The 144,179-nt window shown below is 37.3% G+C and overlaps 4 protein-coding genes, 1 non-coding gene and 1 pseudogene across 5 annotated transcripts; 3 read left to right on the top strand and 3 right to left on the bottom strand.

Moving 5' to 3' along the window:
• Positions 1 to 23,567: 23,567 nt before the first annotated feature.
• LOC145775775 (uncharacterized) lies at positions 23,568 to 49,028 on the top strand. The gene is made up of 9 exons (XM_082587147.1): positions 23,568 to 23,672; positions 24,527 to 24,652; positions 25,447 to 25,574; positions 33,997 to 34,147; positions 40,622 to 40,672; positions 42,256 to 42,309; positions 44,618 to 44,752; positions 46,408 to 46,678; positions 46,881 to 49,028. The coding sequence occupies exons 2-9, from the start codon at positions 24,622 to 24,624 to the stop codon at positions 47,332 to 47,334; spliced, it is 1,275 nt and encodes a 424-aa protein (XP_082443273.1). The 5' UTR covers positions 23,568 to 23,672; positions 24,527 to 24,621; the 3' UTR covers positions 47,335 to 49,028.
• An 891-nt stretch (positions 49,029 to 49,919) lies between these two features.
• LOC145784845 (U6 spliceosomal RNA) lies at positions 49,920 to 50,021 on the bottom strand. Its single transcript, XR_014291057.1, has one exon. It is a non-coding gene; the product is annotated as a U6 spliceosomal RNA (small nuclear RNA).
• Positions 50,022 to 61,219: 11,198 nt separating this feature from the next.
• LOC145780731 (uncharacterized) lies at positions 61,220 to 81,814 on the top strand. Its single transcript, XM_082592358.1, has 10 exons — positions 61,220 to 61,389; positions 62,092 to 62,229; positions 66,326 to 66,459; positions 67,239 to 67,386; positions 69,441 to 69,497; positions 71,639 to 71,677; positions 73,866 to 73,928; positions 74,452 to 74,529; positions 75,083 to 75,133; positions 77,186 to 81,814. The coding sequence occupies exons 1-10, from the start codon at positions 61,263 to 61,265 to the stop codon at positions 77,737 to 77,739; spliced, it is 1,389 nt and encodes a 462-aa protein (XP_082448484.1). The 5' UTR covers positions 61,220 to 61,262; the 3' UTR covers positions 77,740 to 81,814.
• A 30,751-nt stretch (positions 81,815 to 112,565) lies between these two features.
• On the bottom strand, positions 112,566 to 120,120 carry LOC145784029 (uncharacterized). The gene is made up of 8 exons (XM_082595788.1): positions 119,920 to 120,120; positions 118,644 to 118,769; positions 117,406 to 117,507; positions 115,318 to 115,435; positions 115,086 to 115,208; positions 114,397 to 114,586; positions 113,494 to 113,584; positions 112,566 to 112,790 (listed from the first exon to the last, which is right to left on the bottom strand). The coding sequence occupies exons 1-8, from the start codon at positions 120,074 to 120,076 to the stop codon at positions 112,633 to 112,635; spliced, it is 1,065 nt and encodes a 354-aa protein (XP_082451914.1). The 5' UTR covers positions 120,077 to 120,120; the 3' UTR covers positions 112,566 to 112,632.
• A 5,127-nt stretch (positions 120,121 to 125,247) lies between these two features.
• On the top strand, positions 125,248 to 126,454 carry LOC145786137 (uncharacterized; annotated as a pseudogene).
• Positions 126,455 to 127,856: 1,402 nt separating this feature from the next.
• On the bottom strand, positions 127,857 to 138,163 carry LOC145786028 (cartilage-associated protein-like). The gene is made up of 9 exons (XM_082597719.1): positions 138,087 to 138,163; positions 131,929 to 132,087; positions 131,471 to 131,632; positions 130,800 to 130,889; positions 130,410 to 130,535; positions 129,794 to 129,965; positions 129,238 to 129,366; positions 128,505 to 128,737; positions 127,857 to 127,967 (listed from the first exon to the last, which is right to left on the bottom strand). Exons 1-9 carry the CDS (start codon positions 138,156 to 138,158, stop codon positions 127,857 to 127,859), a joined length of 1,254 nt encoding a protein of 417 aa, XP_082453845.1. The 5' UTR covers positions 138,159 to 138,163.
• Positions 138,164 to 144,179: the final 6,016 nt, after the last annotated feature.

The raw sequence follows: 144,179 nt of genomic DNA, 5'->3' as shown, positions 1-144,179 counted from the left end.
TCCATCAATAACAAATATTCTCCACACAATGCAACAGTGGCGATTATGACGCGCTGATCTAACTTTGCGTCACTCTTTGATACTGCATGTTTTCGACAGTTAATCCACGATCATTGTATTGCGAAATTAAATAATTGGCTAGGAGAGACCGGCGGCCAAACTTGGCCGATTGAGGAGGTAGCACCGGCGGTTCATTCAAGCACTACTTAGCGGCCATGGCCGCAGGCTGCTTTAAGGCTTGACAATAGGTTACATCATTATAAAATAGCATGATGCCCTTCTTTGTATACCGGACACTTGTAGGCTATCATTACTCAATACAATAATAGTGAGCTGATAGATTAGCATTATCGCTATGTCTTATCTTAAAACTTGAAAAAAAATTGGCCTTTTAGTAAACAAAAGTGCCCTTTTTTTGTAATCTTGCCCCCCCAGTCAAAAATTGTTCCGGCGCCCCTGGGGCCAGCAAAAGTCAATAAAGTCAAAAAATTTTAAGGACCTCGTCTATCCACGAATCCAAGAATAAAGTTATTTTTAGCACCTAGGGGACTGTTTCTAAGAAGTTTATAGGTCAAAATAAAGTCAAAATTGACAATAAAGTCAAAATTTTCAATAAAGTCAAAATTTGTCAAATTATGGCTTTTGACAAACTTTTTGTGTTTCTTGAAAGTAATTTTTGTCAAAATCCTCGTGGAAGCATTGTAAATCAGGAACTGCGACACAATTAAACCATATTAACCCATAAAAGCAGGAAATATGTCACAATGCCCACTTGGATCAGCAGTAACTTTTATCGCAAATTGCCCATTGTTTATTCATTGTTACGTATTTAAATATTTTTTATAAAAAGCTCCATCTTCACAAACGTAGTCTTTTCAAAAATCAACAGTTTGGATTTTAGGAATAGCCAAGCTAAATCGTCTTCAGCAAAAGTTAGACAGATTTGTGGAGATTTTCCTATCGCCGAAAAACACGACGCACTTTTTATAATCCATAAAAACCTTGACTTTTCGACAAAATATTACGTTTGGGTCTGAAATCGACAAAATATTATGTTTGGATAACTAGTATCAGTTCAAGGAAGAAATGTGACCTTTACAAATAAGCAATTTCGTTAGGTCAAAATAAAGTCAAAATTTGATAAAAATAAAGTCAAAAAATTTTTTTTTTAGGTCAAAATAAAAATGGTCCTAGAGTGACTAGCCTGATCACCATTTGGCGAACTTCTTCCGCGTGTATTCCAGGAAGCCATTCCAACCAACGCAAAAGCCGGTAATTCGGATGAGTCGCGCTGGCCAGAATACATTGTGAAACCATAGGTGAAACTCTAATTGTGAAACGAGATTTTTCATTTTTTTTCCATAAAAATAAAAAATGACGCATAGCGCTTGACGCTTAAAATCGGCAAAATAGTTGACGGCGCTATCACTTCCGTCAACTGAAAAATAAATTGACGGCGCTAGCCTCAGCGTCAACAAAAAGTTGACGCCGTCAAATGACGCCGTCAAATTGACGGCGTCAACGTACAACACTGGCAAAAACATGAGAGCATCAAGAGTATTATCGTTTTAAGACGATTTTTGATTTTGCTGGCAAAATATCCAAGAGCTGAAAATGCACGTTCAACCTCAACAGATGTTGGCTTATATTGTTCAGGTTTTCTGGCCTTTTTTTGCTTGTCACATATAGCAGCACTTTTTCTTGGATTACTCCAGCGCCGACATCAAAGTTTTGTGCTTCTTCACTTTCATGTTTTACTACGAAAGCATGCAGCTCTTGAGCTAAAGTTATTTCAGTGTCATGGCTACTATCCTCTGTAATGGCATCTTTATGATGTCTCCTGTTCAATAGAGCCTCGGTTCAATTCAACAGTTGGGCTTGGGAACAATCTTTGAAGAACGTTTGTAGCCAGGGCAGCGAGTTTCTGACGTTTTATTTTATGACCAAGCTGATCCTGCGGTTGATCAATGTAGAAAGCAGTGGCGTAGCTAGGGGGGGCGGGGGGGGCGGACCGCCCCGGGCGGCACGTCTGGGGGGCGGCACTTTCAGACAGGACGTTTTTTTTTTGATAATGCAAAAGTACACGAAAAATAAAAGTAAACAGAATGGCAACGTTCAAAACACAGGGCCGGATATAGCCTAAGCGCTGCCCTAGGTAGATACGAAAAGTGCCGCCCCCCAAAAAAATTTTTTCGATGGTGCGCTATGATTTATATTTTCAATTCCTTACAAAAAAGTTATTTGCACTGTTTATTTGAATACATCAATGAATGTCATTGTATAATGAACTAATTGTTTAAAATCGAGGGTGAAGTTCTCCTTTTTAACAACGGTTCAATGTCCGACAACATCGAATCGACATAAAAACGACAATATTGCCAGTCGATGTAAATTAGCACTTCGGATTAAGACTTTGTTAAAATAAACGTCGGGAATTACAAACAAGACTTACAGCGCTGGCGATCGCAGATGGATAATGGATATATTCCATCAATAACAAATATTCCCCGCACAATGCAACAGTGGCGATTATGACGCGCTGACCTAATTTTGCGTCACTCTTTGATACTACATATGTTCGACAGTTAATCTACGATCATTCTATTGCGAAATTAAATAATTGGCTAGAAGAGACCGGCGGCCAAACTTGGCCGATTGAGGAGGTAGCACCGGCGGTTCATTCAAGCACTACTTAGCGGCCATGGCCGCCGGCTGCTTTAAGGCTTGACAGTAGGTTACATCACTATAACATAGCATGGTGCCCTTCTTTGTATACCGGATTATCATTATCGCTATATTTTATCTTAAAACTTGAAAAAAAATTGCCTTTTTAGTAAACAAAAGTGCCCTTTTTTCGTAATCTTGCCCCCCCAGTCAAAAATCGTTCCGGCACCCCTGACTCTGCCTACTGCTAAATCCGGCCCTGTCAAAACATCTTAAATATCTAAAAACGTTTCAAATTTTCATGAATTTTTCTGCCGTTATGTTTTTAATACGTTACAAAATTTCTACTAGCCTTTATTAAGCAGAGGCGGAAATATGCTCTTCAAATTTGGGTAGCCTTGTAAAAGGTTACAAATTGATTATTTTAATTCTGCAGCAGTTTTTGTGCTTTTGCATTCAGTATATTACTAAATTATAGTGGTCAGTGGCGTAGCCAAAGGGGGGGAAGGTTGGGGGTTTCAACCCCCTTTTTGAGAAAAACTAAATGGAGAAAACTGAATCACTCTTTGAATTTTACGAAGCAGATCTGCCGTGTATAAACGCCCTTGCTATTATATCTGAACTGCGTATATGTGGTATCGATGTCTTTTCAATTCTTCCCGAACCAGCCTGCCAAAAAGTGCTGTAAGTGCATTGCCATTTTGCCCGCAGTCAACGCTTCCAAACATTAATATTTTACTCCGCATTCTGGCTACTCTTCCAGTTAGCCTACCACTTGCACCAATGAAAGATCTTTTTCTGCTCTTCGAAGACTTAAACTTATTTAAGAAATTCAACCTCTGAAAACCGATTAAATGGTTTGGCTTTGCTTAATCTGTATAGAAAATTGGTCCCAACTGTTGAGGATGTCATTAACAAGATGTGTGAAAAGGTTCGTCGACTTCCTTTTTCCCTTTAGTTTCATCAATATCAATGATTTTTTGCATTCTTATTGCTTGTGTTGATGAATTTTTCATAGCTGTTAGCTGTAAGCATGATTCTACTAATTCGACGTGTTAAAGCAATTCTGGTGCTTTATCTTTTAAAATGAGTAAGAACTTGTGTGTCATATTATGCTTTATAATTCGAATGACCTTTCATAATTCATATAGCAGGGTGTGACCGCTCTACAACTGTTCAGTATCCATGGTATCCAGCTAACTCGTGCAGTCGATGGAAACACCGCAATATCTACAGCTGTGAAAAATTGCACTAACCTTTTACAGCCTATACCCGATTCCAGTGATTCGTTATACAAAACTTGAATATATCAGAAATAAAGTAACTTCTTTGTCTCAAAGCTTTTTGTCTGACATTCATTAAGATGTATGACGTCTATGACGTTACGTTTTTTAAACTTCGGGTTAACTTTAAAACATAAAAGTAATAAGATCGTTTTTTGGATCAACTAAGGAGAAAATTGATAATAAAACTGTAATAACTTCGCAAAAAAAAGCAATCAACCTATGTCTCTAAAAAAAAGTTTGCCTAATTTTAAACGAAACTGCATTAAAAGAGCTAGTTTTGCCAATACCAAACATTCAAATATCTCAGTCAGGAATTAGCAACAAGAAAACATAAAGACTTCAGCTTTATTTTCGAAAAATGCCGAAGAAAACATGATCTTATTCTTTTGCTATGCCACCGGACAGCACCATTTTACAGGAATATTTATACCCACATTTTTGTTGAAAATGCTCTCAGAATGCACCAAATTCAAAGTAATTTTTCAAAATTTTCTGGGGGAGGCCCCCCAGACCCCCCGCCGATAAGTGTCCTTCGGCGAGTACGCCGTCGAGCTTCGTCCGCCGGCCGTCAAAACCTCTCCCTTTCACAATTCCTGGCTACGCTACTGATAATGGTACGTTCGTCTGACTTTACACCGCAAATTGAAAATAGCACGTTGCGTATTGCAGTGCTGATAAATAAACGCATTTCATTTTCATATGCTTTTTCTTGAAGGGGCGGCAAAATCTGAATCCGCCCCGGGCGGCACATTCCCTAGCTACGCCACTGGTAGAAAGGTTTCTTGAGGTAGGCCTACCTGTTACCCAAAAAGGTGAACCAGTTCGGCATTCCGACGCTAGTCGATTCGAAACCTATAAAGCTTTTCTTCGTCCTTGCTAATTTCTGAATTTAGTTATTAGTCTCTTTGTACTAAACGCTGAAGCTTTCAAAACGGCTTGACAGAAGTTATATTTTGCTTTTTCTGTAGATTTAAGATTTACAATACAAAAAGTTTTGCTACACCTCGGATTTTCTCTTTGAACTTATATTTTCAAAATTCGCCATTTTTGAGCTAAATTTTAATTTTTCCTTTGCAAAAAGATAGGGCAGAATTAGAAGAAACTGTACTAACAGCATAATGGCACAACCGTCTTTCTAACTCTAAGATACTCAGCTGCACTAATTCTACGACTGAAGCGATTGCGTAGTTCATTGTTATGCCATGGTTGGTATTATTATCACACTAATGTGGAGTGTTCAAAACAACCAGCTGATATTGTAAAGCTGCTTTAAAACCAAAATAATATGAGCGTCAAGCAATATGGAGCTACATCAAATTATGTAGATGATTTCTGGAAACCCCGAGATTTTAATAAAATTAATCCCGGAATCGGAATCAGAAAATCGGGTTAAAATCCCGGGATTCCGGGATCGGGATTTCCCGGGGTCCCAACCCTAGTTCGCTTCAATCAATTTTGATATCAATCAGTTTGATATCAAACCTATTCGCATGACGCGAACTGTACATAGCCTACATTGGTATGTCCACGCGGAATTTGGCCATGAGAGTGAGGGAGCACTTAGATTTAACTAATTTGAACAGAAGAAGTTCCATTAAAGACCATATATTCGATTGCCAATCATGTTTAAACAACAAACCATCCTTGGAATCTTTTAGAGTTGTGCGTAAATGTTTCACCGAATTTGACATTAAAATCCACGAGGCTTTGCAAATAAAATCCTGCAATCCTCACTTCAATACGCGGTTGTTTGCCGCAGGCGCTTCCTATCTGCTTAAAGTCTTTTCTTAATTCATTATATGATGCGTTTTTGCCTCGCGGAACTAACGGTCATGTGATGTGCCTTTCTCCCCTGCTTTGCCGTTTCATTCTCATGCATTTCGTTTTTTCAATTCATTGTGTAGATCAGTTATTTATTTTCAATGTAGATGATGTGAAATCAGTTATTTTTCGTTACTTGAAAAGGGCTAATATGTGTATGGCCGAAAACGTTCGTAGGCTTAGTTTATAGTTTATGTTCAGTTTAAATGTAGCCTATTATGTTAAATGCCGTGTGGTTGTTTGGTTTTATCTGTCTATGGTTGAAGAAAGTCACCTCTTTATTAAAATTGCATAAAATAGTAATTTATCTTGGCTTCAAGTACTAGCCTACTGTAATATGTTCACATATTTGCATTGTTTTTTTTGTAAATATCTCGGTGAATAGATAATTTAGTTTTCCTCCATTCATATTCAAGCTTTTTTGAATTTGTTTATATATCTTGAGTTCCATAGTAAACCAGAGAGAATTTGTTCTGAGTGTGAGCAATTGGAAGCACGATCATTAGAAATAGATTTAAGAGATAATTTTAGAATTTTACAAGTTCTTCACAAGAACAGTTCAATTTTAAAGATTGGAAAGCAAGACAGACATCAGAAACAAAATCTTTATCAATAATTTTCTTCCATTTGCGAAATTTTTCTTGCTTCTTGGGGCAGTGCCGGTCTTTGGGTATTTCGGGCCCTGTGCGGAATATGCTTTGCGGGCCCCAATGACAATGATTCAATTCAGTAGCGTAGCTAAGTATTTTGAAAGGGGAAGGAGTGGTTTGACGGTCGACGGCGAAGCCTGACGGCGTGACCGCCGAAGGCGACACCCAGCGGCGGGGGGGTCTGGGTGGCCTCCTCCAGAAAATTTTAAAAAATTACTTTGAATTTGGGGCATTCTGAGAGCATGTTCAAAATTTGGGTATGAATATTACTGTAAAATGGTGCTGTCCGGTGGCATAGCAATAGAATAAGATCAGCATGCATTCTTGGGCATTTTTCGGAAATAAAGCTATGTTGAGTCTACTCTAGATGCAACCTATTTCGTGCCCTGAGAAATTCGTCTCCCGATTTCGTACCCTGAAATCGGAGTAACAAAATCAAATTTCGATCTATTTCGTCCCCTGAAAAGATCGAGAGAAATTTGAAATGTTTGCGGCAATTCCGATGAGCAACTTCGGCTATGTTGTTTTTTTCTCGATCTTTTCAGGGTACAAAATGTTCAGGGGACGAAATTGGTTGCACCTGTTGAGTCTCTATGTTTTCTTGTTGTTAATTCCTTTGTTGAATTTTTCCATTGGAAATGACAAAGTTGCTGCATTTTCTGAGTAAATTGCGGGCCCCCTAATTTGCGGGCCCTGTGCGATCGCACGGTTTGCACACCCCAAAGACCGGCACTGCTTGGGGCGAGGTAGTTTGTATAGATTTTGTTTTTAATATTAAAGCAAAATGGTCAGAAGAGGAAATACCAATGACTAGTGGTTTATCAACAACCATGTTTGTGTGAGATCGCACCAACATGAAGTTTAGTGTGTGACCTTTTACATGAGTTGGATCATTGATCAATTGTTTCAATTTAAATATAGATGAAATATTGTTAAATTGCACAACATCCACAGAACCAATATTATCAAGATGCAAATTTATATCTCCAGTAACAATAACCAGTAACAAATGTTCAAACTTAGAAAACCGGTACCGGTAGCTAGCTATAAAATCTCAGGGCACACCCATCAATTTTGGAGTCAATCATAAAGTCAGTTAAGGAAAGTGCTTTATGTTTGATTGATCTTACATTTAAACATCCAATAATTAAGGAGAAATGAAATTTACCAGAAGTGGGAAAATGTTAGACTGGAATAAGATTAGTTAATTTCAAGTCATTTGTTTTCGATGAAAAGTTATAAACCTATTATATGATTTCATTTTAGTGCATACAACTGAAATTGGTCTTCTGAAACACTTTCCTGCTTTCTTTCCTCTCCTGGTTGGCTTAATCCTGTTGATTTTCGGTTTTATTTACTCGTTCCAAGCTGTTTTCTCTAAGTAAACTGTACTTCCCAATTGATAGATTTTTTACTTCCATCTGAATAAACTGCATCCTGAATAAAAGTATTGTTGCTTTTTTGATTTTAATTTTGCAGGCTCAAGGTCTGTTGCAGCCATAAGATAGCGCAACAAGGAAGCCAAAAGTTAAAAAAAAAGATTAAGTTCAAGCATGATAATCCATAGAATTTTTCAGAGCAGCTTCAGAAACTTTAAAATTTTAAACCACACTACATTATCTTATTTAATTTCTTAAACCTTATTCAAATAGAATGAAATAGATTAGAAACAGAAATACTCCTATTCACTTAATATAAGATAAAATTCATTCTAAAATTGCTCAAAAAATCTGAAAATGCCCCTTACACTTTACACGACTTCTGCGCGCTAACCCATTGTTACGTCAGTTTATTACGTGCGAGCGTGCGAGAAACACGTATTGTTACATTACAATCACATTGGCATTCATTTGTGCCGCCATCACAATAGTAATCTTGGTAACCTATTTGCGCCAGTCAGTTCTTCAGGGATTTCGTTTTTTCCGCAGTTTTTGCGAGTCGGTTGCAAGATTTTTGCTCTCCAGGTCCTAGTTCCGGTGCATTTTTTGTTTTTACGGTGTTTTGTCATTTCTTTGTTCTTACTACTTTTTTTGCGATGTTACGTTTTTGGTGCATTCTTTCGACCTGTTTAGTGCGTCCTTACTGCGTTATTTTATTGATTAAGCTCGGATGAACTGTTTTTTCAGCATCGACAACGCACGGGTACGAAATAATTGACATTGCGAAAACATCTCAACATACGTAGCAAAGTCAGGGACTTCAAAGAACTAGCCTGCTACACCAGCGGCGTCGGGGAGCAGCTTGGTTATGAGGTGGCGACGCATCCGGGGGAAGGTTTCCCAGCTTAGGTCGCGGGGCCAGACTGTGGAGTCGTGGTGCCTGTGGAAGGAGAGTGTAGGCTAGATTGAAAATTCGTGGACTATGGCTGTAGGACCCGTCCACAAAATGTAGAATTGCAGAACTGGCCATGAGGACATGATTAACTTTCCGCAATGCAAAAGATATTGCGGCTCTCCGGGTAATTCGCAGGTGTTCATTTGGCCTCAAAGCGATTTGACTTTGAGAACCTTGCTTTATAATTTAGATAGATCGATTTTCCATCACTTTTTTATAGGTAGACGGTTCATTGACGCTGTAGCGCGTGTAAAAAAATGTGAGCATTAATTCATTTAAAGATGTGCGCTTGTGAAAACCACTTTAGTTCACAGCAGGCCTACCAGTTAATCACACGGCATAGTAAGTAGACGACATTGTTGTGATGCACTGAGCTAGAAACTTTTAAACCTTGTTTCTAAGTTTTTAATCTTTGTATAACCAGACCTTGCTCTAAAAACCTCCCGGGCATATTGCTGTTTGTTTAACAACGTGAATGATCTTGTAAAGAAATCAATATTTTACAAGAAATAAATGTCAGAGAATGTTGTATTAACATCAACATTAGAGACATGTGATATGTGCTTTCGGACTGCGTTAATGACTTTTTAAACGTTCCCAGTTTGACTCAATAGTAACATTTGGAAGCAGATAGTTATTTTTTTCTTTGAATCAACATTACAAGGCATGTTTTTAACGTTAGTTGAGGCAGACAGTGGACTACCTCAGTCAGCTACAATGTGATGAACTTTTTACCATGGCAAAGCCACAGCAAGCAGACAGTAGACAAAAAAAATTAAACAGCGCGATATTCTTTGTGACATTTTTTTTCTGCTTTGTATTAGGAATTTAGCATATTCAAATATAGTTGGAGTGAAAACATGTTTTTATTACGAGCAGCTGGCTCGATAAGGTTGACTCCATGCCTAGCTCTGCTTCTTTCTGTCTGGATGTAGGCTAGCACATGTGATTTGCAGTTTATTGTTTGTATGTTGTCACAATGACGTAAGATGAAACATGACTGTTATTATTTTGACTTATTAGAACTAGATTATGCTAAAACTGATTTTTTCTCATTAAAAAAATTACAAAAAGCAATACGAAGAAATTTTTTAATAATGAGAAAACGTCTGAGCGTTAACAATTCCTGAATAATTCTACACATAAAAAGGGCTTGGTTAGAGTCTAACAAAATGCTTCCAACTTCCATTGTTTCATAAAAATGCATGCACTGCCTGTTTTTCTTCCCTGATTTTGAATTTACGACACGTTTTGTAGATAAAAAGTAGCTTTGATGTAGTCAAGACGTATTTACTGTTGTTGCATTGCTTATTGTGATGTAGCTCCATTCAGGTCAAGTTGATGTATATGTTTGTGCTTGTAACCAGATCATTTCTCAAAGGGAATTCTTACATGCGGCGATGCTTAATAGTCTTAGCCATTTACGATACGGATCTGATAAATTTATTGAAAAAATATATAATCACCACTGGACCTGTCACGTCAAGTTTATGCCCAGAGGGATAGAATTGATTCGCAGTTCGTTAGTGAGCATACATAAGCTACCGTACCTTTCCAACGTGCGATTGTTTTTGGTCAAGCGCACAAGGTAATGAAGTGAAAGTTTGACACGTAGGTTATAAGCGGAAGCTTGAGCTTACAACCAAGGCTGCAAATTCAACCGATGTCAAGTTTAAACTTTGCTAACAGGAGTCAAACCACAGAGTAATTAGGTTAAATAGTCTTATGCACACAAATGACAATACAGACAGTAGGCTAAAAAAAATTCAAAACGTTTTCGGCGCAAATCAGCGTCTTCGTCAGAAAAAAATAATAAACTAGACTAGCTCAAATCTGAGAAAAACAAAAGGTAAGTAAAATATTTAAACCACTATAGTATATATAATTGCAGTAGCCTACCTGTTGCAATGACAATTTTACATTGAATGTATTTGAAACTGGATTTAAAACCATTAGGCTAATTAAGTATTATTAGCCTATTATCAATCAGACTTTGAAAAAGTCAATCAGGTACCGTGTTGCAGATATAAGTTTGCAACCTCAGGCTCAATAAGCAGCTTAACCCCAGAAAGGCATATTCACTGCTCAGCTGTTTTAGCATAAGGTTTTCCGCCAAATACTGGTTGAAAATCTTTGGCCTCCTCCATCTTTTTGTTGATCACAGAAGAGACTGGCATGAAATGTTTATTTCATCTTCAGCAAACTTGATTTTCTTTTTTCATAATAAATAGTTGCATTTTGTTAGGTCATTACAATAGGACCACTAACTACATAAAAGCGAATAGTTTGAACGCACTTCACTTAACTATATCGATCAGTAGCAGAGGCTACATGGGTAGAGAGCGAGTGAAAAACACAAACCGCTTTGTTCATTATCTGAACAAGATCCTACAAATGCAGCATTGCTTAATTTTATACCTTCTGTGATATTTATGTTTCAGCAGTGATGAGTAAAAAGCTAGAAAAAATAGCAACAGTTGGTGAGAGAAAAGCTATCATTCCAATGCATGCGTTCATGAAACAATTTTCCTATCATAAAATCGATACAGTCTGCACCACAGATCAATTTGACGCTGATGTTCAAGCTACCTTGCTTGACGGGCGAAAGTGGAAGCTGATAGCTGCAGCTGACTTGCGCAACGAAGTATTGCAATCACGCCTCATCGCGTCATAAAATTTGGCGTTAAGGGCATGTTCGGTCAATGCAAAGACAATGAGAGATCATTGTTCTGGCTTTGCATAACCCTACAACAACTCTGCCCCATGGTAAGAAGAGTTTTTGCATTCAGTTTTGAAAACAATGCAAAATGTTAGCTTATTTTCGAATCAACGTCTATTCAGTTATTTTTAGAAGCTTTTATCTGAGACTATCAATGTGGCATGAATTAGAGATGAGATACTGATGAGCCTAGCCTCATGGACGAAACAAATCTCTATCGCGGTCAATTCTTGCTTCAATCGGCTGCCGACAAAGAACTGTGGCCTGTAGCCTATTTATATTTTCTGTACATAAATATAGAAGTTGATACGTAATTGATACCTAGAAACTGCAATTTTATTTAATATGACGTATGAAAGCAGTGCATAAGAATAGATTAGGAAGGGCAAGTTTTAATTAGCCTATCAGACGCAATTTTCCATAACAGTTATGGAAACCCGTCTTTTGTACATTCTTATCCATAGCCGTAGGAGATGGAGGGGCAGGGGTGGTCGCTTCCACGTTGAAAAAAAAAACGTTGCCAATTTAAGCAAAAATGTCTAGTTATTTAAGCAAGTCCATCTTACCATGATGTATTGACAACTCACCAGTTCACAAACGTTACATAATTGTTATAGTTTATGAATTACATTGACATTTTTCAATGAATGTAAAATGTATTATCGTCAATTTTGGAAACTACTGCGTCTGCATGTGGTATTGCAATGTGGGCAGAATAATAAGTTTCGATGTAACATTTGCAAAAAGTAAGTGTAAAAGAGCACAGTTGTCGAGTAGAGGTAAGCTTATTCACTATCATGTAGGACTGTAGGCTACATTTCTTCACGGGTAGGATTCAAGAGCCTGCTGGGCAGGCTACTAGTAACCTCTGAGTGTTTTTTTATGCTTTTTTCTGTATATCCTACTAATACAGTTATTAATAAAATCATTTGAGCAAAAACGTCTAGTTATTTGGACAAATCAATATTTTACCAGCTTAGGAACTTTGTATAGTGTTGTACTTTGAAGTACATTAACGTATTTCTTAGAATGTAAAATGTAGCATCATCAATTTTGGAAGCTTTTATATTTGATATCGTAATTTGAGGTGAATGGTTTCGATTCAGTATCTGCAGAAATTAAATGTAAATGTGAGCTTATTTCAGATATACATTAAGATACTAGCCTGCATTTCTTCATCGGTACAATTTTGAAAGCCTGCTGCTGGGTATTGGTAACTTCACGAGGTTTCTGTTTTAGCGTCGGAAACCTGTTTAGGTTTTTTAATTTTTTGTCATATCCTACTAATGCAGTTATTTGTAAAAACATTTGGGGAAAAATGTCCAGTTATTAACGTAACGTTGGTGCTGAAAGGACATTGACTATGATTTCAATTCATTGCAATATTACATCAAATACTAAGAGTAGTTTTGTTCAAAAGTGCAAGTTTGATGCAAGAAAGATTGAACTTGATGATTTATTTACAGTAATTGAGACACAAACAGGTCTGTGAGTGTAGCTTAAAGTTAAGTCAGCGTGGTTTACCTTACAGTAGTTGAACGTTTTGTTGTTTGTGTTTTCGTACACTGACTGGGGAGTTATTAAAGTGACTATACACCACCTCAGAGATTGTGAGTAATTTTGCGTTTTTGAAAGTACATTTGCAAAGACAAAATTTGGGCAAATTTTTTTCCCCCTCCCCCAAAATTGTTTTACTCTTCCTATGTTCTTATCTGTTTGCAGAAGTCAAATTAACGCAAAAAAGTTGGTTTGTTAGCTTGATTGTGTGTTGAAGCTGTCGCAATGTAAAATCTTGTTTACAATCACGTTCAAAATTTAAATCAAACTGACATCAATGATTCTCCAGATTTTATGAAGCCTTAGTTATCACTTTCAAGTCTTTTTTAATTCTTTGGTAAATCGCAGTAACAGTGGCATAGTTATCGTTTCTAGCACTAGTTGCAACGTTCATCTGATAAAATTGAAAGTAAAAGTAACAACAAACAAGATGGTTTATTGCTTCACTGACGTTTCGCGAAAATTTTATTTTGTATGTTATTCGCTCTGAGGATACGCATTGTCATGGTGCGCGAAACGTCAGTGAAGCAATAAACCATTTTGTTTGTTGTTACTTTTACTTTCAATTTCATCAGATGAACGTTGAAACTAGTGCTAGAAACGATAATTGTTCTGATGAACACCCAAACTTTTCAGTATTCAGTGGCATAGTTAGATGTTTATATCAAAAAAGCAGATTTCATCAGCCAGCAAAAGTTGCCTTTTGTAGTGTTAGACCGAGAGCCTACGACAGAAGATTTCACCCCATAAGGTACAAAAGGTTTGAGCCCTTGAAGTTACTGGGGTCAACCATGTCACTCACAAAAAGTATGGAAGATTGACCGCACCGGGTGGATCTGGACCCTAGAGCCCCCTAAAAAGCCCAAAAAGAGGGTTAATTTCACCCCATAAGGTACATGGACCAAACTTGGTGAAAACGAAGTTCTATGTCAGGACATCACAAAAATATCAAATCTAACAATATTTTCGAGTGGAAAGGTGATGTAAGACTCCCCCCAAAGTGACCCCCCAGGGGGTTAATTTCACCCCATAAGGTACATGGACCAAAGTTGGTCAAAACGAAGTCTTATGTCAGGACATCACAAAAATATCAAATCTAACAATATTTTCGGGTGGAAAGGTGATGTAAGATGCCTTCAAAGTGACTTCCCTTAATGTGACCCCCTCGGAAGGTTTATTCCACCCCATAAGGTACATGGACCAAACTTGGTCAAAATGAAGTCTTATGTCAGGACATCACAAAAATATCAAATCTAACAATATTTTCGGGTGGAAAGGTGATGTAAGATGCCTTCAAAGTGACTTTCCTTAATGTGACCCCCTCGGAAGGTTTATTCCACCCCATAAGGTTCATGGACCAAACTTGGTCAAAATGAAGTCTTATGTCAGGACATCACAAAAATATCAAATCTAACAATATTTTCGGGTGGAAAGGTGGTGTAAGATGACTTCAAAGTGACTTTCCTTAATGTGACCCCCTCGGAAGGTGTATTTCACCCCGTAAAGTACATGGACCAAACTTGGTCAAAACGAAGTCTTATGTCAGGACATCATAAAAATATCAAATCTAACAATATTTTCGGGTGGAAAGGTGATGTAAGATGTCATCAAAGTGACCCCCAGAGGGTTTATTTCACCATAGAGTACATGGACCAAACGTGGTCAAAACGAAGTCTTCTAGGGCACCACAAAATATCAAATCTAACAACACTCTCAGTTGGAAAGGTGATAAAAGACCTACCCAAAAGTGAATCTCCTCCTATAGTTTAATTTACTTCATCCCTTTCTCGAACCAACCTTGGTGTAACGAAAGTGCTATGCCAGGACAGTACGAATGGATTAAATTTAAAAATATTTTTATATAGGTTTTGATGAAATACATTCACAAGCTGTCCCATGATGCATGAAATGGAACTATAGCCTACTTTACAAAAAGTTTTTGTATAAATCATATTAAGTCAATCGAAAAAAGGCAACAGGACATGACAATACATGGCTTTGTAACACCAAAAACAGAAAGTACGTAAGAAGCATATAGGCTACAGTAGCCAGAAAATTGATCCAAGATCTTGATACCACCACTAAATGTGGACTTAATCGAACAACTGACTATCCAAATCAAAACGTTTCGAAATGAATCATTTGGAACGTTAATTTAGGCAGTAATGAACATTTTCCAGCTGCTACAATAAATAACCCAATAAACCCAATGTAGTAAATTTTTGTTTAATGCCATTTGCTTCATGTCTCCAATCAGTTATTGTAACTGTTCATTCATAAACAGAGATTGTTTGTGTAAATGTAAACGGTAACTCAATTGGTTAGCGCGTCACTTCTGGAACGAAGCAGCTTCAAGATCAATAGCGGCGCTGGTTCGACTCTCGGGGTGTGCGCTTGAGCAACGCACGTTAAGGGCTGCTCTCCATTCAGCGGCATCTAATGGATGGAATAATTCCCCGACAACAAGCCTTCAACAATCGGAAACTTCACTCTGTCAATCTCGGTGACCGGGCCTGCGCCAGTGATTCAAAGCCTCTACAAGTATGCGAAACTGCCAGGATTAAGCTCTGCAAGAAGCTTTCCCAGTCCGAGGATAAAGATTCAATCAATCAATCAATCACTGGTGTCGCTTTTACTTTCTTCGTCTTATTCTTCAGATTCATACAATTCTCCTGTTATATACAGAGAAATAAAGACTGTACGAAACAATTGCTATTATGCACTACAGATATGCGTAACATACAATAGTAATTTTATTATCTTTTACAGACGTCTATTTTTCTTCGAATAATGCAACATTGCAACTTACTATTAACTGGAAAAAGTTCAACATTTATTTGTTATTTAGTGCACCCAGGCATTTTTCTCAAGATTGCAGAAACTATTGGTTATAGGTTCCTAAAACGAAACTTTACAGCCAGTTATTGGCTAATGTTTACAGTAAGAAAGTAAACGACTGATAGACCAGGAGAAAGTTTTATATTTATAAAGGGTAACCCAAGCGACATCCAATGCTGTTTACCTTCTTCTTGACTTTCCTGGATGAGATCATATTCCACGCAGAGACATCTAAAGATGCTTTATACCTTTACCTTCAAACCACACCACTTTATAAGAACCTCCTTCTTCTTTCCAGCCATACTCTAGCAGCAACGTTGCTGCTTGTTCACTTCTAGTTGAAGATAACCACCATCTTGTGATGAGATGTGTGCGCCTTGTCTTCTGGAGAAGTACTCGTAAACAAAGTGGTAGAGTACTACTATCTACAGTAGCTTCTGGTATGCATGATATCCTTTCATTTTCTTTTTTGGGTTTGTAGCCGTCTAAAAACATTTGTAAACGGACTTCGTTGACATAATTAATTTTCTTGTTTTTGTACATGTTACACACAAAGTTCTCTATGGCGATGATAGTGTCTTCACTAATTTCTTTGTCGTGTCCGAGTTGGCTAAAAGCTGCCTGCGCTTCGTGGTTTCCTTGGAGTAATTTCAGCGGCCGCACTTTCCCTTTCCTGCTAAATGACGAGGTGTAATCAGAATCTGTAAAGGCATGATATGCAGGTAAACACTTGCAAATCGTCACTCCAAGTGCGGTAGGCCTATGCAGCTGGTTGATGTTGATGTACCGCTGCGTGTTATTGCTTTGCAAGCCAGCTTCTATCCATATCTTTAATGAAGGATCAAAAGTTCCATAGCAACCTAAGCCAATTACAAGACAGTCAGTGTCAGACGTGCGGATAACCACATTGCTTGGGGCTGGTACATCGCAGACAGCTTGCTTTATCTCTGTATATAACAGGAGAATTGTATGAATCTGAAGAATAAGATGAAGAAAGTGAAAGCGACAGCAGTGACAATGAAGAATAAAGAAACGACCGTTTACATTTACACGAACAATCTCTGTTTATGAATGAACAGTTACGATAACTGATTGGAGACATGAAGCAAATGGCATTAAATAAAAACTTACTGCATTGGGTTTATTAGGTTATTTATTGTAGCAGCTGGAAAATGTTCATTACTGCCTAAATTAACGTTCCAAATGATTCATTTCGAAACGTTTTGATTTGGATAGTCAGTTGTTCGATTAAGTCCACATTTAGTGGTGGTATCAAGATCTTGGATCAATTTTCTGGCTACTGTAGCCTATATGCTTCTTGTGTACTTTCTGTTTTCGGTGTTACAAAGCCATGTATTGTCATGTCCTGTTGCCTTTTTTCGATTGACTTAATATGATTTATACAAAAACTTTTTGTAAAGTAGGCTATAGTTCCATTTCATGCATCATGGGACAGCTTGTGAATGTATTTCATCAAAACCTATATAAAAATATTTTTAAATTTAATCCATTCGTACTGTCCTGGCATAGCACTTTCGTTACACCAAGGTTGGTTCGAGAAAGGGATGAAGTAAATTAAACTATAGGAGGAGATTCACTTTTGGGTAGGTCTTTTATCACCTTTCCAACTGAGAGTATTGTTAGATTTGATATTTTGTGGTGCCCTAGAAGACTTCGTTTTGACCACGTTTGGTCCATGTACTCTATGGTGAAATAAACCCTCTGGGGGTCACTTTGATGACATCTTACACCACCTTTCCACCCGAAAATATTGTTAGATTTGATATTTTTGTGATGTCCTGACATAAGACTTCGTTTTGACCAAGTTTGGTCCATGTACTTTATGGGGTGAAATACACCTTCCGAGGGGGTCACATTAAGGAAAGTCACTTTGAAGTCATCTTACACCACCTTTCCACCCGAAAATATTGTTAGATTTGATATTTTTGTGATGTCCTGACATAAGACTTCATTTTGACCAAGTTTGGTCCATGTACCTTATGGGGTGGAATAAACCTTCCGAGGGGGTCACATTAAGGGAAGTCACTTTGAAGGCATCTTACATCACCTTTCCACCCGAAAATATTGTTAGATTTGATATTTTTGTGATGTCCTGACATAAGACTTCGTTTTGACCAACTTTGGTCCATGTACCTTATGGGGTGAAATTAACCCTCTGGGGGGTCACTTTGGGGGGAGTCTTACATCACCTTTCCACTCGAAAATATTGTTAGATTTGATATTTTTGTGATGTCCTGACATAGAACTTCGTTTTCACCAAGTTTGGTCCATGTACCTTATGGGGTGAAATTAACCCCCTTTTTGGGCTTTTTAGGGGGCTCTAGGGTCCAGATCCACCCGGTGCGGTCAATCTTCCATACTTTTTGTGAGTGACATGGTTGACCCCAGTAACTTCAAGGGGTCAAACCTTTTGTACCTTATGGGGTGAAATCTTCTGTCGTAGGCTCCCAGACTATGTATATCTTACGACTATAGACGTTGAAACTGTAAAAAAAGGTAAGTTTTGCTAGCTACGTAGTTGAAGTAGTTTACTGCCAAAAATTATTTTTAGCAGAAGGCAACAATTGCAACTGTGCACAAACTATGGAAGCCCATCATTGTAAATTTACGGACTATTAGTATAACAGGCAAAGTAAATGTAGTAAAAGTAGACAGTTGGTAAAAAGATTAAAACTAGAAAAAGTTCAAATGATTGTTAAGCCTTTGGGCATACTGTTACTTTGATTGTAATAGTGAAAAACAAATAAGCTTCAAATATCTAAACCTTGAGAGCTTATTTTGAAATCTATGGACTGTAAGTCACGATTCGCTTGATCTTGGTCACGCGTTTCGTTACGTATGATGTTTGGTATGCCGTTTTTAAGGCCCTTGATTATTCGGTCTATTTAGAGGTTTTTAACGACTGCAAGAAAATTTCTTCCACATTTAAAAAGATGTGACAACGCTAAGGTTTTACCAATTCTGGAGTAAACACTGTTTTATGAGTGACAAACTTTATGTCAAAGTGCAAAATTCGTCTAACAGCGCAATCTAGAAACCTCAGAGTGAAAAAAACGCTTTCAAGCAGGAGGAAATACGAGATTGCAACACTGACCGTCTAATTTAATAACTTCGGTTTAAACTAAGGTGATCACACATCAAAATCTTCCAGTTCCAGATGTTTTTTTTCATATTGAACTAATAGTTCTAAAGCTGTCAACCCAAAACACTGTAAGTTTTCTATCGAAAAAAAAACTTGAATAGTTTTCGTATTGATGTATCAAATTTCTTTTTTGTAGGAGTATTTACTGGAAAAATTGAAAAAAACAACGTTTTCCCATCCAGTACTGAATAAAAAAAAATCCACAAGCAATTCATCAGATTATTGTTTACGATAAACAGAAGCCCTTCTATTGTCAGGCGTAATAAAAGCCTTCGTATCCCCTTTTTTAGATATCCCTGTTATCAATCTTCCATAAACCGAATTTTATCACCCAAGGCTTACCAAACACTGCAAAAGAATTTCTTGTTGGACACCGCAAGGATTATAACGATTAACGACGGCTTAGACACTATTCGAAGGCGAAGTTTGCCTTTGGCCACTTTTTGGATAAGCTTGCTAATGATCAGTACGCTCTTCCGTATAACACGAATTGTTAAGTTTTGTTCTTCGAAAGTTAAGAACAAAAATATTTTAGCAAAAATAAAAATTGCTGAAACTACTCGTACTTGTAGACCGCCCAATAATTCAAAATGTGAATTACTTAAAGTAATTTTTTTTAATACCCAAAAAAAGACCAGTTTTCAAACAACTTGATTCATTTCATTACTCTTAGAAGAACACAGCTGAAGAATTGTGCAGTAGTGTGTAGTAAACTAAATCTGAAACAATGAAGTGCTGCACTGTATTTCGTGTCTTCTGCGAGTCGTCGGCCAAACAGGAAAGCATTGCAGTGGTATTACGAAGAAAGACATCCTGCAACAATATCTCTGGTAAAACACAGATTGTGGAAGTATCACTCAGGCGATCACGTTTCATTTCATGCGAGATGTCGACAACATCTACGCAGAGAGAAGGGATAGGATTTTACTCAAGCAATTGATATGACATAGTAGAGACAAGTTTCCTGTGTTTGCTGGGCACCAGCAGGCAGACGCAACAGTTGTCATGTTATTGGCATGTACCACAATAGCAGAAAATATCACGCTAAATTAATTAAATTCGTTTCGAGAAAAAGCTTTCGCCTTTCATCAGTGCTTTTTCTTGTTCAAATAGACTCCGTTGTACAGAAGTTGCTAGAAAATTAGGCAGTTGCGTATCGTGAGATTTTAGACTGGTTTGATGCGTTTGATTTCAGGTTATACAATCACAAAGCTTGTTTATTCCACTGCTGCATTCTGCAGACCTGTCAAATGCCGCAATTCCCGTATCACCTTGTTGACCGCCCGATAAATGTAACGTATTGCAACTGGATGCTTGCTACCTTCAAATAGAATGCTCTGTTTCTCGCAGCAATTGCAAGCGGCTATTGTTGTCTGAACGCAATCTCACTTGTTTCTGAAATTGACAGTGCTTGAATGTGTTTGCATTCAATATCGTAAGTGGGGGTTAGGATCATTGAGCTGTTTTTTTTTGTGTGAAATAGAGTGAACCTTTATTTCTATGAAAGCCGGTTAGAATTAAAACAAATTGCTTTACTGAGGAACAAATTACTGTTTCTGGGAACCATAGTGTGTCGTAGTAAGGGACGGAAAATTTTCACATCATAAGGAATTTTTTGTTCCCTTTGATAGCATATCTTGATGAATGCGTTGTGCATATGCAGTGCAACCTAGCATGAGCAATACAGAAATCTGGAATAATATTTGAACGACTGCAAAATACTGCAATCGCACAACTTTTGATAGGTGAACACAGGTTTTGACTTGTTTTGGGGAAAATACTCAACTTGAGCAAAGCAGAATTTTGATGGTGAAAGCAAACGATTGAAAATATCCCTCCTTCTAAGAACAACGCTAGAAAGTAAACCAAATGGACTTATCGTGATGCATGACGTCTTTTTGTTGTTGAAGATATTTTGTCGACTTCCAGTCTTGACACTCGATGTCAAATATATTTCATGGATGCGTTGATGGAACGTTAGTAAACGTTGTACTCTAAAGGCTTGGATAGTCATGAGACATGCGCATGCTCCTGCCTTGTCGTCATAAGTTTCTGGTCTGCGCAGCTGGGAACAGGCTGGAACCGAGGAACGCAATTGTTCTTTTTACATCGCTTCAACGTCGCCAAAAAAAGCACAATGGTATTTACCAAAAAGAAGTCTTGTTTTGAACTCATTGCATTGGCATACGTTCGAAGAACGACTTAAGTTTCGTGCATCGCTTTTACTTATCACAAATCAATAGGTTGCTACCAGAATATCACTGACAGACTTGAAACTTTCGGTTATGCTTTTAGATTTGTATACCTGGTTAAGTTTCCAGAGCTTGAAAATGGTATGAGCAATGAGCATCAGGTTCAGTGAAAGCCTAACAGCCTATGGTTACTTTGTAAGCAAGATGAAATGCAATAGTGCAGTCGCTAAATACTGTTAAAAGCAAGTCATGGCATACTTGTTGTACAATAGCAAGAGGCAAGAGCTAAAGAAATGTGACAATTTTAGCAATTTAGCATTTGTCATTGAACAAAAAAGATGATATGAGGCGTTCTCGCAGGTGCAGACAACACTTTGTTTTTTCTTTCGGTTATTTTGAACAGACTTTATTTTAGCAACGTCAGGAATGTACAGTAGCACGAAAGGAATGTGAAGAAAAGCAAAATATTTTAAAAAGGCTTATATTCGAGTCGACAAGCTTATGACCAGATTAGCTTTTTTATTGTTGGCAATTCAGACAGGACCCAGCCAACAAATCAGTCCCTTTTGCATTGATTCAACGCCTGCAGACATTGAATCAATGTAAATGGGCACAGATTTGCTGTCTGAGGAAGACATACCCATGGAGAGTAGCGGAGCGTCTAACTCTAAGGGGCACGGTAAGGCAACCTCCCCAACCATTTTGATGTTGCAATAATTTTTTTAAGTTTTGTTGAAAAATTTTTTTTTGTAAAGTCTGTTTGAAGCTTTTCTGGTTTATGAAGTAGCAAAGAGACTTTTTTCGAATCGAAAGTATAGTCAAATTGTGTAAGATTAGCTTACTATAGGCTACCACACTCAGCTTGCATTGACGATAATTTTTTTAGTTTGCAGCAACTAGTTTACTCATTTAGACCTATTTTGTATTGAAAACAAGAAAATGTGATATATCACTTTTGACGTCGCATATAATGTTTTATGTAGACGACGTAGTGAGCTTACTCAACCCAATGAACCACGCGTATTGACGTTGTACGTTCAGTGGCGTACCGGTACGCAGGATTTTGTTACTGGGGGAGGGGAGCGTTCGATATAATTTGACTTTTTTTTATCAAGAGTAGTCTAATGCAACTTTATAGTTTGATAAACAAGGTTTAAGGTAGTCAAGGCTATTTGTTGGTGCAGTCATAGTTGGTGCAATATAAACTTCGGTCTTTACGTATGTCACTGTACTTTTGGATTGAATTGTTAAATACATGAATATGAAAAGCAGTATAGGTAGTAGTAGTAGGCCTAAACCGATAAGTAAAAACTATAATAGTTTGATTAACAGGCAGTGTCTTCAGATTACCAAACCTCTCTGTGAAAGTTTAAATATCGAATGCGATTTATTACTGTACTTGAAGCAAAAATTATCGAACTCTGAACATAAATAACGAAAAAGAAGCCTACCCTACAGGGGGTAAGCATCATCTCGCCCTCTCCCCGTCGAAATTTACTGGTGGGTCCCTACTTTTTAGTAAAAGTGCCTAAAATGTTTTTTAAACTATAGGTTGTGAATTCAGATCAAAAACATTAGACTGACTCCACAATTTGCTGGTAGGCCATCTTTGACTACATAACAATGCAAAGGGCGGCTATGGAGTTTAACTAAAGTAACTAAAAGATTTTGATCATCATCATTCATCAATAACCTGTTTGCACTACACAATCACAACAACGCTAAAAATGAACATGTTTTGAAGACAGGGCCAGTGCCACCCTGCGTACGCCACTCGACTGTATATGTTCTTCTGGTACAAAATAAGGTGAATTATCAAAAGAACGTATATCATGTTATTTAACTAAAAGACCAGTGAACAGCTTCATTCAATTTATATATTTTCGTTTAGTTATGTTGACTTTGTTATTTGCAGTTATTCGCAGTAGTTTGTAGTTCTGTAGCGAAACTGTAGTCCAGGCTGAAGCATTGGTGATTTTATCTTTCAAAACGACCACCCAGTATTTTAGGGAATGAATTCTGTACTGAAATTACGCAGTTGCAGGCTGTTGTATTTGATTTCATCTGTTAAGTTGTTCGTAAATTGTCACTCTAATTTCTGCAGATATTAAATTGTGGACTTTTAACGACAGACAACAGTCAACACACACTCTTAACGTTGTTGCTACGAAAATTAATTTATTTTTCAAAATTTTAATGTGATTATATTTGCTTCAGGTAGCTTACTTGTTTACAGGAAGTTGTACTTCATTTAAGTTTGTACTATTTTCCATAGTTGGTTGGTAAAAAGTGATATGAGTGCTGAAACCAACGTGATCAAGATTCTTTTTGTTGTCCACCTGGCTATTGCTTGTTCCAGTACTATCAACTTATCATGCAACACAGCTTGTGGGAAAACCAAGGGAGGGGAAACCAGCTTCCAAGGAAACGAAAGTTGTTGTTTTGAAAGTAATTTATAGACGTTATTGTTTGGTTATTAGGATAACCCTTGTAGACAGTTGCGGATCTAGAAAACAATTTGGAGGGGCACCAAAGTTCCGACAAATTATTGAAACTTTTGCATAAAACAATACAAATACAACATTTGACTTTCAAACTCAGCTGGGGACCTGGGGGCTTACCTCCAAGAAAATTTTGACAAGTTTTATTTCGTTGTTGTCACTTTTGCGTACTGTATTTTGTGGCTTAAGAATAATTTACGTTGCACATTACACTTGACCATAATCACCGAAGCTGGATTTCTGTAGAATTTGATTTAAAAGTTTCATTAAGTAATTTTTGAAGCAGTTTTGAATTATCTCAATGATGAGCAAGGTACATGTAGTTCAAACGGAATGAGATGTCGAACACATGACATGCCATCCGTATCGATCTATTTCGCATGTAATATTTGTTACTAAAGCTACAATTATTCTGCTTTGCCGTGGCTTTTGTTTTTGTCTTTTTACCTACCCATAAGTGCCTAAGTAACCCTGCCCACGGAAATGCTGTACAATTGCTCCCTTCAGAAATATTTTAAATTAGGCTAAAAGTGCTTGAGTGCTTCGCTTTCGGTGATTCGTTACAGGCTCACTCACATATGAAATAATGCTTATTGCCCCCCCTCCCCGAAATGTTGTGCTGGCTACGCTCCTGTCCTGGTGTAGTGGTATTCTAGAGTCTAGAGACCAAACCATTTTCCAAACTCTATTGATTTTATACGCGTGGAGTGAAGTAACTCCTCTTAAATAACAATTTTTTGTCGTATTATAAATACAGGTCAGCTTTTTTTTGTCAGCGATTTTACCACATTTTATTTTCAGAATTTGCTTATAGCAAAGTAACAAGAGGTATACCGGCCCCCGTACCAAAACTAAAATTAAATTGGTACATTCACAAAGATTCTGAAGGAGATAGGATGGCTCTCAATATAACTTGGATTGATAGCAGTAAGATGTTTGTGTTTTTGCATATAGCCTAAAAATATTTTTAGTGCTATTGCTTTTGCTTTTGGTTGCACTGTAGAAGCAACGTATTAAATTCCTACCAACACAGATAGGCAATATGTCAGGCTGTGCTTTTGAATGGGGGCCTGGTTCGGAATTCCGTCGACTTTGTAGATTTTATGAAAGCAAGCTTGTCTATGGAAAGTTAATTTAACCAGAAGTTCAGAATATTTTACTTTTGAGCCTATAAAAAGTCTCAAGAAGTGAAAGTGGAAGAAGATTAACAACTTTATCAACCAAACTTGGGTGTTGAACTACTTGCCTCTGATATAAAGCGTTCGCTTGTGCATCAAGGAAAACATTTTCATTATTTAGCGATGATAAGATAGTTATTGCAACACTAGCGCTTTGTAGGCCTGCCCTACGTGGTACGAATATGCATCGACCAAGTGAACACTATTCAAAATATTTTTCTAATTATGTTTTCGAGAAGTTATAAATAACGATGAGAAATAAAAAATCAAGAAATAGAAACTCGGGACTCTAATATTCTTCTTTGTAGATCTGTTTAATCCAGTATAACTCAAAATGCATTGAACAAAATATGCTATAGTTTGTTTTGCTTACTTTGATTCTATGTTTACTTAAAAGGATTGTGAAGCGTCTTTGGGAAATGACCGACTAGGCCTTAATTGTTTAAGCTGCCACTGGAAGTAGCATCCAACAAACAGCTGGGTTTAATTTTAGTGTATTTCAGTTAGTTTTTTGTGATTTTATTGTTCTTTTATTCATTTCAGGCTCCAATGTATTTTCGAATGACAGTGATGGATATACTTTGGAAATAATTGGCTCTTTATCTGCTCTGAATTATTATTACATCTTCAGAATAAATAAAAAAGCTTATGTGAAGACTCAAGACGAAGCGGTATGATGTCCTTACTTCGTTTAGATTTTGACTTTTATTCTTTTCAATCTTCTGTGCCTGTTATGTTTGGCGTACGTAGAGGAGGGGGAATTAGGCTATGCCCCCGTTTTAAGGAAACGTTTCAGTAATTTAACAAAGTAGAACACGGCATTTGATACATTTTGGATCGGGACGTCGGTAGTTTGGAAGAGTACTGTCAAAAGAATTAACAGTGTTGCTATGGACTAAGCAAATAATAAATCCATGGCTCAATAATTCCACCTCTCCTCCCTCCTTCATAGGCTACACCAGAACTGTTATGGATATTTCCAGTCAACACCACTGTGGCTATAGACCTTGAAACAATGCAAGGTAATAACTTTTGCTGGCTCGGTTTTACCTTTGTGCCAGACGTAGTATCAGCATGCAGTGGCGTAACTACCCATTGAATCTTGTGGATAAATCCAGGGGCGGCACGTTGCTAGAGGGCGGCAAAATGTGATAACGTTTTAAAGTTTGAACGAACAAAGACAGTCACGTTAATTTATTCTCGGAGAGACTCAGACTTAAACGACCTAAGTTAACACTGATCTAAGTGAAGCCAAAAAATTAAACAAGTTAGGCTATGCCTATAAACTAATCTGCAACTTTTTTAGATTGTGCCTCACCATGTGGTATTTGTGACAGTTCAATGATATTCATGTTGTTGAAGTAATGATAGAATGTCGGTTGTAACTTGTAAGCTATAGCATTGCTGAGTCAGTTTAGCTTTGTTACGGTAGTTAAGTTCAGATTAGTTTTAAGTTTATTTCACTTGATTGAATCTTAATCTTCGGACTGGGAAAGCTTCTTGCAGAACTTAATCCTGGCAGTTTCGCATACTTGCAAAGGCTTTGAATCACTGACGCAGGCCCGGTCACCGAGATTGACAGAGTGAAGTTTCCGATTGTTGAAGTCATGTTGCCGGGGAACTATTCCATCCATTAGATGCCGCTGTTACGGCCAATCTCTGTACAAATCAAACGTCATATAAAACCGTTCAAGTCTACTGAATATTACGTCATGGAAATTCCTAAAGCATGTGCCAAAATTGCACCATCGTTCATAAGACCTGTTTGGACTTGTTTGGGCCTGTTTAAACAGGAAATATTACATCAGCTTGAACACCTGTTGGAATGACTTCATAATTGTCTTTCATTTATTGCGTCACAGTTACTTTCTACGTGAATTTGAGATATGGATATCTATTCTGGTCATTCGTAAAATGATTGTTTGAAAGTTGGCCGCACATTTAACTGTTGGCTTAGTGCTTGCTAGCTGGACAAAGGTTCCGTCTTTTATCCAAGTAATTTGTATTGTAGTGACAGTTTTTAGGTGTACGGCGTTGCACCAGTCATTTCGATAGCCTCGGGCTAATTTTACTGGAATACACTTTTGAATAGACGTTTCGAAAGTGTGTTTATTTTTGGGTCATTGCATGCAGACGAACGGATTTGGGAATCTTACGTTACAATTTTCCCACGAAGAGATTATGGTTTACCGCTGTGACCATAAAAAATAAAAGACGATTCTCTGGCTAGTGTTTGTACGGAAGCACAGGCAGCATAAAAAAATAAAAGACGAGTTCTTGTTAGCTGGTGGGCCAAGAAATTAAAGCAAAAAAATAAAAGACGATTCTCTGGCTAGTGTTTGTACGGAAGCACAGGCAGCATAAAAAAATAAAAGACGAAGTTGTTGGTTGGTAGGCTACAAAAGCAAAGAAATAATAAAAGAAGATCTTGTTGGTTGGTAGTCTAAAGAAGCAAAGAAAATTAAAGACATTTCTTCTCGGTAGGCAACTGAAGAACTTTAAGCTAAAAAGTAAAGACATTTCTTCTCAGTTTGGTACAGAAGAAAAAATAACTTTGACATTCATTGGCAAGAAAGAAGATTAAAGGCAATCCATCTGTGCTTGAAGATTCAAGTGGAAGAATCCAAGCAAGTTTTGTGGACGTTTGGACTTCACATACTCGTACAGCTACGGTATCGTGCATTTAAATTCTTTTTTGTATTTTTACGGTCTTGGCAGTTAAGTTTTTTATAACTACTGTAATTTGTGTGTTTGTGTAACTTAATTTTTTAATTGTTAAATTTAGCCCTAACATTTAATATGTCTACACTCGGTGGTGACAAGGACTCGACCGCCGTAGACTCGACTGAGTTTAAGCCTGATGATGTTCTTTGCGGTCGGGCAAGCCATTCTGGGGAGGGACCCATTAACGATGAGGCTAAGTCAGTTCGAGAGGCCCGGCATCTTAGACGGGATATTTTGACTCAAATTGGGGAACTTTCTGTAGCCCTAGGTTCTTTGAGTGATAAGCAGGAACTGTTAATTTTTCGATCTAACTTATCTACTTTAGAAGAGGAATTAAGGCATTTCCATGCTCTTTTGAGTAAAATTGTTAACTCTGCAATCTTGGCAGAACTTCGTGATAGGGTAGATCCCGAATTTAACTCGTTAAAAAATAACTTCGAACAAAAAGAAAGTGAGTTCTCAGATAGGTTGGATGCTGACATACATCCTGAGGATAGCGCCTCAAATGTAAGCACTAGGATGTCTGAGAGCTCGTCACGGATAGTTGCACAAATTAACCTACAGTTAAGACGAGAGGAGCTCCAGATCCAAGCTGAGGCCGAAGCAAGAGCTGCTGAGGCCATCGCAAGAGCAGAGGCCATACGAGCTGAGGCCGCACGAGCAGAGGCTGCCGCGAGAGCTGAGGCCGACGCGAGAGCTGCTGAGGCCGCACGAGCAGAGGCTGCCGCAAGAGTTGAGGCCGAAGCCGAAGCTAGAGCTGCTGAGTTCGCACTCAAAGACGCTCAGTTGAGGGCCGAACAACGTAAAGAGGCAGTTTTAGCTGAATATCGTTCTGAGTTGGGCTCCCGGCGTAGCTCTAGGAAGGGCTCTTCTAGGCATTCCAGAAGTGAACATCAATCGCAGTTTAATTTACCTAACCTTTTCCAGACGCCTGTTCAATCTGTAAGTGGACCAGTGCGATCCACACGTTTTCCAGCTGTTTCAGGAGGTCTCGGGGCCGCGGCTAAGGGTCTTCCGAAGGACCTAGTGCCAAGGCCTGCGAATTTTAGCCGAACTCTTCCCCCAGAGCGTACAGGTCACGGGGCCGCCATTAGCAGTAATGCTTTGCCCCCTTCAAAGTTTTCTGCGCCGCTAGTTGTTGATCGCCCAGCTACACGTAATTTGGGTGGTTGTGAGAGGCGTATCGTGTCTCCTGATTTTAACGTGTTTGAGGATCGTGATCGGGCTGTGCATGGGACTGAGCCCACTCAGCCCCTTAAGGGATATAGCTTGTCTTCTCCCGCTAAATCGAGTTCTCAACAGCAGGATTGCTTTTTTGAATACCAAAATAGTAGGACGTTCTTCGATAAGGCGGCCTTGATTGGTTACGATGGTAATAATATGCCATTTATTTTCTTTAAAAATCGTGTTATGGCCTTGATGGCAGCTTCGCCCTTTAAGGGAACTCGTTTGACTTTGTTACAAGCAGCTTGTGTTAGAACAGCTGCGCAAACGATTGCTAATTTGGTTTCCGACACTCCTGGCTTGTCAGAGGAAGACAGAATAGAAATGTCGTTAGCTCGCTTGTCCCAGCGTTTTGGAGTTCGTGGAGGTCTTTTTGCCGAACCAGAAATTAGAAAGTATCGCTATGGTAGCAAATTGAATTCGACCTCTTCCAGTGATCTGAAAGAGTTTAAAGATGAATTGTCGCAGTGTCTGCTTTACGCGCAAGCTTATGGTCAGCGTGACAAATTGGAAGGACGTTTTGTTTTGGATTTGGCTAAGCGACTCCCGTTTGACGCTAAGCAGCGTTATCTTGACTTTTTAGGTGATCAGTATGGTGGCACTGATGAGCCTACTTTTCAGAGTTTGTTTGAATTTGTAGTACGGGAGGAAACGCGTAAGTCGACTGATTTTAGCATTATGCTAATGGGCGATTCTGGTGAGTCGCAGCAATTTAAAAAGTTTGGCAAAGGAAAATTGCCTTCATGTCCGGTTAGGCAGACGTCGGTAAAACCCCATGATAATGTGATTTCAGGGAGTTCGCAGTACTCGACTGCTGTTGGCGCACCGCGCGGCGGTGTGGCCAGACGTAGTGACATACCGGCATGTTTTTGTTGTTCATCACGTGGTCAAGTGGAATATCATTTTTTGTCTAATTGTAAAGAATTTTTGCGCTTGACACCTAAAGATCGGAGAGATGTCATTGTGAAAGCTGGCAAATGCTTGAATTGTTTGCGCCAGCATATGGTTAGAGACTGTAATCATGCAAATAACTGTCGTAAGTGTGGACCTACCAACGATAGGAAACACTATTTTCTTCTGCATGATTTTTATGTGACGTCACGTGATTCTCTGGATTTGGTCGGTAAAGATGAGGCTGGTGCTAGAGTTCCTGTGCGTAATGTTAAGATTGGAAATGTTAAAGCAGCCTTTAACCGCGTTACTGCTGCTCGTGTTTTGAATCCAATGACGGGCAAATCGAAGTTGGTGTATTGTCAGCATGATCCTGGTTCGCAGTTGACCTTTGTTTCGAGTGACTTGGTGTGCGAACTTGGTCTTAAACCGTATGATAAAGCGTCGTTTAAAATAGATACTCTGGCTGGTCAGAAACCTACTTGTGCTGACCTTGTTAAACTCAACATCCAGTCGTTAGAGACTGATGAACTGTTTTGTGATATATCCTCGGTGGTTAACCCAGCTTGGGCTGACGATGTTAAAACTTTACCTCATAAACAAGATTTAAGTGGTTTCCGTCATTTTCATGACGTGAATATGTTTCATTTGAATGATTGTAGTACTGTAGATGTACTGATTGGCAACGACAACGCTTATTTGATGTGTGCAAAAGAAGAGCGTGTTGGTGACAATCGTAGTGAACCGCATGCTTTGCTCACTCCTCTCGGTTGGTTGGCTTGTGGTGGTAAGTCACCCTTAGTTGAAAGCGTTGCTAATGTGTGCAGAGTGCAGACGTCTTCAGAGTCGGATGTCATCTCTGGCTTTCAGCGTAAAACTGAGTCTCGTGATATGGAAATAGCAGACCTGAATAAAGTCATTCAGGATTTGACTTTGCAAAATGAAACCTGTGAATTGTCTCGCAATGATATTTTGGCTAGAGAACTTGTCGAACCGAATATTGAGTTGAAAGATGGGCGATTTGAGATACCTGTTCCGTTGAAGGAAGATATTGATCTACCTAACAATTTTGTGTTGGCGTCAGATAGAGCTGCTGCTTTAAGGAACAAGGCTTTAAAACAATCTGAATTTCGAGGAACTTGTGTTAATGATGTAATGTTTTCGGGTCCTGATTTGTTAAACTCTCTGGCAGATCTCTTGGCTAGATTGCGGCTTGGCAGATTTGGTTTCGTGGCCGATATGACCAAGTACTTTTTTCACATTTTGGACTCTTCAATACGTAAGCCCAGTTTTATTGAACTGCTTACGTACACAGGCAGTGCCGTTCGGATCGTGAACGAACGCCCTTTGGTACCTTTGAGTGACGACCCTAGGGATTTTACTGTCATCACCCCTGCCTCACTTTTGACCCCATACTTAGACCCATACTGTGCTGTTGGGCAACCACATGATCGTGACCAATTAAGAAGGGATTATCGGTTCAATTTGTCACTTTCTCAGCAGTTTTGGAATAAATGGATCGATTTTTACTTGCCAGGTCTTCAGGGCCGGAAAAAATGGCTAAAAATGGCCGAGAATTTGGAGCCTGGTCAACTTGTAGTGGTAGGTTCTCTCCAAGACATTGGTAAACGTGGGAAGTATCAACTTGGGAGGGTGCATGAGGTAGTTCCACAAATTAGGAAAGGGAAGCCTGTGGTTCGTAGAGCCAAAGTTGCCGTCTGCAACTATGATGAGAGTACGGGGAAAGTGAAAGTAGACTACGTGTTGAGGGATATTTCGTGCCTCGCCCCCGTAAAGAACACCTAAGTGTTAGGGTTTGAGCCTGGTTTTGTCTGCGGTGGCCGATACTTGTCTGAGCCCAGAACAGTCGGTTATTATCGCAATAATTTATTGTATATAGCGTCATTTTAGCGTGTACCTATGGTACCAATTTCATGTATCGTCGCGTATTCTTTTTGCTGTTCATTCTTTGCATGCCCTTTGTATTTGCGTATTAACTTAACGTGAGTGACTCAAACAATTTGTGTATCATGTGTTTTATTCATTGGCTCACGATTGTCCTTCAATTCTTTTTTAGTTATGCCATGTTAGACTGTCATAACTAGGGGCCGCTATGTTACGGCCAATCTCTGTACAAATCAAACGTCATATAAAACCGTTCAAGTCTACTGAATATTACGTCATGGAAATTCCTAAAGCATGTGCCAAAATTGCACCATCGTTCATAAGACCTGTTTGGACTTGTTTGGGCCTGTTTAAACAGGAAATATTACATCAGCTTGAACACCTGTTGGAATGACTTCATAATTGTCTTTCATTTATTGCGTCACAGTTACTTTCTACGTGAATTTGAGATATGGATATCTATTCTGGTCATTCGTAAAATGATTGTTTGAAAGTTGGCCGCACATTTAACTGTTGGCTTAGTGCTTGCTAGCTGGACAAAGGTTCCGTCTTTTATCCAAGTAATTTGTATTGTAGTGACAGTTTTTAGGTGTACGGCGTTGCACCAGTCATTTCGATAGCCTCGGGCTAATTTTACTGGAATACACTTTTGAATAGACGTTTCGAAAGTGTGTTTATTTTTGGGTCATTGCATGCAGACGAACGGATTTGGGAATCTTACGTTACAATTTTCCCACGAAGAGATTATGGTTTACCGCTGTGACCAGCCGCTGAATGGAGGGCAGTCCTTAACGTGCGCTGCTCAAGCGCACACCCCGAAAGTCGAACCAGCGCCGCTTGATCTTGAAGCTTCTTCGTTCCAAAAGTGACGCGCTAACCAATTGAGCTTTCTTCTTTGGTATGAGAGGTTGTTTTTTAGGACTACATTTCATTGGGGTCAAATGAAATGTTTATTTCACTTTCGTGAGGAGACAGGAATAGACCGTGAGGTCATCGAGTCAACTGTCACCTTTACTATCTGTCTGTGGTAGATAGAGGGGATTCCTCCATCTTCATCTGTGAAGATAGGTTAAGTTAGTGAAAGGTTTAAAGTTTCAAGTCTGAAATAGATCACTTAGCTTAACTCAGCAAATTTGCAATTATGGTTATTGTTTTTAACTAATGTGCTGCAGTTTGCCTGCAGATTCCAGAACAAGATTTAAGTTGCAATTTTTTTAAGTTAATTTTTGCCTATGACGAGAGTAAAAGAAAGTGAAGATTTTTTTAGAAAGAAAAAGAAAGCTATAAGAGAAGGGGAACTAAAAAGAATGAAGGAGTCATTTTGAAGTTTGTAAAAATTGCCTTAAAAAACAGAAGAGATTAGCACAGTAAATCTCTACGGCACCTCAAATTGAGACGGAAGAAGAAGTGTGGGCTACCTCGAGCAAAACAATAACAAAGTGGTCATTGAAAGCCTGTGAACGACACACTGTCAGATAAAGATAAAACAGATGCTATCTATTATTCTCATAACGATGTGACTACTTGGCCAGAAACATTAACTCATAACATGAGAGTTGAGATAATCAAACTAGGGCCCGAAAGGTTTCAGAATAAAGAAGGGCCATTCAAGCGAGGGGTTAGAGTAAATACAGGAGACAAAGAATCATTCAGCTGTCTGAGTAAGAAGTGGTTTTATTTTGAACTTTCAATTAAATTAAACAAAACTGCTTTAATTCTTCTGTTGTGTGGAATTTTAATTAGCTTTTACGACGGTGTCAGGGGGGTGTAGGGGCGGCGTTTCGTGCAAAAATCCAAGGGCGGCATACTGCGTTGCTACGCCACTGTCAGCATGTGCTGTTCATCACATGAAAACAATGGTGTTTTAAGCTCGTTCTCTCGATGCACTGACCCAGCCAGAAAATCAACTCTTTTTACATTAATACAACATTTGTACACAGTGAATAAATGGCGTTTTTGTTTTTTCGTATCCAATCTAACTCCCGGTGGTTGAAGATTTAAGTTAAGTGGACTAAAGAGCAAGAAATCCATCTTTGTGTCCACCTTCAGGCACGCCTAAGTGTCCTGCCAAAGACACAGCTGCATGCCTTTGAGTGGTGTCGATCTAGCGCCCTTTCGAGTGCTGTACCCAGGCTCTCACCACTCGGCTATGCAGCAGCAAATGTTGTGACACCTCTGTCGGTAGAACTAACAATTCTATTCTGTCTCACGGTTTCCTTAAAGTAATAATGTAACTTTAATTTGATTAAAATTTTCATAAATTTAAAAAAAATACAAAAATTAAAAAGATGTAAATTAAAAACAAAATCAAATTAAAATTTTAATTGGTGCTTCCTCTGTTTTGTAAAGGTTTGCATGAGCCACTATTTGTTCGGACGGAATCGTTCCTACGAAGTTGACCCAAGTAAAACATATGACGTGTTCATGCAGAGCATACCTTTACCTCACTTTGGAATGAATATTGATGAGCAAAACGTCGAAATATCAACAGAACCGCCAGGTACGCTTTACTGCAAATGTTTGCTGTAGTCCATTTTGACACAAAACTTCTTATTTTTGTTTCAATTCTATTTATGTGCGGTTGTCAGTGCAGATTCTTCAAATTTCTAAATTTTGGATCTTGGCCACCCACCAGTAATAGTTCCAACTCTTCAATATTCGTTCAATTTCCTATATCCTTTTAGATTTTTTTCTGTTTTTTGTCTTTGCCCAGTTTTTTACGTACATATATAATTTTCTTACTTTGAAGCACTTTTTTTTATCTCAAAGGTTTTCTTTAGTATTTCTCGCATTGTTTCTACCACCATCTTTCTCCCAGTCTCTTCATATCATTCCTCATTGTTTCGAAACAAGACACAGCGTCTTTATAGCGGTTAATTCCAATAGTTCCTCCTGTTTTTCAACCAACCCCACAGTTTTACTTTCATAGACTGTATAGCATTGCTGGTAGGGCCAAGTACCTAAATCTCAAAAACAGAGTGAAACTATTCACAAGGCATTTGATAAATAAAGTGACTTGCGTTCTTCTAGGTGACTATACCTTCTAGGTGACTATACCTGAAAGAATCTTGTTACTTCGAATACCTGCACATCTCCATTTTTGCTTTAACGCTTGTTACACCTCTCGTCAGTGCCGAAGCCTCAATACAATCAATATGGAGCAATCAGCATAGAGCAAGTTTCTGTGACGCGGTCCGAATGTCAAGCACCCGAATACCTAAGACCCAAATGTCGTAAAACTTGGCTATTGCTAGGACAGCAGAATGAATATCTCTCAGTTTTATTTTAAAAATTTTTGGCACTTTTAAAAGTTTTGGACGTAAAATTTTAATTTTTTTTAACAGAGGCCTTAGAATGTATTGTTATATGCTAAAACCAGGGCTAAAGTTGGACTTCAAAAAAAAATGTGAAAAAAATTGCTGTCTTTGAGTGTAGTGAGATGCAGATAGCACTCTGGTAATCAATTAGGATTGTCCGCTGTACAGACCACCCCATGGTGTGGAGGACTAGTTTCCATTGCAAAGACACCCGGCAATGGATAACAGACGAATGCCTACTGCCTACATACACTAGCGACAATTCCGAAAAAACAAGAAAAATTGTTTTTTTTACATTGATTTGACTTTTGTAGCCTAAACTTTGGACTGTCAATTTACTTAGCTTCGTCATTTGAGTTACTTTCCTTGGTAAAACAAATTATTTATGAATGCAACAACGTGACACGTCCCTTCAAATTGTTGAAAATCATTGCAAATCAAGATTTAGCTCTTTGTACGTATTAACGAAAAACGTTTTACATGGGACAATCCTGCAACAAGGTCTCATAAAATCTAGCGTGGTGCTTTCCAATAACTGCACATTTGCTGAAAATTGAATGAGGCCGTTCTCCAGGCATTTAGTTAAATAACATGATGTGTTCTACTGGTGCAAATTAAGCTAAACTATCACACGATGTATAAAGTGACAATCTTCTTTTTTTTCCGACGTTTGGTTAATCAGACACGACTGACTTCTTCAGGGAGCTAGACCAGCTAGTCACTGTCTGGTCTAGCTCTCTGAAGAAGTCAGTCGTGTCTGATTGACGAAACGTCGGAATAAAAGCAGATTGTCACTTTAGGCTATACATCGTGTGATAGTTTAGCTTAATTTGCACCAGTAGAACACATCATGTTTTTTAATCGCACATTTCTTTGAAACAGCAAAAAACGATGACCGCGTGGTCAAGTTTAATATTAATCAGCCTACTTAAACTTAAATATGATTTTAACGCAATTTGATGGTTGTTGAAAAATAAGTTTAAGCAATTTTATACTTGTCGTATCCAGGCTTTCACCCGGTGGTTGAAGATTTAGATTAAGATATATTTCTAGATATATTTTATACTTAGTGCTGTGGTCTCGCGTAGGCTACTTCATTGCTAATTTCTGTCTCGAATAATTTGTTATGTCAATTGGGCCCCCGGCAGCACGTGATATAAATTTATAAACAGATTTAAACTTTAACCGTGATAGCAATAGATGGTAGATAAGTTAGTTGTTTTTGCATGCATCAACTGAACTCTGCTTTTGTGGTCAGTTTGAAGCTTTATACTTTGTTCTCCCTTTTCGGATCTTTTATGTCAAGTTTGTGCTGTTTTGAGAAAGTGTTTTTAATTTGGGAAAACACCTCGTTTTGCAAAGGAGAAAAAGCCTTAGCAAAATATATTTTTGGGTTGGGCTGTTTGAGAAAATGTTGTGTAAGTAAACATAGTAGCCTACTGCGTAAATGTCCTTAATTTTTCACACATAGGCTACTTGCCTACTTGATGTGTTGTGATTATACAGTACAGGTACTTGTTCTCAACAAAGCTACATTTATTTCTGTCAAACAAGTTGGGTGTCCTTGATACAGTGACAGACCTTCAAATGTTTGAATGGTTTAAAGTTTAAACGATAAAATTCATGATATTCAAAGACAAATAAGTAGGGGTGTTCAATTTCGATTTTCGATTCGATTCGATTTCGATTATGGTGATATTCGAAATTCGTTATTCGTGTCGGACATATTCGAAATTATAGCCGCCCTTTCGGCTGAACGCGGTTGAAAGTAACGCGAGTGGCGCGAAATCTGTCTTGTCTCATTTTGCAAGCGAAAAAAGACTTCGACGCATGCGCATCGTCGATCACGTGACTATCACACGCTCTCGCGGGTCCAACGGCCAGTCCTGCACCAGGGATGCCAGGTTGGCATTTTTATTGCCAAATTTCTCAAGAATAAAGATAGCTAGGTTGTGCAATAGCAGAAAGTGTAGGCTGAGCTTTGTCGCAGTTTTATCCATTTTTTACCGAATCCATAGGCGCCTAAGCCGTGGGGGCAGAGCCGTAGCCAGACCGCAGAGCAAGGGGTAGCCAGACCGCAGAGCAAGGGGGACAACTTTTTTAGGGGGGGCCGAACAAATTTAAATATGCAAAATCATTATAATTGTAGCTTTTGCCCGAGAATATTGAGATTATGCCAAGGGAGGAGAAATTTTTTTCAGGGGGGGCGAGGCCCCCCTGAAAAAAAGTTGCCCCCCCTGCTCTGCGGTCTGGCTACCCCGGCTGGCTACGGGCCTGCGCATATTTCTGTGTGTGGGCAACTTTTTATGCTGTATTGATACATAAAACAATAGATGAACTAGCGATCGGCAGCAGGAAAACATTTTTTGAATGCAAACCGCAACAGCTTCGCTATAAATAATCACTAGAACGAGTTGCGATGCTACAATTCAACACCAGACAACAAAATCTGTCATTTTTACATTGATTTAATGTCTGCAGACGTTGAATCAATGTAAAAATGACTAATTTTGCTTCCTGGGACATAGCAAAAATCTACCATTTTGTGTCGATTCAATGTCATCAGATGTCGAATGCACCCCAAAACAACATAATTTGCTTACGTAGACGGAGCGTGCGTTTAGCTTGATGCGCTTGCAAACATACTCGATGTCGCTTTCGAGTCGAAACCTCTGCATTCTGCAGTGAAATGTCGCGGCAGTGAATCGCTCGCTGTGAAAATGAACTTGAAGTGTTTGGGATCCCAGCAACCTCGGCTCCAGCGGAGCGATCGTTTTCAAAAGCTGGCCTGATCGTCACGAAGTTGAGATCCCGACTGACGGGTGACCATGTCGATCAGCTTGTGTTCATAAACACCAACATGGGCCTGGAGCTGTAGACGTTATTTTGTGTTATTTTTTCGCAAATTTTCATGGCTTTTTTTCGCGTTTTCTAGCGAATTTTCATGTCGTTTCTTTCAATAAAATCACATTTTGCAGTTTGGTGAATAGTTGTGATATTCGAAATCGAAATTCGGAAATCGAAAATAAATTGAATTTCGAATTTCGAATATTCAAATAATCGAAATTGAACACTCCTACAAATAAGTTGACACTTCATTTTGCCAATATGATTTTTACGCTTTCGTTCAAATTACACTATGTTACACTTTTGCTGAAGACGTTAAAAATCTAATTTTATAAAGTTGTTCAATTTCAATTACAAGTCGTCCTCTTCTGACTTGTTGCCGTGTCGTTTCTTAGAAACAAAAAGCAGGATAGTGATGTGCTTGTTCCAAGACAAACCAAGGTATAGGCAACAACCTACAACGACTGACTTTAAGAATGTTATACAGCATAAAAAAATATGTCTTTCATTCTCACTTCCTCAGTGCGTTTGTCTTATCAATAAAACGTTTTCACTCTATTGACCTGAACTAATGGATAATAAATTAAAGCCTATTGCTATTCCTGTAGTTAAGACCGTTATATAACTTTCAGGTGATCATGACTCCTGTGTTATCGTGCGTCATGGCTTGGTGTAATTGAAATGGTCGACGATTAACTTTGCGATAAAAGTATTGCGTAACCCAAACACGATTATGAGTGTGTGACATATGTTTTATTTAACCGTTTTGTTAAAAAAAAACAATTCAACTAAAGTCAAACGATTAGACACGATTGTTTTGGACATTAGAGCGTATCCCTGCCATAGAGTCAATCAAATTTAAACTTTTTTGGATGCTTAAAAATTGCTTGGCGGTGCAATAAAATTAATAAAAAATCAACTTATTGTTGTAACTTTAATGAGACTGACTTAGCCTAGCCTACTCAACACTGAAACTGGCATAAAATACGATCGGAAGCGCCCAAGTTTCTTACATTTCTCATGAGTTCATTAATGTCCCCACATCTCATTGATAAATTATTTTATACAAAAGCCGCAGCTCTAGGAGCTAGGGTCTATCTTTTTTACTAACTCGAGTTGACAATTGTTAAGTGAATTCATTATACATCATCACATGGCCACCTGGAGATGCGGCCTGATTTGTCACATTTTGCAGATTTTGATTACAGCTACTGTTAGTGCTTGACTGACATTTTTTGAGATGTTTTTACTTTTTGCGGTTTCCTAATGACATAAAACTTTTTTGTTGGCTTGGGGAAGCAGAAGCAAATGAGAAAAAGTAAGTTGAAAATTGCAAAATCAGACTGTTATTGAAAATTAACAGTCTGACTAAAATCTTTGAAATCAAATTTTCTTTGTTTTTCAACATGTGAGGATGTTAAAACCTATTGTGTCATCTGGGGAAAAGAATAAAGAAAGCGTAAAAATCTAATTTTTAGAAAAATTTATTTAAACGTTCGCTCAAAGTTAGAAAAACCTGGAAATTTCTGCAAAATGTGACAAATCAGGCCGTATCTTTAGGTGGCCATGATCATCATCATATTCATCAGCATCATATACACCATCATCATATTTTGTAAAAAGAAAGGAAAGAGATCTTGAAACAAATTGTAGAAGGACAAGATTCAAGTTATGCCAAATTAGTAACCTACAGTAGGCTACATAAAAAACAAAGCAAACATATTGAAGAAAAACACCTATTTGTATTACGGTAACTACGTTTTTTTTGAAGTAGACCAAACAAAAACTGCTAATGTCACTTAGCTAGTCAAGACTTTATCCAAGTAGCAATATGGGTCTTTCTTTGTTTTATATTGATTTTCATACGCTCAGTCTTATAGCGAGGGTGGTGTAATGACGAAAAACGAGTTGTTGCAATTTTATGTCTTTCCACAATTATGACTCAGTGAAATATTTTGTGGCAAAATAAAAACTAAAAATAAGGTATCAAAGAAAGGGTTCCTTACTGTGCGTTTTTGTTCATTTGTGCTTTTTCATCTTCATCGGTGCCCACTTTAGGAACCCCTGCTTGGACTGAAATAACTAAGGCGATCAAGTTTCAATTCCATTGTTATGCTTTTGTTAACATGGTATGCTTTATCTTTAGTGATGGACATCGATATTGCTAAACAGTTCCTAAAATTAATTCTTTGTACAGAGAGGCCGGATGGTCTGCATAGAAAGGAAGTACTTCGAAAAGTACATGTCTTTGACTCATTCATTGAACCAGTTGCATCCGCTGTTTAACATGGTTGAGTTAATCTCAAGCAACAGAAGGCAGCACAAGGATGGACCAATGCATTTTGTTTGCTCCGCTTTTCGCTTGATTCATGAAAAATTAATGAAACCGTTGCAGTTACGTAACCAGCTTTTTATCAGCCAGATCATTGCCTGGTGACTTTGATAGATTGAGACATAACTTGAAAACCAAAAACGTGCTTTTAAAAACTGTCGTGTGCACGACTTCATTGATACAATGTGTTTTGTGTAGTGAAGTATAAAAAAGTTAGTTGGTTTCCTTTCCACATAGCTACACTCTGACAGCTAGACTTTTATCGGCCGCTATACTGCCGTTAATTTTTGGAGATATATTTTCTTATTTTCATTTCTAAACCAACGCTAGAACGTCGAATCTACGTGCAAACGTCAGTTATGGGTAGAGATTTATGTTTGATAATTGCTGGATATGTTCAAACTTATTTATTTTTCTTATTTTTTTTTATCATCTCCAAAGCCCAGACGTCAACTGTAATCATTTTATTTTGTTGCAGAATGTTCAGACCTCAATTGGGCCCCTACAGTCAATTGTCTGCACAAACTAGGTAATAATAATTATTTGGTGCATTTGTTGTCGCTCTACAACTGCTCAGGCTTTGTGATTTTGATTGTTAATCTTCTGATTGCATTTACGTTGTAACCACGTAATTAATCCAACCTTCTCTTCGCCTTGCGCAAGAAAACAGACGATCCTGTTCAACAGTGAATGGGCAGAGTGGTTCGTTTCTTTGATTTTGGTAAGCAGAATAATATTCTACAGCTGCAACGTGAAGTATTATTTCTAGTAGTAACCAAAGCACGGGTTTCCAGGCTGGGTTATTGCTTCTAAAACTTCACTCACAGATGTCTTGACAGTTTATATCCAGCTAATTATAAACTTGGACTTGTCTTCAAGTTGGGTAGTGTAAGCCGGAGTTCGGTGCTAATATTGTTCATAACTATCAACTTCATTTTCAACGAGATGTTAGTTTTTCAATATCAATATTATGAGTTTATGGCAATTGCGAACAGAGGCGTTAGGCCTGGTAGATAAAAACATTGCAAAACATATAATTTTTATTTTTGTTTGGGTTTGCAGCGGCTTGGTTTGTTTAAAAAAACTAATATTTAATTTGGATTCTGATCCTAATGAAAAATTTGGAGTGTAAAATATGATGCATTCCTCCACACAAAAGATACCATTAGTGTCGTCTCTCAAATAAGTCGTATCCAGGATTCATACAGATCTGTTCAAAAAGCGACTCCCGATCTATGTGTGCAAAGAAATTATTGGAACCAGGAACCTCACTTCATTAATTTCAGATTGCTGCATTTTCAGCCAACCACTTTGTTCTTCTTTGCATTTATCCAACTACTGCAGATGTTGAATTAATGTAAAATGATGGATTTGCTGACTGAGTAATTGTTTCTGAAGCTCCAATGACTTGTCGGTTTATATCCAACTCTTTTTTCTCCCAGGATTTGCTGTTTACATTTCAGTTTAAAGTGAATGAACTCTTGATCATATTAATAAAGTTTACTATTGATAGTATTAATATCGATCACCTTGAAAATGAATGAATACCGAACAGCATCACAGGACTTGTGTCTAAACTAAATAGCCGCAGAAGCAATGGCGTTCACAGCTGTCCGTGCATCAGGCGTACTTTACACAAGCGTACATCCCGCAGTAGTGCTTAGACTTGGCGTTTCTTTGTTGCCAAAACCCAGACGCTTTCCCAAATGAACTATCACACATTCAGTTCCTGTTCTATTCTTTGAGAAATCTTGGACCTAGTCCTTTTTCAACCGGTGTTTCTTGAAAGGTCGTCAGGTGCTTCGCAAGAAAGTTGTTGGTTTGATTAGTGTTGAAGTAGTCTTGCATGAAACAGTGGTCGAAAATTACAAGAGCTTCGCGTTTGTCTTTTTGCTATTCCTGCCCTAACATCAACTTTGTGCTCATCCAAACAGGCTCAGATATCGCACTGAGAAAAACTGAAAGTGTGTAAATTGTTGTGTTGTTTATTTTATTGCATTAATATAAAAATATTTGGTGTTTTGCAAGTTCATTTTAATGCATCATGTGTTCCGTCGCTAAAAAATGCTGAATAACGCTGCAAGAACGTCTACTTTTATTTGTATTTTTCAGCTCACCGGAATCATCCTTTGGTCTACATGACTGCCCATTATCCTGGTACTACAAGTAAGAGTTTTATAAATTAAAAGTATGTCTTTGAACTTGAGGGACTTATAAATGGTAGCCAGATTGTTTAAATGCTGATTAAAAATATATATTTTTATACTTGAGCGTATAGGTCTGCACCTGCAGGATCATACTGTATTGTAGATTGTAAAATATCATTAAAGGATATCACTAGATGTCAAAACGCATTTTAATTTGGTATTTTGATAATTGCACTAAATTATTACTTTGAAAATAGCCTAATTTGATTTCAACCAGAAACTATTCAGCGTGGTAACTGAATAAACTTTTGATATTTCCTTCGTTCAATAGCTTAAAAAAGTATTCCACAAAAGAAAGGGCTGATGATGGTCATTCCATGTAATTTTGTAAGAGAAAACACTATAAAGCTAAAACGATAAAAGGTTATTTAAAGAATAGTCACCTTATCCTATCTTTTACTAACACCTGAGGAACTCCAACGTTGCAAGACGTGAGTTTAAATGTCTCCCTGATCGATGTTCCATAACTCAGCCAGTGAGTTTACCACGTTCATGGAAGTGGCAGGAACATTGAACAATGCACATAGTGACATCAATTTAGGCCATGCCGGATTCATTTTCAAAACGTCTGTTTGGTTTGTGCAGTCTGGATTGTTTACATGCGTCATCAGGAAGCCATAAAAACACGGATCTAGTTCGTATTTATTAATTCCATGGTCACATTTGTTTCAGCGATTTTTTTTTATGCTCAGTAAACGTTACAAGCAAATATATTAAAAAATTCGTTTCCCTTGTACACTTAGTAGTTTTTGTACGTTTAAGCTATAATCCTAACATGCAAGGCAGATATCAGAGGATCGCTACTCACCTATTGGTTTTTCTGCAGGAAATGACACAATTTTATTCATTTCAATTAAAAAACTATGTGAAAAAACGGAGCAAAAAATGTAACATGACATATTTTGAAGCAATAATAAATTAATCAAAAATATTAGCCATTGTCACAAGATTTTTTGCCACATGTGACAAAATGCCTATTGTGGAACTTGTAATATTTTAAAAACATCTAAATCACGTTTAAACGATGTGGAATCAATGAAAAAACAAAATTCAAGAAATTAGCTTATGCAAGATATTTTCTTTGTGATATTTCAAAACTTGTTTCGGGTCTGACAAAAAAATCCACCCCGTTACAGATATGCTTGAATAAAATGCAAAGTTTAATACGTTGTTAAATCATTGCTGCAATTAAAATTATAGTAATATTAAATTAATCTAATCTCTCAACCAGCAATGCAATTTTTAAAAACAATTAAAGCATTTTGTATAGAAGCTTTTGTAGGCTTGGTCAAGTAGAAAAAAATCTAATTTTGAACTCTTTTAGAAGAACGATAGTTATCTTAGCTAAAACAATAGCACCGCCAATTTTTTGTCGTAGTTTTCTTGTCTGCTATAAATTTAATAAGAAATAAAAAAAGGAGAAAAATCAATAGCAAAATCAATCAAAATTTACTTTATATGGACTCTGCTGATATTGCTAAAAATGCATTAAGACGTGCTATCGATCAGAAGGTGTTTTTCAAAGTTTGTGTTTGGGCCTTTGGCCGGATGCAATATCATAATAACTTTTTAATTAACTATCGCATGACATCTAAATTAATCACTTCAGATTGTTGGGCTTTTCTACCTCACTATGATTGTATACTTCCAAACAAAAACGTTAAATAAACGCATTAACATCACTAAAAAAAAAAAAACGATGCTCTGATCTTCTTTAACAAGAGATAGATTTTTCAAAATTCAGGCCAGTTGACGGCAAACCAGATCAGGTAGCTTTGTCCAATGCTGATATGCCATGCATTGCATCTGGTGCTTTGTACAACAGTAATTTAATGATGGCTAAATATTTCTTGACGGAAATCTTACATGACTTCCATTTGGACTTTTTATCTGCGGCTTTAAAATTTGTACTTCAGTATGCATGAGTACTCTATGACTAAGATTCGTACAACAATAAATGCCATTAATACTACAAAAAGTGGTTAATGGCAAGCAAAAAAGCCAAGCAGAGCAAGTGGCTGAATTTGATGTAACATTCGTACAATGTAGGCTACATACCATAAAAGTTATGTCCAGTAAGATTTTGTTACACCTGAAAGAATTGTTGACATAGCGTTGGATGAAACGAAAAAAAACAGTCAAAACCCACGAGATGTAATTGTTTGGCACCAGCTAGGCGCCTCAGTTTTAACAATGTTGAAATCTAAGCAACTGTATATGTTTCTTCTTTCTGCTTCCACAAACCACAAGCAACTTTACTGTTTTAGCTTCAACTGTGAAACAACAACCCATAAGCAAGAAGGAATCTAATCCAGCGTTGATGCCAGCTGTAATTGTCCTGAGCGGAGGCATTTTGATCTGCTTTGTTATTGGTTTGTTTTGCTTGTTGAGAACACCTCAAGGTAAAAACTGTTGTCACACTGTTTTCACCATTTTTGATATTCAATCGTTTTAGACAGATGTTCTAAATGTACCTGAACGTTGATTCAGCATAAGCCTTTCATGCCGTGCAGAAAGTTCTCTGTGTTGGTCTCGATAACAGCCAGCCTCTGCAAAATGCCAAGATAAAGCTTCTAGTACAGCGGTTCTCAACCAGTGGGCCATGGCTCACTGGTGGGCCATAGAAGCATTTTGAGGTGGGCCACAGACGTATTTAAAAAATTGAGAGATTTATTGAAAAATGTTGTTTCATTTTTCTCACTAATAGTTAATTTTACACCTAGGCTATGTGTTTGTTTAGTAACAATTAAAGTAACAGAGAATGGGAAGATTGTCTAATGGTGTGAGACGCAGACATCCGGTCACTGTGCGCAGGGCCCTGTTTGTGGCAGTGTCGATGTTATGGCAGTGAGCACTGCGGCACCAAACAGGTGCACAGTGGTCAGCTGAAGAGTAGACAAGGGCTAAGGCTGATATATGCAAAGTGTCAGCCCTCGCCCCCCCAGCTGGAGCCTGCCAAACGCTTGAGTAGCGCAGAGCGAGATGTAAGTTTCTTGAACAGTGTCACGAAATGGTGGCGGTACGTCTTTCATGGTGAAATGGAAATTTTTTAGTTTCAATCTGTCGCGGTGGACCACGTGCAACAATGTCACACACTTGCTGCCTGTCTGATATTAAAACCAACCAATCACCTGGATCATCAGTCACGGGTTCAAATTCAGATACTTCTTTCCAGGCAGCAGCTGGAATATCTGTCACAGTTTATTTGATAGAAATACTGGCTTCGTCTTTATCTCACTTGAAGCACTTCTGGATGTGATTTGTCACTGCTAACACTGTCCATTTCATGTGCCTGTAGCTGTACCTGTACTTTGGATTGCAGTGCAAACGACTCTACTAATAAAGACATGTTTGAGACCTTATCAACCAGCGAGTTTTTGGGCAAGGATGGGTGCTTTTATCCGCGTGTCGGCAAAGAATCTATAAAAATGACCTACTTGAAGGGGAAGATGGTTCGCGTTGTGCGCTATCTTCAACCCCTCCAAAAATTCATCTGTTGGTTAACAATGTTCAGGAGCAAACCTGTCACCAATGATCGGTTAAATGAATAATCCGTTTTGAAATGTTCTGCTGTTTTTTGTTTATAAACCTATTTTGTCGTTTTTTCTCATATAAAAACTTAATGGGCCACAGAATTTTTACGCAATGAATAATGGGCCACGGAAGAAAAAAGGTTGAGAACTACTGTTCTAGTAGATGCTTTCTCAGACAGGGGATAAAGGTTCCCTCTGTCAATCAAGTTGTTGTAGACTGCAACAACTTCATCCAGTTTACTTCACTTTCAATCCATCGAAAAAAACTATGGGAAAGCAAAGGCTAATAGAACAAACAAAGTAACCTACGTTGTATTGAAGATACTTTTTATCGTGCATGCAACTAGGCAGCACCTTGACTGGTTAACCTGCCAGACCTTTCTATTGCTATATTTTGATTTTCATGTAATTGTGTTTCTTTATCTCGACTCGTATTAGAAAGGCAAATAAACAAACATCTCTCTCTCTCTCAACTAAGCATGAATGAAGTTCACTCATGCATGACCAACAAGCATTCTTTTCAGGACCGCTTCCAAAACGAAAGTTGTTTGTCGTTCTGAGTAGCAACGAATGCAGCAGCAAGTCACTTTATTCACAAGCTGGTGATGACTTGTGCTGTTGGTTGAGAGATATTGGAATGGATGTCACTTTCACCTTGTGGAACACAACAGTGATGGCCACCACTGATGCCATTAAATGGGTCAACAAAAATGTTGTTGAAGCGGATCATGTGATTGTGATACAGAAATCTGAAAAGGACAAAATTATCACAACGGACGCATACGATCACCACGAGTAAGTAAACGTAATGTTATAGAATTCTCGACAGCAGTAATTCGTTTTGTTGCGTCGTAGAAAACAATGAGAGATTGTTTCAGAAAATGTTCTGGTATTTTCGAAAAATCTGAGATTAATCACATGCTTGTAGCTTATGTTATAAAAAGTTTTATCTAAATTTATTACAATTTTTGATACTACTCCAATCATTTTGTTTCAGATTGAATGAAAAAGAATCCTTGTTGAACCCCACGTTTGACCCATACAACATCGTTTGTGAATTGATTCGAGTTAGAGATGATGCAAAGAAGAAATTCTCTGCTGTTCATTTTGAAGAAAAGTCAAAGAAATATCTTGACAACATTTTCCAAGTCCAAAGTTACCGGTTACCAGAGCATACCATTGGCTTGCTGCGGAAGATCTCAGGACGTCGTCGGGTTAAAAGTTTTTTCAATAAAAAACTTGAAGAAAAACTTGCTGATGTAACCCAAAAAATACGAACTAAAACTGTTGCAGAAAACAACACCAACAGCAGTTTATCTCCTCTTAAAAACAAGCTCTCTACCACTGAAAGCATTGTTTTCATTCAAGAGCATCCGGATTCGGGTTATTACACTGGACAGTATGTAAGCCCACCTGTGCACGAAGATGACAAATTGAACACGAATGTTTAACTTCATTAACGCTGTTCATACTCGAGGTATTACACCATATTGAAGGTAGTGAGATTGGTTTTATATGCTTGTTATGACTATGAGAACCCTTGTTTCTTACACTAGTTCGCTTATTGTGGCTACTCAACATATCATAAAACAAGACCTTATTTTCTTGGTTTCGTTGTTGGATCACCAGCCTACCTCGTGGGATTTGGTAAAGCTGGCACCGTAATGTTATTTCACAACCGAATGCGGTGGTCGCAAAGCACCTAGAGAGAGGAACCTTTTATTTCGACTGTTACGAGAATAGTATATGGTAGCCTACAATTATAAACAACCCGAGACAAAGAAAACTTGTAAATGACGTGATTTTTAACTATAATAACTTATTTGTTCCGAAGTACTACCAGTATATATGCTGTGTAGGCCTATAAAACACAAATAAATGTGCTAATCATTTTTATACTGCGATTTTCCATTAAGGTTATGTTGGCATGTATTTGATAACTTGACTTGCTTCTATAACTTAACTGCTGTTTACATGATCCTCAATTATCAAGTGTTGTGTATGTCCCCTCATTTGTTGTACCTTACACCATACAAATCACTATGTATATTAATTACACTGGTCAACAAATTTTAACTAATTTTTTTAATAAGAAATACAAATAAGCGTTTCTACATGATTTTTCTGCTTTGATTTCGAATTTGCGCTCGTTTTTTCTCTAGCATATCAGATTTTCAAAATATTTGCGCTTACTATTTTACGTATTTAGTCATAAAAATACATTCCTAAAATGCAATTGGTAAACACAATTCACAAAGCATGGTGAAGTCCGCATTGCGCAAGCTTGAGATTACAGTCATCGCTATTAGGTCGCATTTGGATCACTATTTAAACATATTATTGTCAAATTTAAACAACAAAAATTCAAAGATCTTAAAAATCTGATGTGCTAGAGCAAAACTAAGGATATTTTCGAAATCAGCGCCACAAACCCTTCAGGAATCACCTAATCGGAATTTGCTGTTGACCAGTGTGAAATGAACTGAAATGTGTCCGCCATTTCACTGTCAGTGTCTCATTTTCGTATCCAGAATTATGCGGGAAAGGCAAAGAAGTTAATATTCGCGTTTTCATCAATCGTAACATCAAGTGTTTTGCCAAGTCACGTGCTTCTGATACGTCACACCAACGTCATTTTGATAGTTAGGATTAGGAAGATCGATCCAACCTCTCGTCTACGATCGTGACTTTTTTCACTAAAACACTTGTTCATATCAGAGATGTAGCCACGTGGGAGCTTGAGAGAGCGGTCTTCCCCTTCCAAATTTTATATTGCGCCCCAAAAAAATATACAAGGTTTTAATGACAATGTATTACATGTTCAATGACGTTTCATAAATGATTGATTGGGTTCACTATAGTTATATTTTTAAACAAACTCTTTATTTTAAGCATGGAAACATTTGCTTCCCAACGGTTGCTTTCACCCCTTAAAATTTTCTTTTCAGCTACCTCACTGGTTCATGTTACTTTTTTATTGCATGTTGGCATATTTCTGAACCACAATTATTTACTTGAAGTTTTATTTCGTTGAAGGTTCAAATTCTTAACTGCCACTCGAACACCGAATTTATTATTGTGTACAGTTCTCCTTTGCAGTACGAGTGATACTGCTTGACAATAAATTCATTCTTCAGATTGCGTTTAAAAACTTCAGTTTCAGAACTTATTTACTTAAATCACAAAATACAACTAGTGTCAATCAGCAAGTTAAAAGTTTGCAAACTTGCTTGAGAATCACGTTTTGAAGAATGTAGCTTATTTCACTCTTCATTAATTCTACAATCAATTAAAAAAGTTTCAACCGACTTTGAGCTATAGGCCTAAATTGCTGGGGGTTCAGTAAATTAATGATCTCTGGTAGCCTAGGTTTAGTAGTAGCCTAGTTAGCCTAGTTTCTTAACAAAACATCTAATTTTTTAAAGTTTCCATTCAGGCTATTTTTTTTTTCTTTGTCAGAATGCAACAAAAACGACGTTAAACTGCATTACAGTTATAGAGTAGGCTTATCTTAGAACAGGGGTCACCAAATGGCGGCCGCCACGCTGTATCGCTGCGGTCCGCGGAAGGTATCAGCGTACAAGTATAACCAAAAATACATGTTATAGAGGGAGTTAAAGAGCACGAAGGCAAAAAATACTTCCCTGGAAGCATATTTTCGCATTGCATCCGATTCCACCGACCGACCAATCAGATTATAGTTCTAGGTGGGGGTTGCTTAAAGTTATTCCAATGCGATGTCCAGCCACAGGGATGATTAAAACGTCTGTTATCAAATTTTGAAATTGTCTGTGAGCATAGGGTTGCTTATTTTAAGTTTGCAAATGTCATGTAAACACTAGTGCGAGTTTCACGGTTATTGTGTTTCACTAGCAGTGTTCTTTTTATGCAAGTTTTTGTTGGCAAAATGGGTCGGTGTGCCAACTCAATTTATAATAAATTGGCAATATATTACATATAAATTTAGAGACTTTTTCTGATTGTATTATGAAAATATTTAGCTTAGTAGGCCTACTGCAAAACGTTTTTTTTTTTAAGAAATATGGAACGCTTCACGATTTCGCGTGTCATCCTTGCGCAGGAGCCATGCTAATCTGTATCGTTCCAATTATAGTATATGTTCTGCCGAAGCAAGTACTGCAAAATGTTGTTAATCAACAAATTCTTGCCACGCTGATGAGCACCGCAAGTGACAGTTGTCTATAATAAAAGAAAGACGGTTTTATAGATTCTCACAAAAAGGATGAAAAACCAACTCATTGCTTTTTTAGAGGGAAGACTGTTCATAAATTACGATTTTTCGGTAATTTTCACAAGCGTTTGTTTTATGGTACCTGGTGTGATGATGTCTAGTTTAGCGTTGGTGGTGCCTTCAACATTTAGTTGCAGAATGGTCACTCCTTGACCTACAACAGCTGGTGCTGTTCTGTGCTGTTCGCCCTGACAAGGGCGCTGTGCTTGGTCTGGGGGTGCCATTCTGATGATTGTTCTTCCGCATAACTTTATAGCGACAGTTGTAGCAAGTTTAGTTTCCCAAAGTCGGTACTTGCGGGGGCGGCCACGTGGAGGTACTTGCTTTCGTCGGCAGAGAGTGCTGCTTGTGAGTGTGGTGAAATGCAGACGGCAGCACACATTATCAAGGATTGCCGGCTATACAGGCCTCCTCATGGTATGGAAGGCCTAGTTTCCATCGATGACGACACCAGGCAGTGGTTAACCAACGGATGCCCTGACATATAGCGACAACACGAGAGAAGATGGTACCTGGTTTCTTTTTCCTTGTTATTGGAGCCTATTTTTCGCTGATATGTTTGCAGGTCACTATTGTTGCCTGTGTTGCAATGTGTCAAACAATTCCTTGTTTACTGAAACTGTTAATTGCAAGATATCTTTTGCGAAGCGAAGTAACAACACCACTCTTGCTTGGCGATGAATATTCTGATGAAACCGCTCGCCTCGCTATAAGTGCACAAAACAAGTGGCCTCTATTTATTAGGCAGTGTTAAAAAAGTCAAAAGTGTTGTAAAAGGAGCTTGGCCTGGCAGTAGCGTTGTTCGATTAATTTTGTTGCTGCGGTATTCTAACATAAATATGAACAACATGTAACGCTGGATACTGGGTACGAAATGCGTTCTTTTCTAGCATAAGAGCCAACCTACCTAACATTTTATTAGTGCGGCCCGCCACAGCTCTCCTTAGTGCCAAAGTGGCCCGCATGCAAAAAAGGTTGGTGACCCCTGTCTTAGAACAAAGGTGCAGCTCGTCAAAGAATTTTGTGTGGCCTGAAAAACAATTTGACAATCGCTCATGCATTAAAGACAAAAGACATCTGAGCTGTTTTATGCTTTCACTAGTAGGCTACCGGTACATCTTTCCTTTGCTATTTTCTTGCCCTAAACCGTAAACACTATCTTTCAGGGTTTAAAGTTATAAAACGCTTTAAAAATTAAACTGTCGAGGTCGTCATTATCAGTGCAAGTACTATTGCTCTATTCTTTTTTCTCAAGTTGATTTGTTTTTATTTTTTACTGTTGTATGTTTCAATTCTGCGTAAGATAATTTCAACTGTGTGGGTTTTATTACTTTCATCTGCCGTTTGTTACTTTTCATGAATAATATCTTGAGTCGCTTCTAAAAGATTTCATAATTGGTTAGTTGGTTACGATTAAAAAGTTGTGTGGCCCGATAACTCATGTGTAATTGCCAAAGTGGCCCGCGACCGCAAAAAGGTTCGTCACCACTGTCTTAAAAGAACAACACCAACAAAAGGAAAAAGTGGCACTGGCAAAACCACAAAGGTTTAAAATGTGCATGTTATAGATCAGGGTTACTCAACTAATGTTAACAAAGGTCCAGTTTGACAACTAACAAGTTCAATATTTTTAGCGGTCCAGTAAATAAGTTTTTTCCCACGCAACCACGAAAGTTAAACTATCTGTACCAAACCACTTTTTTAGGTAAAATGTAACTTGAATTGGATTTCTGAGAAAGTGTTAGTGAGTCTGGGAGTCGAATCCCCCCAGCAACTAGGATAATCAGTCACAGTTAAAATTGCTTCCTTCCAGTAGAAATTTGTTTGAAGAAGCCCTGAAACATGGCAATGAGGTTATTCTTCCAAAAGCTCAAGGCCCATCATGGACGCCCAGAAGGTCCGGATTCGGACCGCGTTCGCTAGTTGAGTAGCCCTGTTATAGATGAAGTCGTAAAGCTTAATTACACGTTGCCTAAATGAAAATAAGTTAAGCAACTAAACGCAGCAGTTTAACTCAAAAATATTTAGTGGATGAAATAATAACAACATTTCAACCAAAAACGGAACTTTTAGATCAGTTATTTATTAATCTCTGTGCTCACTAGTATCTTAATTTAGGCAAATCTTCTTTTTTAAACCTTTGTTCTTTGACACTCCGGGTAGAGGAGTTTGGTCTTTCACCACCCTTGAGCAGTGGTGGTGACCCCAGGCGGCTAGATGTTTGAACAGATATCGAGCAGCCATTGCATTGACTGGTCATCTAATTTGCGAAGACAATGTAGCCTATACCATTTAGTGCATGATAAATGGCGCAGTTGCTGATGGTGTGGTCAGCGGTATGTTTCTTCTTGTCGCAATCACAGACTGCAAATGGTAGGCTACCATCTCCCATTTGTGCATGTTAGAGCGGATTAGTCCTAAGCCAGTAGGGAATGCTACGCTGGCGAATGACGGCATCCAGGTCTTTCTTGGCAAACGTTTTCGGTTTGATGGGGGCCAGTGTCGGAAATGAAGCTTGTAGAATCTTCTTCCACTCCGAGCTCCATTGGTGGTCCGTCCAGGTAGCGCACTGATGGCTTGGTCTTCAGCAGTTTTTATGAGGAGTTACCGTATGCGACTTGTAGCCTACAAATGTGTGTCTCAATTTCAATCAGCAAAGTTGCTCACTTGAAGACAATAACGTGTCATTTTGTCATCTCCAGCATCCCAGCTAAAACTAAGAGTCGCATCAACAAAGCTGTGCGTGATGAAGATTTTTAGCGTCGTGACTCCAAATGTTGTCAGTGGGTGGGTGACCTGCCAGGACTAGCCTACCACCAGAAGGTATTTGAGGTTAGTGCATAAGGACAGGGTTTTTCCATCGGTGTTGATCTTAGCTCACATTTCGGTTGTTTAAATGGAAGGCTGCCGTCAGGAGCGTAGCCACTAGCCATTCTAGCCAACCATAACAGCGCCTTAGATTTTCTCATTAAGTAGCTCACTGGCACAATACCCTAGAGATGCAGCGAACCCAAAATTTTTATCCGCACACCGCACCGCAACTGACTCATCTATCCGCGCACCGCACCGCACACCGCAATTTATCTGGAACTTTGACACTGCACCGCACCGCACACCGCAAATTACAAAATTAAAAAAAAATATTTTAACGAGTTATTGTTTAGAAAGTCAATTGTAGGAAAAAGCATCCATGGCATATAACTGGTAACCTAGTACCAATACAGTTGTGCACTAATTGGCCAGGCTAACCAGATCATATTCTCTTATCAGCAATGCATCTAAGTTCTAAGACATAATACAAACTAAGACAAATAGAATGTTCCTGGATCCAGTATCAGGACTTTTGAACACTTTTTGTAAGCAATAATGCAATTATAATGCCAGTGGCTATATGAACTACACACACAAGAGTAAAACTTATAGCCTGAACTCACTGGGCTAACTGATATAGTAAATAATGCGGTAGTTGCGCTAGGCCTATAGCCTGGTAACTGAGCTTATCAGCTAGGCTACTAACCAAAAACATTCGTACAGCTTCCCTGACAAGCAAGCCCTAAAACCCTGTCAACTGCAAGCCATTTGCAATTTGCATTTGCATAGCTTTCCATCTTAGGGTTTCCGAAGGGAAAAATAACTGATCCGTGTTTCCAATTTAAATTTGAAGTTTCATAGCTGATTCTTGAAAAGTTGAAAGTTTACGTTTACGAAAGTTTAATTTCTTGAAAGTTTACGTTTACGAAAAATTAATTTCTTGAAAGTTTACGCGGCAAGCGGCGCGGCGCGGCTTTGTCATTTCAACCTTCCACGCGGCGCGGCGCGGCACGCGGCGAAAAAGTCAAAAGCGGCCGCGTACGCGGCGCGGCGCGGCGCGGCTTGCATCACTACAATACCCAACAGAGCAGAGTTTCCAGACTATGAAAAGGGCTTAAAGCCAAAATACAGTGACACAAAAAAATGCCAAAACAAGGAAAATATTAGACAAAAAAGGCCAAATGGATATATTTACCTGTTTCTATTAAAAATAATAAAATGTACATATATTTTATGACTTGTAGCGGATTTTAATAAATTGTAGCAAAAAGAATACTGAAAGTAGCCCGAAAAATAGCAAGTGTAAATATTAAAAGAACTGTAGCGGATGAGTTGTAATCCGCCACATTACGAGTATTAAACAAGTATAGAACATGTATTGAACAATGGTGAATATGGTTTCATTTGGTAAGGTTGCGATATATGAGAAATATTGATTATTATGCATTTTGAAGAGTTGATTTTTTAAAAAGCTAAATTCGAGGAATTTGGCCAATCGGGCAACTCTGCGACAGAGCAAGCAATTCAAAAATTGCTTCCACAGATTAGTTAAAAGAAACGTAAATCGCGCAAACTTTGCGCTGCTTTTTTTTCTTTGTTTCTCACTTGTTTTTTTGGATAACAAAAACGAGAGCAAGGGATGCGATACGAATCCTTGCTTCCGTAAGCTTCCGACTTTTTTAAAATTAAAACCGACCTGAAATCTTACAGGAACATGAGTTAGAAGCTGTATTAATTCGTATTCAAGTAAAGAAATTACGAAATCGTTTTACTGAAAAATGTCATTTTTTCTTTTTTCAATTTTGACAGAGGAAGCAATGCTTCCCTTACTTCCATTGAGGATACGCCAGGACAGATTCTTGAGGGGCGACATTTTTAAGACGTCGTAATTTTTTGCTTAGTTTACTGCTTCTGGTCGAAATGGGGGTAAAACTTCTGAGTCTTCTACAACTCAGCGGATGTGAATACAGCACATTGCATTTGAGCAAGTGACAACTGAACAAGCAAGATTTCAGCAAGTGGCTGAAATTGGTAAATGATAAAGCAAGTAATCATTTAGGCAGTACCGTAGATGAGTTGTTTCATGTCGAGTGGTCTGACCACCAAAACCTGTTGTAAACAAGCTCCGTGATCATGCAGACTAAGTGTTTATCCGGAGCAGATTGCAGATGAGGCTTTGCAGTAGCGCACCCAGAAAAAAAATTAAGGGGGGGCTAATTCAAAAATGTCGGCCGAGTGATTTGCGACAATAGTGACAATAGGCCAATGCCCATCCCTTTTATTAATATTTAAAGGCACTCGCGGCCCACAACTCATCGGTTGCCGATACATCAGGGTTTGTTCTCTCAATCAGATTAGAAGTGAGCCTCGTGAAACCCATGCTACTAGCACCATCAGCATCCTCATCCCTACGTCCATTCTCGCAATCTTTTATAGATCTCGACTTTTTCGTCATGTATGATAAAATAGAATTAACTTTCCGTTTGCGAACACAAATAAGTGCGAAAACAACAACTAGCACGAAAACAGTTTGAAACAAAACACTAATTTTGTAAACAGTAAATTTGGTGTGGACGTTTTTCCTACTTACAAAACATTCAAAGTGCCTAGTTCGTATTTTCAACTAAAGTCCCAGACGCCTTTTCTCTCTGCTTAAATGTCGCATACAGTGTGGTTCGGTATTTTCCGTCCGTGTGAATTGGTCATTGTGATTCGGTCATGTCCGTGTGATTCGGTATTGACGTACGGTATATCGGTCTGTAGACCAGACATTTGACCACAAGAGCACGGGAGCGTCTGAACTTTAGGGAGCTAAGGAAAAGTGCCATCAAGACCATATCATGAAGCGTTCTTTTTGCACAGATCGAAAATTCTATGCTGAGTCATTTAAAATTTTACGTAAAGGCAAAGTCCAATTTGACACCAAAATTCAGAAAGCGCTGTTAATCAAACGCTACAACCCAAATTTAAACAAACAATTATTTGCTGGAGGCGCGTCCATTCTCCTCAGCATTTACTTAATGTATCACGTTCCTTGTGGTGCAATTTTTTCGTAGCTATTTATGTAGCTGCCTTTTCCTAATGTAGTTTTACCTTCAAGTTGAAATTTATTGCATTTTTGTAAATATTTTCAGGTTCTTGATGAGGGCTTAACTTAAGCAAAAAACGTTAGACTGTTGTTACGGCCAATCTCTGTACAAATCAAACGTCATATAAAACCGTTCAGGTCTACTGAATCTTACGTCATGGAAATTCCTAAAAAATGATGCAAGATTGCACCATCGTTCGTAAGACCTGATGAAATATTGCATCACCACCTTTGAACACCTGTTGAGGATGGCTTCATAATGATTATCATTATTACGTCACAGTATGAAAGTTATGCGTTTGAGATATTGAAATCTATTCTCGTCATTTTAAAATTGTTAATTCGAAGGTTGGACGCATATTTAACTGTTTGCTTGGTGCTTGCCAGCTGGACGAAATATCCGTCTTTATCTAAATAGTTTGGATTGTAGTGACAAGTTTTAGTGGTGTATCGCGTTGCACCCCATTTTCGATAGCCGCGGGCTAATTTTACAGGAATACACTTTTTGAATAGACGTTTCAAAAGAGTGTTTCTTTTCGATCATTACATCACAGTGTGATTACATACAGACGAACGGATCCGGAAATTTTATGTTACAATTTTCCCACGAAGAGATTATGATTTACCGCTGTGACCAACTGTCAAAACTATTTGTAAATATGTACCGTAAAATAGCCTATATTGTTATAATTCTCAACCCTGTTGTATATTGTTGTGTCTTATTCATATCTAACCTGTACGCAAAAGGTAGGCTATAAATGGGGAACATACGAAAACTTTATTTTGGTGGCGGGTTTGGGGGGGCTTGAGCCCCTTAGCCCTATGCTGTGTGCGCTACAGAGGCTTTGGTGCGATAGCCTACGGTGTCGTAGGCGGCTGTGAGGTCGAAAAACACAACACCGACCTATTTCTTTGCTTTAAAGCTGTCTTAGATGTTTTGAGTCATAAAAATGACTTGGTCTACAGCAAATCTTTTTGGCCAGAAACTAGCTTGTTCCCTGGGTGAGAGTGGATATTCAATTGGTTCGACCGAAGATTGACCCCTTGTCAACAAAACATAATTTTAGTAAGCTAGTCTTTCCAGAATTTCTTAAAATCATTTAGCCTGTTTTTAGCGGTGGGCACTGTGCACTCAAACAAAAAATGGTTTTGTAAAACTAATACAGTAAAATTCGCCTATAGTGACACCTGAAGGAACCGCGGAAAAAGTGTCACCATAACCGAAGTGTCACTATAGTCGAATTCTACTCAATTGTTGCGTATGCAAAAGGGACTTTGCAACAGGTGTCACTATAAGCGAAGTGTCACTATAGCCAGAGATATGCTGTACGTAGACGCCGCAAATTCTACGCCGCATACTTGCGGCGTAGAATTTTTGTTTGCGCTAACGCTTGCGGCCACATTTTTTTGGATAGTTTACGCTTGAGGCTACGCCGTAAAGTTTTCACGGTTTTTTAGCGCATAGCGTCAACGCATACTTTTTAATGTATTTTTTTCTCTACAACACGCTAATACCTTCCAGCGCTGCAGTTAAAAGAATGTTTTCAATGGGCAAAGACATATTGGAACTAAAACACAGCAAAATGTCAGATGAACACTTTCAGATGCTTGTGTTTCTTCGTGAAAATTCAAAATAAAACTTGTTTGTTTCGAGTGGTTTATACCGTGTGAATGTTTGGCACCTAGCAAACAAAATTAGTTTACGCTAGTGTATGCGCTGACGTTGACGCCGCCAACTTTTTTTACAAGTTGCGTTGACGCATATGGCGTATGTTTTTTCGAACGTTTGCGTTTACGCTGACGGCGTCAATATTTTTTGTATGCGCGTACATCACTGACTATAGCCAAAGTAGGGATTGTAGATCATAGGGATGCGAAACTTCATCCGCTTTTGGCTTATCCGCAACACTAGAAGGGTTACGTTTTTTTGTAATTTACAAAATATTTTACTTTTTATGGGTTATATAAGAAGAGTGAAGTTGCGGTTTTTAGTTGAAAGCAAGCCAGCAGTAAAGCGTAATAAAAATGTTAAATTGGCAATTGACCCTTCTAATGTTGAAGGAACAACGGAGTTGTGCGTCCCGTAATGTACCGTCCCTAGCCAAAGTCACTATAGGCGAATTCTACTGTAAAACATCGAACCAATCAGAAGTTGTGTAGCGGCACTATCCATCGACATACAGCTGCAGTGGTGCAACGACACTTCAAGCTGGGAGGGTTAAAGCAGTGGTAGGTCTTATCATTTCGATGACATGTGTTCGATTCCCACCAAATCATAACTCATTTTTTTCTTTTATTACCAACCAAAGTTCAAAGCAGGATCAACTCTATGGCTGAATGCTAGAAAGGTCACAATTGGACGGTAGTCACTTAAAGATGTTCTGATTAGTTGGCGATGTCATCTGATCTTACAGAGCATTGTCCTATTTAAATGGCTATCATTTTTAGCCTGTTTTTATTAATCATATTTTGCACAACCACTTTTAATTTATCCCACACTGGTTTACCACGATTAATCTTGCTGGAGAAAAACCTTTTTTTGATTTTTTTTTCAATAAAATGGATCTCGTAAAACTGTCACTATTAGCGTAGGCTAACGTTTGTGTAGTAAACTGATGACTGTATGACTTTCATGAGATTAATTTTATTTGATGTAAAAAATAACTGCAGAAAAAAAAATATGGAAGAGTATCGTAAGAGTTTTTGCAATTGATTTTGCCAATGTTGTCTTTGGTAGTAAAAATGCATAATTTTATGTGGCAACATTGTAGTGGCTTTTCACATCGTTATGGTTATGGCATAGATATGTAAGATTGATGGAGTCTTGAAGCCGAATAGGTACAGTAGCCTAGGCCTTAGGGAAGAAAATCGGTTTTTGTAAAAGATAACGTTTGATTGAATCGTTATCCTGGACTGAAAAAGCTTCATTACCAGCTTAATCCTGGCTGTTTCGTATACTTGTGGAGGCTTTTTACCACTGTTGCAGGCCCAGTTATTGAGGGTTGACAAGAGTGAAGTTTTAGCTTGTTGTTGTCTGTGAATTATTCTGTTCTCAAGGTGCCGCTAATATAGAGCAATCCTTGGAGTGCCTTGCTCAAGCCCATAATTCGAGAGCTGAACCAGCGTCGCTTGATCTTCAAGATTTTTTGTCGATGATATGGTATCTGGCACTTTCCAGCTCATCTATCAGGACAGATGATTGTGATTCTGAGCAAACTTATCTATGCTCAATGGTCGTAAAAATGTAAAAAAAAACAGTACGGTAATTTATATACCAGGAAAGATAAAAAAACATTCTCGTTACTTTTAAAATGAGTAGGCCTATACACATTAGCTGTAGAAGAGTTGACATTCATGTGACCAATACACATCTAGGCTAGTGGTGTTTTTTGTTTGATAGTTTATGATAAAATAATTTCAATTGAATTATTTTTATAGTACGTGAAATACAGTAACTATGTAACCTGTTAATTTAAAAAAAATTAGCAGAAGCTATTGTTACCTAGGCTACCGTACCATATAATACTAGGGTGCACCGGTTTATGTGTGTATTTGCGACCATCGGCGTAATTGTGTCCACTTCGCAAATTTGTAAATATTTTGCAATTGAAAATAATTTGACAGAAAAAAATGAACAATTTATTTGTCAATGATGTTATTACAACTTGTGTGCTCTTGAGCGGTGTCAACCGGCGACTTTTCAAACGTCGAACCATGGCTCTCATCACACGGCTATGCAGCCTTGTTTTAGTTTAAAGTTCAATTAAGTTGGCAGTTGAGAGATTTTAGTGGTGAATTATATGTCAAATGTATTGTAGAGGGGCAACACTAAAAGGCGGAAACACGGAAATAAGCCGAAATAACTTTAGAATTAAAACAGCCATAGTATTTAATGATCTCACAATTGCTTCTAAATAATATCTTTCAATGATATTTCAACATAAGAAAATGTTGGGTATTGAGTTGTGGCTAAAAATCGCATTTCCGCCTTTTTCCTATTTCAATAAATTCCATTAAATTTCGAAATTTACTCCAATAACTGTGGAATTAAAACAGTCAAAGTATTTAATGACCACACAATTGCTTCTAAACAATATCTTTCAATGATATTTCAACATAAAAGTAGGTTCGGTGGTGAGTTGTTGTTAAAAATCGCATTTCCGCCTTTTTCTATGTTGCAACATTTCATTCTTTCATGATGAAGTTATCGCTATGTTAAACAATATGGACGCCAAGATCGTATTTCCGCGTTTTCTACATCGGCATTAAATCGCTACTTCTGCGGACAATATGCCATTTCACGCCCGGCTTATTTCCGCGCTTCCATATTTCAGCCTTTTAGTGTTGCCCATTGTAGAGCATGTGACCTATATTTACCTAACAAATTTTCATGTGATTTTTGTTGCATAATTGTTTGCTTTTGGTCACTCAGTCAAATCTTGTTTTATTGCAATTTTTTACTTGCCTAGTTTGAAGAAATTTGTACAAAATTAAAATGAATTGTTCAAATTTCAGGCAGCTACTTATTTTTCATCACCTGCCAATGAAATTTGAACAACCTGTCTCATACAAAAGAAGAAGAAAAAAAGGCCACTTTATATACCAGTGACTAGGGGACCGTAGCTTCAGAGGCTATAACTATCTCTATCGAACTGAGTTGTCATAGCCACTGAGTAAAAAAATACATTGTAGGAGTAGTGCTCTTAAAATGAATTTGAAATCTGTATCACTTGTGGTGGAATTTTAATGTGAATATTACAAACCTGGATAAGTTAAAATTGATTGAAAGAGTATGTTATCTTCTGAAAATCAAACCGACCTTTACCAAAACTAGATTTCAAGAGTTTGAGGTCACGTAACTTTCATTGTGTGTGGAACTATGTGTGCTTGAAAGGTTGCTGATTTTTTTGTTTTCTCCTATTTCCTAGACTTTGGAAATTACTTTTGCAGAAATAACTAAGTTCATCATTGCAAAGAATGGTGAATGTTAATAGGCATAGCCCACTTTGGTTTTTTAGACGATACTGTGTTTTCTCACATTATTGAACAGTTGAACTATATATAGTTGCTTTGGTGAGTTATTTCGTTATTTACAAGGCTGAATGTTTGACAATTTACCTGTTGGAAACACTATAGGCTATAAAAAATAAGACTTATATGTACATTTTCAGTCAACACATTATTGTCATTTTATTGTTATAGCTTCATTATCAGTTTATCAAACAAAGATGCTGAAGCACTTGAGCTGTGTGTTATTATTTTATCTAAGTGGTGATACGATAGCAAGGAATCCAATCATTTGTGATAGTCCATGCAATGTCAATTCTTCAAATCCATCTATCTGCAAAGTAAAAAGTAAGTGAGATGCATATGCTGATAATTAATCAATTTTTGCTCATAGCCTATTATTTAAATACTCGACTAAGCGACTACGATAACTCTAAAAAAACAATTACTCAACGCTTAGTAATTCAGATAAAGGGCTGTAGCTATGTTAACTGCGGAAATATGTTAATTTTTTTTCATGACAGAAACTTTAAGTTTTAGTTATGATATACAGAATAGTTTACATTTTTTTTTTCTGGATAAATTGAAGAGAAATTTGTTCCACATTACAGCAGTGGATCAGTGAAATGGATGATTTTGTAGTGACAGTTGTAACAAGTTTAGTTTCCTAAGCCGGTACTTGCAGGAACAATCATGTGATTCTAGATTCCTGCTTATGCACAGATTTGCAATGATGCTTTGCTTAGGGTGGGCTCTGGTAAAATGTATTTGAATATAGCGAGCTTATCTGAAAATGTGTGTTAGTTTGTGCTTAAGGGATACAGCTTCCTTTGCCACTGCTGCTGTGCCCTCTGGTTAGATGCCTGACAGGTTTTTGCAGGTACTGTTGTCTGTTGCATAGTGGTGCTTAAAGAATGGTACATAAAGAAGCAACTGTCTTCCACTGCTAAGCTGTTCATCATTAACAGTTTTTTTAAGTTTTGAAAATTTACTGCATTGAAAACCAGTTGTAAAAAGTGATTTGAGTTCAACCATTGTCTGAACTTATAGAAATTCAAAGAGTGCCTTATCCAAACAAGGATGATATTACTGCAAATGCTCCAAATGAATTACATGGAAATTGGTACATCTATACGAAATCGAGCGGGCGCAAGGCGATTGCATTTGACTTAACATGGAGTCAAAACGGTATTTTTTAAACTTTTTTTCTCCTAATTTGTTACGATTTCTCTTTTGACTACTGTACTTGTTGCATCTGAAGTTAAATGCTGAATCACAGATTTTGGAACAATACTGATTACTAGGAAACATTTCTCTCCATACCGAGGATCTTTCTAGTTTAATTCTAGCAGTTTTGAATTTCTTCAAAGCTTGCAAACTCGTACAAACACAGGCTCAGTTTTTAAGACAAGCAATTTGAAGTGTTTTCCACATTGTTGTCTACCATTTTGTACTCATTCACAGTGCTGTCGAATGGAGAGCTATCTTAGAACGGAATGGTCCGTTTCGGCTAGTCCGATTCGGCTATTACCCTATTCGGCTACAGCCCGATTCGGCTAGTCCGATTGGGCTAGTTCCCTATTTGGCTACAGTCTTTATCAGTTAGTTCCCTATTGGGCATTTTTTTGAAAATCCAACGATAATCCTTCTGTAATCCAACAACTCCGCCTGTTTATTTAGAGAATTTTGTATTTTATTCCACAATAGGCTATCGTTTCTTTTGCATTCTTGCATTTTATCCAGTGTTTACTTTTGAGTGCCCTCCCAGACCGCAAAATCCGTCATTTTTGTTGTCTGGGTTCGTTCAAAATATGTGTTTTACATCAAAACAACATTTTTCATGATTAACAATACAGGTTAATGAGATAAACAGAAGTGTTTTGTTAGTTGTTCGAGTGTGTTATTGTTCAATATCATAGGCGCCTAACTATTTTTTTGGCCGTGGGGGCGAAAGCGTGTTTCATCAGCAGCAACGTAAATTCGGCAAATGTCACTCAGATGGATGACGTAATTATGCCATCACACTAGGATTGCTTTTATTGCCATACTCGGAGTTATCGCTACGTTCGACCTACCGTTAATTATCCTAAACAAAACTCGACCACTTCGGTTAAGCAAACACATGACATGCGTCTGCTTTAGCTAGCGGTTGATGGACTGCGACTCTTTAAGCTAAGCACAACATAAAGTTTAGCAACGAACTAGATTTATTAGCATGAAACAAGAGACGAAAAGGTTTACTAAAAGGTACACTGTAAATGGAATGACAATGCTTTGAAAATGGAATGCAAATACTAACTTGATCATACGCTTGAAAATATATCTGTGGAAAGTAAAATCAATCATGTTTACATCAATTCAGCAGCACGTCACCTTGAATAAATTTAAAAGTTGCTGACATCCGTAAGCAGCCCTTGAAAAATAGTTACGGAGAGGCGTTTGATTAAGTTTTCGACTTGACATTGCTCCCTTTTCACTGCAATATCGCAACTTATGACTGGCCGCTGTAAAACGCCCGTTTTCGCGTTGCAGATGAAACAAAAGATGCGCATATTCCTCCTTTGATCGGGATTCTATGGCAACGGTCGTGTGTGCGTCATTCAGTTTGCGTGAGTCCCCGTTACTACGTTGATTATGCGGCGTGTGCGCAATGCGGTTTGTACCAGCCCTTGTTGCGTTGGTTAGTGGTTACCTCGGGCCGAGACTTCAAGTTCATTTTCATAGCGAGCGATTCACTGGGCACCGCGCAATTCACTACAGTGCAGAGGTTTCGACTTTCGAAAGCGACATCAAGTCTGTTTGCAAGCTCATACAGCTAAACGCACGCTCCGTCTACGTAGCAAATTATGTTTTTTTTTGGGTGCATTCAACATCTGATGACATTGAATCGACACAAAATGGTAGATTTTTGCTATGTCCCAGGCAGCAAAATCAATCATATTTACATTGATTCAACGTCTGCAGACGTTAAATCAATGTAAAAATGACAGATTTTGTTGTCTGGTGTGGGATTGTAGCATCGCTACTCGTTCTAGTGATTATTTATTGCGAAGCTGTTGCGGTTTGAATTCAAAGAATGTTTTCCTGCTGCCGATCGCTAGTTCATCTATTGTTTTATGTATCAATACAGCATAAAAAGTTGCCCCCACGGCTTAGGCGCCTATGTTCAAAATACATGTAAAAACTTACATACGAGTTATTAATTACAGAGATAGCATAAATTTAATGCTCTAAAACAAAGTCATATATTATCATATATAGTCAAAGTGGCAAATGCGCGGACGGACAGTTTTTACGATAATGCACGGTCCATCAATTTAGAGATTTAACCGGCGGTAAGTATTAACCGGCGATTCAATTCGATAATATCAAACCTCCATCTTTACACTCTGACTACAAAAAAAATTAGACCTATATCACGTGAAAGTTACGAGTAATTAAGCATTGATTTCAACGACCTAATTTTTGGGCAAAATCAACTTTACGACCGGTTTTGCGAACTTTGATCTTCCGCTTTGCAAGGCAACTTGATAGTTACTTTGAACTTTAGTTCAACGTAGAGTGGTTTCACTTTAACCTGAATAAAAAAATGTCTACTTTTGGCTTTCTTTCCCAATTAAAATCATTAATCAACGTATTCGAAAAGGTTTTCCAGAATTTCGTTATTGCTTTGTGACAAGCATTTCTATGTTGAAAAGGAGCGATCTTCCTGGCGTCAGCACTACCTGACTACTCACTATAGAACAGCGAGCATTGTGTTTCGCTAACCATACCGGTGTAGCCTCCACACTAGCCATCAAGACTTTTCCGAATACATGTGTTTCTCGGCAGTCGAGTGTAGCAGGAACTCAGCGATAGACACGTGTTTCGCCCATGAGGCTGGGCTCATCAGTATCGCACCACTAGTTCCTGCCACATAGTTCTCAACCGCTGCTTTTGTCAGTCAATTGAATTCTATGGTAAACAACTTTATCTCGCTTCCTACTTTTTTCTCCGCTATTCTCTTTTAAATACCTGCGCACGTAGTCTTGCTCCTCCTTCAAGGGGTGGTAATTACACGCAATTCATTATGACGCAACCGAAGGCTGCGGTCATACGGCTCACCCAGACAGTAAAATCCGCCATTTTTACATTGATTTAACGTCTGCAGACGTTGAATCAATGTAAAAATGATTGATTTTGCCATCTGGGAAGGCACTCAAAGGTAAACACTGGATAAAATGCAATAATGCAAAAGAAACGATATTGTGGAATAAAATACAAAAATTCTCTAAATAAACAGAAGGCGTCATTGGATTTACAGAAGGATTTTGTTGGATTACAGAAGGATTATCGTTGGATTTTCAAAAAATTGCCGAATAGGGAACTAACTGATAAAGACTGTAGCCAAATAAGGAACTAGCCCAATCGGACTAGCCGAATCGGGCTGTAGCCGAATAGGGTAATAGCCGAATCGGACTAGCCCAATCGGACTAGCCCAATCGGACTAGCCCAATCGGACTAGCCGAATAGTAGCAGATCCATCTTAGAAGTGCTTTGTTCAACTACATATGCCAAGAGTAGAACCATCATTGCTAAATATTGTCATTACCGGTACTTCATTCACAGATGCATTTGTTTTTTAGAATCAACTGGAAGCAAATACATGTAACATGCATAAAATTTCGTTTCACTTAGTTGTGTAAGACTAAGCAATAATTTTATTGAATGTTAGTAATGTTATGATCATTGTTTTCTAAAATTTTGTTGATGCGTAAAGTTTCAGATGTGATGATTTCAACTTAGTTGTACTACCATGTAAATTTTGGGTAGGGTGTATTGTATAATGTAGTGATTGAAATCAAGATTGTTATATTCATTGTTAATAGGCTACTGCATAAAAGAGTATAATATAGACTAGAGATAACCATTTGAAATGCTCAGTATAAACACTCGTCACTCAAAATGTATATGCGGCAATTGAAATCACTCAATCGATCTTTATCACAACATATGCTGTTGCGTCAAGTTCAGCCAATTGCCGCTTGCAGTTTTAAAGCTGTTGGCTCTTAGCAGCAATGGATGTAACCTATAGCTTTACAACATGATCCATTGTAGTGTTTTGAAAGTGTTCATCATTCTCTACGACCCGGATTCAAACTTTTTGGGTAGAAGAATTATCGACTATAATTTTTAGACTTTGGGTGTCAATTGCAAAGTTATGAAAATATTATCGCAAAAATGTAGGTAAAAAAAAATTATCGCATTTTTTTCGTTACATGCCTAAGAGCATATTGTTGCTCAGGAAACTCATTCCTTCACCTTGTAACTGGATTTTATATCAGTGTGATACGGACCGCATCCTCTACAGACCACAAGTATCTATTCAATTTCAATGCATCGTCACTGAAAGATGCGAACGTTTCTGGAGCTGGTGAGGTAATTGTCACATAATTACGTCCACGGGTGCAGCTAAGGCCTGTTAGGGTCTTGGCCTCTTGGTTAGTCAGCATCCCAGTACTTTTCAACATCATTCCTATCACGAAAACTCAATGATCAAGCATCATCTACACAAGGAAGCCACCAAACTCGTTAACTACAGGAAAACATGGCGCAGCACAACTAACAGCAGTTTTACTGATGAGAAATAATAATGTTGATGGTAATCATTTTTAAATGCTCATCCATAAAACATCTCTTATATGGTGCTTTGCAAACCTACTTCAGGTTACAATATGCTATATGTTGATGACAAAAACGGTGGAAAGAGACGTTTTCGTGGTTTGACTGGATTCATCAATAATGAAGTATTTGCAATACTGTTTATGCTGCAGGTTTACCTTCATATATTGGCGCGCTTATAATCTGCGTTGTTTTGGGATTGGATATCATGCAACAATTTATGTTGTTTGAAGGCCCCTGGTTTCTAGGAGGCAGCACGTTTTGAGACTCTTCAAAACTTGGTTAACTGTTGAATCGTAGAAACGTCTCTTTTGGCTTTGCAACGTACTTTATCTGCTTCGAAAGATTATTCTTTTAAAGCAGCAAAAGAAATTTGAGACCAAGTAACTAATTTTCAGGATCTTTCTCGTCGTGGATAAGTTTTGTTTGAGTTTAATGCTTTTCTTAGTAGCCTAATTAAAGTGATTTTCCATCCAGCAAAGGAATGCTTCGGTCATTATCATCGTTAACATGTTAACCCTCACCCATTATCACAGGTCGTCCTTAACTACCCTTGCTTTGGCAAGGGTGATGAGGATGTTATACCGGACCATGTTTACACTGTCTCTGTGAAAGCTCTACCGATGTACCATGAGAATGACGAAGTTCAGGTGCAAGAGAAAGAGATCGACATTGCTGTTCCAGGTACACTCAGTCAAAATTTGTATGATAAAAGCTATTTTTTCTTCAGAATCTGAATAGTGTACGTTTGGTTGAGTCCGCTAAGAAACATATACGTTGCCCTGAAAAGCATGGCTGCTAAAATAAATCTATTGATATTTAATCCCAAAAACTGCGGTTGCACCAACTGTAGCAGAAGCGAGGGGGTACAAAAACGTCGGTTAAGAAGCGCAAAAACAAATTACATGTTTTTTCTTTCTCATTTCAAATTCATTGAATGAACAATTCAGCTACTGCCAAAAAATTCTCAAACATTCAACCATTATTGGTGAACGTGGTACGAACAACAAATACAAAGTTAAAGTTGGTTTGAAATTTGCATTCAATAGGTTGGTTATAAAACGCACTTCATGTCTCAGGAAATTGCATTGACGTTCATTTGATAGGCCGACTGCGTTTAACAGAGCTCAATGTAAACGTTCATGACTTCCTCTGTGGAAACATAAATAGCTGACTTCCTATGCAATGTATTGTTGCTATACTTGGAATTCAGTAGAGTGAATTACTGCCATTCTAAGTATGGCCACTATGCATTCCATCATTCCAATTTCCAAAGTAAAACATAGCGCATAAAGTTGAATTAAACAACCATGCTTGTTCCTGACAGTAGTAGCCTTTTTTTCCATTCAACCCGTGGGAAAGAATCGTTCCGAAAATCAGTAAATTACCGCCATTAAAAATTACAATTCGATGGCCCGGGAAAACTTTGACATATCTTTACTAACTTGTCTTTCTTTCATATGCCATCGTATTGTGATTCTTTATTGCGTTTCTTTTAAGCATTCTTTCACAAAGTACCATTATAGGTTTATACAGAGAAGTCATCATAACTGAAGTAACTAGGCTACCTACAATTTTGTTACAAATTCCGTGATTCAATGTAAAACTGTAGAAAAGAAAACGTGGTCACTCATTTAAGTTATTTTTTCTTTGCTGGAAAAAACTACTGGACAATGAACATATACCATTGGAGGCTGTGTGAAAGAAACACAACGCTATCCTGTAAAGTTTTTGTTGTAATATCTTTAAAACCTGAGCTGATAAAAGAAATCTAAGCTATAATGCGCATTCACCTTCCAAAGTCTTCCTTTACAATCGAATTTTATAGCCAGTGCCACAAAAATTGTGTTGACCATCAATTAATACAGTTTCACCTTGAGTCAGGCATTTTGGGGCAAATGTTGCATAAAATAAACTACGAGAACAGTAGTCACACGAAAACGTAATTACAAAATTAGTTTCGTAAAAATAATTTGTGTAATAGGTGAGTTTACACTTTGAATTGTGTACAAAATTTAAGAAACAAGTTTCAAACAGCATCAATTCCCCTGTGGGGAAAATATAATAATAAAATTTTCAGAGTAACTGATAAAAAGTGCAGCTGCGTATAACAAAACAGATAACAAACTGTGTTTTGGTTTGGATGACCTCTTCTTCAGCAGACAACTGATGAAGAAGGAAAATACAAAAGTGCTAAGAAATTGACTTTGAACATTTTCGACTTTTCGTCCACACCATGGTTTTACTTTCACGAGTGATAGACATTTAAGGTCCCCATCGAACTAAAATGGAAGACAATACTTGAAAGACAATTATTATTTACTTGTCAATACACCATACTTGAGTTATTATCCAATATCCATGTGTCTTGAACGGGAATCGAACTTACAATTCAATGGGAATTGTGGACATTCTTGACTAGAAATCGAACCTCCGTCGAGATTATGTTACGGTGTCTACTGTCCAGTATGCCGTTTTTAACCACTCGGCCGATCTCAAGACAATGAAGCTGTTGTTAACTGCAATGCCAGGAAAGGTACCTCATACCTGGAAAGATTTTTTTTTCGGAGGATATTTCCCAAGGTAGATTTTTTTCTGGAGAGATTTTCACCAATTGCCGTGCTCAAGTATAACTAAAAATCTCGTGTTATTGAATTGTAAAATACAGCTTCGTGTGCCAAAGGCTTTCTCAAAAGACCTGTAAAATATTGATTTTGATATGTCATTTTTGTTTCCAGACTGCGACAATGAAACAGTGAGCGTGATCGAATATTGCCAGAGACTCTTTGAAAGTGGTATGTTTTATTATTTGCAATTTTGTGGTTTGAAAATCGAGTTGAATTATGTTCTTTTTGGTATGTTTTTGTAGTTTTGGACTTAGATTTTTTAATGATCATTGATCACTGGTCGTTTCTCTAACTGTACTAGCCATTCTTCAGCTTTCTTCTCAATACTGCATAGCCTACTGTACTTGCTTCAACTTTCGCATGCAGCTTGAAATCAGAACTGTTCGAAAACGAATTTTTGGGCATCACGCTTTGGTTTTGAAGCGACAATTCATTGCCGATTTGCGACAGTTTCTTGAAGAAGTATTTTCTTCAAATTTTAGTATGTTTTTTTTACAAATTTATATCGTTGGCACGGTCATATTTACAATGCTCGCTTACTATATTCTGCTAACTCATGCTAACTGCTCTAAACACACAAAAAAAACAAGACAATCTGAACAATATTTCCATCTCTCAGTACCACCTACTGCAGAATCGAACTCAGGTTTCTGAAGTTCACCAAACACCATGAGCAGCGGCATCCCAGTTAGAAAAGTCCGCCCTTTGCACTTACCCTGCAGTGGACGTAAATTCGAAATGAAACTATTTTGTTCTCATGGTTAACTTGACAACTAATCTGTCACAGAGCTGCAGCTAGATTTTACACTGATTCAACGTTTGCAGTTGTTCAATCAATGTAAAAGCACGGATATTGCTTGCCTTGAGGCTGCGTAGCATGAGCATAAAACAATGTGTCGCACATTAAATCAACGTAAAAAGAACGAAGTTTGTTCCGAACTAGCAAAATCGTTCCTCATTACATGGCTTCAACGTCTGCAGACGTTGGATCCATGTAATCAGGAACGATTTTTGCTAGCTCGATTAACTTGATGACCAATCCTACACTGAGCTGGTTATATGGTATAAGGAACCTACATATAATTTTCGGTCAGAACATCACCTACTCAAAACGACATCGTACGCTCTCTTTTGAAACAACATGCATCTTTAAACTCTAAAGCACCTGGAACTTTTGAACCGTTTCATGAGTTCAACGGTTCATAGATAAAGTTTAATTGAAAACTGATATGTCTTTCTGTGTGGGTGGTTTTTTTTTGTAATCCAATAACACTTCGGTTTTACCCGAATTTCGAAACGAGAATCAATTTTAAATAAACAGATTCAAGTACATATCTGTAAATATATCTAAGCGACGAAAATTTTAAGAGAATAGTATTCAGGTGATAGACCCGTGACCTTTGTTTTGTTAAAAAAAGTTTCCACGTGTTTTCGTTCCCTTTTCCATTGTGGAAAGAGAAATTCCACTACTGCGGTTTCGAAGCCGTCCTATCGAATGCCCTCAGTGTGGACAGCCCAAACAGCATAATCCGTCATTTTTACATTGATTCAACGTCTGCAAATGACGGATTTTGCTGTCTGCATTCGTGTTGTTGAAATTCTTCCTCACAGCCCACGTGGCGCGTTTAGCTTCACAGGTAGCGGAACAGCAAAACTCTCTTTTTACATTAATTCAACGTCTGAAGATGTTTACTTAGCAATCTGTTGCACTGTAAGGGGAATTCGTGAACCGAAGTTGACTTAGCAGTGCTTATCAGATATTTGGATCAGGTTTTTCATCCTAATTACTTTACCAAACAGGCTATTGATTTTGGTATGGCGTCGTCTCTGTTCTGATAGTTAAATTCTTATTTTCAAATCTGAGTAACTACATGTATAACCAAAGCATGCAATCCTAAAGAATAACTTTTCAAAATTGTCAGTTTTAACAAAGAAATCCCCTTTCCTCTATCATATTTTGTCAATTGTTGTTATCTTGAGGTGGTTTATGTTATTTGCTGCCAATTTCGAATGTAGGTGTACAATCTGTACACCCCCCCAAAAAAAAAATATCCTTCGGAAAATATTCCCCTGACAAATGTACCTCTCTGCAAAAAATTCTTCGGATAAAGATTGCCAGGGTGGATTTTTTCCGTGGCGGATTGTACCGATCTCCATCTACCGCGTATGCCAATAACAAGTGTAAATAACGATTTGGAACTGAGCTACTGGCTCTGCGAACGTTGAACCAATGCAAAAAGACCAATTTCTCTAGTTGCAGTTGAGATCGCATACTAGTCTTCTAAGCAAATAAACGACTTTTTATTTAGAACAATATGAAGACGACTACGAAGAAGACGATTATCCAGGTAACCAATGAATGATTTATTTCAATAAGCACCATACGTTCCCGTCACATCATACGGGAAGAAAAACAAGCAAACGCAATCCATGCCTGTCAACAAAACCACAGCATTTTACATGGATTTAAGATTGAAAAAGTGGTTTTGTTTGCAAAGTTGCAAACATAGCGCTCATGATAAGTTAACCTAGACAGCTAATTTCGTCATTTTTACATTGATTTGACGTCTGCAGATGTTGGATCAATGCAAAAATGACAGATTTTGCTGTCTTGGAATTTTGATAATATACAGAAAAAGAGGAGTTAGCTGCACGCAGCCATCAACACTAGAATGCTTTCACCGATCAAAAGCTATAACCAATTTTGTGATCCTGATAAAAAAAATCATTAAATTACCAACTGTGTGTTGCTGTTGTGCTCTCGATCAATCAGCGGCAAAATACTAACCAGCAGTAATTTAACCCGAAGGGAGTTGAGAGCTCCACCTCCCTTCAAGTCATCTGTGTCGCCGCTTTGTTTGAGTTGACGATAGTTACTGATGATACGTAAATATGAAATATGGCAATTCAAACTACTAAGGAAACAACTTGAAGTTAAGGAAATGAAATGCGTAGAGATTAGATTGAAAATTTTTGAGCATGATTCAAAGCTTTGTCAAAGCAAAGCAAATGTCAGTGCAAGTAGTTACGACCACTTACGTCCCGTCAAGATTCTTTGTGTTGTTTTATTATTAGGAACGATTGTAGACAAAATAGGATTTCTTTTCTATGGAATAGAAATAAACCTTGTGAAAAGCACTGGCTAAGTCATCCGGCAAGCAAAACAATTTAGCATGCGAAAGATTTGCCTTGGCATGCAAAGTACTCCTTTTTACATTGAATCAATGCAAAAAAAGATAATTTGTTAGTTAGGTTTTATTGCCCCATGATGGCAATTCTGCTCTTGTTTATCTAAGCTACAGTACATGCATCGATAATAAAACTTTTCTTTGAAGCTGGTCAACAAAATGTAACCGTTATCCATAAATAGTGCCAAAGTTGCGAAAGGCAAAGCAAATGAATTTGATATAAACACACAGTGCTTTTAAAGTTTGTTGCATTGCAAATACACCATGAAGCGAGTAGTGATAGTTGATTTAAGCACATGATGACATCATTGAGCACATAGAATCAATATTTACTTATGGCGAAACGTGAAAGTAACACATACCTTTTTAGCAGCTGATTTCTTTCAACTTGCTAGTAATGGAACGCCGGCTGGTACACCAAAAGTCACTGACATGTTGTTCTGACAACGCTTTGACTCCAGAAAATGTTCACACAGTTTACGCGAATTGTGACTTATGAACTTTATTTAAACTGTGATTTATTTTTCTAAGTTCAAACGCTTACATTTTAACTTACCAAAGAAGTCTTTTGCTGCTGTGGCCATAAATGTAATTTTGCGTCGTCAATGAAAATCGTTGTCATGTATACCAGGGCTTCTCAAACTGGGGCCGCGAAACAGATTAAAAGTGGGTCTACAACAAGGTTGTAGTGGGTAGCTACCCGGGTGGGCTGTTTTTTTTTCTTTTAAAAGTGTCATTTTCAACAACTAATCAAATAAATACTGCAAAGTTTGGGTGTTTAATAGGATTGTTGTCTTTTCTAGCATTTGTTTTGTTGTAACTATTGCTAGAAACGAAAAAAACATCGAATTCTTGTTACATTTAGCAGGCTTAACAACCAGCAACTCACTGCTTAGGTGCATGATTTTTCACATAAAAGCATATTGCCTAAATAGTGGTCAACTTATTTTTAAAACAACAAACACATTCCGCAAACATATTTTTTTCGGCTATTTTTGGATTATAAAATCCATTTTGCCATAAAACCCGGGTTTACACTGTAAGCTGCCCAACAAGGAGTCACATAGAGAAATATTTGTCTGAAATAGGGTCACACTCACACAATAAAAAAGTTTGAGAAGCCTCGATGTATATGATTGCACTGTTTTGTCTCTCCCATCAGCTTGTTTAAGTAACCAAATGTTTTTGTTAAGAATTCGTGAGCTCAGTTTCCTTTACGAAAAGAAAATAAACTTTTTAACAGGAAATCTGTACTGATTCCCTCACATCACTTCTGTTTTGTATACTCCACTTCTGCTTGACATCAAGATTTATTATGTTTATTTTTAACTTTATGATCATTTTGCAGAAGATTATGTTGGTGATGACGAACAAAGCAGTGACGTTTTACCGAAAAGTAACGAAGATTCAGGTACTTAACACTGTTCACTTGTTTGAAGCGTTTAAAGGTTCTGTTGATGTTAAACACCACAGCCAGGCAACGTCGTTTGAAACCAATACCTTCCTGATGATGTTGCTAACATGAGGTTGACTGACCCGTCTCATCAACTACCCAGCCAGCACACCAGTCCTTTTATGTTGATTCGGTTGATTCAAGTCTATAGATTTTGAATCGATGTAAAACGTGACTAATTTGCTGGCGAGGTAATAGTTTTTTTTTTAGATGTAATCACTTTGAAGCCTTGTTTAGCTTCGTAAATTTTGAAAGCCGGTTATCGTCTTGCGCGTACAGCAGCCTGCTGCTTTACCAAACTAGAGCAAGTAGTTTGTAGTATATTGTGGTCTATTGTTTTTTAAAATTTCTAGGTTTTATACATGGAATAGTAGGAATACCGTACCGGTACGTTTGTAAGGTGAATTATAAGCGAACAAAGAGCATTTAAAAAGGTGTTATATTTGTTCATATTACAAGAAATATTCTGTCTTGTGTTCAGTGACACCGTTCATACCTTACATGGTTGCTGGGGCTGTCCTGGTGTTTCTGCTGACTCTTTCGGCTGTGCTTTTCTACGGTATGCTAATCAAAATATTTGTTTGTTACTTGTCTGTCTGTTGTTTGTATTCGACATGACATTGCATTTAGGCCATTAGCGTCTTGTATAATGACAAAAATTCCTATATTACATTTTACGCCAAAGAAATCACACGGCATTTAACATAATCCATTAAAATTGAACATAAACTATAAGCTACAAACGTTTTCGGCCATACACACGTTAGCCCTTATCAAGTAACAAAAAAATAACTGCTTATCATATCTACACTGAAAATGAATAACTGATCTAAAGACTGAATTGAAAAAACGAAATGCAAAATGATGGGTATGGCCGAAAACGTTTGTAGCTTGTAGCTTATAGTTTATGTTCAATTTTAATGGATTATGTTAAATGCCGTGTGGTTGCTTGGTTGTATATGTCTGTGGTTGAAGAAAGTGACCTCTTTACCAAAATTGTACGCCAAAGAAATGCATGTAATATTATATATATAACTTTTTCAACTTGTTTTCTTTAAAATTTACTAAAGATTTCATCCAGATTAATCATTGTTGCGTACCTTCGTTTGTAGTGATGAGAAGAAGACGCTATAACCAATACAAAGAATGTGGTCAGCCAAAAGGTATGACAGTATGCTAAATCAGTAATTCTTAAACTAGTGAATGGTTCACCCCAGGGGAAATAAAAACTTTGTAAAGTTGAACGAAAGCAGGCGGGGATAGATGAGAAGGGAATAAAAATTTTGTGATAGTGAATAAAAATAAAAGAGTAAATGGAATGTTAGGTTATCTTTTTCACAATGAATTCTCATTTTACAGTCTCATTCATCGTTGAGATCCTAATACTATTGCAATTGCATGCTAACACTGATTTTGCTGTGGGGTAACTGTAAAACGAAAAAGTTTATGAATCACTGTGAGAAACAATTTTATAAGCAATTCTTTAAATTTGAAAGAATTGTGCACCTCTTTTACCATTTTCAATTGTTCTTCGTTTGGTATTGCTAACTACGTGAAACATGGTCAGAGAAAGTATCCGCACCAACCTGGACAAATTATCCGCACTAAACCAATGACTAAACCCCCCTGACAGTAGCGACTAGCGAGGCCTCGCCTAGGTTTTCTTAACTGTTTCGGAAGTATGGATTATGTCAAATCTAAAACTCTGCATGGAATGATTGTTGCTCTTCTACCGTGTATCTTTGAACAGAGACTTATATGCTTCATGTAAATGTTTGTAAATGTATACCCCGATTAACGTTTGATCTTGATCCTTTTACGTTGTGCTACCATCACCACCTAAACTTCATCATCCCAAACAACCGACAGTGTTCTTGTTCGCTCATAATTAAGAACATGCGTGTAGGAAATGGGAGCTCTCAAACCACAACACTTTTTGCGGAAGAGCATAGCAATCATCGCAGTTGACACGAGTCAAAAAGTTCGTTTAACCATCAATGCAAAAATAGCGTACGGCAAATGTGCATGACTTATAGGAAGTGCTTTAAAATTTGACATTTGAGCTACATGTAGAACATTTCCTTTTTAACACCAACCGCCCAACAAGACCTCGCTTTGCCATCAGCTTTAGCATTCATTGCTTCTACCGTTGCATTCATGCTTCATATACTGTAGCATCGTTCCATTATATTTGATTTTCACTCAATGCAAGCACGGTTAGTTTCTTTTTGAAACAACTTTGGCAAACTTTGGTTGTCATTAATGAAGCAAGGCAGCCAGGTGATGGATGTTTTCTGTCGATTGCATGGTAGGTTTCATTAAAGTATCACAACGACCGCAAACGCAAGCTCATATGTTTACGAGAGCTGAAAGACATCTCGCGACTTAAAATAACTATTTTCAACAAATTTTCTCTTTCTAATCTTATTTGCTCTAAGTCTAAGCTTCTGCTTGTACGATTTTTTTTTTCAACGAAAAATTTTTGTGCAAGTAATAAACCAAAGTTGAACAAGCATCGAAAAGACGTATGTTTAAACTCTCCCCGTGTAAGAACTGAAGTGCTTCATTATATTTGGTATTGTAAAACCGTATACTGGAGGAAAAAGAGAGTACAGTACGAGCTATAATAAGCGATGTACATTGTACACCGATCAACGTGGAAAGGTGGTGAAACATGATTTAAAGCATATATTGACAGTTGTTTATGTAGTAACCAAAACCAAGCAAAGAAATAAAATTTGACAAGTTTGCTATATATAATCCCTTCAAGCTACTTGTTTGCACCTTGTGTTTCGCATTTGCCTTGCTCGTTTTCCATGACCTCTTAATAGGCCGCTGTTAAATTTAAATACGCTTTCTTAACAGCGTTGCGGCATTCCAATTCCAACTCGAGTTCCATTAATAAGTTCAATAGTTTTAGTGCCGCAGTCATGTGGGCGTTTACGTTGCTAGTTTATGATGAAGTCTGAGTACTGGTTGAAGTTCAAATAAGAGCTATCTGTTTGTATATGAGAGTTTGTCAAAAAATAGTTAGACGTCAAGGATTCAGTGAAACAGTACACTAGTCACCGTGTTTTGAAGGTACCTTTTCCTTGCAGTGAGGTGTTGAATAGTTATTGTTCTTTAATACATTTAATGTCTTTTTTACAATTTATACAGTCAAACTTAAAACAGTATTTTCTGTGGTTGTTTTTCATATGCTTTACGTGTTTCAGATGACGGAAGACTTCTATTCCTTATCAATACCAGAGAGGAAGACTCCGTGCATATGGAAGCAGCTAATATTATTGCTTCTTTGTTTGGTCACAAGCACACGTTTAATTTGTGGAACCTCACTCATGTCACCAGTCCTGAGTCTTGGACTGAGGAACAACTGAAGCGTAGCGATCACGTGATTCTAATCTGCACTCCACAAGGAAAAAAGCATTATGAAAAGTTCTGTAGCAGCGACGAGAAGTCGTTTATTGACACTTTTGTCGCCGGGATGCACAAGCATACAGGTCACACCATTAGAACGCTTGATGCGTCTGCAATTTACTTCGATACAGATCGCAGGACCTGTGTTCCGAATAATCTTTCTAAACAAATCCCCTGTTTTCAACTAATGGAAAAATTTGACAAATTCGTCAAACACGTTGGAAGCAAAATAGTACTGCCGCACATTTCTACCCAAAATGACCTCTTAAAACAAAAAGTTGAAGCCATTAGAAACCAATATTCCGAATCTAATGGTTTTGTGATCGCACAACCGAATGTAACTGTAGTTTGAGACCTTTACTGGTTTATTTGTAGTTGTGGGAAGAGTTTAGCATTGCGGTTTCGGGAAGCATTGCAAGTAGGGGGCTTAATGTACGACTCATAACTTTTGGCCTAAGCCGTTTTTAAGCCTTATTGTAACGTCAGCAGTATATAGCACTCGAAACCCAACTCACAACTTGGAGTTTAGAGTTTCATTTCTTTACCTAAATTGTTCACGAAATCATCTTAACCGGTATAGCTCAGTACGCACTTGCAAACAAAGAAATAGCAAGAACAATGTTCTACTAATTCTACCTGACTACCCACAACTGGTGCATCAATGTTTATTAACAAGTACAGCCACCACCTCTGCCACCAAGCTTGTGCCGATTGATTCAAAGCTCTTGTGAGTCTACGAAGCTTGGGGATTCAGCTTTAAACAAGGTTTTCTCAGTCCAAGAATAAAACTCACTCAGGTTAACCTGGGAAATATTGAAAAATCTCAACCTTAGCAAACATCTCTTTCAGCCATTTGCTGGTCTCTAGCTGATGGCTAAAGTTACACTAAATGAACAAGGCTACTGGTGAAGATATATTGTACCATGAATTATGATGCAGTTTGCCCTCGCTACAGACCAAAAGGCGTGTTTGTCACCGTCAAGTCTTGCTCACTCGACAACCGAACGTACCTACCCAGACAGCAAATCAGTCGTTTTTAACGTTGATTCAACGTCTGTAGCCGTGCAAAAAACGACTGATTTGCAGACTGGGTACTTCGTTCACTACAACCCTATTTCTCTTTGCTGACTGCCAGTGGATTGTCGTGACACATTTTTCGTAATTTTGTTCATTGCACTGTGTCTGACACCTTTTTCATTTTCGTATTCCGATTCATCGCTTGCAATATTCACATTAAATTCATTCTTGGTTCGCTTCATTTGTCGTCCGAAAACTGATATTTGTGTGGTGTTCACGAAATCGTGTTTGCATATTACTGTGCTTCGTAATTCCGTACTGGCGCATGACTGAGTCGATTTTTGTTGATGCAAAGAATTTGCTTCTTGACTTTGTACAATGATGAATGAGTCGGTTATTGCATTTGCTTTTTGTTTTATGCTATCAAACGCGCGTTATTTTGAAATTTGATTGCTGTGCGGTGCCGTTTGGTTCTAAGTTTTTCATTTTTCCAAATTTGTTTTATTTGTACGTATTTTAGGCATGATTTTACAACCAAAAATTGTTTTTACTAAAACACGTTTTCATATAAGTGAGGTCATAAGTTCATAATATTCTTTTTGTAATTTTTTTTGCGTCTGGCATTTCTTATCTTCCTTTGTACAAATTGAAAGCTTTAATCATAATAAACCTTTGAATATCAAGAAACTTTGCTATGCATCATTTTTTTTTCGATGTCGGCTGCATCGCCGAATAATGGAAGCCCGTTTACTTGATCAAAACGTTCATTTAAAGAGCAATGAATTTGATGCATTCTGTGATGTGTTTACTTTCCATGAAGCAAATCCTTGCTTTTTTACACTGGTTTAACGCCTGCAGACGTGTAGCAATCGGTGAATCAGTGTGAAAAAGCGAGGATTTGCTGCATTGGTTCTGAATTGTTGTGGCAGACCTCATTTTCTATTGCGCTATCAAATGCAACCCTGTCACCTCAGATTGCATACAGCCGCAACAGTTTCTACTAGGGTATGCCATAAATACACCATAAAATGTAGTTTTGCGTATGTCAAACTCTAATTGACCGAATAAAAAGCAGTGTATTTTCCTCAAATTCATCAAACGTACGTTTCGAATTGTAACGAACTTTTCCATTGATATCTCAATTGCCCGAAAGTGAATCAACTGATATGCATGTTCACTTCAGTATTTCATCGCCACCAAGTTCACGTTTGCAACGTTATAAGCTACTTTCATCCTGCAAGGCCATTGCAAAGTGGTCTTTATTGTGCACTGCAGGTTGTCTTACAATACGTACTTTCTATTCACTATGATAATAATAACATGGATGTATAGAAATAAGGATCTGAAGTACCTGTGGAAAGATAAGTGAGTTGAAGAAAAGGGTTGCCCGATGTTCATTCTTTATTACTCAACCTAAATGCTATTTTTAACTACACTCCGTCAACAGCATAATTCTTAATTTAATCAAAAAATTGTTAAACCTAGCGCACATTCTTGAAACCTCCACACAATTAATCAAAAACTGCATTTATAGCACTGAAGGTGAAGAGAGTATAGTTTTCGAAACATTTGTTTGCTGAACAAGTCAATTTATTTTGTTTCAACCGCGCCATATATTTACAAACAAGCAGAGTAAATGTAATTGTCAAAACAATGCATTGTACAACTGTTGGTTAGATTATGGCGTTTAGTATCTACATTTTGGGTTCTTTATTTTGTGATTATAGATTAATCAGGCGTTCCAACCATTTTGCTCTTATAATGCTTACCTTTCGAAACCAGTTTAAATGTTAGAAAATTGCAGGAATCTCTGATATAGGCTGATTTGCTAAGTTTTGTTATTTGCTGTGCAACATTTAGCAAACTTTTAATGTCGTTTTTCGAAGACGGTAAATCCCCGAGCATTATTGAGTTAAAAATGCAGTTTTTGTTTAATTGTGTGCAGTTTTTGAGAATGCGCGGTAGGTTTAACAAGCATGCATCTATATCAGGGGTCACAAACTGGCGGCCCGCGGAAGGTATAAGTATAATCAAAAATACTTTTCTTGAGGAGTTTAAGAGCATGAATGCAAAAACTACTTTCCGGAAGCATATTTTTGCTTTGCATACGATTCCACTGACCGACCAATCAGATTGTAGTTCTAGGTAGGGGTCGCTTAAAGTTGTTCCAATGCGATGTCCAGCCACACTATCCCAGTGGTTGATTAAAACGTCTGTTTTCGAATTTCGAAATTGTCTGTGAGCATAGGGTTGCTTATTATTACGATCGTAAATGTCATGTAAACACTAGTGTGCGTTTCACCATTATTGTGTTTCACGAGCAGTGTTCCCTTTATGCAAGTTTTTGTTGGCAAAATAGGTTGCTTTGCTAACTCAAGTTATAATAAATTGGCAAAATATTATATATAAATTTAAAGACTTTTTCTGATTGTATTATGAAAATATTTAGCTTCGTACTGAAAAATGTTGTTAATCAACTAATCTTGCCATGCTGATAAGCACCACAAGTGACAGTTGTCTAATAATCAAAGAAAGACGGTTTTATAGACTCTCACAAAAAGGATGAAAAACCAACTTATTGCTTTTTGAGAGGGAAGACTGTTCATGAATTACGGTAGAAACGTTTTTTCGGTGATTTCCACAAGCGTTTGTTTCATGGTGCCTGGTTCCTTTTTTCCTGTTATTGGAGCCAATTTTTTTCTGATATGTTAGCAGCCAAGTATTGTTGCCTGTATTGCGATGTGTCAAACATTTCCTTGTTTACTAAAACTGTTAATTACAAGATATCTTTTGTGAAGCAAAGTGACAACACCAATCTTGCTTGGCGATGAATATTCTGATGAACGCTCGCCTAGCTATAAGTGCGCAAAACAACATAAGTATGAACAACATGTAACGCTGGATATTGGGTACGAAATGCGTTCTTTTCTAGCATTACTGTAGAGTTAAACTACCGAAAATTTTATTAGTGCGGCCCGCCACAGCTCTCCTTAGTGCCAAAGTGGCCCGCATGCAAAAAAGGTTGGTGACCCCTGATCTATATAATTCAATATAATCTTCAGCTGCTGAAAAGTAGCAGTTTTGAGGAACATCTGCCAACACTTTTGTTCACGTACCTTATTCTGAGCACGTAATTTTTCATTTCGCACGTCTACGAATTTCTGTCTTCAAACATTTCGCTACCTATTTTAGTTATTGACATTGATCAGTGGTGGTAATAAACCGGTGGTAATCAGCCGGTTGAAATGATGAATGTCCCACTCCCCGCAACAATCCAAGCCCGATAACTTTCCTTTGCCTACAATAGAATTTGTTCAGTTCAAATTTTGTTAGCTTTTGAAGCGCTGGTTTTAAATGGAAGAGTCTAGTATCTACTGTAGCCTTATAGACCGAATAAAGTTTAAGCTTTGGTTGGTTGGTTTTGAATCTTTATCCTCGGACTAACAAAGCCTTGATTGGTTATGCCTGGTAGTTTCGTATAACTTACTTGTAGATGTAGAGGCTCTTGACTCAGGGCCGGTTACCGAGATTGGCAGAGTGAAGTTTTCCTATTGTTGAAGTGTTGTTGCCGGAGAATTATTCCATTTACTAGGTGCCGCTGAATGGAGAACAGTCCTGAAAATGTGTTGCTCAAGCGCACACCCCGAGAGTCGAACTTCCGCCGCGTGATCTTGAGCCGGGCGCGTAACCACTGAGCTAAGGGGGCGGGCTTTAAGAAGCGTCCCTGCCTAATTGTTCAAACTTGAGTTGAATTTGCTGAATTTTATTCCAGGATTATTGCCAAAGTACAGAAAATCTAATGTCATACAGGCAGGCGCGAATCTAAGAGTTTTTTTCGGGGGGGGGCCAGAAAATTTGAAAATCAATTAAAAAGAAAGAAAAAGCTAAACAGATATGAACAATGATACTACGACATATACGATATGCTAGAAAATAGACATTAAAACAACCATTTTCATCAATTGTGATGCCGAGGGACTAATATCAGCTGTTTAGAAGCATATCAAACCATTTGATGCGGAAACATACAATTTTTCACAAAATTTCGGGGGGGGCCCGGGCCCCCCCCAGAAATCCGCGCCTGCATACAGGTCTCGTCTCATTGGTCAAAACAAAATCGCATACCGGTGAAACCACGAAAGTGTGAGGTATTAGTAGGCTACCGGTATCTCTCACAAAGTTTTAATCAATTCAAATCAATGTTGGCTAAATGCGAAGGAAGCGTTCTTCCTGGCTATCAGCACAAGGCTGAGTACTCACTGGTAGGCTACAGTGAGCAATTGCGATTCGCTAACCATCACGGTGGAGCTACCAGGCTAGCCGTTTAGACCATCCAATCAACAATATGACATAATGTTGGCTCAAGTTAACGTTGCGAAAACTACATAGGCCTAGCAATTATTGTAACCAACATTACTGCACAACAATGTTTCTAACATGCTCTGCGTAGCCTACACGACTAATCAAGAAGATTACACTGCAGTTAACTGAAATTTGTTCAAAAACAATGCAAATTTACAAATCAGCTTTAAGTTTTTATTGCATTAAAAGCATCTGTGGCCTTTTATCTCACTTAATTGTGACGTATGCCACGGCAGTGTGAAGCCTCTTAAAATTAATCAGCATCCACTAAAGAGAGCCCATGTGGGGCATTGGAGTGACACCAGTTCGGCACCGATCGAGAGCGTGAGCCTGTTTTTGATAAGGCACTTGGCTAGTAAAGACATTTAAGGTGGTGCACAGCTTGATTTTCTTGTTTTCAGGTTCAATCAATCAGAATCTTTGACTATCTGGCAAGTGCGATAATAACAAAATTGCTGCATGATAAGCAGAAGTCGTATAGTCTTTTGAGACAGCCTTGAACGTACGTAACTTTTATATTTGTGATAAATGAGTAAGAAGACTCGTATCAAACAACCAGGATGCCAAGAACGAAATAAAACTCAAACATTTCAAGCAAAAATGTCAACTCAAACGGAAAGTCCCGGTTTTAACAAAAAAAAAAACGTCCATATTATTTGGTTGCTTTTGTATTATAACCATAAACAGATAAAACCAAGCAACCACACGGCATTTAACATAATATATTAACCTGAACATAAACTATAAACTACGCACGTTTTCGGCCATACACATGTTAGCCCTTTTCAAGTAACGAAAAAATGGTCAACTTGAAAAACAACTTCGTTACTTGAAAAGGGCTAACATGTGTATGGCCGAAAACGTTCGTAGTTTATAGTTTATGTTCAGTTTAATATATTATGTTAAATGCCGTGTGGTTGCTTGGTTTTATCTGTTTATGGTTGAAGAAAGTCACCTCTTTACCAAAATTGTAGGGGAGAGTGGGGTTAGTTGGAAGGCGGAGTTAGTTGAAAAATGATCATTTTCTTAACTCTCGATAACTTTTTTAAATATTTACTGCCAACATGTGAAGTAGTTTATAAAAACACATAATCCATGTTAGTTTCGATTTGTTGAGTCAAGGTATACCTGTTTTGCTGACAATTTTGTATTTTCCTACTATCGAAGTAAAATTTTTGGCGTATTAAAAAATATTTTATACGTCCATATCGTTAAAAATAGGCAGACGTTTTTTGATGTGTGTCAGCTGTAGGTGTTCTACAACACTAAGACATAAACAAATTTTAGTCAAATGCACCATGCTTGAATATTTTAGGAAAATAGTTTGTCATATGCTAATGGGGCTAGTTGGAAAATAGTGTGTGGGGTTAGTTGGAAAATGATTTGATAACGGTATGACTATGTAGTATGATACGAGTATATCGTCGTGGTATGATAATAAGTAGTAGGGGAAAGCCGTGTATTATGAACCCCCTAACAATAAACGTCCTTAATTTCACAACTTCAATGAAAACATGGACAATATTTACAGAACAGCAAGCTAACATGCATACCTATTCCCCATCAATACATTAGTATGTGATATTTTGCAATAAAAAATTTATTTCAATTTTATTAATTTACCAAAAGAGTTCATATTACACAACCCTCTGTGTAATATGAACCCCTGTGATGTGTAATATGAACCGCTTTGAATCATTGCTGAATAGAGGTGGAATGACTACACAAAAACTGCACTAAAGCAAGCCACATTACATGTGCAGCACAACAAAATTTATTACCATAAGGTTTTCAAATAATTTACGCCAATTTTAGTAAAAATGCACTACTTTTTAAATGTAAACATTAAATTCACAAAAAGATAAGCAACATTAATCGAATGACGTGCACTGCATTGAGAATGCTGGTAAAATTGAAGTCTGAACCCCAGTTTACAGAACCAGAACCACCCCAGTTTACAGACTCCAGTTTACAAAAATTCATTACACCATCATAAAGTACTTGGTAATATGAACCTGGGTTCATATTACACATTCAGCTAGGGTTCATGTTACACACTTAATTGTGGTGATTCCAGTTAAAATGCTGATAATCAACTAAATAATGCATTTATTAAACAAAACTTGTTGTGATTTCCATCATCAAGTTTATTTGAGGGTATATTAATCAAAAAATGACAAGTCCATTGATATACTGATAAAAAAAACAACAATTTCTCCATCTGCAAAATAATATCACACAAGCTTTAAACCTTCATACCCCCAAAACTTCAGCAACACGCCAAATTTCAACAAGAACATTTCCGGTCGAATGACCAGCAAACTTACTTAATTCAAGCTGTTAAAAGTCAAACATTTTTATTGCCACGTTTTTTGAAAACAACAGGGGGTTCATAATACACAGCAGTTCATATTACACGGCTTTCCCCTATAAGCTCCAATGTACTTGTTTTAAGCAGACATACATTGCAAAATTTTAATTTGAATAACTTGGAAAGTGTTATATACGGCATCACAAGTTTTAACAATGTGTTTATTAAAAAATGTTTTTACGATGATTAGGTGTAGAATTCATTGCATTTTGATTTTAAAGCAGGTAAACATATTAGCTTACAACCCCATGTAAATGTTTGTTGGTTGAAAAAACAGTATCCAGTTCATTAGTGGGCATTAAACTGACGTTTTTTAACTAACCCCAGGCACGGGGTTAGTTGAAAAATCAATTGTATGTTTGTTTATTTTAAATTTTCATTAAAAGCTGAATTGACTCAATACTTATTTTTGGTTGTATGATAGAGGACACCATAGATGATAATTTAAGCCACTTCAAGTTGTCAGGTTATGCACCAATTGTTTTAAATTTCACTTTAAAAAAAAACTTTCCGACTAGCCCCACTCTCCCCTATTTGTATTATAATTCGAGTAGGCCTATGTTAAAACTACATATAGGCTACGACCTAAACTTTTCTGGCTAAAATGTTCCAACCAGCAAACGTTGCTTTTTTAACAACTCTTCTACGTTGAAACAATCCAAAAACAGTCACGCTTGTTGGCTATATAATCAATGAAGAAGTAGCGTTCTTCTCCAAGAAGCTGCCGCCCTGCTAAATCATTGTATTTGGTAATTCTCGAACACGCTTTAACATTCACGTTTTATCGCTTCTACTTTTTGCAGATCCCTGCAATGTTATGGAAAGTATAATTTGCATTTTGATAAATGGAAATAAAACTGAAATTGAACAGCTTTCTGTGCTGTACTTTCAACGTGTGATACAAACGTAAGATCGCAGAAGGTACATGAAACAAAATAGTGTAGGCTATCATTCAAGCCCTAAAACCAGAGATTATGTGTATTGAGCGAGTAAGTGAGTGCAGTTGTAAATGAAGGCTAAATTTATAAGACTTAAAATAGAGTATATAAAGATGGGCTGCTTGCGGTTTACCTGTAGTGCATTGTGCGAAATGTCTGGTCATGACGGTAAACCATAATCTCTTAGTGGGAAAATTGTAACATAAAGTTCCTGGATCCGTTCGTCTGTATGCAATGACCAAAAGAGACACTCTTCTGAAAACGTCTATTCAAGAATTGTATTTCTGCAAAAATAGCCCCAAGGCTGTCGAAGAATGGAGCAAACAATGTCGAAGATATTCTTAACAGAAATTGCCTTCGATCAGTCGTAAAGTTTTGCATTGTAGAATATTTTCACTTCATTTTAAAATTTATGAAAGTTTTTGAGGTGTGAAAATTAAACTCTACCAATATTTATCATATTTTAGTAAAGTTGGAATAATTGCAGAACTAAAACGTTTTTAGACAAAAATGTAACATTGTTCACATTTGTACAAAATATCCTATTTGCTTGGATAATTTTATTCCGATGCATGCTATATGATAAGTGTAGGCTACTTTATACCAAGGCAACTCAATTACTTTGTGTTGTATAATTGTCAGTTCAGTTTTGAGTTACCATTAAAGTGTCAGGGTTATCTGGCCTTCCACGAGGTGGGGAACGGTCTCTGTAGCTGAAATAAAAACAAAGAACAAAAAGAACTCCCTCAAAAAGAACAAAAAGAACTCCCGCTTAATATGTAGGCAAGAGATCGGATAATCATGAAACAGCTGTTATGAGCAGCGTCAGTAAATGCAAATGTTCTTGTTCAACTTTTCATCATCATACACATCTAAACTCACATCCTGCCGAGTGTAATAACCCGAATCCGGATGCTCTTGTATAAAAACAATGCTTTCAGTGGTAGAGAGCTTGTTTTTAGGAGGAGATGAACTGCTGTTGGTGTTGTTTTCTGCAACAGTTTTATCTCGTATTGTTTGGATTACATCAGCAAGTTTTTCTTCAAGCTTTTTTTTCAAAAAACTTTTGATCCGACGACGTCCTGAGATCTTCCGCAGCAAGCCAATGGTATGCTCTGGTAACCGGTAACTTTGGACTTGGAAAATGTTGTCAAGATATTTCTTTGACGTTTCTTCAAAATGAACAGCAGAGAATTTCTTTTTTGCATCATCTGTAACTCGAATCAATTCACAAACTATGTTGTATGGGTCAAACGTGGGGTTCAACAAGGATTCTTTTTCAGTTAATCTGAAACAAAATGAGTGGAGTAAGATTGAAGGGTTAAGAAATGCAATAAATTTAAATTGAAGTCTTTTCATTGCACAAAATACTTTTAAACCAAGACTATTCTATCACACCAAATTTTTTTTAGCTTTTCTGCTGTAGGCCTAGCCTACTTATGAAACGGTTTAACTATACAACAAAATGAAATAGTTTAGCAAAGATGTTGTGCAAAATATTAATAGTCTATAATGTCAATGAAGGGTTCTATAATATTCCGTTTCCTACCTACCCATGGTGATTCGTTGTGATAATTTTGTCGTTTTCAGATTTCTGTATCACAATCACATGATCCGCTTCAACAACATTTTTGTTGACCCATTTAATGGCATCAGTGGTGGCCATCACTGTTGTGTTCCACAAGGTGAAAGTGACATCCATTCCAATATCTCTCAACCAACAGCACAAGTCATCACCAGCTTGTGAATAAAGTGACTTGCTGCTGCATTCGTTGCTACTCAGAACGACAAACAACTTTCGTTTTGGAAGCGGTCCTGAAAGAATGCTTGTTGGTCATGCATGAATGAACTTCTTGTTAAAGCTACTTTGGAAACCAGTATAGAGTTTGATGCTGATCAGTGATCAGATACAGAAAAAAACAAGTAAGTAGTTTATATCCGATTACGTACGCACGTGTAGGAATATTAAAAACTGTTTTTTTAGTCGTTGTTTTTCATCGTTTTTTTTTTTGCTTTTTATGTGTTTGCTTAATAACTTAGCCTATTATAAATTAGTTTACTGTAATTCTGACTCGGTTCTGTAGTCAGAAGAGTGGTCGCATTCTCGGCAAGTGGTACCAATGAACCACCCAACTTCAAATGCTCCCAATGATGAGGATAAGTACTGTTCGGATGATGAATCTTGGGAAATGGTGTCCCAGTGGTGACCTTGTTAACAGTCAACATCTTTTGTTGTTTGTCTTAGTTTCTTCTTTTAGTTTCTTTATTTCTTTCATTGCCAAGATTGTGATGAGTAACTTAGATGTTCTACCTTAGATGTATCTTAGTAACTTAGATGTTTACCAATTAGATGTTCTTTAACATCTAATTGGTAAATATGCGGTCTAACCGACTGATGCAGATGAACTTAAATTGATGTCTTAATTATTTCAGAACACATATTGAGAAGCAAACGTGCAAAATTTGTTTTAGCATTTAAATTTTAAACAGATTGTTTCCGCAAAAAACATTTGTTTGTTGTAATTTTGCTTCCTTTTTCTTTTTCTCTTAAAAAAATACTTTATTAAAAAAAAAAAAAACGACAGCAAAAAACGATTCATTCTCCTACGTACGTACGTTACCGTACACTGTAATTTTTTTTCGAACTTAACATAGTTTTCCAAATCCATATTAATCTTTCTCCTGCACTTCGTAGAATTACGAACCCTAGTTGGTGAGCTTAGTAGTAAATTCCAACAACGAAATAAGGTACAATATAGTAATAGTGAAATAAGCCGAAATATACAGGTTGAAGTGATCTACAACAGCTTTATTGACAGAGGGAATCTTTATCCTCAGACTGAGAAAGCCTCTAGATTGAAGCTTCATCTTGGCGTTTTGCAGAGGCCGGCTGGTATCGAGACCAATAGAGAGAAGTTTTTGCACGACATGAAAGACTTATGTTGAATCAACGTTCAGGTACACGTATTAGGTAATCACGTATTTAGAACATGTGTCTAAAATGTGTGAATATCAAAAATGGTGAAAACAGAGTGACAACAGTTTTTACCTTGAGGTGTTCTCAACAAGCAAAACAAACCGAGAACACAACAAATCAAAATGCTGCCACCAACAACAATCACAATTGGTAATAAGAATGAGCTGAATTCATTTTTGGCTTTGGCTTGTTTTACTTCTGAATCTAAAGCAATGTTTGTTGATTAGCCTAGGCGACATGTCAGTGGTCTAATCATCAAAAATAAAACGTATAAAAATAGTCAATATAAATACAAAAATATTCCTAAAGATATAAACAATGAAAACTATTAATACTACAAAAAGTGCTCAATGCCAAGCAAAAAGCCAAGCAGAGCAAATTAAATCAAATATAGTTATTGAGCTAGTCTTTAAACCCTTGACAGCCTGTTTCACCTAAAAGAACGATCATCAGAAGGTCCTTACTCAAATAGAATCTATTTTCTTAAAATATATATAGATAGAATATTTTAAAAACAAATTTACGTTAGTCAAGCATTTTTAAACGTTAAATCATTGTAAAATGATCAATTTGCTAGCTGCGGTTGCAATTTTGTGACCAAGTTCTGACTAGTCTTTAATATGATTTGCCCAAATTCTAGGTGATTTGTCCCTATTTGGTTTCTCATTCATTTTTCTTCTGATAGTTGTCTTTGCATAGAATTCTTCCCAATCATGTGGCCAAAATATTTCAAATTTCCTATTTTAATTGTTTGTAAAATTTCTATGTTGGTTTGCATTCCAAACAGTACATCTTGATGATTTGTGATTGTTATTTTTTCATTCCATGAAATTGTAAGTATTCTTGAAACAATCCACATTTTACGCTACTATTATTGATGCAAAAAAAACGTTAAGAGTTTTCTACAAAATACAAAGCTTTTTTAATTTCAAAAACTGGCTTGTAGCTACTGTTTAAGCAATTTTAAAATAACTTACAAAAAACCTCCATATTAAAACCTATGCTTAAGATAAGATTGTACTAATTAAAGAAAAAGTAGTTAGAAAAGCCTTACTTGTAGGTTCCGAATAAATATCTTCGTAGTCTAAAGTAGGAAAGAGTGATTCACTTAGTTCTGTAAAGTCACAACATCACCTCGTTTAGTAGTAGACATTGAAAAAGCACTCCAAACAACAACAACATATTTTTTTACAATTCACATGGAATTTAAAAAAAAAACATGTTCGAATTAAATTAATTTATTTACGCAAGAATGGGGTTGTGTTGTTAATATAACTTACATATAAATACAGTACATTCGTTTTTGTTGTTGCTAATATAGTTGTATGTCTCTGCGGCATGGTAGCATCTATTTTACTTCCTCCAGTTTTGGAGTTAATTTAAAACACTGCTTTGTCTCACCCAAGCAGCAAAATTTTAATGTCTTACTTTTTTCTTGTGAAAAAAGTTTTACTGTCTTTTCGCATTATTCTTTTCTAAAATGTCAAACATTTTTGTCGATAATTGTTCTTGCTTTTCAATATTAAAACTGAAAGCGTTTTTTTTTTTTTATTAAAAAGCCAGCCTCAAACAGAAACAACATTAGGCTACCGCACTGGTAAAAAAAAAACATCAGCTTATAAAATATACAAAACAAATATAAAACATTTTTAAGTCAAAATAAGATTCGAAATGAACTTTTATTATTGCTTAGCTTAACATATTTGTCTATAAATCCGTAAAGAATCAAAATTGGAGAAACCACTTTGTAAATGGTTCATAGCAACAAGCAAACCTACTACAAACATGACATTAAGACATTGGCTGAATACCTTCATTGGATTTGCAATTAAGAGTTTCTGAAACTTTTATATCTTCGCAATCTGGAAGAAAACAATATCTTTGATAAAATTTTCAGATTATGAAATATCACGATTGTTGCTTAATTCGTACTAAAACATATAATGATAATTTAAAATATTGGATTCAATGTATTTTAATCGCACCAAAAACTATAAAACTACAAATATTTGCATCGAGCTCTGCATATTTCTTATATTTTAACTCTATGTAACAGTATATCATCTTATATGGTCTGTTTCGGGCCATTTTGTGTAGTTTTCAATTTTAAATTTTTGTGTATGATGTGTGAGTTGCTCTGGCTGAATTGTCGTGTTAGTTTAGATAGAGTATTGAGTCTTTCTATTTAAATAATTATTATTAGAGTATTTCTATCTGAATAAGAGTAGTCTACTGATGAAGTCACCTTCACGGTGGCAAAAAAAAAATTTTTTTTTGATAAAAATGACAGATAAGTTTTATTTAGTTGGCCAATCTGCTTGTTTTATTTATTTTGTTTAAATAAATTTAATCTCTAACTGTCATATTTTGACAAGATCAAGTAACGAGGTAGTTCGCTCATGCGCTGTGCGCAACTGCAACTCTGACAAATCATCATGAGAACTTGAGACTCTGGCAAAACAAAATTTTCCCGCGATTGATCATCTTTTGCACCAGCTGCTTTTGAACTGCTACAACCTTTCAGTGGAGGATACTTGGAATGCAGCATGTTGTGTCACCTATACTAGATTTCATGTTTTTTTTTAACCCGATGGCGCGCCCTTAGATGGATTTGCAACGTTCTACTTGGGTCAAAATAGATAGAATTCGAACAGGAGTTGGCCGCTTTCATTCCAGTATGCTTCCCTTTCAGTCCATTCCAAACAAGTGAGGTTTGAGATTGACCTGCATATGCAGCGCGGAGAAACAAACTGCTGACCATGTCATTCTTGAATTTTCCCTGTACGAAGCACCAAATGAAACGCATGGCATAGCAGCACTGGACAAAGTCGCACTGAACTGGCTTTCCATTACCTACTCCAAAATTTGAACATCTGTCACGAAAGAAGACTAATAAAACAATTAGATATATCCATTGTCTAATCTTCGTTCTTATGATAGCCTAATATTGCTTAGTTTTTTTCTTGTCGACTTAGTGTCTTTCAAACGATACAAAATGGTGGTCTGCTATGTGGGTTTTAAACATGATAAAAGATATTTTGTATGCAAAAGAAGTTAGGCGTAAGCAGATATTGCCCACCCTGGCCTGACTTCCATGGGCTAAAAAACAATGACAACGTGTTGCTGCTCACTTCCGAGGAAATGACAAGCAAATCGTTAAAACACGATTCTGTTAAAGTTTAACAGGTTAAGACAATGGTGTGCAAATCGTGCCTTCGAGGTCAAATGTGGCCCACAAGGCAACATTTTGTAGCCGGGCAAAAAGCCTGGATTCTAAATAGATTTGGTCTGCAAGACGACTTTAATGACATTTTTTATATCGATTTGTCTTAAATGTGCAATGCAAAGAAGCATTTGGCTTATTTTCAAAATAAAAGCAACCCACAAATGTAATCGGTGTGAAATTAATAGAATTTGTTCTACTAGCTATAGACTGTTTGGAAGTTAACTTGTTGATAGACGTGAGATAGCTACCAGGGAATTTATTGCGGACACTTTCTCATTGTCATATAGCACCAGTAACAGATCCAAGGAGGCACTTGGCTACGTTACTTCGTTTGCAAAGTTGGGCGCTTATCATAAGTCTGCCCACTGGAACCGGAGTATTAGGAGCCGGAATCTCGGTTTTCGGCAGGAGCCGAATCGTATAAATATTTACGCTGCAGGCTACTTGGTGTAGTTATTTTTGTGTGCTTATATGGTTTTACTTTTCAAACAGTCAGTTTTTATTTCAAAATATGCTTTTAAATGATGACAGGGGATAGGAAAGGTAGCCTATAAGTTATGGTATAAAAAATCTGCACTGTGGTTTGCGTTTGGAGTCAAAATGGAGTTTGTATTCAATAATCCCAAAATATTTGGAGCAGGGGTGTATTTAGAGTCACAGACTTCGGTCGGAGTGGAGCAGGAGTCCAAAAACCTGACTCTGTACACAACTGCTGGCGCTTATCTCACTGCCCTGACGAGAGGACAGGATGTTCAGGAACAAGTGTTGAAAGTTTTGATCTAATTTTTGTTTTAAGTTTTTCTGGAACAGGAAACACAAACGTTGTAACAAACCTCTTGATACAAAATTGTCGATAGGGCTGCACGAAACAATACTCGCCTACGGAGTATAAAACAACTTGAACCTTCTTTATCGCAACTGTTTGATTTCTTTTGATACACTTTTAAATAAGCTTCATCCTCATCAGTCGCCATCTCCTTGTGCAGCAGATAGAAACAAACAACCCACGTTGATGTGCAAAGAGTGGCAAATGAGCTTTCTTTTATCAATAATAAACTTACTTTTTGCCAGTTGCCACCACAAATGTTTTCATCTGAGAAATCATGCTCAGCATATGAAATAGTAGGCTACAGGCAAAATAGATGAAACAAACTCAACAAAAAATTTAAAACTTGCTTGTAAAGTAAATCCAATTTGAGGAGTGGAATAACGGATGAACAGCAAAGAATGTTGGAGATTAATAAGGAGTGAAATAAACAGGAAGAAGTAAATACAATCGACTTTACACTCACTGAACGCATTGGTGCAGAGTCTGTAGTTCAAAATAATAAATATACCAGGCATGGTGTAAAGTATTTTTTTTCTAAATTGAAGAGCTAAATCTGATCATGATTTCTTTGTTACATAATCTGAAAGTTCGTGTTTGTACGAGCAGCAAGTAAATCCGTTAATAAACCAAATTTCAAAAAACTACTTTTTTGTGCCCTTCGACTGATTACTAAAACAGATGTTTTATGTTTTTATGTTGCATATCATTACGTAATCATCAGATCAATGATTTTAATACCAATTTTATTTTATGATCACAAAAGTCTCATACATGTTTCAACTGCATTACAATGCTGTGCTTATATTGTAGAAACGTTTATGCTATGGATCTAAAATGTTTATGCACCAAACAAATTTCTTTACATAGCTTAGGCTTACACTAGGCCTATTTCTTTTCATAACGATTAACAATCACTCTACAATCTACACATTTAGTAAACGTAATTTTGTAGAACACTTGTAGACTTTATTCTTCTTATTCTGTCTGTTCATGCCCAGTGGTCTTAGCTGCTTATCGTGCGAGTTTATTTTCAACTACTGGGTAACTGAAATGTTATCGAGAATTTCTTTAGAGCAAGAAAATGTACAGTGCTACCGAAACACATTTAAACAAAAGCCAGAGAAGCAATGTGTATGTGAACATTCGTGTAAAGAGAAGGCTGAAACTCACCTGGTAAGTTTATTACAACTATAGTTTTTTCGACGTAAATCTTCTGACCAAAGTAAGGCAATGGTAAACTCTTCATCATCACCAAATAAGCCTTGTTCATAAAAATTCGATTGGAATTGTTTCGCCCGAATAAATCGAAGCTCATGTAAACCTTCGTAACAAGAATAATTGCGATCACTGGTCGTCGTTATTCGTGTAAAACGTAGAGTTTGCTACTAACAAAATGGCAGAGCGTCTTGGAGTTATTTAGATGCCGACAAACAATGACAGCGAAAAAGTAGTGCAGTCAATTGGGGATGGGAAATCACAACCTTCTTTTGAGAAACGTATCATTGGCGACACGAGGATTGGATCAATGGGTTACTACATTATTATTAACCTAATTGACGTCGGCTGCATAGCCGAGTGGTGAGAACCCTGGAAGGGCAATCGAAAGGGCATCAGTTCGACGACACCGCTCAAGAGCATGCGGCTGTGTCTGTGGCAGGACACTTAAAGGCATGCCCGAAGGTGGACACGAAGATTGGCTTCCTTGCCTTCCCGTCCACTTAATCGAAATTTTCAACCATCGTGTGTAAGCCTGGATACGACAAAAAAAATTGACCTAATTGTCGTGACGTCACACACGATTCAAAGGGAAGCTTGCTTACCCCTTGCTATGTTACTGGTTTGAAGCCAGTCGTTCGTTCAGTAGGAAAACAAATAGGGCGACCAAAAATTGTGTGATTGGCTGTTTGGTAGTTGGTTCAAAGTAGGTTAATCAAAAATGTTACTGAGTGCTCGGAGATGGATTAAAATGCAACTTGTTTTCAAAATTTGTGGATAAATCTATCTCCTAGCCACCTCGTTGAAAAACTGCAGAGTCCACTCCGAATAGATAACTGTCAAAAAAAGCGCTCGTGAGCTGGATGCCAATTTTTTTTCAATACAACCTGCAGTCTGTGATAACTTAACAGATTGTGTTTGAAATATCCAGTCATATGAAACAACTGACACGTTCTGTCTTTGCATACGAATGGTGGAGGATAAGAATATTCCTGCTCTACCTAACATTTTCAAAGTTTTATAGGCTACCCTTAATCTTTAAATATGAAATTCTTTTATGAAAAAATCTATGAAAAAATCATTATGAAAATTATTATGAAATTATGAAAAAATTATGAAAAAATTATAAAAAAATTATATTTTACCGGTTCGTCTTTACGTTTTACAACATTTTTCTTGTTGACTCTAAAGATATATTGATGGTTTGAAAAGCTACTTGTCCCAAGTAGATCCAAAGTGTATCCATCGCTTTGGTTTGTGAATGCAAAAGAGCCTGAATTAAATAAGTTATTAAAAGTATTATAAATGAAGCAACAAAGTCATCACTTTAACTTTTTAAAACAAAATCTAGCATCTTATCCAGAATAGACTAAGGCTGTCAGTTACACTTTCGCTATTAACCCCCTTTATTACGTTGTACAATCAAAGTCAATATAGACAGAAGCCAAGAACGATTTTTTTGATTAAGTATCACTGTGGTGTTGTAGGCCGAGATGTCAAAACAAACATTCGAGCAACATGTTCTGAACACTGTTGTTTTTTTCCTCTGAACATCATATCAGAGAAGCAGCGTCTCTACCGGTTGTATGCTATTGTAGCCAGCATGATCATTTGTGCCTTTGATGCAGTGAAGAATTTGCCGTAAGGTTTTGATAAAAGTTGTAGAAAACCTATTGTTTTCAAATAAAATGTACAGCAAATAAACTCGTCCGCCCCGTAAGCTCAGTGGATACTCGCTCGACTCAAGATCAAGCGATGCTAGTTTGGCTCTCGGGGTAAGCGCTTGAGCAACGCATTTTAGGACTGCTCTCCATTCATAAGTAGCCTACCTATAGTAAATGGAATAATTTCCCGGCAACAAGCGGAAACTTCACTCAGTCAATCTCGGCAACCGGGCATGCGTCAGTGGTTCAAAGCCTCTACAAGTATGCAAAACTGCCAGGATTAAGGTCTTAAAGAAGCTTTCCCACTCCGAGAATAAAGACCAAATCAATAAATCTATGACTAAGGTAAAAAAAATAAAAAGTAAAGTTAACATATAGAAAAACAACATCTTACTTCTGTCAACCCAAGTTATATTGAAAGCAACCACTTTTTCATCAGGACCTTTGTACACATACCAATTTGGTAGTAACTCTGGTGGTGGTGCAGGTATACCTCTTGAGATTTTGTCATCATTATATTCTGTAAATATGCATGAAAATAGTATGTAAATCAAACGTCAGCTTATATTGGTTTCAGTGTTCTAATATCGGAACTTTTCGTGTTGTTGCATTATCTAGAATAGGGGTCTCAAACTCAAATTGTTCAGAAGGCCAAATGAATTCCAATAAATTAACCCGAGGGCCGCGATACACAAAAAAATTAAAATCACATAATGAGAACGCAATAACAAAGATAGGCTCCCGGTAGCTTTAACGCACCAAGAACGGAAGATGGCAATAAGCCAAACAAAAATAGTAGTAAAAACAAAGAGGCAAAAAACACTGCAGGCTCACAAAAAACGCAAACGAAAATGAAAAACAAAAAGGACGCAATCGTAACGACTTGGACCTGTAGAGTAGACTGCAAAGCAAAGTTTTTGCAACCAACTTTCGAAAAGCACGAAAAAATTAAATCCTTGAAGAACTGATTGCCGCACATTGGGATATTGGTACCATAAGTAAACAGGCAATGTTACTGTGATGTAACAATATGAGTTTTCGCAAAAAATCGTATGATGTTTGAACAGCATTTTCAGATTTTTTGAGTAATTTTAGCGCGAATTTCACCTTTAAAATTTATAGCAGAAATATGTGGCACTTGAACCGTTACTGTAATTACTAATCATAAAAAGTTCAAAAATGCATCACGGGCCGCACCAAAACGTTTTTGCGGGCAGCATTTTTAGAACTCTAGAGCAGGGGTTTCAACCTTTTCTGCACCGCGACCCACTCAGAGCAATCAACGTAGCCTCGAGACACCCCATAAACATATTCAACAAAGGCATATTTAATGCAAAATTTATCTAAATTTAATTCACGAAGACATCTATATTTTTTCAATTATTATTTCAATTTCCTATCAAGCTTGGCTAGAGTATATGAGAACGAATAATGAGAATAAGCTACATTTTCACCGGCTGAATTTATTGCAATCTTTGATGGGTTTATTGAAATCAGCTTGAGTGAGATGGTTGGTGCTGCATTGAATCAAACGTAACAATCCATCTCTCCATCGGCATTCGCCTGTGGTTCATCGTTCGTTTTGTGTGTGTTCTAATTGTTTGTCCAATGTCTGTAGTCTACACCTCATGTGACCTGTTTCCCACCGCATGATTTACTCGTAATCAGTCTTGCATCATTTGTTCAGTTTGTGCTTTTCAGTCGAGAATGTCGTTACAGTTATAATGCAAAGTCAAATTTATCTTACGATTTTTCATTTTATGTAGGCCTATATTGCAGATTTAATTCCTGATGAGGGCACACGTACGTGTCGAAAACGTTTAAGCTTATTTTAAATATGTTATATTTTTGTGTGTAAAAAAGTATGTTAAACCCGCTAAGGTTACTCTGTTTTATTTCTCTATGGTTCAACAAAGCAAACTTCTACCAAAGCTTTAATGAATAAATAGATGAAAAATGACATGCTGCAAAACAGAAATCAACTTCAATAAGTTACTTTCAAAACAGCACATTTCGTTTCCTTGGAATCTGGTCTCCCCTTCCTCGGTTGTTGTGCAGGCTGTGTTGCACGATAAGCTGATAGCACTGGAACAAGCAACAGTCAAGTAGACAACAAGTAAGATCTTGATGGTGTGGGTTTGTTCACCCATATCGCTTTTTACAAATTAAACACAAAAAATAAAATAAACCACCAAAAAAAATTTTTCTAAACACGCCTGAAACAAAACCATTAAGTTTGTCAAAATATTGTAACAATAAGGCTACAAAAAACTTAAAAGTGAAGCCAGTAGCCATGTAGTGAATATTGCAGTGACGGATCAAGGGATGAGAGGGAGATTGGGGCGATCACTCTCTCCCCATTAAAACACAGAAAAGTAACTTTGTTTATACGGTGTGTATACACAGGCCCGGATTTAGGGGGTAGAGGGTGCAGGTACCCCAGGGCCCCCTAAGTGAAAAAAAATGTGATTTTGTGTTTTTTCTTTTCTTTCAGCCTTTTAAGTTTCTGAAAAATGCTGTGCAGTGCTGGATTAATGTTACTATAGACGTAGAGGTGGTTTTTCGCGCCATAGGCACAAAATTTTTTTTGTACGGGGGCCCATCGATCTAAAAGTGCCCCGGGCCCCCCATCAGCTAAATCCGGCCCTGTATATACAAGATCGAATTAATGTAGACCTACATTTCATTTCATTGTGTTTTGTTGAAATCACCTCTTCTAAGTACTTGCTGGATCCGCCCTGGGATATTGTTGAGTAGACCGATCCTAGATCAGGTAATATTGTTGGACGACTTACGGCGATACATTGCAACCGTTGTCAAGCGATAAAAGCCCAGAAATGCACTCGGAAGGGTGTGGCTTCCACACCGCTGAAAAGCACGAGTTTTTGTCTTTGGCAAAACATTTTATTGAGTTGTTTAAAGGAGAATATGAAAATTAGCTTACATTTCTTTACATGCAATTCAGCTAAATCTTCAACCACTGGCCTAGACAGGCACTGTATCTGGTTCAGAGCTGGTAAAGATGTAAACTGGATAAAGTGACTGTCTAGGGGGTTATGTATACTTGGATTCGACTAGCAGTTTACTTCAAAGTGCGGTAGCTCGCATTTGTTTGCCAGCTATAACGTAACGTGGGATATTTTAGGTTAAATTAATTAGTAGTCCGGTTGTTAAGACAACAGTTAGATCTGAGACTGGCGATTATCATAAATTATTACAAAATTCTTCCAAGTTTTAAAGGTAAACCATAAATATCTGACACTACAGCTTTTTTTGTTCGATTATTTCTACTTTTACTATAGTGTCTGACAAGATCCAAGACCTGCAGGGTGTAGCAGTCACCGTTAAAAAACTTCTACTTGACAGATTACACTTTTCTTTTTTTTGAGGTGTTTTTTTTATAAAATGGCACAATTCAAATTTCAAATAATTTTGATTGATTTACCTCAAGCATGGCAATATGATTGTCTTTTAACAAATTCTGAACAAAACATAGCCTACGTAACCTGTCCAAATTGTATGCGTAGTCTATTGGTTTGCAATTTGCAATCTGCATCCAAAAAAATCTACTAGTTTTGTTTTGTCCTAAATTTTTAGCTTTCGCGAAGTAGGCTACGCTTTTTTGTAGTTGCTGACCCTTGAGAGCAACTTGGAACGCCTGGTCAGGGTGGAGTGAAAAAACTTTTTTGTTTAAATCGAAAAAAACGGGGTTCTTAAATCCCGACAAATGACCTAAAACTTCATTAAAAATTGACTTTAGGGGGTTGCCCCCATTTTCCAGCCGGCAACCCCCCAATTTATGTGCGCGAGGGGGTAAAATTGCCTATCTCGGTAACCACTGGTCGTAGAGTCATGATATATAGCTCAAAAGCTGCCAAAACATCATGTTTCTATCTGTCCTAAGAAGAAAGTTTGCTCTATTTACAATACAAAACGAGTTATAGCCAAAAAACCAAAATATGCACACATTTTTGTTAAAATTCATCATTTTTTCTGACAAATTGTGATCTGTCATAAGTTTTTTGAAAAAAAATCTGATATGTTGCACAAGATATAGTAACACACTGATAATACCGAAAATGGGGCCAATAATCCAAAAATATTCACAACACAGTCCTTTTAACATCAGTTCAAAACATCATAATGAAGCACTCACAATTAAGCATAATGTTAATTGCAGCAGTGCTAAAATATCACAAGTGTTTGGTGATGAACTTCAAAGAACCCATATTCATTTTGCAAAAACAAGTTGCTTTGCCTGGTGTGACATGTTAGCGACAAGGCCGAGCGGAACTGCTCGAGGTTTTCAATACTGCAGCGGCAAAGCACGAGTTTGATTACGGCTGGAGGCAGATTGTGTTTGACATATATTTGGGTGGCTGGAGACTCGAAGAGTGGTAAACTCATATCCCAGTCGCCCCCAAACTTAACATTTTTTCATAATTTTGTTGATTTCTAATTCCTCAGTTGAAATATTTCAAGTGTGAGCTTTGCTAATCCTAAAAGGCTCTGTTTTTAAAATGACAATTTAGGCCTTTTGATGGCACGATAATCACAAAAAAATGAAAAGGTATGTCAATTGAATTAAAACGACTTATTTAAAATGCATTTTTGTGTCAAATTTTTTCATTAGTTTACGAGACTTAACTTTTTGGCGAATGAGTCCATTTCGTCTTTCAAATCCTGAAACTTGTGCTGATGCTTCTGTTACGAGCTTCACATGTCGTTCCACTGTTTGATTGTGGCATGGATAAAACAAAATCAGAGGCCTCTCGCGGCATTCTTCCAACTCTGCATCGGTTAAGTGCTCAATTGCTGGAGAAAGTTATTGATAAGGTTCAATATCAACTAACTCGTGGCATGCCTTTGCTTCCAAGTTCAACTTTGGAACACAAAACAAACGAATTGGACTGCAGTTCAATGGGTTGGAACTGCTATGACTTTCAATGTCCATAAATGAATTTGTTTCAGCGGCATGTTTGCGAATTGCAAGCACCTTGGTCACACCCTTATTTCGTAGCCTATGTCTTCATTATCATCCCCCAGCATTGCAATCAGAATATTTTCGGGGTGTGCGAAATAACCGCTTCTTGTCACCACATTCAAAGCAATTTCCCGAACGTTTTGGTCAGAAAAATTCAAAACTCGTTGAATCAAGTTGAAAAAGTTTATGGATCCCTTTGTTATATGGTTGTTTAGCTTGATTTCAAACCAAGTCGGAAAATATACTTCAAGGCAAAAACGAACCAGAATCTCCAGGTTCAAAGGCGGTTCATCCACTGTCACATCAGGGATATCCCTGTGTCACATAATAACGTAAAATTCTGCATCCAAAAGTGAGCCATCTTGAATGCACAACTGGTCCAACCTCCAAATAAGCCAGATCATCATCAACGTTTCCTTCAATAATTGCCCAGCACATTTTATAAGCATAGTACTGGTCCGTAGGCTACTTAAGTCATTTACAACTTCGGATGGGAGCTTTGGAAAGGCCAAAAGTGGTGGCGAGAGCTCTTTGAATTGAGTAACTGGCCAACAGGATACAGTTCCATGTAGTTTTTTCCAATTGGACCTGCAAATGTGTCTGGGCCACTTGTAGTACCATCGAGACCTGCAAACAAGTGTCCCAAAGGCAATTCATTAGTAGCCTATGTAGCAGACATACTATCCATTGAAGTGGCTTATTCAGCAACTCTTCCAGGCCTCGAATGCATCCGTTGTGTTTTCCTGTCATTGATACAGTGCCATCGCCCATCAGTACCAACAACTGCCAGTTTATTTTGCAATTTTGTAGCCTACCTTGTAATGAATTGAATAGATGTTGAGCTGTGGTTCTGCCCTTGCCATCTTCAGGAGAAAAGTGGGTGAGGTAATAACTCCCCGGCTCGCCAACTGCAGTATAGTGTTCTTCCAATTGAACAGATCTGTAGTGCTTTTCGTTTGGACCTTGCACAACCGTTTGTGTTGTATCTTTACGTCCATCAAAGTATAGACCATTCACTATACTGAAATTTTGTTGCTCTTCTTGCCGTAGTTCCTCCCTGCATCTTTCACATTCGGTATTATCAGTGTGTTACTATATCTTGTGCAACATATCAGATTTTAATTTCAAAAAACTTATGACAGATCACAATTTGTCAGAAAAAATGCTGAATTTTAACAAAAATGAGTGTATATTTTGGTTTTTTGGCTATAACTCGTTTTGTATTGTAAATAGAGCAAACTTTCTTCTTAGGACAGATAGAAACATGATGTTTTGGCAGCTTTTGAGCTATATATCATGACTCTACGACCAGTGGTTACCGAGATAGGCAATTTTACCCCCTCGCGCGCATAAATTGGGGGGTTGCCGGCTGGAAAATGGGGGCAACCCCCTAAAGTCAATTTTTAATGAAGTTTTAGGTCATTTGTCGGGATTTAAGAACCCCGTTTTTTTCGATTTAAACAAAAAAGTTTTTTCACTCCACCCAGTGGTCAGTGGTCAATCTGATCAAAAATAAAACGATTCTATAATGAAAAATAAAAAGTGGTATTCAGCAAACGTTTCAAAAGCAAAGCCGTTTTCTTGTTGAAGTAAAAAGTAGTTCCGAAAGCTTCAGGATATTCTAAGGAACAAAGACGCGTGCTTCTGCTTCCTGTTTATGAAGAACGTTCATGAAATACTGACCTTCTTTGAGTTGACAATGATTGAACAAGAAGTTTGAAACAATGGTATTTTCTGTATGACTGTGTTGGTTTTCACTTGAACATGCCAATTGAGCTAATGGAGCATTTTGTTTTCTGTTATTGCTCATATTTCATTCTGTTATCTCATTCCTGAGTACCGGTAGCTTATCAATCTTTGAAATCTAACTTAACTTGAACTTCTTGTCAAAATTTACATGGTGGTTCCAAGTTGTGCTTAAACTCTTTAAAAATTATCCTTCTCTTTATTTTCTAGTTATTTTTCTTAAAGTTTTCCTTTCTATGGAGTTAGATTAAAAATTCTTCTGCCGTGTGATGCTTCTGAACAGTTTTATTCCTGACTTCTGATCCTGCGATTTCTGGTCCTACAGTCAGGTTTGTTGTGAAATAACACTGCTCTTGTGGTTTCATTTATTTTCGTCCCATAATTTTTTTTCGTAAAGGCCATGCAACAAAGTCTTAGTTGGTTAGTTCTCTGCTTTTGGCAGGTCTACTGTTCTTCTGTCTTCTGCACATCACTCTCTTTTTCTTCTCTCTTCTTCATTTCATTACAAATAATCCTTTTCATAAAAAGTATAGGCCTAACATCGTTATCATTTTCCATCCTTTCATCCCTGTCTTCTAATTTTCATACAACGTACGATAACATATTTTTGGAAATCTCATTATGCTAAAGATTGTGCTCAATCCGACAAACATTTTCAGAAATTACTCATCAGAACCGCTTTCAGAAGCCTACCGTGTTCATTCTTGTAGCCTACTTTAATTGATATGTGTAGAAGGTGTATTAAGGCTAGGGTTAATGAATTTAAAAACAGTAGATGTTTTCAAGTAGTAGAAGACAATATACAAAACTGACTCCCAACAATCTCTTAAAACATGATCCGCCCTTCCTTTTCCGACAGCACGGAAGAGCAGCAGCGAGTGCAAAAGGTCTCTTATGTAAGTTATACTGTCAGCCTCATTTAGGCCTACACATAAGCTAATATTTAAATTTTTTTACAATTTACAAAATCTATGACACACATGTGTGGCGAAAGCTCCATCATAATCCTGTTTTCATCAATATGGTGCATTACTTTGTGCCCTTTTTCATACAATGTGTGTACTTATGTCACGTTTTTACGCACGTGGGCAGTCTTGCGCGCAAATCCTACTAACATTTTTAACCTATTTACTGCAAAATCAGGACCACAACAATTGTTTGCTGGTGTCTTACAGCATGCTGATGAATTTTAATAAAATTGCATATAATATTTGAACTTGAAATGACATAGCCTAAGCAAAAAGTTACTTTAATTTACAAAATCTAAATTACGAGATTAGCAGAAGAGATTTGAAGACGCAATTTGTTTGCAAATCGTGTGCGCTGTAGTCTGTTAGAAACATCGTATGAGCATGACCATTGACCACTTTATGCAATGCTTGCAAAATCAAAGATGGAGCGGAAACGAATCTATATGACTGCGCATTTGGATCATGTTTTGTACTTTTCAAACAATTTTTTTGTGGGCAAACTGCGCCTTGCGAGCCGCATGCGCTTTGCCGACATGTTTTTTGTGGCCCTTCTAGGTGGATAGTAATATCTCAAATTGAAAAAGTGGTGTTATCTCAAGAGTTTGTATCAGATACAGCTCAAATGGCTTTAAGTTTCCAAAACAAAGTCAAAGTTTTTCAAAGACACATAATATTGAAAACATTCCGTCATTGTCCCTGTCGGAAAATGAAAACAATTTCTTTCCGAAACGAGTTCAGGCCATTGATTGGAAGAATACAAAAATAAATTGCAAGGACTACAGGAGGAGTTTCAAGTCAGGTTTGCAGGAGTTGAAACCATACTTTGATATCCATCCAATCCTTGTAAATCCATTTAATGTTAATGTGGTCACTGGTCAGTGGTTTCTGCTGTCCAGTTCGCCAACCGTTTGTTACAAACAAGTCTGCTTTAGAAATGGAACTGATTGAAATACAAGAAGACGTGAGTCTAAAAAATTTAGATTAATGCCCTTTTACAACTGAGTTTTGAAGAAAAGTCCCAGAGAGTAAAATACCAGTGTACGACATTTCTGCATTTAGCAGCACATATTGTTGCACATCTTCTGAAGTTTGTAAAATCAAAACATCGTGCAATCGCAACTAATGAACACTTGGGAGAATTAATTCGTACAGCTTTCACAACACATTCTCGTCCAAATTTTCGAAGATTAGCAAATCAAACTAAATTCCAATGTTGTGTTTTTTTTGTTTTTTTTTGTTAAGTTATTGTATGCAAATTTGCATTGTTTACCCTAATTTATTGACATTACGTATTTTGTTGCTCGCGGTGTTTGTTGCTTTCGGCAAGTGACTCTTAAGTTTGTCCACCCCTGGCTTAATCCAATGAAACTATTAATACTGCTGAAACTTCGTTACTTTTAAATCAATAATCAAAATGACATCACTATGATGACATAGTGAGCAGTGTATTAAGTTGTGGTGTTGTGTTTCGACTTATATTTTAGCTCAAAAATAATATCGATTAATTGTTATCGTCTGTTTCGCCGTGGAACCAAATTTAACCACACGTAGCCTTCTACTTTATACAATTGATATAATGTTTTAAACGTTAAAGGAGTGTTGTTTTAATGGCGTTGGCATCACATTGGTGTCGTGTCAAAATTATCCTTTCAACGACCTTGTCAGTAACATCTGGAAGGAAAACATTTTGGAAGGACATCCGTTCCGTCGAAAATCCCTTTAAAATCCGTTCCGTCGTGAAAAAATCCGTCGTTTAAAATCCGTTCCGTCGTTTAAAATCCGTTCCGTCGTGAAAATCCGTTCCGTCGTTAGTTGTCGAAAAACCTTGGTTGGCAAAGTGAAGAAAATTGCGGTAAAAGTGAAGAACAAAATTGTTAAAGAATATTTGTCTAAATCAGATTTTAATTATTGTGCAGTTGCGTTTAGTGAGTCGTCAGGAGTAAACGTATGTCAGTGTTTATATTAAAAATATTTCAGTTTTATACTTAGCTTACCATGGACAAGAAACGAAAATATTTTGAAGAGTATTTAATGTTTGGCTTTACTTGCATAGTCAACAATGGCATTGAGAAGTCATAGTGTGTTTTGTGCAATGTAGTTCTCAGTGCTGAATTTATGAAGCCATCAAAGTTAAAACGACATTTAGAAATAAAGCATTCCAATCACATCAGCAAGCATTTAGAATTTTTTCAACGCCATGAGGCCGGTTTGAAACGCCAAACATTAAAAGTTGTGACATTCAGCAGTTCTTTGAAATTAAATGTTATTGAAATTTTTGTGCTAATTTTTATAGCTTATCTATATAGAAAAAAGAGCAGGATGGGGGTCGCAGGCTGTATTAAACACCTAAAAGGGGTCGTAAACCACAAAAGGTTGAGAAACACTGTTAGCGCAATCTCGACATATAGTAAGCCCAGTGGTTATCAGTTGACGTCGGTAACAATGTTGCCTGCGATAGATTGGTTAAAAAACGGCTTCTTTTGAGCCTGAAGTGCATGAATCAGCCAAAAAATCACCAGCAAACACTCCCGCATTGTAAACACATTGCTTGGAGAAGGGACTCTGAGTAACGCTGAACACTCGCACTTTGAATCCAATAGTCAAAATGTTAACGTTTAAGAATAATGACGAGCGACGGCCATATAGGCCTACATGTAGCAATGCTTTTAAGTTCAATAAATCTAGCTAAAACATCTAAAGCTAACAGACGGAATATACAAAATACGACTCTACTATTACTGATCTGTTGCTTTAATCAAACCATCCGTTTTTTACATCGATTCAACGTTTGCAAAATTTAATGATTGTAAAAACTAAAAAGATTAGCTTACCAACTGACCATCAATACTCCTCATAATAAGCTTTTTTATCGCATGCTAGACATTGCTGTATTGATTCTTTACAATGAGCTATCAACAGATTCACCATTGACCTAGCTGGATGAAAAAAAACAAGGACGGCCAGAAAAAAAAAACATTTTTTAACAAATCGTTGTTATTTTCAAGCAATTTCTTGCTCGTAAAAATTATTCTGTGCATCGCACAGAAGCAGCTACTTGAAAACAGCTGATAACACTGAGCTCTCATCAAATAGCTTATCTCTCATGCAAATGACCATCGATGGATCAAGTTGCTTTGTTAACACATCAACTTCCTCTTATATAATTTGTTAAACTTTTAACGGGGTTCAACTGATGCACTTCGGAAGTTTTTCAAATCAGCACCGTCTACGAGTGAAGTCCAACATGACGGTAGGAAAATCTTAAAAGCCCCATGCTATTTTCAAAGTCCTTCAAACTTTCTCACGTCCACGTATATCTGGTCTCAAACAACTCTCTTATTGACCTTCATTATATGATTTTCAGTTCTTTCTCGCAACACGAAAACTGTTCTTGTAGTTATTCAGTTCCTACTTTACTGTTTAGGATAATTAAATTTCAGCCTAAAAAATGTAATGAATTTCTGTCAGGCAACTAGCATAAACAAAACCATAAGTTATCCCAATAAAGGTTAATTAATTATTATATGCACAACGTTTCATATGCTACTAATTATTAGCAGTACCAAAATTTTTAATTGTTATCGCAATTAGCTTTCCAGTTCTGACATGGTCTTTTAAAATAAGCATAAGACTAAAAAATAAAGAAAGCTTTGTAACTCTGGCTGCGATTCTATTCATCCCTGGTGGCAAAGCAGAGTGACAACATGTGGAGTGGCAGAAACGTTTCTCAAATGTGCGCCTCGAACGTTTAAATACATTGCATCAATTACACAACTTTGTTTCAAGAAAACCAACAGGCGAGCAATCAACAAAATATTTGAAATGCGTCATGCATTACGGTCAGCCGATTGGCTGTGTCCCTGTTTACCTGGAGAGTTGTTTCGAACGGAAAATTTTGATTCGACAATAGGCAACACTGAAAATGTGCAGGCTAATTATCAACAAAACTTCGTCGACTAAATAGTCGAGTCCATGGTGCGACACTCGAAAAGGCGACCGTTCGAAATCGCTCAATGGCATGCCGCTGTCTCTCTGACAGGACATGGAAAGGCATGCCTGAAAGTGGACACAAAAATTGATTTCCTTACCTTCTTGTCCCCTTAGCTTAATCCAAATCTTCAACCATGTTAAAAAAAAACTTCGTATATTTCCTTTAAATTTTATGGAATGCCCTTTCAAAAAAGCGACCGCGCAAAAGCCTCATGCTAATTATAATTAGATAATTATCTATGCTAACCAAAACCCAAATTTGTAGGGTACTGAAGAAGTGACCCATTCGATTTTGGAAGTAATTGAAAAACTCTTACCAAAGCAATCAAATGTAGCATTCTGCAACAAAATCTAAAATAAACAATTGATCATCGAAATCGAAAAAAAATCTCAAACTAGAAATGTTTGAAATAAAACGAAGACTTTTTGTCTGGAAAGGAAACTCGGTTTTGCTTCTACAATGTTTTGTCTTACTCATAAGCCTGAGCAATCGTGTTTTCGAAGGATATTGTAGCTAGCGAAGTGATCTTTGTTCTTTTTCCACAGTGACTCATCTGTTTGCAGACGTTAAATTATTCTGAAACCGACTGATTTGCTGTCTAAGATGGGGAAGCCCGAGAATTTTACTTCATGGATGAGAAATTTTATTTGTTTTTCCAAATCCTTAGTCAAATGAGACCGAGTTTGGTCAAAGGGAAAAAGTTGGCTGCGTTTGAAGATGTAACACGCATCATTAACGCACGCCAGATACTTGTGCAACATTCGCATTGCTCACAGCTTCACAGCGTTTTCTAGACGTTTATTTGAGTAATATCGCGACGCTGAATTGATATTCCACAATACCTGTTTGTCAAAAAAGAAGACAAAAACAAGCAGCAATTAAATGGAAATTTTATTCTTGGTATTTAAGCGAATTTTAATTTCAAACAGTCAAACTATATCTCGGCATCTATTGACTCCCGGCTTAAGGAAGTTGTTGAAAAACACCACTCCTCTACGCAGGGTTTGATAAACTGGGTGTTAGCATAATAAGAACCAAGACAATTTGATTCCGAAAATTTCAGTGAGACTGTTAATCGCTTTTTAACAATCTGATTGAGCGTTTTTGGGGTGTAGGGATTTTCAGGAGAGGTAGCACCTCTGTTCCTACCAGTCGCACATGGCACATCTCTAATGTGGGTAGAGAATTTTGGTTCTCCACTGAAATCCTAAGTCTCACTTATGGCTCCACGTAGTTGGTAATGCATACCAACGGCCACACCCTGGTAACGACTTGACTGCCGGACTAAACTAAGTGAGGCGCATGTCTAAAAATGGTTTGCGTTTGGCACGTTTTATTGGGAAGTCAATCCCGTGAAGTGCATGAAGACTGGATCGGCAGGGAAACGAACACATTAATCAGGTCATCGGCTCTAAGGGCGTAATCGCAAAGCGATGTGACTCCCTAGGGCGTGCTCTTGACAAATTGAGTAATGGCCAGTCACCTCGAAAGAGATTGGAGCCTCATCGAGTATTTTTCTCGGTCGTCCACAATGAACGTGATCTCACAACAGAGAAAGTTGGCGCCTCATTGCCTCCAACCCTCGACGAGAGGTTTTTTAACTTATTTTTCTCATTTTCTACTCGGGCGTACTTCCCCAAGGCAACAAAAAGCTTTCAGATCATAACTAGTGCGAGTCAGCAAAAGTAAAAAACGTAAGAAAATTTCAGACACCAGTGACGTGCACGAGTAGTGGATGAGGTAATCAAAATATGCAAAATGTGACAAATCAGGCCGCAAAAAATTTATAGTTTTTATATTTGAGTGTAGCAAACGATCGTTCTTTTTGAGAAACAGATCGCTATAAAGGCTTTTAAGTTGTTCAAAATAAAATTGCATTGCTTTCTATTGCCGGCTTGTCTGTTTTTCTGAGCAACAACGAAAAGCTTGCGTCAATTTTGTCTACCCAAATTTGTCAAAAACAAAATTAATAAAGATATATTTTGAAACTATTCTTTTTTCCTGCTTTCTTCATGTTTTTCTTGTTCTAACTTCATGAAGACTCTTCTTCAAATATGTCATAAGAGGTGACTCCTTGAGAGGCTATTTTAGGACACTACAGTAATAATGATCAATAAAATTAATGTTTACAACAACAATTTAAACTTTAAAACTGCTGCAATTTGTATAAACCTTTTTTGTATTGGTAGCCAATGCTTTTCATGCATTGGGTGACTGTCTAGGTTACCTGCTATTGCTGCATCGCCTATGCCTCCATATGTTGCGAGTTTGCGACTTAGTACAGTAGTCTCCACTTATTAAACTAACGTTTAAAAGGCCCAACTTCTTATTAAGCCTAATTTGGTTCGGTTCAGAATTATTGGATATATAAGAGAGGCAGAGAATATAGTCCCCCGCTTAATAGGCCCGCTCGCCTAGTAAGCCCAAGATCGAGGTATAAAATAAGATATAGGGCCTCGTGGGCATAGTGTATATTTTTCTGGCAAAGTCTATGATGGCTTGACAACAACTAGTGAAATTTCTCCTTTTTACATGTGTCAAAAGGGTAGATTTTGCCAGGTGGGCAGTTCGTTGTTCAAATCTGAAAAAGCTATGTTATTGGTCGCTTGGTTGCACAGACATGAGACATCCCAGGTAAATCAGCTTTTCACTGGTATTTTGTTTGCACTTGTTTTAAACCGCTGTTGCTTTACTCAAAAAAGATGTGGAGGTCATTCGTTTCTTGTATAATTTCGTTTGTAGAACAACAGTGTGACATTTTCTACATATCAATATAAACAGTGCGTGAAGTTAAGTTGTAGTCAAAGTAAAATATTTTTTGCTTATGAACCTTCCCACGTTACAAGCCTACGTCTGCTTCAAAACGAAGATGAGCTTTGACGGCGAATGGGCTTACGAAGTGGCAGTCATTAGGCCTATAGGCCTACATAGCCTACTTCAGGGGTGTGTAACCTTTATTACAGGAGGGCCATATATAAATATCTGGGTGAAACCGCGGACCACACGTTTATTTAACATATGTTTTCTAGTAGTTGCAGGCACAAAAAAGTAGTTTTTTTGTTATTCATGTTAATCTTATGGCATTATTAGAGGTTATCTCTTTGCAGAAATAATAAGTTAAGACACATAAATTTCTAAAGAAAACTGCTATTCAAATTTATTGTCACACCGACTACGAGTTCAGTGAGAAATTTGCAGTTGGTTTCTTTTCCGGACGACTTTTCCAAATTTACTTTAATGGAAGTGCTTGCAATTCGAAGTCCATTTTCCAGGTGTTCGCCTGTCAGAACGGATCGATGGGGATATTTTATGACGTCCATTTTAGAAAAAATCTGTTCGCACAAATACGTTTAGCCAAAAAGAGCCATTTTTGAAGTCATGTTTTTTTCAAATGTGGAAAGTCATCTTGGTTGAGATGTTTTCGGTAAAATAAAAAAATTGACGACTGCTTTCCGCAGTTCGTAAAATCGTTGCAACATGCAGCCCTTGCTTAACCAACGCACCTCGGAAAAGTAAAGTAGATCTTTATGTGTCGTGTTGAGATTATCCAGAAACTTTTGAAACTGACGATGGTTGAGCCCTCGTGCTCGAATGAAATTACTGCCTTAACAACCGGACTTAAGACGTGTTTGAACTTCAAGGATTTTGCGCACAGGTTTTGCTGATGAATGATACAATAAAAATTGCTATGTCATCATCGATTTTTCTCTTCCTCAAGGTAGACTTCAAGAGACCTATGAATCCAATGCCAGTTCCGGACATGGATCGAGCACCATCAGTTGCGATTCCGCATAAGCTGGACAAGTCCAGTTCGAAGTTGTCAAAAGCATCAATTCAGTAAAAATGTCAGCACCAGTAAGTTGTCGTACCCTTTATTGACTGTAATGACAGAAGCTCTTCCGTTTCGTTCAAGTCTTTGTCCACTCCTTTTCAAATATGGCCAACTGTGCTGTGTCCTTCTGGTCCGTAGCCTACTTTCATCAATCGCAAAGCTCCATGAAACAAAGTTCTTCACCTTATCCTTATTGAGAGTGAGAGTGTCACTAATATCACAAGCAAGATCATCGATAGCCTACGCCTCGCTATCGTCCACCATTTTCTCGAACGCACTCTTCACTTTAGAGCACATTTCTTCTGCGACATCGATAAGACACTGCTTCACAAAATTACTGTCAGAATACGGTTTCATAGTTTGAGCTATTCTCTGTGCAATTCTGTGCCTCTGATCTACTGACGTTCCAAATAATTAAATACAATCGGATGAGCGGTGGCCAGTGAGAGATTTCTAAAATAGTTAACAGAAGGTGCGAAATGTACAATAATCCACTCTATAATGAATTGTTCGCACGTACCCGACTAAACTAAATTATAAACACGTTTCGCGGGCCGCACACAATTCAAAATTGCCACATCTTCGCGGGCCGCACAATTTTTCTTCGCGGGCCACATTTGGCCCGCGGGCCGTACGTTGCACACCCCTGGCCTACTTCATATCGCAAAATTAAAATCAATTTTTGATGAACACTGAAGTGGATTGCCCCTTTTCTTTTGTAGGCTTGCAAAGTTTAGCAAAAGACCAACATCCGTTTGCGCATTTTTTACTATTTTTGTTCACGAATGTTGCAATATGAAAAGCGTTACTTTCAAAGAAATTTTTTTACGATTACGGTGTAAAATTCTTTGTATTGTAGGCTATATCTAAATGACTTACAGGCGCAGCCTACTTAATTAGGCGAACGAGGCCCAGGTTGCTGTCTAGATCAGTTTGATGAAGGCTATTACATTTTGCAGTTGAACGCTTTGCGTTGAACTTCCATTTTATCATTTCCACTTTATGTGATTCTTTCAAGATGAAAAAGCATCATAATCAAATCATTTATTGCGCACGACCAAGCAATAATCAAGCATTGCTCGATTTCAAAGCTCCTTTCTCGTTCCATTCGAGAAGCAAAATTCACAAAGAAGTTGCTGACAATTTTCTTGGTTGAGAATGGGGCACTGGAGATTGAAACAACTCATCGGGACTAAAACTTATTTGCTCCGCCGATGTCTCGGTATCACTCGTCGGTTCATGATCGTGGCCGGTAAGATCGCTTATGCGTCGTCCGTTTCCTGAAAGCATGCAGAACAGTGTGTGAAAATAGGTTAATTCAGATGTTAGGCTACCGTCAACAAGAAAACGGCACATCAAAGCAACAAAAAACAGATTATTCAAAACTACACAACTCATTCACAAAATCGCATGGTTGCCATTTGAAAATGATGTGTCTTTTTATAATTTCTTCATTTTTGATAGCTTGCTGCTTTCAGTAAGACACAAAGCCAGTTGTCTTACTCGGCTATTAGTTAAGGTTAACTGAGCTTAAGTTTGATTTTTAACATCAAGAGAGACTCAATAAATTTGAATATGCTTATAAAAACTTTTCAAGATTTTGATTGGAATGTCTGATGCTACCAGATGTAATGAATGCATGGGGGTATGATTCCGAAAACAGGTCTGCTGGAATATATGCTTATGCAGTCGACTTACTTTTACTTTTTGGTAATTTTGAAATAAATATTTCTTAGTGGTTTGGCATCAATCAAAAGCACGCAGTTGTAATTTAGAAAGGCATTTACAGGCACGCATGAATGTGGAATTGAAGATAATATTTCAAATTTTTCATCTCAGACTATCTTAATACGACGCGCATGTAGCCTATGTCGTTGATGGACACATTGATGAACTTAAGGATCATCAACAACAATTTCAACAACAACAACAACTTATCGATCATTAACAACTTCATCAACAACAACTGAAAGCATTCTTTGCCTGAAATGTAAGCCAGTTGTATGTGATCGTGGTGTCCTCTTTGCTTTGTTTCCACGTGTGGCGATAGAGAGCCGGCAAACTTTTTAGCACTCTGCGCAACAATAAATCCTGAAATCTTGTAACATAAAATTAATTGGATTTGTTGCTGTCGATTATGCTTCTGAAACTTTAAAAGTTTGTGCTCATGCTTTATAATTAAGTTTTAAAATGTTGATGTCCATTTGAAGCTTGCTCTGTGGTTTTACCTCCAATCGGAATGTAAAAGTTAATTTTCTCAGCTGCATATTTACGGTCACATGACATGAACACATTTCATGGCATGTAATCTCAAGAGTAAAACAAATAAAACAAGCAAAATGTTAAGAAAACTATTACAAAGTTCAAACTTAATTGTCTAACTCTAACACACTAAATTTACCATATCATGCTGATTGTAATGTACCATGGCTTGAATGAAATAAGTTTGAACACACAGGCTACATAAAATCAGAGGTGGGCTGTAGCGCGCTACTTTTGTAGCGCCGCTACTTGTGCACTACTTTTTTGGTAGAAATAGCGGCGCCAAATTTTTGAGTAGCGGCTGCAGTTTCCCAAGATAGTGGAGAGGAGATACATTTGTTTCAGTCGAACATTCGCTACTTTCCCATTTAAAGTAGAATTTTTTTTTTTTTATGGATTATCAAAGTAGCCGGAGTATGCTGCTTTTAAAGTAGCAGATCTCCACCTCTGCATAAAATATACATTTTATAAATCATACATTGTTAATCTAATTGGAATTTAAAATTTAAACAATCTAAAGTTAATGCATACTAAACCATACAGCAAAATCCGTCATTTTTACATTGATTCAACGTCTGCAGACGTTGAATCAAGTAAACCGAACGAAGTTTGCTGTCTGAAAACCTTGATCAAAGCTGAAGCGCTCTCAAACGGAGAAGATAAGGCAAAGTTGGTGGTGAGACCATTTCGACTCAGCACACTGCTTTTAGCTGAATGTTCTTCATCTGACTTTACATCAGTGGTCTTATTCTTTTCTTTATACAAATCTTTCCCTCTATTACCCCACGCAGTGTAGTCGTATACTCGCCCCCTTCTGCAAAGCAAAGAATATATGGAAATTTAAATTAGGCTACTTGTTTAAACATTTAAGAATGTCAACAAATTGATTTCAATGCAGCATTTCTTAATTTTAACGATAAGTTCAGTTCAGCAGGCCATAGCCCATAGAAGGGCCGTAGGCGTTTATCTGTAGAGCAGATTCTGTTTATAGGCTACTCATGAGAGAAATAAAGGGCTATAGTCGAAGGGGCGTCACTCCGCAATCGAAGGGGTGCCTTTAGGCGTCTTGCCAAAGACACAACCACATGCTCTTGGACGGTGTCAAACCGGCGGTGTCGAACGTCGAACTATGGTTCTCACCACTCGGCAATGATTAACATTCAGTAAAACTGCTTATTTAACCATTTTTTTTGCAAAATATGACTCGTGCACTCAAGCGCAGATTTCATTGGCCTACTAAGGTAGAGAAAGCTGTTTCCTTATAATTAGTGTTTACAGTCGGTTGACTAAAATTATTATAAAGTAGATTTTACTGGGAAAGCTGCTCCAATTTCCACGTATCGCTTCCACATTTTAGATTAGCTTGGAAGTGCTCCGAAACTTTTCGTCTGATTTCCCTTTCTCTTATCTCTTTGTGTTGTTTCTTGGAGTGCAACCTAAAAATATTACAAAGCAGTTAATGTTCGTAATTCCAAATGTGTCCGTTTTCCAGACCATTGCAATCCCTGACCATTGAATGATTCATGAACCTTTTTATAAACCAACCTATAAGTAATTGTAATGGTGGCCGTAGCTCCAACTACACCCATCCCAATCAACATGCTTCCAAATAAAGTGACGCGAAACCAAACGTCATGTTCCAGTTCAATGATTTCCTGGCTGTCTGAAAAAAGAAAAGAAATTGCTTCTTGGATTTACAACCAAACTAAGCTGAACAACAATGTAAACAGCCAGTAGAAACCCCCATTATAAGTCTATAAGTAAAAAGCTCGTAAGTTTTGTTATTAATATTTTATTTGCTTTTTCTTTTCGAAGACGTCTTTAAACTTTTTCCAAGATAATCTTTAAGCTATGGATCAAGGGACGAGTTTGAATGTTCAGACTTGAGCCTATTTACTTTGAAAGGGATATCGTATAGGGGGAAGGTCTAGTTAGTTGAGCCAGAAATCCATTTTTCTGCAATAAAAATTTAACGACAAACTTTACCAAAAATCCGAATCCATCATGATAAATTTCAGTCTTATGCGGTTCTTGTGAACATGTTTGTGTTTGCGACTGACCCCGATTTATATCATTTATCGGCATTTTAAAATTGAAATTTAGCCGGCTCAAATGATACCCTAAATTTCACGGTTGAGCCACCCGTTGTTCACGGTTGATCCACCATTATTTCACTTCCATAAGATATCCCAAAACAGAGCTCAATCTGCATCAAACACAATAAACTCTTCTCTTGAACATCTTGCAAATAAACAATCAAAAAAAGTTTAAACGGTGTATTGTGTCTAGTGTCTTAAAATGAAAGAACAGTGAACACTGAACGAACAGAAATTTATATTTCTGAAAACACTGAGAACCATTGAATAGGAAACTTTGCACGAAGGTGTTTTTACCTTTCTGAAACGATTTCGCGAGGTTTGTGAAGAAAACGAACATTAGCAACCAGTGGCGTTGCTATCGAGAAAAATATAAGGGGGTAGTGCTAAAAAAATTACCCTCAAACTGGCGCATTACAAAAAAAACTACTCTTATGGAAGTTTAAGGGGGGCAGTGGACCGCCCCCGGCTAGGACACCAGTTCTACGCATCAATTACAGTACGGTACAACAAAATTAGGGCAATACGTAAGGACCATCGGCTCATAAACTACATTTCTTATGATAAAGGCATGGCTCAACCGTGAACATTGCAAGTGGCTCAACTGTTAACATCGCCGCCATTTTCAAAATTCATGAAAAATTGCCAAGAACCAACTGGCTAATCAAGCAACGAGAACTACTAAAACAAAGAGTAAGTTATCCTCACCTATCCCAGTATTTCCATTAAGACAACGATGAAACATCGTAGGAAAAAATAACACATTTCTTATTTTTCTCAAAACTACTTTTACCTACCATTTTACATTTAACTGCTTCACAATTTTTCTGCTTGTAGAAAATCCCTAAAACTACATGTGCTGATGGACTTCAAGTTTTTCCATATTTTTGTTATGAAACGGTTGACTAATCATGCACGACGTTGCGATAAAACCGGATGGATCAACCGTTACCCGGCTCAACTAACCAAACCTTCCCCTACGCAATTTTTAGATTGACAACCTAAAAACCTTGAATTATTTTTTAAAAAGAGTAACTTCATTTCTTTTGCGAGTAATTTTTTATATTTTATTATGCAATGCAAAAAAATAAACAAAAAAATAATGAAACATATCAATAACAACAACAACAAGTCACTCGAAGAAAGACACCGTTTTCATATTAGCGTTATGTATTTGCTTTTTAGAATTTTCCATCTTAGGACAAAAGTTTTTAGTATTTTTCCATATTATGTAAAATTGTTCGTCGTTAGATAACTTGAGCAACACAATAAGATCTTGATCTCCAACCTTACAGTCTATATCTTTTTATTTACAAGAAAATTCAATCATAGAAGAAAATAGCACTTAATTATGTATCTCTTTTTTTAAATTTGTTTAAATTTTTAAAAAACTGCAAAGAGTTCAGAAATAATCAAGAATTTGCTTAAATTAAATGAAAATGTGAGTTGCAATATTGTTTTGAAATTAATAGAACTCATTGCCCATACACTGCATGCAGTAAGCTGACTTTTAACAACAGCCATCGAAACAACTTACATGTTTTTACATCATCACTGTTGGCTACTGAAGAATAGTGACCAAGAAAAGCGAACATCTTGGTAACTGGAAGAACATGGACAACAACAATAAGAGAAAAACCTGAAAATGAAAATCTAGGTAGTAGAGAAAGTCAAAAATGTACATTGCTTGATAAGATTCTTCTATCAACGTTGCACCACAAGAAGTAGATGTAAATTCTTGGAGTTTTGCTCTCACATGCATTGCATCCACTTTAAAAATAGACATTTAACCGATTTTTTTCGAGTTACCAGAAGAAAATTCAAAATTGAAACGATTTAAATTTTTACATTCATAATCTATAGGCTACCAGGCAGGCCTATACCTTTTATGGGTTATCGACTTACCGTGCTCTGTAAATCTACTTCTATCAAAAGGCTCACACCTGGTTGGTTGAAGATTTAGACTATGTGTACAAAAAAGCAGCACAACCAATCTTCGTGCCCACCTTCAAACATATCATTAAGTGTTTTACCAAAGCACTGTAGGACGTTTTCGATTAACCGCGTCCATCTAGCATACTCCCCACTACTTTTAAGAAACCATCTTAATCTTCCTTTTTTTTCTTGATCAACTCTTTTTTGCTTTAAATCAAATGTGTTTATGTTTTTCTGGAAAAATCAGCCAGTCTCTAATTATTTCATGCAAGATAAAAAAAACATTTTGGCTTTATTTGAAAAGCCAAAGTTGGTCGAGGTCTTTAGTCGTATGTGCGCCGTGTATTCACTGTTTCTAAACTACACACTTGCAGGAGAAAACAAGTGCCACTTCTGATTTGTGTATAATTGAGCAGAAAAGTGTGACACCGTGTGAAGATGATTCAGACGCATCCACATCGGTCTTTGCAAGAGTACACCGATTCAGATTGCCTATGAGGCCTACAGAGAGCCCACACCTGTATCTTGGTAACTATGGCAACGTGTTATGACGACGTTTGAAGGTGAAGGTGCCGGGGAGGGTCACCCGTTGGTCGACGTTGCCTTACATGCGAAAGTGGGATCTCCCGATGTTGGGATGCTCAGTGAAGGCAAGTCGACCCTTGTGTTCTGTTAGAAACCACTTACGTTTGTGGTAGCAAAATCCCAAAAGCGGATTGAGTTCTTTCGTGCTACAGACACAAAAGTTGATTTTTTTACATTTCTGTAAACTTTTTATAACATTGAAGTCATCACCACCAGGTAGCCCATAAATCTTAACTCGATTAAAAAGACACTCACCAATCAGTATGTAAATACAGCTGCTGCACACAAGCAGTGGAGCAGTGGAATATTCTTTGTGTGCAAAGGCGGTGTAACCGAACAGACCATACATTATCAGCAGTCCTGATCCAATTAAGCATATTCCTACAAGTAAAGACAGATAAAGCTTCCTTAAATTGTTGTGAGCACTCGCATTCGCTGTACGAAGTTACGAATTGATTGATAGTGTAGATCTTTATCTCGGACTGAAAAATCCTATTTGAAGGTTTTTCTGAGATTTTTACATATTTTTTTTTTATCTGAAAACTTTGAACCATCCACGTATGCCCGATCACCGAGATTGACAGAGTGACGTTTTACGTGGGAGTGGCTGTGAATAAATCCATCTAACAAGTGACGCTGAATGGAGACTTGTCCGTAAAATAGGTAGGCTACGCTACTCAAGCGCATACTCCGAGAGCTAAACCATAGTTTCTCTGTCTTCTCTTTTCTTTGTTAACAACTCCGCGTGTTTATCCATCTGAGCAATCGGTTATCGCTGAGCGGACCAGGTTGCAACCAGCAAATGATTGGTCAAACAATGTTGTTTCTATCTTGGTTTCAGTTAAACGATTAGAAAAATGTCAATATTAACCTGTTGGCTAAGTAGTCGTTCGTATCTACACGACCACGGAGTAATTTTATGAATTCCTGGAGACTGGAGTAGCCTAATATTCTGTATCGGACCAATTAGATTTAATAAGGAGTAGGGATAATTGCCGTGGGCTTAATAGGTCAAGTGGAGACTAATCTATGTTAAAAATACCCAGCCAATGTGATCACCGTAGACAACGCTAGTGATCCGGATAGTTGCACTTTTAAGTAGGCTATTATTGTGGTATGACCAGACCAGGGGCGTTGGGAGGATAATTTAGGCCCGGTATCAAAAATATTCTCGCGCCCCAAATTAAGACACTTCTCAGAAAATTTTACTACATGCAAAGAATAGGAGATAATTTCTTCAAGTTACCAGGCCCTATGGAAAAGGTTACGGGCTTCTACAATCATCCCGGGCCGGTCCAAAAGTAGGCCTACCCCCCTGTCAACGATACTGGGTGTGGCTCTTTAAATTTGTCTTGTATCGTTACAGATATTCCTCATTGGAGGTTTTAATCATATTTCTTTTGAGAGACTAGTTTAACTATTTATACTGCAATAATCATTATAATGAGTTTATGTATTATTGATGAAGCATATTACAAAAAATAGAGATTTTTCTAATTTATATTCTATTTAGGTTCATTACATCACTAACCGACATAAGTTGCAGCGTTGTTGAATTCTTTCTGTAGCTTCAGAAGTTCAATGGCTACCAAGACAATCCCAGCCAGTTTGACAAACGAGGCCAGCATTTCCACCCAAATCAATATTCTTTTGAAACGTCGATTTCGATAAAGCCGCTTCAATATCATGCTGGCTCGTCTTTCATATGATGCTTCACAACTTAATGGCAATTAAAAGCTTCATCAACCATTGTTGTCGTTGTTTATTTGTTGCTGAAATATTGGCTGCAAGCGACGTCAAAAACAGAAGAATATTCACAAGTTCGTGTGGTCTGGGGGAAGAGAAGGTAATTTGATACATTTTTAACATTTTTGCCTGTTCACTGAAAATTACGTCACACAAACTATTGATTCTAGGCTGAAACGAACGTTTGATCCCTTCACACTTTTTAAAAACATTTCACTTTTCTTTTTTTGTTAGTTTTTTTAGTTGAAATGTTAAAAACGTCACTCAAATGTATTAATTTACTTTCCACCGAAGGTCATTTGATACAGTAAAATTATTACAGAAATCCCCTTCGACAGCGAAGCAATAAATGAAAATTTTCTATGTGGTTGGTGTGCTTGGGTGCAAAGATGACTGTTGAGGCCCATGTGTGCGGCGAAGCTTCTGCTACAGGTTGGACATGGGAAGGATGATTGGCTAGAGTTCTTATTCCAGGTTCGGACCTTACGCTGTTCTTATTTATTTTTTATTTTTGAAAGCAGGTAGCGTGTAGGCCTATATAATACGTAGCTACGAAAGCCTCTATAGTAGCTGCTTCCCACAGTAGCAAGTCAAATTCAAGAAGAACAATTTATTTAAATCAACTAGATCAATGACAACATTTATTGCAGTCACAGAAGGGAATTTAATATACTGTGTCAATTTACCTTCTGCATATGTATCAACTTACCTTTTTAGTTTTTTGTTTTTATAAAATTCTGATTTTTTATATACTGTAGGCTACTTGGATGCTATATGCAAGTTCTCTAGTTCTCTGGTTGTCAGCGGTGGGATGGCGCAACGGATAAGGCGTTGGCTTTCCAATTATGCAAACCTGGTTCGACTCCCGGCTTCAGCTGGTGGTTGAAAACACCGCTCACCTCTACCCAGGGTGTAATAAATTGGGTGGGCGTAGTTGCTGAAGTAAAGGCGGCCGAGAGAAAGGAACTAGCCACCCTACTCTCCTTAGTGCCGAAGGCTTAGTACAATGAGAACCTTATCTTCTCATACCCGACACTTGAATCAAGTATGGGACCCCCTTTATCTTTTTACTTGGATGCACGTTGCAAAAAAAACGTAGACTAACATGCCCATGAAGCCTTATCAACAAACTGCTGAATGAGTTTGGTTTCATCTTTCCGAAACTTTTCTTTAATTTTTCAGACGAAAATAATCGTGAGCTAAAAACTTTACAAAAAACTAAAAAAACACACTTTTTCAATTTTATGCCACAAAGCACGAGTTAGCTGCATGGCGTCATTTTTGTAGGCATTATTTTCATATATTGTCATAAAAATATTGTCATAGACAGAATTTTCACTTCCACTTGATGACAGTATTTTCGACTAATATTTTTTGCGCATTTCTGTAAGAGGGGTGTATCAAATTATCTTCTGTATCAAATTACTTTCCCATTCCCTACTATCTTTGTATAAAGTAGCGATACTCTTATATTATATGACGTAAAAGTTTAAAATTGGAGAACAAATAAATATATTTAAATGAATAAAACAAACAAAAAGACAAAATAAAAAATAAAACAAATAAAAGTATCAAAAATGGGAAAAACCAACTGAATAAGTAAAAGTAAATAAAAGTAAATAAAAGTAAAAGTAAATAAAAACAAATAAAAGTACAAAGAAAAGGCTATAAAATTTTTGTTTTTTTCAAATTAGGCTACGCTGTTACAGTCAAATATAAAAGTTCTTTCTTTAAAAACTAAACAGTCTGTTTGCCTGAAAGAGCTGACCCTGCTCGAGTTATTAAATTGTCTCAGATCTCACCTAATAGCTGATGGCCAAAGTAGAAAATTGGTTGACTCGTCCCGGACTTCACTGTCTGTCACTCAAAAAGCGCTTTTTTTAAAATAGTCTACACTCTTCAGAGTTTTATGAACTGTAAAATAAAGCCGTTACTTTCAAAAAAATATTTTTGAAAGGGCTACATACCGTAGCATATTTTAAAGTCATAACTTACAGTATACTCCGAGCTCTCTCCGACAGTGAACGCCTTCTCTTGCAAACGAAGAACAAACTAATGGTTTGGTCTTTTCAGCAAACTCGAATTTTTAAACGACCTAGTTATGCCTAGTCATTTCTGTTGTCACTTATCTAGATGAACAGAGAAAAACTCACAGAGGTTGGTTATCACATGCATATTTAATGTGTTAAAACTTCAATAAATTATTGATCAAACGAAAAGCTAAAAAGCTCAAACCTCACAAACAATGAACGTGTTGATGGTAATCATAGCTTGACGCAGGCACAGTATTGGTTCCGCTTGCAGTAGGTCTAATGTTAAAAAAAATGCATAGCTTTGGAAAGTAGTAAACAGATAGGCCTTAGTATGAACACATTTTTAACTTTCACATTGAAACGTTTTGTGGCCGTAGCGAGCCTTGGAGGGCGAGGACACTCTGAAATTCTATTTCTCCCTTGTCCATATTAAAAATGTTTCTGATTTATTTTGTGTTAGGTTCTTTATTACTGACACCATGTGAATGAACTGGCCATCTGACATAATTAATCCCCACAAGGTAGTTTGAAAAAAATACTGCATTTGCAGCCTGCTCGTGTTGCAGGAAGACGCGATTAGCGGAATAGTTACAGATTTGTAACCTTTATTTCGAGAAAACAAGGCTGAAATTGAAATGACCCAACGCAAATCACTTTACTTGTTTTTTGAAAAATGACATGAACAATTTGAAACGTAGCCTACTCGTTACGAATAAACGAGCCGTGCGAGCTTTCGAATAATAACCCACTTTTTGAAAAAAGTTTCCGTCTATGCAAATCTTAGAAATTGTAACTACCGGTAGTCTTATACCAACAATACGTTGACACCTAACCTTGCAAGTATAATCTTTCCCACCTTCAACTAACCCAATTTGGATAAATTGAGAACTCTCAAAGTCTTTACTTCTCAGACATCAGTTTAAACGCTGCTTGCGACGTTAACTGTTTAAAGACTTGACTCTTAATTTCACTTTCTTCAATGCAAAAGACTGCACAGAATAAAACTTACGCGAAGTTAGATCTCTAATCAACGTTAAGATTTCGACAAGATATCAAAAGCACTTTATTGACGGGCTAGGCTATATAGTAGCAGCATGCATACAAAAACATAAAGCACAGTAACTAATACAGCACGATACCAGACAAAAAGGGTAAAATCATAATGCAAAATGCAACAAAATTTAAGGCGGAGACGGTTAATCACGGATGGACTGCTGTAATGTTAGTTACCATCAAAACATGAAGTAGTAAAAAGAACATCAACTCTTTCTCGTCGCGTATGTGGTACACAGCAGTAGTGCAGTCACCGCTGGGTTATCGTAAAAGCTTTCTATGGTGGCACAACACAAGCCATTAGTGAAATGATGTGCGAAGGCCGCATGCTTGACAACACTTTCGTAAAAGAAAATCTCTCTGCAGTGACGCATTGAATAAGAATCATCGAAATCTTTATAGTGTATCTCCTTCTTTCGACTTGTAGGGGAAAGTAGGGCAAAATGAGGTGGTAGGGCAAAACGAGGTTCTCGTTTTTTAAAAAACCTACTTACGCCACATAGCGGAAATTTTGGTAGGAAGTAGCCATCTTTGAATTGAATCAGTTTTTAGTTCATTTCTGTAATTTTAGGGTACAGAGGTGTTTTGTGCAGCAGAATTAAAAAACAGGTAAATCGTTAAAAAAAAGGCCAAATGTTCCGGTGATTTTTTTATACTAAATAATTATTTGTTGCAGTTGTTGCTTTTTCTCATAATACTTCAGGAAGTAGTGATAGCATAAGAAGGAAATTATTTGAATTTCCTTTCACTGCAAGTGTTTTACAGCCAGTTTTTTTTGTGTAGTGCAATGGGGCATAATGGGATAATTACATCATTGCATGAAACTACATGTGAAATGGGTTTCTTCATTTTTGTTAGCCTACTTCTGGAAGCTATATGCTACAGGGCATAGCAGAATTAAACTATTTGTTTATTAATAGATCTTAAATTATAGCGTATAATCATTCAGGAATATCCTAGCTAATATTTTTGGTACAAAAGTAAAATGGTCAGAACTTATATTCGAAAAACAATGCGGCAAAATTGGGATGAAAGCACAATGAAAGCCGCTATAGAGTGCATTGTGAATAAAGAATGTGGATACAAGAAAGCTGCACAGCAATTTGGTGTGTCAAAAAGCACATTGGAAAGAAGAGTGGCAGCATTTCGTAAAAACGAATGTGGTAAAAACGAATGAAGTCTTAAACTAATGCATCCTTTTCATTTATAATTAATCAATGCTTAAAATTGTCTATGTTTTTTTTGAGCAACACAAATTTCAATTATTTTCATAAAAAAAAACAATTAATTATATTTGGCAATCTTGGTAACTTTCGGTCTGCGGTCACTCCTGGACCTACACCGGTATTTGGCCGGTTGATCCATATGTTTTCACTGAAGTAGATTTTGTATTTGAATATGTCTGCTAAAAAAGGTGAGATGCGTGATTTTGTTTTAAAAATGGATTATCTTATCAAAGTCTTAAGTGATTATGGTACTTTTCAATTTAATTTGGTAAAATTAAGCTTAAGCATAAATTGTGTTATTAATTAGGCTACAGTAGATTATGTGATCTTTTTTTTAATTGCAGGGTTGGGTCATTTCAAAACCATTTTTAACAAACAACAAGAGGAAGAAATGGTTGCACATGTTAAATATTTGGAAAGTTTGCTGTTTGGCATTACAACAAAAGACCTACGACAATTGGCTGATGAAAAAAATCAATTGCATCATAACTTCAGCAAAGATAAAAAATGGCTGGAGGATTTTTTGATAAGACACCCTACTTTATCTTTACGCAAGCCTGAAGCAACTTCTGCTGCAAGAGCTTGGGGTTTAACAAAGTGGCCGTAGACAGCTTTTTTAAATTGCTCACAGAAACTGTTGATAACAATAACTTGACAGCAAGACAAATTTTCAATTGTGATGAAACTGGCATGACTACTGTGCCCAAAACTTTGGCTAAAGTTATGGCTTCAAAAGGAAAGCTCCAAGTAGGTTCTCTAACACCTGCAGAAAGGGGACAAACTGTGACTATGGAAATTTGCATGTGTGCAGATGGCCGATATATGCCTCCCATGTTTATTTTCCCACGAAAAAGATTAAAGCCTGAACTAATGGATGATGTTGCTCCTGGTGCCTGGGCAGAATGCCATTCCAGCGGTTGGATACAATCAGATATTTTTACAGGTGGATGGAAAGGTTTATTACTTATAGAAATGCCACATTACAAAAAAGGGTGCTATTACTGTTGGATGGGCATGCAACACATACAAAAAATCTGGAAGTCATTGATTTGGCAAAGAAAAATGGTGTTATAATGCTTTGTTTTTCACCACATTGCACCCATAGGCTGCAGCCCTTGGACGTCAGCTTTATGAGGCCACCAAGCACTTTCTACTTGGCTGAAATACAAAAGTGGCTTCGCAGTCACCCTGGCCGTGTGGTGACATCTTTTCAAATTGCTAAATTAGCAAGCAATGCATCCATCAAGGCAGCCACTATGCAGACCGCAATCAGTGGATTTAGGACAACAGGTATAACGGTCCAAGAGTTACTGCGGTCCAAAAGTTACCGTGCTGCTGCACCGTGGCAGTCTAAAAGTGAGGTCAGATCACAAATGACCAGAGCTGCCCGGCGCTTCAGAAAGCGATACAAAAACAAAAATGTTACACTTAATTGAGTAGTTGGTCTTAAACTATTGCACACCTTTTTATTTAAGATTAATCAATGCTTAAAATTGTCTATGTTTATTGTTTGAGCAATACAAATTTCAATTATTTTCATAAAAAAAAAAACAATTAATTATATTTAGCAATCTTGGTAACTTTCGGTCTGCGGTCTCTCCTGGACCGTTACACCGGTATTTGGCCGGTTGATCCATTTGTTTTCACTGAAGTAGATTTTGTTTCTGCTTCTACGATTGACCTGTCGGAGTTGCATGGTAGCAATCGCTTAGATAGTTCTCTGGTTGTGCAAAGAAACAGGCCTGGTAGTATCAGAAAGGAAGATGCTGCTGATGATGTTCCTGGGCCATCTACTGATATTATCCAGAAAAATTCTGATGATGTTCCTGGTCCATCTCATGACTATCAAGACCCTGACCTTCTATCCAGCAGCTCATCAACCAATCAGGAAAAGATGGAAACAATAACATTTCCTTTGAAATTTTGCCCATTCATCATATATTGCCTTACCCTAAAGCCACAAACATCACCAGAAGCAAGCGAAAAAGAGGAAAGACTGCCATTTTGACAAGCTCGCCTTACATGAAAGAGCTTAAAGAAAATTCCATGCCATCAATGCAGTTGTTGCCAAAAAAACGGCAAAAAAAGTATTGAAGTTCACAAAGAAAAAAAATCAGAAGCCTAAACTAAACATTGTCACAGACACTGCTTGCTTTTTTTGTAATGATCTCTATTCGACATCTGATGAAGGGTGGATTTGTTGTTAATCTTGTGAGCAATGGGCACATTGTTCTTGTGCAGGATTTCAGGATGACAATAGTCTTATTGTTTACACTTGTGATTTATGCATTGAATAAGAATGGAAATGACGATCGAAAACGAACAAAACTGATCATAATTGTGGTTCAAATGTTATTTCTGCTATTTTGCATGTTTATTATTTAATCATCAACGATAAACTTGTTTCTAGACTGTCAATGCATTGTTGCTGTGCAAATTTCTGATTCACTTCTCTCATCCCATTTTGCCCCAGCCATGGGGCAGCAAAATGGGAAACAAGGCACCTCTGGAATTTATTTGATACTTAAATGAGCATTATTATTTTTGATATTTTTTTTGTTTGATTTGTGTGGCATGATGCCTGACCTTTCTGCTAAAAAAAATTGTTTGTTTTTCTTAAGTCTCTAGAATTTTATGACTGTTTAGGCTTAAGTATCCCATTTTTCCATACTTTCCCCCAGTTACCGATTGGAAATACTGGTTAAAAGAATGATTGACCGGGATAAAAAGGCGCGTTTCAAAATTACAAAAGTACTTCATGGATGTTTTTGGGACAAGGTGAACAAATAACTCAACGAGTTTGTGATTCACATTATACACGAGGTTGACTTACAGCAGGTCGAATTAGATGCGATCTTACATTTTCTATTTTTTCTCAATTACAAGCAAAAGGTTGCCGCCGCAGAATAGCGCCAACACAGCGATAGTGTTCATAGGGATTTCACGAACAAACGCAAGTAGAGAAACACTGAAGTAGATATTTTCGAGACATGAAGTTGCAAAATCAAAATACGTGGTAACATGGACTGCTTCCCAAACGTCTAAGCCGAATTCTTTATATAGAGAAGTAACGCTTAAAAATAACTAACATGTTTGTAGACAAGGATCGATTTACAAGTTAAAAAAACATGAGCACTGTAAAACATATGGAAAGCTTTTGGATAATACTGCATGTAGTAATCTATACTGCACATAGAGTAAAAAAATGTTCTTGCACCAACAAACCTTAGCAAGCAAGACAACAAATAAAAAGTTATGAGCTCAAGGGCACCATAAAAATACAGGCTACAAATTCTATTAAATTCAGAAGATGCCTTAACTCGATACAAAGATTCGATTATATCAGACAATGAAGTGACGGTTGTAAGGGTAGACGAATCTGTGTACTTCGAGTTATAGTAAAAATTTAATTAATCTTCAAATTCGCCACGAATTCTTTGATTCAGCTGTTCGCTAATACGCTCTGACAATAATGAAACTAAAAATTCGTTTCTTGATTCTTTTTCTTCGTCAACTTCATCCTAAAAATAAGTTTGATCTTAAGCTGAAATACTGATAAGAGAAGTTGTCGCCCCTTGACATTGTCACAGATGTTGGAAATTTAAATATAAAACATGGAAGGAAAATCAAGATTTCTATGAACAGCGCTCAATGTTGTGTCTAGTCAAACCAACGTTAACGGCAGCTGAGAAATATGTTGCCTTCTAATTGTTAAACTAAGCTTGTTCTGTAAGCACGACACACATGCCAAGCATTGAAAGCCGTATGGCACATGGTTTAGCTTGGATGTTATCCAAAAGCCAAGGTGGGTTGTGAACATGAATAATAATTCCGGGTGACATCTCCACCCACACACAAACGACTCCAGGAACCTTAACAGCGACTTATCGAGCATCAAAAATATGATGTGTTGGAAGAAACGTCATTCCAAACAGAAAAATAAACGCCTGCAGACGTTAAATCAATGTAAAAATGACGGATTTTGCTGTCTGGGATATATCACACTCTTTAGATCAAACGTTAATTTTGCTGGCAAAAATTATACTAGGTTTGCTTACCTCATCAAAACTTTCAAAGTTTGACTCTCCAATTTCTCGCAGTCGGTGCAGTGATTCAAGACGTGTGTGGTGGCTCACAGCGTCAGCACGAGGGGTGAAGTGAAGCTCAAGAGATAAACCATGGAGTCCGACCTGGGATTGGTAAAATTCCATGTTCTTTTGGGCAGTTTTATCTTCGGGTTTAAGTAGTAGCACAGACTCGGCCGATGAGACAGCCATACCCCAATTTCCCACTACAATAGAACAACAACATGAAGATGTGAACCTTAGAGCAAAGGCGGAACCACCAATCACACAATTTGAAAAGTGACGTGGTTGGCTTCAAGAAAATGTCTTATTCAAATTTAAAAGGAACTTTGTCGAGGCTAGACTGATTGGTTTGGTTTGAATCCTTATCCTCGGACTGGCAAAGCCTCTGATAAGTTAATCCTGGCAGCTTCGCGTACCTGTAGAGGCCTTGTACAAATGAAGCCACAGAATTTAGATGCTAACAACGTGTTATATCGCAAATTACCATTATAGTACAAAATGACTTTGTCTTAGATAAGCGGTCACTGAACGCCAGCTTTCGTTTTGACTTGCAAGTATTGAACAGAATAACTAGCGTTCGTAAATATTTCAGTTTTACTATGCGTTGTGAAAAAAAGTTTGATGACTCTATCTTCGAAGACAGAAACCATAAAAATCTATCGTCACTGACAAAACCTAAGTAAAGTATTTGCACTGTACTTACAAACATGGTAAGAAAACTGTAAATAAGAAAAGCACTGAGCCACAAAATCCTTCATTTTCTCGTTGAACCAAACCGGACTTATTGTATCCTCACATTTCTCAGAACACTTGATCACCGAAAGATATTGCTCTGCAAAGACATTTGACATTGACAACAAAATACAAACAACAGGACGAGGACAGATTTTCGAAAAATATGCCTTATTGAGTAAAAAAAAATGTTTCCAACTGCAGATTATTTCAGAACAGCAAAAGTTCAAAACTTATTTTCGGTTGCGTTTCTCACAGATTGCTCACAAAAAGCATATTTTTATATCTGTATTTCTGCGATTCATTTAAAAAAAAAAACAACAACAACAAAGAATGCTTTTTACAAAAAAAAAAAATGCAAAAAGCGGTTGACATCTCTATTTCTAACATAACAATTAATTTCTAACGTGAAAGTAACTCCAGGTGTTGAGATACAGTACAATCTCAGCAAACAAGATTGTTGTCAACGTTGAAATGATGTAAACAAACGATGCGTAGTTGCTTGACTTTAGCGGTTTTTGACATACCTGCCATGGCTCTGTGGAACCTGTGAAAATATTCATGTGCAACCGGTTTGAAGCATAGAGATTGGCAGTCATCGAAAGTTGGAAAATATTGTAATAAGCTACGTTCAAGTTTAGTGACTGCATCCTCGTGCTTTCCGGCTTCATAAGCTGCTACACCTTCAAAAAATGTGCCCTAAAAACAGAAATCAGCTGATAATAATACATCTTAAAACACTCTATTCTTTTCACAAGGTTAATCTTATTGTAGCATTGTTATAAGAAATTAAATGTAATATGATTGAAATTTTTTTACGTTACATTAGTTGGTCGAACATTATACGACATTTCCTATTCAGAAAAACTTCATGTCAACAATAACAATAAACACAAAGGCATTCAGAATAAAACAGAAAGTAAGGATTTAAACTAAAGTTGATGTTAAACAGTGGAAAATAATGGCACAGTAATTTGTGCTTTGCAAAAATTTTATACCAATTATGACAATACTGAAATTTTAATGTTTTTTTTATCATTTTATGTCGAGTGAAACCCATGTAGCTACGTCTGTGTTTGACCAATATCATGAAAATAACAAAGAAACTGACTTCTTGATTCACCTCACATTTTATCCACTTACAGCGAATGTAGGTTCTTCAAGATTTTTAAAGTAAGTTTGATTGATGCCATCAATGGACTTGTAAAATTCAAGATTGTCTTTGGCTTGTCCATCGTTGAGATTGGCAGAAAAATATGTCTGTGCTGCCTGGGAAACAAAAATGAAGCACGGAGCTGCTAAATAACAAAATAATATCACACCAAACATAGAGCTTTTGTAATTACTCTTAAGTGAGCAAATAAGTAACTAGATGTATCTACATTCTACGGCACTATTTATGTGGAAACTAGCACTGCAAATGACAAAATAATTAAGAGTAAAAAAACAAAAAAATACATTAAGGTATCTTACTTATGAATACTTTTAAAATCTACTCTTGAGCAATAGATAAACACATGCATGATAGCTCACTTGGCAAGCTTTCTTTAAAGAGTCGGTTTTGAAATAAGCATATTGTAGGTAGTTATAAGGCTTCTTGCTGTCAAATTCGTCCAATATATCCTGAAAAATAAATGCGTTCATCGTTTAAAAGTCAGGAATTTATCACAGAGTTAAATTTCTACAAAGGTGATAAACTTACTCTTTACCACATCATTGAACATACTGTAGTGTGTTTGAACGTTGTTTTTTATTTTATTAAATATTTCACACCACTAAATAAATATAGTCAATCTTAACATGCAGTGATAACAAACATAAAAAAGCATAAAAGAGCAATCTTTGAATAAGAATGAAATGAAAAGAAGCCATTGGATGAATGAGCTTGTTGATAAGGATGAAAGCAAATGGGGTGAGTGAAGTGGTATGGACAATGGGCATGTTTTGAGAAGAGCACTGCCGTTGCTAGTGCATGGTCGTAAAAAGCAAGAAAGACCCTGCGCAAAAGGCAAGTTGGGGAGGAAAGAAGCAAGGTCGGCTGGGCAAGATGCTTTAGACAAATCGATGTGGAGGTAAGGTGGAAAGATGATTGCAGTACCTGGAGATGGATCCAGCAACTCTTGGTAACGGGGAAGTCACTGAATTAAAACTGGACTATTACAACATTTTTAAAGTTATACAAACCAAGCTTTTGATGTAAATACCTGACCGGGAAAACCTAAGTCAACAGCATGATAAGGGTGCTCTTCTTTGCAAAGCTTCATACAACTTGCTTGAGCTATTAAATCACCAAAGTAATGGAGATCATCATGCTTCGAAAAGTCCATATTAAGTTCTGATGCTATGTGGTTGTTTTTACATTTTGCCTTGGAAAAAATGTAAGCATATTTACGATTAGATTATGAAGAAATTTCAATAATAGTTTCTTTACCAGTGAATTATTCATTAAAAATACTCATTCTTGAATAGCTGGACATACTAAGAAGTTCATAATCCTTCCAATCATAGAAAAACTACTAGACCATTACACGTCATAACAGTTCAAAGATATGTTTACGATTTTTGGCATAAAATATAAATGTATATAGAAATACAAAAAGGTTAGCTAAACTATCCAAAGGAAAATACACAAGGATTATTATCACAATGTTATATCACTTACATGGCATGCTGTCTGGATATGCTGTTGCATTTTGTGGTTTATAATTGCTTTTTGAAATAGATTAATTGCACCATGCCAATTTTCATTATCGTACAAGTCTTCGGCTTCTTCAACCAACCTTTCCAGCGGAACAGCCACGTCACTTGGAACCTGGTGACTCTGTTAATAGGAATCACATAACGACTGAACTTTTGACATAATTTATAAAAAGAAATGTTACAGCATAAATCAAACGCTCAGGTCATCATTCAATGTTAAAACCATTACTCAAACGCTGCTCAGTCAAGTCTGATTCTGGGTGATTGCATTATTATTTTTTCATTTGTAGATGTACAATTGATACAAAGAACTGGAAAGAAGTCTGTTGAAATCTTGGTACAGCAGGGTTGAGAAAAACCCGGGTTTTTTTTTAAAAAAAACGTGCAAAAAAGGTAGATTCATGCTTATTTCACCTCAAAACTGCTTTTTACCAATGAAGTGCTCACTCACAGTACATGCTGGCATAACTCAATAAAATAATGCACTAGGGCTGTTTAGCTATGAGGCCTTCTTGCATAAATGAGTTTTAGTGTACCGTATAGTAAAGTGGCATTACTTGATTTTTGTGTACTGTACAGAAATATCCACTGCGTTTTCACTTTGTTCTTGGAAATTTACTTCACAATCACATCCTCAAGTTCTAATTTGAATTTTGTTTCAAGTGCCTTGCAGAGTCTTTGCTCATTTTTTCAGTTTTCTAATAAAAATTGGACAAATATGATGCTTTGGGTTTTTTTATGGTTTTTTTTTTGGGTTTTTTTAAGTGGGTTTTTTTGGGTCGGGTAAAATACCGACAACCCTGTGGTACAGTGATGAAAAGTTTTCTTTTGTGAAAGGTTGTGTGTAATGGTTCAATTTTACACTGATGAAATTTCATTAAACAGTTTCCATGTGCTTAAGCCCCAACATATGCCATATTAAACTAATGATAGAACAATTTGTTTCTGTAGTGGCTAATTCTACCTTTAGTTTATGACTAAAAAATGCACCAAGATATTTTAAGTTTTTTTTGCGTTGTTTAATGTAACACATATATCATATAGTTTTAAAGTTGACCCTAGTTTTTGTTGAAGAAAGATGTAAAATGTTTCAGAGTGGTTAACTTAATGTAGTGGTTCTTAACCTTTTAACACCGCCAGACCGATAAAAATATAATTTTTTTTGCAGACCGGTAACCAGAGTATTGTAAGCACGATAATTTCAGAAGAAGTGCGCTAAGAAATTCAAAAAAACAAATTAATGCAAAAGTATGCTCAAATATCAGAGATGTCAAATATTCAGTATAAGTGCAATCTACTTAAATATTTTAGTGTGTGCTGGAAATAAATTTATTTAAAAGTTGCTTGTACAAATTAGTTTTGACATTGAAAGTCAAAGTGCTGGTTTGTATACAATAGCGGATCCAGAAAAAAAGAGGGTTATACACCAGAATTCAAATGACCAAATATTTTTAGGGAAATAAACAATGTAAATTTCGAGATCCAAAAAAAATCCAAATTTTTACTTTATTTTGGTCGCTATTTATGTATTTTGTGCTCCAGTTGTCTTTTTACCTGAGTTATATACACTATACATTTGCAGGCCTCGAAACTGAAGGCGGCCATGGCCGCGATTCACCTACAAAAACCGACATTTTGTCCGCCAGGTCTCGCCCTTCCGTCGGCCGCATTTGTCCGCCATGAAGTTCCGAGAAAATTTTACGCAAGCGGCTTTGTGAATAAAGTACTTTGCCACTTATAATCACAAAGGATTAGAAAGCAGTCAAAGCACCGGATAAATCACAATACACACTGTCTATGCTTGAATTGTTAGCATTATTGATTGGTCAAGCAGCTGATGTCTGACATAAGTAGGATGCAAGTGACATCACAATACAGTAATACACTTTATTGATGCGATATACTCAGTCTTCGAAATTAGCGACGGCAATGCATGAATGGCGCATTAGCGTCGGCAATAAAAATGCCGAAGCCACACGAGCGCTTGTAAGGTTAGGGTTAGTCATTCCTCCAGTCGTTATGGCACAGCCATAGATTTGTTCCTTAGTCAACACCCTGATGGAGCTCTACAAAAAAGAAAGAGGCGTGTGGATTGGTATCAAAGCCCGAAAGACGCAAAACGTGGACGCTTCATTGCGAACGACGAAAACATTTTACAGCCAAGCGATGAGCCTCTTGATGTGTCTGATTCCAGTGATGGTGTGACAACCTCGTGCTCCGATACAGCATCTGATGATTCCGATTCTGAAAGCTAGTTCTTCATCAAACAGACTTTGTGTTGCTCGCAGTATCCCAATTGTGCCGGAATTATGTTAGTGTATGCGTAAATCGAGGCAATCTTCTCGCAGGGAGCTATTAATTTGTTACCGGTACCTGGTTGAGCAATTAACGTTATTTTATGATAATTCAACGTTGATAGATGTCAAATTAATGTAAAACAAACATAAATTTCTTATTGGGCATTGTTGTTACGCAATATAACCTGCCGGAAATTTAAATCGATTTGTGCTGACTCGAACGTTGAATCAACCCAAAATTAACTTACTTTTCCCCCCGTGAGTTATTTAACGTGAATTACTGTAACAGCGTGCGACGTGCGCATCTTGTTGCTCGCTTTATCGCTACTTTTGGTATTATTACATCACAACAAATCAAACAATGCGATCGTGATGTTTTGGTACAATTGTTTCGTAATAAACGTTCACAGCAATTGCCAAGGCAATTTCAACTTTTGTTGTTTGGCCTCGGCAACGTTTCTGCCGAAGTAAAAATGTGCTAATTTTGAAGACTGCATGTCGATGCATGTCGAAGTTCCGATGGCCGCCATGTGCTTGGCCGCCGAACAGCTTGCTTCAGTCAGACACGTTTGGCCGCCGGAAAAAAAAAAGTTGTTTTGAGGCCTGCATTTGAATAAATTGATCCATTTTTTAAATCTGGATTTTTGCAGAAGTTAGAGCCACAAAGTTTGGTTTCAAACTGAAATTAGTTTTAAAATCTTTTTTCTTTCATGGCTAATTGGCTATTTTATTTTAGTAGCATATCATAAACGAAGGTTTGCTTTCAGGAAAATTTCGAATATCTGTCAATGTTGTCCCCCTCTTACCATATTAGTATTATACATACCGTCAACCGGGGCTACTTTGATACCCGGGGTAACTTTGATCACTCGGGGCTACTTTGATCATTGCTCAAAATCGCCTGAAATTTTTTTTTGTACGTGGATAGACTCTTCATGGATATATAAATCATATTTTTGTGGTGGTGGATCCCATGAGGGTTCTGCAAGAGAGGTCGGAACAGGAACAAAATATTCAACTATAATATAGTATATGATACAATACATGTATATTGTATATACTAAAGTATAATAGACTTAATGGTGATCCTGACGGATTACGGGCTTTGATTATTATGTAGTAATTAATTATTGTTTAAAAATTCCAATTTTTTGTATTTCTGAGGGGCTACATAGTTATTTAACCCCATGGGCTACATGGTTATTTTACTTGGTTTGGGCCTATGATCAAAGTAGCCCCAACCCGGGGCTACTTTGATCAAATTTTGATTTAAAAAAAAAACACAGGTAACATAGTGATTTCGAAAATCACTATGCATACATCCATAGCCAGGATACATAATGTTATGATAAAACACTAACCCATCAAATTCTCTTTGGTTATGGCCCTGATATGATCCAAAAACGCTGAAAATTGATCAAAGTAGCCCCGGTTGACTAGGCCTACAAGTGACACATGTTACCTCACAGCTATATAAACACTGGAACAGGTCAATTAACTTGCTTATTTGGGAAGTAATGTGTTTAAACAGGGTGACTTTGTTCAAACACAACCCTTTTTGTTTTATAATTTTTGAACTGCAACTAATAGAAATCTGAGATCTGTTTTATCGCAACACTTGTGGTCTCACCTATCCAATCAGACATTGCTTATTTTTGTAGCCACTGACGGAAACGTGTCATCCTGTGGTTAGTGTGTGAACAAAGTCACCCCATTAGCAGGGTGACTTTGTCCACTCAAAAACTAAATCTCTTAACAAGTTTTCATGCAACTGAGGTGACCTTGGTCGTGTTGTAAGGAACAAATTGAACAAATCTGGAACAAAGGAACAAATCTGTAAGGAACAAATTGGGGTTTTAAATAATTGTGGAAATCTTTGACTTCGGTCTGAGAAAGTCACTTTTGATGCTTAGCATTTGCAGATGTGCAAGCTTGAGAAGTTTTTTGTGCAAAACACAGTCCTGAATTTAAAAGGTGGTATCAAAGGGAACCTAGAGTATATCATTTCAACAACTCTAACTCAGTCTTGAACTAGATGAAATAAAAACAGTATGATACTTGTGCAGGTGGCTTTTGTTTTTGTTGTATTTTGTGTTAAACCTAACAAGGTCCATGTTTTGTGATACAACAAACACAAGACATAGGCTACAAAAAAAACGGGTGCAACCTAATTCGTAACCTGAACAATTTGTGCCCTCAGTTTGTACCCTGAAAAGATCAAGAGAAAAAATAGCACAAAGCCGAAGTCGCTCGCAACAAAGCCGAAGTCGCTAATTGGAGTTTCCACAAACCAGGGTTGATCTCTAAGTGGTCAAAACTGATTTTGACCACTAGCCTAAGCGGTTTAAACCTGGTTTAAACCGGTCAAAACTAGGTTTAAACCGGTCAAAAACCAGAAAAATATTTTTATGTAGTAAATGGTCGGCTACCTGGGCTATGGGCTATTTAGGAAATATTAAACAGTTGTGAGTTGAGACCATTTTGATATGCAGGCCTTGAAATAGCTGGCGGCCATGGCCGCCTGAACTTTCATTAACGGCCGCCAATGCCGACCTGTCAGTTCTACATAAAGTAGATAGGCATAAGGCATCACAACTTGTTCCTTTTTCCATAATCCTTTCTTGGCTTGACGTGTACTTTGCTTCAAAGAACGAATCATAAACTATCCTGTCTTTAATTTTTAAAGCATCTTAGAATATGCATTCGCATTGTTTTATTTTAACTGGATAAAATTTGATGGCAAATGTTTTTCATAAAAAAAAATTTGTTGAAATAAATTTTTGTACTTCAGTTGGCTGTGCAAATTGTTAATCGTTCTACCAAGCATTTTTTGGTTTATCAGAAATTTATTTTTAGAATTTGAATTTTTTCAATAATTAAAATAATCAACTGATTGAAACATCAAAAATAAACAGAGAAATTGAATGTTTTTTGTTCCAAATCCAGCATTTAGGTTATTGTTGATCAAAACAAAATATAGTTGAACATCATTACTAAACATGGAGGGTAATATTTTTAATTCAATTGAAAAGCAACTTGATTCATACACTAAAGGAGTTTTGACCAGCAATAGGTGGTCAGGTTTTAAACCAGGTTTTAACCAGGTTTTAACCGGTTTTAACCGGGCGGTTTAAACCGCCCCGGTTTAAACCGATCAACCCTGCCACAAACATTTCAAAGTTAAGGTTAGGGTTAAGTGGAAACTCCAATCCGTGTGCTATTTTGGCTTTTTTTATTTGTTTTTGTCGAGTTTTTCAGGGTACGAAATGTTCAGGATACAAATTAGGTTGCATCCCAAAGAAACACTTAGAAAGCATTCAGTTCCAAATGTTGTCAATACCAATATGGTCTGTGTACTGTGGGTGCAACCTAATTTGTACCCTGAACAATTCATACCCTCAATTTGTACCCTGAAAAGATCGAGAGAACAAATGTATAAAAATAATAGCTGAACAAAGTCACCCTGTTGAACAAAGTCATCCCGATTGACGACAAAAGGAAAATGCCGAAATAACGAAAGGAAAAGTGGTTCATTGGGCAAACTGAACAACTGAATTCAACTTGGTGGACTACAAACTCAACAACAGTGGACCGGCACAAAAGTTGCCGCTGACTGGAGATTACCGTAAGAGTCACCAACTTGCTTTTATTTGTTTGCATTAAACCAGTTAATGATACCCTGCATCACTAATTCCTTCTTTTTTTAAAATTATTTTAAGCTTTGGTTTTATGGTGCAAGTGAAACTATGCCGTACATTTATTTCAAGTGTAAAAAGTTGATAGAATTCATGTAAAATTAAACTAAAGTCCCAAAAGTACTTACAACTGCAGCAAAACAAGAATGCTCCACAAAAAAAATCAAAAAGCTTTTCAATGCCAGTCTTGGTAACTGCATTTTAACGACAGACCAATAACTTTCCACCAAACCCAACCACAGCGGTAAACCAAGGACGAAAGCGGCGAGGGAGACTTTCAGTCTTCAAGTTCAAAAACTCTTCACTTTTCAACCACACTCAAACAACACATATGCGCAAAGCAAAGTTGCCAGATGCTTTTTTTTATTTCTATCCCAAGTGCTACTGAAAATCAACCCAATTGTCACAAGTGATTAAACAAGCCAAAAAATAGCACAAAATATAGTTAAATTGAAAATAATTCCGTAAAAATGGAATGAAAGTATGAAACCAAGTGAAATAACTGCGACTCCAAAAAAAACTCGACTAACTGGTAACTCTGGACGGCAGGCAGAGTTGCCACGTCAAATAATACAATTAATAAAAAAATTATCTGAAGGCAACAAGGCAGAACATTCAATACACAAATTGTTTGTTTGTTTGTTTTATTATCTTTATCCTGCATTGCGGGAAAGCGGACTTGAGCGCTATGCATCGGTGTACGCCTTCCGACATACACCTGACCCACGCTGCAGCCGACGGCAATGTCTGTTTCCGGTTGTCTACTCTACTTATGACTTAAATTTGGTACTACTCATTAGGCTATTCGAAATCGATCACTAGGTAGAGGCAATTATCGTTAAGTTTCTTGCCCAGAGAAACAACAGCAAGTGCGCGGGTGGCTGGAGTCGAACATGCAGGCTCTCGACTGCGAGCCCAACACGCTAACCACTCGGCCACGGCTGCCGACTTTGCAAATTAATGCAAAGACAGCAACAACTGTCAGAAAAGGTGACATATTTTTTGGGTGAAACCTTTTCTCCTTACGCCATGCCTGATACCAAATACTGTAGCATTTTTGCAAAGAGCTGGTGTCAGTTTTAGGCAAGAAATATTGCGATATTTTCTCATCAACAACCTATTTGAAAAAAAGATACTATTTCTACATATCAAAGGATGATCAAATTGCATTAGAATTAATTAACACACTTTTATCAAATTTCTTCACCATGCGTATTGAAGTCATCAAAAAGAAGCCTTAATCCTGGTAACTGTTTATGATTATGCTAAAGGCGACAAAACCACAGAAGTTTAAAACGCGCATGCGATGTAAATTTAAAGGATACGTTGATGAATGTAAATTTGAACATGGCCACCAAACTGAATCAGTTGGCTCCACATACTTAAAGCAACTAGAGGTGTGACAGTTGATGAAGGCATACGGGGACGACTGAACCTTACAACTAATACAAAAAAAGAAAAATCAAAAACACGAGCATTTTAAAATAAACTAAAATTTACTAGAAACTGTAAAAATAAACAAAAAACCTGACTGCGGTAGCCTATTTTGCATACTGTGATGAAAATGGAAGCTAAAACATTATGAGGTCATTAGTTATTTTCTAGCTTATTGGCAGAGATGTACGTATGCGCCGCAAATTCTACGCCGCATACTTGCGGCGTAGACTTTTTGTTTGCGCTAACGCTTGCGGCCACATTTTTTTGGATAATAGTTTGCGCTTGAGGCTGAGCCGCAAAGTTTTCGCGGTTTTTTAGCGCATAGCGTCAACGCATACTTTTTAATGTCTTAGTTGTTGTTTGCAATTTTTTTGTCAAACTGCGAAATGCTGACGTCTTGCAATTGCCCATTGTTCTAGTGTTGTGTCACAGTCAGTGCCGGATTAGGCTAACCATTAGGCAAAGTAGGCACGTGCCTACAGGCCAGTCAAAAATTCAGGCCACTTTAAAATCAGTAGAAATTTAGTCATGTTTTCAAAATAATTATTTTCTAAACTAATAAGTATTTATCTTAACAGGTCTGTTTTTCCAGATGAATTAAAGGTTGCAAAAATCGTTAAACTGGTGTTTATAATGCACTTCCGAACACTGAAGTAGCACTTAGAATGTACTTGTCTCCAGAGATGTACGCATGCGGCGCAAATTCTACGCCGCATACTTGCGGCGTAGACTTTTTGTTTGCGCTAACGCTTGCGGCCACATTTTTTGGATAGTTTGCGCTTGAGGATGCGCCGTAAAGTTTTCGCGGTTTTTTAGCGCATAGCGTCAACGCATACTTTTTAATGTCTTAGTTGTTGTTTGCAATTTTTTTTGTCAAACTGCGAAATGTTGACGTCTTGCAATTGCCCATTGTTCTAGTGTTGTGTCACAGTGTCATCTATTGTTAAGTCAGCTGGAGTTTGTTTGTATATCGCACTACTGCCTTTGACGCTAGAGTCCCACGTGGAGACTGAAGTCTTGCAGAAAAAAAGAAAGAATTAGTTAAAACAACTTAGGCCTACTGAGAAATTACTTAGTAAATTACGGCTCAGAACAGGAATGTAATGTAAGCAAGCAAGTAGGTAGGTTGGTAATGTCGCTCCATGTAAAATGTAAATAATGACTTGGCTTCGTAGTGTGAAGTTTTTTTAGTCAAGCAGTGTTGAAGGCGTTTGTAAGCAACTGTGAGCACTTTAATTTATATTAGTTAAGTCTTGCATTTTGGGGCAAATCAGAAACTTCTCAGGCAATGAGCAGTGCAGCCTATGTATCTAAACAAACTCAAATATTTGGTCTCCGACCGTGATTGCTTGCATGATGTTGTACTCTGTATCTGTATGTTATATGTAGTACATTAATTTGCCGGTTAATCTTGTTGTAGGCTATGTAGCGTAGTAATGTGTAGGCCTACATACAGTAGGCTATCAAGCTAAGGTAATTTTTACTTGACAATTTATACATTCTGTTGCGTAAGTAGCCTATGTAATTATATATGTTTTGTAACTTGATGAGCAGTTTAGCAAAACATGCATCCAGGGGCCAATTGTGAGAGGCTTTTGAGTAGCCTACTGCTAATAACACTAGTAATGCTAACTATCCCTGAATGCTAATAACAAAGAGTTGTGCAGTTCAGAATCTAAACTTGCTTGTGTCTGGCAGTTTTGTCTTCCATTAACCCACTTTTTAAAAATCTTATCAGAAAAAAGAATAGAGCTTACTGAGAGAATTATGGCATTAAAAGCAACATTAGTCTTATTCAAACGGAATCATTTTAAAAATGGTGTTTTTTATAATGGATTTTTAGGGAGCGACAGTTAGTATATTACTAGGAGCGACAGTTAGTATAATACTAGAATTTTCTTGATAGGCATATGGTACAGTTTCTTACACTACACTATTGTATTCAGGGAATAACTTACGGTAATACTAATCTCTAAGTGAAATGGAGCATGATAATACAAATCCATGGCCCTACATGGAAAAGTATTTTAAGCTCTCTTCCTCGAAAGGCAAAAACTTATATTTTCAATGCCAGATGTGCCTTTCGGCCAAAAAGATAATTTCTTGAAACGAGAAATCGCGAAGTGGCTTTAAAAGTGTGTTGTTTCGAGTGGTTTATACCGTGTGAATGTTTGGCACCTAGCAAACAAAATGAGTATGCGCTAGAGTATGCGCTAACGCTGACGCCGCCAACTTTTTTTACAAGTTGCGTTGACGCATGCGGCGTATAGTTTATCGAACGTTTGCGTTTGCGCTGACGGCGTCAATATTTTTTGTATGCGCGTACATCACTGCTTGTCTCTAATGGCTACGAATTGCTCGGGAAAACGCTCGTTTTCACAACTGAAACTAATTAAAGACGTTAAACGATCAACAATGTTTGTTTGTTTATCTTTCTTCTGCATTGCGGGAAAGCGGACTTGAGCGCTATGCATCGGTGTACGCCTTCCGGCATACACCTGACCCACGCTGCAGCCGACGGCAATGTCTGTTTCCGGTTGTCTACTCTACCTATGACTTAAATTTGGTACTACCCATTACTCGAAATCGATCACTGGATAGAGGCAATTATCGTGAAGTTTCTTGCCCAGAGAAACAACAGCAAGTGCGGGTGGCTGGAGTCGAACATGCAGGCTCTCGACTGCGAGCCCAACGCGCTAACCACTCGGCCACTGCTGCCGCCAATGTGTCAACAACGTCTTGGTACACTGGCACTTTGTGTATTGAAAGCGATCTACTCCGTAAGATTGACCTCCAAAAATTAGTTAACGCGTTTTCAATCGCAAAAATGCGCAAAGTTGTTATTTAGTTAGGCATATGACCAAGTTTTTGCATGGTACTCTGTGTTATAGGGTGGCAATTGACTAGTAGACCGTAAGGTCGTCTCGTTGTCTCCCTGTCGGTATGGGAACTTGTGTAACTTATATTAATTGCATATTTCAAACATGTGTTCCTGTTACTGACAAATAAAACATTGATTGATTGATTATAGTTGCAACAACGATCTTTGTGACAATGATTTAGCAACACTGATAATTTAAATTTTTTAGTTGGCCACCCTGATTTTCGGAAATTTCAGGCCACTTATAAAATGTGCCTACAGGCCAGCAGACCCTTAATCCGGCACTGGTCACAGTGTCATCTATTGTTCAGTCAGCTAGAGTTTGTTTGTAGCCTATATCGCACTACTGCCTTTGACGCTAGAGTCCCACGTGGAGACTGAAGTCTTGCAGAAAAAAAGAAAGAATTAGTCAAAACAACTTAGGCCTACTGAGAAATTAGTAAATTACGGGTCAGAACAGGAATGTAATCAGTGCTGTATTCGAGGGTATACGGTGGTATACGCAGTATACCCTCTGCTTTTTCGAGCAATTTTAGTATACCCTCTGGTTTTCCAAAGAAAATGCGTATGCTATCCTTGCTGGTTCTTGACAACTAGGCCTACTACAGAATTCTAAAATGGTGCCAATTAACGCGAATCAATTCATTCAGAGCATTGTTAGCAGAATGCAAATGAGACTTTGCGCTATTGCTGACACTGACTGTTTATTATTACATACACTCATTACATACACAGCAATAGTCCTGTGTTTAGTGTATTTCTGGATGCATCCAAAGCATTTGATAGAGTTAATCACAATATCTTATTTAACAAGTTAGTTTCACGGAATGTTCCTATGTGCTTTGTACGATTATTGAAGCATTGGTATAAAGAACAAATAATGAGAATAAAGTGGGGGAATCAAATTTCTGACCCCTTCCATGTCACCAACGGAGTAAGGCAGGGAGGGGTTTTAAGTCCCTACCTGTTTTCTTTGTATATAGATGACTTATCGACTGAATTGAATTCCCTAGATGTCGGATGTAATACTGGTTCATCTCACTTGAATCACCTAATGTTTGCAGATGACTTGTGTGTATTTAGTCCAAGTGCTAAAGGTACCCAAAAACTCATTGATGTGTGTGAATCCTATGCTTCTAGACATGACATTATTTTCAATTGTAACAAAACTGTTGGATTGGTCCATCAATGTCGAAAATTTAAAGTTTTGACTTCTCCATGCATGCGGTTGTACAATACACAAATTAAATTTGTTGGACAAGTGAAATATTTAGGTATACTGATTGATGATACCATCAGTGATGACGCAGATATTAAAAGGCAAGTGCGATCTCTTTATGTCGCTGCCAATCAGCTTAGGTCCAAGTTTGGAAATTGCTCTACCAAAGTTAAAAATGTAATGTACCAATCATATTGTATGCCAATGTATGGTTCGCAACTATGGTGTAACTATAAAACTTCTACTTTAAATCGCATACGAATTGCTTACAACGACTCGTACAGAATTATCCACAATTTGTCGAGATGCGACAGTGCTAGAGTGTATCAGGTACAGAACGACGTGTTAACATTTGATGCTCTATTAAGAAAAAATTGCTATGCATTTGTAGAACGTTGCAAAAGATCAATTAATCCACTTTTGCGCAATGTTATGTCTTCTGATTATTACTTTAATTCTACATTTTATATTCACTATTATCACTACAACAGTATTTTGTACGTTGTTTGATGTAGCCTGCTTGATGTTGTGTTAGTCTGATATTTTGTGTGATGACTGTTAAAAATTTAAATTCTATGGACTTTGAGTCTGATTGCAAATAAATAAATAAATTATGTCTCGAGCTTTATTGCGAACGTTGTTGGTACAAAGCAGCGTTGCCAGATGCTGGAAGCTGCTCGGCAC

Source organism: Aplidium turbinatum, chromosome 1, assembly GCF_918807975.1.
Source record: "Aplidium turbinatum chromosome 1, kaAplTurb1.1, whole genome shotgun sequence".
Lineage (NCBI taxonomy): Eukaryota > Metazoa > Chordata > Ascidiacea > Aplousobranchia > Polyclinidae > Aplidium > Aplidium turbinatum.
Note: the sequence above shows the minus strand (reverse complement) of the source record. Positions and strands in the feature narration are given on the sequence as shown.

Coding starts and splice junctions, on each gene's coding strand:
- LOC145775775 (XM_082587147.1), top strand. CDS start 24,622: ATGGCTCTCAATATAACTTGGATTGATAGCA. Junction 24,653..25,446: donor TATAACTTGGATTGATAGCA/GTAAGATGTTTG, acceptor TATTCATTTCAG/GCTCCAATGTATTTTCGAAT. Junction 42,310..44,617: donor CCATTATCCTGGTACTACAA/GTAAGAGTTTTA, acceptor TTACTGTTTTAG/CTTCAACTGTGAAACAACAA.
- LOC145780731 (XM_082592358.1), top strand. CDS start 61,263: ATGCTGAAGCACTTGAGCTGTGTGTTATTATTTTATCTAAGTGGTGAT. Junction 71,678..73,865: donor CGAAGAAGACGATTATCCAG/GTAACCAATGAA, acceptor ATCATTTTGCAG/AAGATTATGTTGGTGATGAC. Junction 75,134..77,185: donor AGAATGTGGTCAGCCAAAAG/GTATGACAGTAT, acceptor TACGTGTTTCAG/ATGACGGAAGACTTCTATTC.
- LOC145784029 (XM_082595788.1), bottom strand. CDS start 120,076: ATGATATTGAAGCGGCTTTATCGAAATCGACGTTTCAAAAGAATATTG. Junction 115,436..117,405: donor CAGTGATGATGTAAAAACAT/GTAAGTTGTTTC, acceptor TTCTTTTTTCAG/ACAGCCAGGAAATCATTGAA. Junction 114,587..115,085: donor AAATTGGAGCAGCTTTCCCA/GTAAAATCTACT, acceptor TTTGCTTTGCAG/AAGGGGGCGAGTATACGACT.
- LOC145786028 (XM_082597719.1), bottom strand. CDS start 138,158: ATGCAGTTACCAAGACTGGCATTGAAAAGCTTTTTGATTTTTTTTGTG. Junction 130,890..131,470: donor ACTTAGGTTTTCCCGGTCAG/GTATTTACATCA, acceptor TTTATTTTTCAG/GATATATTGGACGAATTTGA. Junction 130,536..130,799: donor CTTTAAAGAAAGCTTGCCAA/GTGAGCTATCAT, acceptor TTTGTTTCCCAG/GCAGCACAGACATATTTTTC.